The sequence below is a fragment of the Narcine bancroftii genome, chromosome 2 (assembly GCF_036971445.1).
Source record: "Narcine bancroftii isolate sNarBan1 chromosome 2, sNarBan1.hap1, whole genome shotgun sequence".
Lineage (NCBI taxonomy): Eukaryota > Metazoa > Chordata > Chondrichthyes > Torpediniformes > Narcinidae > Narcine > Narcine bancroftii.
This window is the reverse complement of record NC_091470.1, coordinates 227,721,719-227,865,897: the sequence shown is the minus strand read 5'-3', so window position 1 is coordinate 227,865,897 and position 144,179 is coordinate 227,721,719. Positions and strand designations below refer to the sequence as shown.

The 144,179-nt window shown below is 41.6% G+C and overlaps 1 protein-coding gene and 2 long non-coding RNA genes across 6 annotated transcripts; 2 read left to right on the top strand and 1 right to left on the bottom strand.

Moving 5' to 3' along the window:
- Nucleotides 1–50,952: 50,952 nt before the first annotated feature.
- Nucleotides 50,953–53,425, top strand: LOC138752621 (uncharacterized). Its single transcript, XR_011350771.1, has 2 exons — nucleotides 50,953–51,153; nucleotides 53,105–53,425. It is a non-coding gene; the product is annotated as an uncharacterized lncRNA (long non-coding RNA).
- A 22,886-nt stretch (nucleotides 53,426–76,311) lies between these two features.
- Nucleotides 76,312–81,500, bottom strand: LOC138755117 (uncharacterized). Of its 3 annotated transcripts, none has more exons than XR_011352036.1 (3): nucleotides 81,401–81,500; nucleotides 78,155–78,266; nucleotides 76,312–76,524 (listed from the first exon to the last, which is right to left on the bottom strand). It is a non-coding gene; the product is annotated as an uncharacterized lncRNA (long non-coding RNA). The 3 variants fall into 3 exon arrangements; XR_011352034.1 differs by lacking the exon at nucleotides 81,401–81,500 and adding an exon at nucleotides 80,154–81,024; XR_011352035.1 differs by lacking the exons at nucleotides 76,312–76,524; nucleotides 81,401–81,500 and adding exons at nucleotides 77,454–77,830; nucleotides 80,154–81,024.
- pabpc1b (poly A binding protein, cytoplasmic 1 b) lies at nucleotides 80,386–117,464 on the top strand. Of its 2 annotated transcripts, XM_069920436.1 has the most exons (16): nucleotides 80,386–81,014; nucleotides 89,207–89,400; nucleotides 89,826–89,870; nucleotides 90,617–90,732; nucleotides 93,187–93,326; nucleotides 103,386–103,480; nucleotides 103,898–104,035; nucleotides 109,755–109,850; nucleotides 110,107–110,379; nucleotides 110,484–110,574; nucleotides 110,679–110,792; nucleotides 113,379–113,521; nucleotides 114,439–114,523; nucleotides 115,550–115,680; nucleotides 115,884–115,980; nucleotides 117,042–117,464. In XM_069920436.1, the coding sequence occupies exons 1-15, from the start codon at nucleotides 80,822–80,824 to the stop codon at nucleotides 115,968–115,970; spliced, it is 1,941 nt and encodes a 646-aa protein (XP_069776537.1). In that variant the 5' UTR covers nucleotides 80,386–80,821; the 3' UTR covers nucleotides 115,971–115,980; nucleotides 117,042–117,464. The 2 variants fall into 2 exon arrangements, with proteins under 2 accessions (XP_069776537.1, XP_069776538.1); XM_069920437.1 differs by lacking the exon at nucleotides 89,826–89,870 and having other exon boundaries at nucleotides 80,387–81,014.
- Nucleotides 117,465–144,179: the final 26,715 nt, after the last annotated feature.

The following is a 144,179-nucleotide window of genomic DNA, read 5'->3' as shown; positions in this document are numbered from 1 at the left end:
CAAATAAACAAAAATCTAGGCCAATTATATAAACTCAACTACAATCCACTAATGAAAAAATTACAGGACGATTTAGAGCATTGGAAAGAGCTACCACTAACACTGATAGGAAGGATAAACTGTATTAAAATGAACATTTTTCCAAGGATACTATACTTATTTCAGGCATTGCCAATACAACTGACAGAAAAATTCTTCAAAGAGTTAAAGAAAATAATAAGGAAATTTTTATGGAGAGGGGGGAAACTAGATAAATTAACAGAATAGTATAAACAAGGAGGCTTACAATTGCCAAACTTCAAAAATTATTATAGAGCCGCACAATTAAGGTACCTATCAGATTTTTATCAAACAAGGGAAAAACCAGACTGGACGAGATTAGAATTAGATAAAATAGGGGAAAAGATACCTGAACACATATTATATAAATGGGACGAAAAATTGGTACAACATAGAACTTCTCCAGTATTACACCATCTCCTCAATATATGGAAGAAGATTCATGTAGAAAGAAATAAAACAAATTGTCAATTACCAAAACTAATACTGACGCAAAATAAGCTACTCCCTTTTACAATAGACAACCTTTCCTTTAGAAAATGGGGAAAAAAAGGGATTAAAAGAATAGAAAATTGTTTTTCAGGAAGTAGATTCTTATCCTTTGAACAAATGAGAGATAAGTACAATATAACTGGAGATACAGCGCTGGCATATTACCAACTGAGATCCTACTTGAAAGATAAATTAGGAAGCAATTTGAGTTTACCAGAGGGAAGTAACCTTGAATATGTGATTACAGATACAATGTTAATCAAAAGATTTATAACAAATATGTATATTAAACTGCAAGAAAAGGAGAATGAGGAAACAAATGGTAAAACTAAACAAAAATGGGAACAAGATTTAAATATAAAGATAAAAAAGGAAACAGGGGAGAAATTATGTTCTGGAACAATGAGAAATACAATAAATACGAGGCTGCGTATGATACAATATAATTGGTTACACAGACTATACATTACACCGCAAAAGTTAAATAAATGGGACCCAACAGTATCTGATAGATGTTTTCGATGTAAAAAAGAAAGGGGAACAACAATTCATGCAATCTGGACATGTGAGAGAGTAGAAAAATTTTGGGATGATCTCAATCAGATATTAAATAAAATAACAGAAAACAATATACCAAAGAATCCAGAGATCTTTCTCCTAAGTAACATAAAAAACAAAGAATTTGGAATTGACTTGGAAGATGCACAAAAAAGATTTGTTAAGATAGCCCTAGCCGTAGCAAAAAAATGTATTATGTCAACCTGGAAATTGGAAGATAATTTGAAAATACAACAATGGTATATAGAAATGAATAAATGTATTCCATTAGAAAAAATAACATATAGTTTAAGAAATAATATTGAAATATTCGAACAAGTATGGGAGCCTTACATTAAATACAATAGCGAAAACCTACCGGGAACAAACATTACCTAAGTTGATGGAAGGAAAAGAAAAGAATGGACTCAGTAGAATTTCTGGTGTATTTTTGTTGAATGACAACATTGTCTGACTGACTTAATGCAACCTAGATTGTATACCTAAAATGGATGAGTGGGGGGGGGTGGGGGGGTGGCTTGGGAGGAGGGAGGGGGGGGAGAAAAAGTCACTGTATATGTGTGAAAATGAAAAAGTGTATATCATGGTTAACGTGTTTTATGGTGTGAAAAATAAAAATTTTTTAAAAATTAAAAAAAAAATAAAAAAGACACCCCTGGATGAGTCTCATGAACTTCCTTCACAATCTTTGAATGGCCAGGGGGAGGCACAATGGCCCTCACCCTCAGAAAACGCAGCCATCCTGCAGACTCAATTCTGTCTTACAGATATTTTGTGTCAGTTCCTCTCCTTCCACGATATTGGGTCATCCTTGTAAAAGGAAATCCTTGTCTTGAGACAGGACTGGTCCCTCTCTGTCCACTACTTTATTTGAGTCACCTTTACAGGTGTCTCTGACAGCCTCTCTAATGAAAACATCATGTTTGGAGTCACATATGTGCTATCCACTGTCTCAGGTAAAGGTAGACGACTCAGTGCAGCAATGTTTGCATTATCCCCACCTCCTCTGTACAGAATAGTGTACTGGTAGGCTGACAATGTGAGAGCCCAACGCTGTGCCCTCGTGGTGGGACACATCTGGTCTCACTGAACAGGCTCATCAGTGGTGTATGATTCATATAAATTGTGAAAGCACATCTATAGAGGTACTGATGAAACCACTTGATTGCAAAAAAACAAAAGCCAGACCTTCTTTGTCTAACTGTGAATATCCCTTCTCAGCAGCCATTAGGGTATGTGAAGCAAAACCAATAAGGTTCTCTGAACAGTCATCCATTACATGTGAGAGATCTGCCCCTTCTCCATAGGGAGAGGCTCCATGTGAAAGGGTGATCTCCTTCTCTGGGTCATAGTAAACCCAGCACCTTCGCTGAGTGAAGTTCTTTCACGTTCTTGGAAGTTTCCTCCTGCTCTTCACTCCACTGCCACTTGATGCTATTGTGCAGTGAGGCAAAACCCCGTGAGAGGTCAGGAAGAAACTTGTCATAATAATTCACCATGCCCAAAAATGATCCAAGATCCGTGGCGTCCTTTGGGCTTGGGGCCTCCTTGATAGCTCTCACTTTGTCCTCCACTGGGCCGAGCCCCTCAGCTGTGATCCTGTGTCCCAGGCAGGTCACCCTCGGTGCCAGGAACACACATGTATCATGTTTCAATCACAGTCCTGCATCTGAGAGCCTCTTCAACACCTGTTCCAAGCTAGCCAGATGCTCCACCTCCATGGTCTCCATGATCAAAATATCACCCAGATACACCACTACACATGGAATCCCCTGCAGCAAGGTGTCCATTGTCCTTTGGAAAATGGTGGGGCTGGACACCACTCCAAACACCAGGCGATTGTATTTAAATGATCCCTTATGTGTGTTAATTGTAATGTACTCCTTTGAATCCACGTTGAGCAGCAGCTGTTGGTAAGCATAGGTCATGTCCAGCTTTGTGAACAGCTTACCCCCTGACAGGGTCGCAAACAGGTCATCCACCTGTGGCAGTGGGCACTCCTCCAGCTTAGTGACCTGATTCACCGTAAGTTTATAGTCCCCTCACATCCTCACTGTTTTGTCTGCCTTCAAACCTGGAACAATGGGAGCCGCCCACCTTGAAAACTGGATGGACTCAATGATGCTCAACCACTGTAAACGTTTCAGCTCCTCCTCAACCTTGTCTTTCATGGTGCAGGGGACTGCCCTGGGCTTAAAATAACGTGCTGTGGCCTCAGGATCAATGTTGCATTTCACTGTCACACCCTTCAATGTGCCCAGCTCATCCCTGAAAACGTCACTGTTCCGCTTTAGAATGTCCTTCGGCGTGTGTGCATACTTAATTTCATGCTCGTTGAGCTGGATTTTACAAAGCCAATCACAGCCCAAAAGACTGGCCTGCTACCTTTAGTCTGGCTTCTGCCTTCTGACCCCTAAATGAGGTATGGGCTGCCCCATATAGGTCTTGAGTTTAAGCCTTGTTGGTCTGATGGGAGGCAGATTGGACCCCCCCCCCCCTCCCATGTCCTCCTGTAGGTCTCCTCACTGATGATCAATGATTGGCCCCTGAATAATCTCAAACTTGATATCCTTTCCTCTGACAGTGACTGTGGCAGAACATGGTTCAGGTGGTTCCTCATCTGTTGCCTCTCCAAATATATTGGAAGCACATGTTGCCTCTTCATCTGCTTCTTCTAGGTAGTGTGTGGCTGCCAGAGCTAGTTGAATTTTCCTCTTCCCAGGCTTAACCTCACCCTTTGAGGCTAAATGGTCCCGTTTTGCCACAACCATAGTTTTTAATGAATACAGAAAAGGCCAAGCACGGTGGGTGGTGTGGCCGCCTTCCTGTGTTGTCTCATGGTGAAGATGATGTTCGCTCTGCCTCCAGATGGATAGAAGCCAGTGTATGTTTTAGGGGGCAACTCTTCAGTGACTGGAAGTATTGGGATGCTGGAGATGATTTTCACTTGGTGGGGGGGAACAGGAAGATCTCTCTGTTGTCATAGCAGTCAGTGCTGAACCCTTGCAGATGGTTCCAATTACAGTGACTCTGAGAAGTTTTGGCACATCTTCCTCTTCCCAGATGTAACGTTGTGACTGAAGGTTTCCCTTTGGTTTTAGAACCTCAGCAGGCATACTGTCAGACCCATAGGTCTTGTTATTTTCAGATAGTATGAGGCCCTTCTGACTGCTTGGTGGCAATGTGAAACTGCAGTGGCTTAGCTTTTAGTCAGGAACCCAGCTTGCTCCAGAATGCAGATTTTCGATTCCACACGGAGAAGTCGCCAGGGGTTTTTATTCATTTCTTTATCCCATGGAATAAATAAAATTGGTTGCAGACATGATTCAGCAATGATGTGGACCTCGGAAGAAGGCCGAATGTGTTGGTGTTTTGTCCTCAGTGAGCACATTTCAGCCCTGATGGGTATGTAAGGGAGCCTACTGTTCTGTTCTCTGTTCACAACTGGAGTGTCAGGACTGGAGAGCCAAGATATGACTGGTTTGGATGTCATTCACTTAGCTTTGTCTAGTGCCTGCTTTTTTTTTTGCTGTTTAGCACAGATTAAAGGAGCTGTAGTGGCAGCTACACTGCTAACAGAAGGATCCCACGACCAGACGGGTTGAGTTCAGTGAGCAAAATTGGTTTATTGCAGACTGCCTGGCTGTTCTTATATTCCCAGCCCGAACCTGGCTGAGAACTGCACTGGGGGGGGGGGGGGGGCCCAACTTCACCGGGGTGACACGTGGGTCTCCAAGCACTGGCTTCTGAGCCCGGTGCCAAGGTCGGGAGGAAACCCCCCATGGTGCCATTTTGGCCAGCTGTCCCGCCACGTGTGTGACAAGCAGGGGCGGTTCGCCTGCCTAATGGCGTACTGCCACAAAGCCAATTTTTTAAAAAAAATCATGTAACCACAGTGTCTGTGCCCAAGATGCACCTGACCTGGGCATCATCACGAGGGGTGGCAGGCTCCGGGGGAGCAGCTGACCAGAGCAGGACACCAGAAATTGGGAGAACACCCCTGTTGAGAAGGAGAAGCAGAGGACATGTCCTTAAAGGGCAATGACCACGGCAGTGGACCAGTGAGGAACTCAGCAGCTGTGGGACCCATGCAGATGTAGACTGTTGGCAACTTGCAGTCAAAGGACTCACATAGGCTGTGAGCTGCTGGAGGCTGACTCATAGGAACCAAGTATCCCAATTGGGATACAAGAGAGGACTGAGGACAAGAGAGGTTCCAAAAGGGCCTCAGGTACTATCAGCTTTCTGATCATAATGGAGGTTTGGACCTGCATCTTGTCTTGCTAATTATTTGAACTGGAGTCTGTGGCTACAGATGCTTTGGGAGTGCTGGAGGTGAATCCACGGACACTGGGTGGCTCTGAAGGGACTTCCTTTTGCTTCTCTTTCTCTTACTGTTAATGGCAGCAGGCAATGTTCATGGTGACTACATTATGGCAGACAAAAGCTAAAGTATATCATGTACAGTATATCATAATATTAATGTATGGTATTACAAGCTCCTGTTTTAGTAAAATTGGAATATCACAAAGGGATATTATAGACAGAAGGAACTGAATGGTCACAGTTAACATTTAACATTTCACACAAGCACAACACAAGTCACAGCCCAGAGACAATTTGATACATTGGATGAACTGAGGGAAAGTTTGTCACAATCTGTTCCAGAATTTGAAATATTTGCAAAGTCATTGTGATTTTGCAAGGGAGAACCATTCTGACGCTGGAGAAAAAGCAGCTTTTTGAAGCAGCTCTTGTGGCCAGCCATTTTGTGGAATTCAAAGCAAAGCAGACTCTGTGAATGACTGAGCCAGGAGGGTCTTTTGGGAAGCAAAGTGCTTCTTTTAAGTGTGACTGACAGTGAAGGTCACTTGGAGAGACCGGTGCCAGGATCTTGGAAGCTTCATGGAGACTGCCCAGTTTGAGTCTTGCCTACAAAAGGACCAGGAGAGTTATGACAACAGCTCATGTAGATGGAAATCTCTTCAAAGGCAACGCAAGGAGAATTTGTAAATCAGTAGCAGATACACCTCCATCAGTCTTCCCATCAGTTCAACATTAATTCTGGGCATCAAATTTCAAAGCCCTACACTTCAACACTGAATTTGGAAGACTGAACTTTGAAGTAACCTTCCAGATTTTGGCCTGGACTGCAATGCTTTGAGTATCACACGCATGCAAGCACACACCTGCGCATAGTTGGGGATAGATTTATTGTTAAGGATAGTTTAAAAGTTAAGACTATAAAGAGATAGAAATAAAATTAATGTTTTAAAATTAAGCACTGTCTGCTTCATTGTCTATTTCTGCTCGTTACGCACAGTTCGTAACAATAGTTAAACCCCCAGTATACGGCACCTATGGGGATTTGTAGATGTGGGATAAATATATTTTCCATTTACTCAAGTCTTACTCTTACAACGCTGAACTAATTCAAGATTCAATTTATTGTCATGTAATAAAAACAGTGTCTTTTCATACAAAATTGCTTTTGCCTGCTGCAAGACAGACAGATTTGCCTTTGGCAGAAATTGCCTGAAGTGCCTCTTGCAGTCACAGAAAGAGAAGCAAAAGAGAGTCCCCCAGAGACACCGAGTGTCTGTGGATTTGCCACCAGCACTTCCTTAGCCCCCGGAGCCACACAGAGACCAGTACAAACCATCGACATCCAAGCTCCAGATTCGAATCTCCAATACCATTAGGAATATTTCAACACCCTCGGCACCCTCTCACATCCAAGTTCCGATACCTGGTACCCCTTCAGCCAATCCGCAGCCTGGTGCAAACACTTAACCACAGTACCCAGCGGCCCACAGCCTCTGTGGGTTCCTCGCCTCAAATCACTAGCAGTCCGCCGCCTGTGTGTGTCCTTCAGCCGCAGAACCCCTTACTGGTTACCATCACATGGGTCGTTTCCTCTGCTTCTCCTTCTCAGACAGGGGTGGGCGGGTGGTTGCCAAATTTTCTGGTCCCCTGCACCAGTCCTCCGCTTCCCCAGTCTGCAATCCCTCATGGCCTGCTGCTGATCAAGCACCGCCATTTTGGGTCCGGAGTCATGGGATTTTAAATAAAGCTACTGTCAGCTCCTTTAACATTCAAAGCCTGTATGGAGCCAATGGGAGTTGTTCTGGGTGGTTGGACCCCACAGGAGCACTGTGTCTCCACTCCCCCCTCCCTATGGGTCCGCACCACCGGCAGCGCTGCCGTTACAACAGCTCCAGCAAAACTTCCTTTTTTTTGCATTAAAAATAAACAGTTTAAAAGGCAAAAATACTATACTGTCCTTACACTGAACTAACTTCACTTGCATGAATATATAAACCATAAAGGATTTTACTTTATTTTTCAGTCAGATTCTTTGAAAACATTTAATTGTCGCTGCATCTTCAGGTTCCACCCCCTTCACAGAGCTGCGCGAAAGACGAACAATGACGTTATACATAATTAAGTCCCAAGTTTACAGATAAAGCCTCTAACCTGGGCAACTTTTACGAAGCAAGGATAAGGAGACACTTTAAGAGAGTCATCCCCGACAGTGAGCGGCATCAACCAACTCTTCATCCTGGGCTGTTTCACACAACATTGTTCAAACAGCTTCTACAAGCAAAGCACAGCTAAGGCCCTCCGCCGGCTGAATATTTGCTCCCATCTTCACCCAAGGTTTAGGTGTTACTTCAGAGTTTACTTTTTCTTTTAAAATTATTTTTATTGAGTTTTATCAGAAAAACAAACAAAAAAAAACCATTAAATCAATTGCAATGAAACCTTTGCAGATTTACAAATAGTAACATATGGTACAGTAGCAATACGACTTAATTCTAAATCCAATAAATGTTAATACATACAATATTGTAAGGAGGTAAATAAGAAAAAATTTAAAAAAAATTCAAACCCATAGCAATCAGTCAAAATTTACATTGTGTCGTGTTAAATCTGAACCAGTGTCCTCAGTAGATCCAAACAAGTACGTCCAGTGACATTAATCATCACACCCAATTGAGTCAAATTATGGAAGTGAGTTGAAAATGGGCCCTAAATCTGATTTTAAAACTCTTAATTTTTGTGAGATTATGCCTAACTTTCTCCAGATTTAATAGCCATTGATGATGTGTAGGTGGGAACTCATCTTTCCATTTTAACAGAATTGCTCTTCTTGCTAATAAAAATATGCATACATTGTAGCTTGAAGAGCTCATTAATAAAATTTGGGCCAGAAAAAGAAGGAAATGTTAAAAGATTAGAGTGAACAAAAAGTTGAGTTTGATATTATCTGAAATAATGTCTATTTGATAGGTTAAATATTGTCCCCAATTGTTGAGGAGATAGAATGTAAGTGGAATTAAAAGTGAATGTGAGAATGATCTGAATATCTCTTTTTCAGAAGAAGAATGGATTTTCAATTTTGGGCCTGATTTACAATTCATTCATCAATGTGAAGATGTTGGCGCTGCTACTGGTGTGGACCCACGGGGAGTGAGGGAGTGGAAATGTAGCACTCCTGCGGGGTCTAGCCACCAGTTGACTGATGTTGGTTCCACACGGGCTTTGAATGGCCCATTGAGGGAGCCGACGATGGTTTTAGTTGAAATCCCGTGGTGTATACACCCAAGATGGTGCTGCCTGTTAATCGGCAGCAACCACAGGGGCTGCAGACTTCAGGAAAGGGAGAAGGGGAGGAGATGAACTGTGGGGACGGTGAGCACGGTGGTGGACCAGTGAGGGGGCTCAGTGGCTGAGGGACCAGTGCATGTGGAGGGCTGCTGGTGACTCGAGGTGAGGAGCCCTTGAAAGCTCTGGGCTGCTGGAGACTCGTTCGAACTGGATTGAGGGGTACCACGTATTGGAACCGGGATGCGAGGAGGTGCCGAGGGTGCTGGCCGGTCCCTGACCATGTCAGAGGTTCAGATCTGGAGCTCGGGTTGCCAATGGTTTGGACTGGATTCTGTGTGGCTGTGGAAGAACTGGAGGCAAATCTACGGACATTCGGTGACTCTGTGGGGACTATCTTTTCCTTCTTTCTCTCTGACTGTAAGTATAAGAGGCATGTAGGCAATTCCTGCTGGTGGCAAATCTGTCTGCCTTGCAGCAGGAAAAAAAGAAATTTCATGTAATGTGATTCTATTTTATTACTATGATAACAAATTGAATCTTGAATAAAGTGGAGAATGCAATAACCTGTCTTTGATTAGAAGATCAAATAATATTTATAACTTTAGAAAAAATAAATAGTGCAATCTAAAGTGATCCTAAATATGGTTGAAAAAGTTCTAAAAATGTTGGTCCAATATTTTTGCAAATTAGAGCAAGTTTGACTTCAGAGAAATGGACACGATGCAGCACTTTGAATTGAATAAAACTCTGCCCAGTGCACAATGATGAATCGTAAATCAGGACCAAAACTGAAGTCCATTCTACCTCTGAGAAAGAGATATTCAGATCATTCTCCCATTTAGTTTTAATTCCACTTCAAGAAATTGCTTTCATATTGTTACAAGATCAAACCAGCAACCACAAAGAAGGGATATCACACAGGGTTACTTTATTAACAAAAATTCACCTTCAAACTTTAATTCAAAATCTTCCCCCCCCCCCCCCCCAACTTTTATAACAATGCCCTCTGGTTACTATGCAAATTTCTATAATAGTGTAAAACTAATATATTCCCCAGCCTAGCCTAAATATAACATATGTAATTTAAGTCTAACCTATATTTCCAACCAGCCCACAGAAAAACTTAGACACAAAACACACAAGACTCACAAAACTTCAATCTCAACCAAAGCAAAGATCATAAACAAAAATCAGTTTGTTTGGTAAACTGAATCCAAAATATCTTTGAGAGAGAGAGAGAGCAAAATTTGAAGTCGTCTTCTTGTGATGTTTGCAGAGAGAGGAACAATGGCTTGGTCCGGATCCTTCTGGCTGCCTTCGGAATGTTCATCCCTTTTAAAATATCCAACATTCTAAACTGTCTTCCAGACAAAGACTCATATTTTGGGCCTTCTTCCACTCCACAGCCACACCCAGTGGTGGTTTGTTGTCCAAGTCCAGAAATTTTTAGGTCATTTTCTGCACATGCTCAGTCCGTCTTCCACTCTCTCAGCAGTCCACCTTCACCTTGGCTCTCTACAGCAAACTGTCACTTTTTTTTTTTTTTTTTTTTAAATTTTTTATATTTCACACCATAAATCACAATAGCCATGATATACACTTTTTCTTTTCCACACATTTACAGTGACTTTTTCTCCCTCCCCCCTCCCACCTCCCAAGCCACCCCCCCACCCCCCCCCCCTCTCATCCATTTTAGGTATACAATCTAGGTTGCATTAATTCAGTTAGACAATGTTGTCATTCAACAGAAATACACCAGAAATTCTACTGAGTCCATTCTTTTCTTTTCTTCTCCTTCCATCAACTTAGGTAATGTTTGTTCCCGGTAGGTTTTCGCTATTGTATTTAATGTAAGGCTCCCATACTTGTTCGAATATTTCAATATTATTTCTTAAACTATATGTTATTTTTTCTAATGGAATACATTTATTCATTTCTATATACCATTGTTGTATTTTCAAATTATCTTCCAATTTCCAGGTTGACATAATACATTTTTTTGCTACGGCTAGGGCTATCTTGACAAATCTTTTTTGTGCATCTTCCAAGTCAATTCCAAATTCTTTATTTTTTATGTTACTTAGGAGAAAGATCTCTGGATTCTTTGGTATATTGTTTTCTGTTATTTTATTTAATATCTGATTGAGATCATCCCAAAATTTTTCTACTCTCTCACATGTCCAGATTGCATGAATTGTTGTTCCCCTTTCTTTTTTACATCGAAAACATCTATCAGATACTGTTGGGTCCCATTTATTTAACTTTTGCGGTGTAATGTTTAGTCTGTGTAACCAATTATATTGTATCATACGCAGCCTCGTATTTATTGTATTTCTCATCGTTCCAGAGCATAACTTCTCCCATGTTTCCTTTTTTATCTTTATATTTAAATCTTGTTCCCATTTTTGTTTAGTTTTACCATTTGTTTCCTCATTCTCCTTTTCTTGCAGTTTAATATACATATTTTTTATAAATCTTTTGATTAACATTGTATCTGTAATCACATATTCAAGGTTACTTCCCTCTGGTAAACTCAAGTTGTTTCCTAATTTATCTTTCAAGTAGGATCTCAGTTGGTAATATGCCAGCGCTGTATCTCCAGTTATATTGTACTTATCTCTCATTTGTTCAAAGGATAAGAATCTACTTCCTGAAAAACAATTTTCTATTCTTTTAATCCCTTTTTTTTCCCATTTTCTAAAGGCAAGGTTGTCTATTGTAAAAGGGAGTAGCTTATTTTGCGTCAATATTAGTTTTGGTATTTGGTAATTTATTTTATTTCTTTCTACATGAATCTTCTTCCATATATTGAGGAGATGGTGTAATACTGGAGAAGTTCTATGTTGTACCAATTTTTCGTCCCATTTATATAATATGTGTTCAGGTATCTTTTCCCCTATTTTATCTAATTCTAGTCTCGTCCAGTCTGGTTTTTCCCTTGTTTGATAAAAATCTGATAGGTACCTTAATTGTGCGGCTCTATAATAATTTTTGAAGTTTGGCAATTGTAAGCCTCCTTGTTTATACCATTCTGTTAATTTATCTAGTGCTATCCTCGGTTTCCCCCCTCTCCATAAAAATCTCCTTATTATTTTCTTTAACTCTTTGAAGAATTTTTCTGTCAGTTGTATTGGCAATGCCTGAAATAAGTATAGTATCCTTGGAAAAATGTTCATTTTAATACAGTTTATCCTTCCTATCAGTGTTAGTGGTAGCTCTTTCCAATGCTCTAAATCGTCCTGTAATTTTTTCATTAGTGGATTGTAATTGAGTTTATATAATTGGCCTAGATTTTTGTTTATTTGCACACCTAGGTATCTTATTGCCTGCGTTTGCCATCTGAATGGGGATTCCTCCTTAAATTTTGAGAAATCCGCGTTATTCATAGGCATTGCTTCACTTTTATTTACGTTTATCTTGTATCCCGACACTTCTCCATATTCCTTCAATTTCTTATATAGTTCTTTTATTGATAGTTCTGGTTCTGTTAAGTACACTATCACATCATCCGCAAACAGACTGATTTTATATTCCCTGTCTTTTATTTTTATTCCTTTTATATTATTATCTCTTCTTATCGATTCTGCTAGTGGTTCTATAGCTAGCGCAAACAATAATGGTGATAGTGGGCATCCCTGCCGCGTTGACCTGCTTAAGTTAAATTGCTTTGATACATGTCCATTTACTGTCACTTTCGCTAACGGTCCCTTATATAATGCTTTAATCCAATTAATATACTTCTCCGGTAAACTGAATTTTTGCAATACTTTGAACAAGTAATTCCATTCTATTCTGTCGAAGGCCTTCTCTGCGTCTAAAGCAACTGCTACTGCCGGTGCTTTATTTCCTTCTACTGCATGAATTAAGTTAATAAATTTACAAATATTGTCTGTTGTGCGTCTTTTTTTGATAAATCCAGTTTGGTCTAAATTTACCATTTTCGGTACCTGTTCTGCTAATCTGTTCGCTAATAGTTTAGCTATTATCTTATAATCTGTGTTTAGCAGAGATATTGGTCTATATGACGCTGGTGAGAGTGGATCTTTCCCTTGTTTTAGTATCACTGTAATTATTGCTGTTTTACATGAATCTGGTAAGTTTTGTGTCTCATCAATCTGGTTGATTACATCCAGGAGGGGCGGTATTATTAGGTCTTTAAATGTTTTGTAGAATTCTATTGGGAGTCCATCCTCTCCTGGTGTCTTATTATTTGGTAAATTTTTTATTATCTCTTGTATTTCTACTGTTCCAAATGGTTCTGTTAATTTATTTTGTTCCTCTATTTGTAGTTTTGGTAGTTCAATTTTAGTCAAAAATTCATCTATTTTCCCTTCTTTCCCTTCGTTTTCGGTTCGGTATAATTGTTCATAGAATTCTCTGAAGTTTTCCTTAATTTCTTTTGGATTATATGTAATTTGTTTGTCTTTTTTCCTTGTTGCCAATACCATTTTCTTAGTTTGCTCTGTCTTAAGCTGCCATGCTAAGATTTTGTGTGTTTTTTCACCTAGTTCATAATATTTCTGTTTTGTCTTCATTATATTCTTCTCCACCTTATATGTTTGTAATGTTTCATATTTTATTTTTTTATCCGCCAATTCTCTTCTTTTGGTTGTATCTTCCTTTATTGCTAATTTTTTTTCTATGTTTATTATTTCCCTTTCCAACTGCTCTGTTTCCTGGTTATAGTCCTTCTTCATCTTGGTTGCATAACTTATTATTTGCCCTCTAATGAATGCTTTCATTGCGTCCCATAGTATAAACTTATCTTCCACTGATTCCGTATTTACTTCAAAGTACATTTTTAATTGTTTTTCAATAAATTCTCTAAAATCCTGTCTTTTAAGTAGCATGGGGTTTAATCTCCATCTATACATTCTTGGAGGGATGTCCTCTAGCTCTATTGCCAATAACAGGGGTGAGTGGTCCGATAATAGTCTAGCTTTATATTCCGTTTTCCTAACTCTCCCTTGAATGTGGGCTGATAACAGGAATAGGTCTATCCTTGAGTATGTTTTATGTCTAGTCGAGTAGTATGAGTATTCCTTTTCTTTTGGGTTTTGTTTCCTCCATATGTCCACAAGTTTCATTTCTTGCATTGATTTAATTATAAATTTGGTTACTTTGTTCTTCCTGTTAATTTTTTTCCCCGTTTTATCCATATTTGGATCCAAATTCAGATTGAAATCCCCTCCTATTAGTATGTTCCCTTGCGTATTAGCTACCTTCAAAAAGATATCTTGCATAAACTTTTGATCTTCTTCGTTAGGTGAATATATATTAAGTAGATTCCAAAGCTCTGAATATATCTGACATTTTATCATAACATATCTCCCTGCTGGATCTATTATTTCCTCTTCTATTTTAAATGGCACATTTTTGCTAATTAATATAGCCACTCCTCTTGCTTTTGAATTATACGATGCTGCTGTTACATGTCCTACCCAATCTCTCTTTAATTTCTTGTGCTCCAATTCAGTTAAGTGTGTTTCTTGGACAAATGCTATATCTATTTTTTCCTTTTTCAGTAAATTTAGTAGTTTCTTCCTTTTAATTTGGTTATGTATTCCATTAATATTTAGAGTCATATAGTTCAGCGTAGCCATTTTATATTTTGTTTATCTTCTCTTTCCGTTTTTCCATCATTACCTTTCCTCCTTTTCCATTTCTGTTTTCTTATTTTCAACTCTTTACCAGACAACATTCCTACAACATCCAACATTTTCCTTATTCTCCTATTTCTATCTTCTTTATCCCCAATCTCCCCTTCCCCTCCTGAGTTGCCCTTTATCCCTTGTCGGACAACCACATCTCCCCTCTCCATTTGGATTTGCGAATCCACTCGCAAGCGTCAACTGATTTTGCAGTGACCGCTCTTTTCCCCCACCCAGCCCCCCCCAGAAAAGATTTCGCTTTTTATATGTCACAAAGGTCACTCTTTTAATTCCCTCCTTATTCTCTCTATTCCATTACCTTCTCTTATTAATTCTTGTCTATACTCTCTATGTTTTCCTCTAATTACAGATACTTTCACATATGCCCATTGTCTCTATTCACTCTTATACCTCTTTACCCGCATACATATCAATCGTGGTCATTTTTACCCTCCTTACCCTTCTTCATCCCTCAGTCTATTTTTGTCTTTACCCACATACATATCAATCGTGATAATTTTTGCTCTCATTACCCGTCTTCATCCCTCAGTCTATTTTTGTAATTGTTCTGCAAATTTTTGTGCTTCTTCTGGATCCGAGAATAGTCTGTTTTGTTGTCCTGGAATAAATATTTTCAATACCGCAGGATGCTTCAGTGTAAATTTATATCCTTTCTTCCATAAAATCGCTTTTGCTGCATTGAACTCTTTTCTCTTCTTTAGGAGTTCAAAGCTTATATCTGGATAAATGAAGATTTTTTGCCCTTTATACTCCAGTGGTTTGTTGCCCTCTCTTACTTTTTCCATTGTCTTCTCCAGTACCTTTTCTCTTGTAGTATATCTTAGGAATTTTACTACAATAGATCTTGGTTTTTTTTGTGGTTGTGGTTTAGGGGCCAATGCTCTATGTGCCCTTTCTATTTCCATTTCTTGCTGTAGTTCTGGACATCCTAGGGCCTTAGGGATCCATTCTTTTATAAACTCCCTCATATTCTTGCCTTCTTCATCTTCCTTAAGGCCCACTATCTTTATGTTATTTCTTCTGTTATAATTTTCCATTATATCTATTTTTTGGGCTAGTAATTCTTGTGTCTCTTTAGTTTTTTTATTAGATTCCTCCAATTTCTTTTTTAAGTCTTCTACCTCCATTTCTGCTGCTATTGCCCGTTCTTCCATCTTGTCCATTTTTTTCCCCATTTCTGTTAAGGTCATATCCATTTTATTTATTTTCTCTTCTGTGTTGTTTATTCTTCTTCTTAAATCATTGAATTCCTGTGTTTGCCATTCTTTAAATGACTCCATGTATCCTCTAACAAGAGCAAGTATATCCTTTACCTTGCCTTTCCCTTTATCTATTTCACTGTACTCTTCCTCTTCTTCTTCCTCTGGGTTGACCATCTGTTGTTTCTTTGCTGCCCTTTCCTCCTCTTCTTTCTTGTTTCCATTGTCTTCTGTGGTCTCTTCTTGCTGCAGGTGTTCTGCAGCTGTCGTTGCCGGCTGTGGAGATCGACTCCCCAGCTGGTCCCCCCTCCCGTCGGTGTGTTTTTTTGCATGCGCATCGCGCATGCGCGAGGAGTCGCGCATGCGCGGTTGCGCACTTTTACTCGGCTCTGTGAGCCATTGTTGTAGTTCTTTTTCTACCGACCTGAGGTAGTGGGGCCCTCTCTCCACAGCGGGCCTCTTCGGACAGGTAAGGCCTTCACCTTTTTCCTCCGTTGTCTTCTCTTCCTCTCTTCTTTCCGTTGATTTTGATTTTTCTCCTTTTGTCTCCATCTTCTTTCCACCTTTATACTCACTTTTCTTTAACTTGTATTTCTGTGCCTTTGTATTTTCTCTTGTTTTTCCCGACTTTTCTGGAGAGGGCTGGAGTTCACCGTCCGGCCACTACTCCATCACGTGACTCCAAACTGTCACTTTTTAACATAAAACCACACAACACATAGGCCAATACACAACACAGAACTCTGTAACAATATTCAATAGTTTATAATATAAAGCAGATATCATGCCTTTATGAGTAAACTGTAACTCGAAAACTTTATCGATTAAAATTTGCATCAGGAAGAGAAGGAAATATTAAAAGCTCAGTGCGAACAAAATATCTAATTTGATAATATCTGAAATAATGCCTATTTTATCAGTTAAATATCATCCCCAATTATGAAGAGATATAAAATGTTGTATAAAAAAATCTTTAAAACTATTAATACCAAAAAAAATTCCATTCTTAAAAACTGGCATCTAAAATAGCTGGTTGAAAGAGTTTACTTTTACAATTTTAAACTTGAATATTTTTACAGATTATTTTATTCTTATTTATTTTAATAATTAATTTTTTTTTGCCGTTGCTTGAATTCGGATACAAGGGGCTTTACTGTGTTATTATGTGATATGATATCACATATCACATTTCATCGGATGCAAGGATCGACAACAAGATAGACAACAGACTCGCCAAGGCAAATAGCGCCTTTGGAAGACTACACAAAAGAGTCTGGAAAAACAACCAACTGAAAAACCTCACAAAGATTAGCGTATACAGAGCCGTTGTCATACCCACACTCCTGTTCGGCTCCGAATCATGGGTCCTTTACTGGCATCACCTACAGCTCCTAGAACGCTTCCACCAGTGTTGTCTCCGCTCCATCCTCAACATTCATTGGAGCGACTTCATCTCCAACATCGAAGTACTCGAGATGGCAGAGGCCGACAGCATCGAATCCACGCTGCTGAAGATCAAACTGCTCTGGGTAGGTCACATCTCCAGAATGGAGGACCATCGCCTTCCCAAGATCGTGTTATATGGCGAGCTCTCCACTGGCCACTGAGACAGAGGTGCACCAAAGAAGAGATACAAGGACTCCCTAAAGAAAGCTCTTGGTGCCTGCCACATTGACCACCGCCAGTGGGTTGATATCGCCTCAAACCGTGCATCTTGGCACCTCACAGTTCGGCGGGCAGCAACCTCCTTTGAAGAAGACCGCAGAGCCCACCTCACTGTCAAAAGACAAAGGAGGAAAAACCCAACACCCAACCCCAACCAACCAATTTTCCCTTGCAACCGCTGCAACCGTGTCTGCCTGTCCCGCATCGGACTTGTCAGCCACAAACGAGCCTGCAGCTGACGTGGACATTACCCCTCCATAAATCTTCGTCCACGAAGCCAATCCAAAGAAGTTGTGATATGTAGTCTTATGCTGCAGCCTCACCAGGTTGAGACAGTTCTTTTAGTGTTCTTGGTCCTCTCTTCCTTCTGCCTTCCTTATCAAACAAAGGTTGAACCTGGTTTGACATTACAGGAATTAACAGGCCATCAAGTTACAGGTACAGCTGGTGCACATTTCTGTGTCCACAGAGCTTTGTGGATGCTCAGCTCTGAGACGTTATTCAGTAGATAATATAACAGAGGCTTTTGTGAAGACAAGACCTTGTCATTCCACCCAATGCTATCATAGACAGTGATAGGAAGACAGGTGAGGATCAGATCATGGGTTTATATTGTTATGACTTACATCAGTAGCAATAGAAGTTCACCAAGACAATGGTGCCTTCAACACAGTAATTCTCATTAATAAGATAACACTTCTTACTTAACTCTAAACTTAGCTCAAACTAAATCACACTATGCACAAATGTGTGAATGTGTGTGTGTGGCAAAACCCAAACCATTACAGTTTTAGGCATAACTCTGAAGAGATGACTTTATAGTCTGAGAAAGCTTTTGTATAGAAACTCAGTCTTTACTGCTATTCAAAAGTTCTCAAACTCATGAATTCTTGTAGGTTTGCTTTCAGAGAACTGTTTTTTTCATATAAATGATTTCCTTCTCTTTCATGGAGCTTTCAGAACTTGTGTTTTCTTCCATGATGATTTCACAAACTCCGGCAAGGGCTAGATGAAGTGGCCATGTAAAAAATAGACACGGTGAAACTGTCCTCTTTTCAAAGAGACAGCTGAAGTGGCTCTTCATTAACACTGATTTGTGTCTCTTCCATGGTAAAGAGAATAGAATAAGAACAGGCTACTGCATTTCTAACTGCAGATGATACTTGGTGCAATATTAAAGACGTCTTTCTGAAAAATCTAACACATAACATCACTGCTGTCTTTTAAGTTTCTTCAAACCACTTTAGAAGTACAATTCAAAAGAAAATGACTCCTCTCTGTCTACTGGCCATTGAATCAAAAGTCCCCTTTGTGTACACAGGTGCTTCTCCTTACCAAACACCATTGTTCCAGAAATTGAACCAACCATTCAATTCTAATTTTTATTGCTCTGTTTTCCAGACGCTTCATCTCTGAAAATGGCTTCTCTCTGTGTAATTGTATGCATCTGTAAGTGTGTCCCTGTCCATCCCACAAAATCCCTTTACTAAGAAATATTATTCTTTGGATAAAATTGTATATAATAATAATTCCATCACAATATCTTGTGTTAGCTCATTCACTACCTTTTGTAGACTCGGCTTTACACCTTCATCCTTCAGGACATGGCCACTCTGGTCAATAGTGGTACTAGCTAGATGATGAAGGTTGCTGGTTCAAAGTGGGAGGCACTTTTAAGGGATTTGCTTTGGAAGCTGACAATGCAATCTCTTCATTGTAAATACAATCTCTTCTATTGATATTTGTACAATGATACTTTGTCAAACCTTATTAGGATGATACTTGGTCAAACTATGTAACATTTATTAGAACAACCCTTGCTCTTCTATCTATAATCAGAATTCCCTTGACTGCACACTGCAGACCCAAGGCAGCATTACTGTGGAGAGGAAAATTCCTGTGGTAATACATTACCTTTAATATGGAACTCGATGGTTAAGGATGAAACGGACGTTTTTCTCAGAATTCTTCATACTGTGAGGTACACTGGATGCTCTTAAACACAAGAGGAGCATTGATTCTTCTTCTGAGGAAAGAGACTGACCAGGATATTTTCTTGGCCATATTTTACCTGATGTCATGAGCAACGTCAAGAATGCCCAGGGCTACTTTCTCCTGAGTATATTCCCATTGTTCCAGCAGTTCTGGCCTTGTGATAGAGGAGTCTGTCACATTGATGATAAGATATGGCTCTGTGAAGTTAAATAGATCATGTATTTGCTTGCATTCTCTAGGGACAAGCTCTCACAGCTTAGGCTCACACACACACACACACACACACACACACACACACACACACACACACACACACACACAAACAACCCCCCACCCCCCCCCAAACACACACAGACACACGACAGACACACACGGATAGATGGACAAACACAGACAGTTGGACAGACACACAAATGGATAGACAGACAAGCACAGACAGTTGGACAGACATGCACATGTGGACAGACACGCACACAAACGACATATATCCATAGTGGTCAAAAGTAAATATGTATAAAAATGATTTATGGGTTTCACGATTGTTCAACAGTCTCACTACCTGCGGGAAGAAGCTTTTTCCCAGCCTGGTAGTCCTGGTTTTTACACTCCTATAACTCTTCCTTGAAGATAATGTCTCAAAGATACTGCGAGCTAGATGGTAAGGTCCTCAATGATTCACTGACCTCTTTAAGCACCACACCCTCTAGATGTCGTCGATAGAGGGAAGGGAGATCCCAGTGATCTTCTCAGCAGTTTTAATCCCCCTCCATACTGCCCTCTGATTTGATGCTTTGCAGCTACCATACAGCCAGGACACACTCTTTTATGTTCTTGTAGAATATTATTAGGATGGTGTCTGGTAGCCTTGCCCTCTTCAACCTCCTGAGGTGCTCACTGTGATGGGCTTGTGCTTTTGCTGCCAACACAGACAGATGGTGGTCCATACCTGGAACGAGCTGTCAGAGGAATTCATAGATGCTGGTACAATGACAACATTAGGTCCTTTCAAGCTACTGTGTAAAATGCGGTGAACCAGGCAATTTGCCTAGTTAGCGCCCCACTCAAGTGGCAGCTTGAAAGGGTCTGACCCAGTCAGTGTGGTCCTAATCTAACTGGGTCCCTAACCTACCTCAGAGGTAATCAGGGAACCCAGTTAAACTTACCTAGGTTGTGCCAACAGCAGCTTGAAAGTGAAAATGGTCAACTCGGTTACTCCCTTGCACGCTGGCATCACAGGGAAACCCCTAGCTGAAGTGCCTGATGCGATTGAAGGGAGAGAGGGGTCGCTGCCATGGGGCCACAATTGGGGGGGAAGGATGTCGCTGCCTGGGGTGGAGAGGCCGCAGTGGGGAGAGAGGTCGCTGCCACGGGGGGTGAGTGTAAGCTTTGTGAACTGCCGCTGCTGCTAATGCCACTCCAGTTCACATGACAGCTCAACGTTTGTGGCAGCAGGATATTGCTGGGCGGAAGCGTACGACTGATGAGGTGGGTGTCAATTGATGGTGCGGGATCATGACTGACGGGGGGGGTGGTGATTGACAGAGGTGGTGACTGATGGCTGGTGGGGGGGGCGGGGGAGACTCACCCATAGTTCCTGTCACGTCACTTACCATGTCATTGCGGTTGTGGGATCACCCTTAAATCGCCAGGTTGGTGATTTAATGGGTCGATCCCCCTGCAGCTTAAAAGGTGCTTCCAACACCTTTGCCCCAGTAATCATACCTGGGTCCCAGAAGGGCTACCCAGGTGCTGCAGTTTAAAAGAGCCTATTGTAATGGAATATTTGGGAGATAAATAGGTAAAATTAGAGTATGTTACATACATACACACACTTTAAAACAAATCTTATTTGAAATATTGAAGAATTCATATTCAGTAACTTTACAGAAACTATGGAGAAGGCTGTGCACATTTCACAAGTAGGTGCTAATTGAAGTGATGTCATTAAAGCAAAAAGCTGGAGATGCTCTGGCTGTTAAAAGCTCTTTGCAAGGGTTTTGACAGTGCACAAAAAGGTCACTGCTGGTTTTTGTTTACCTAAAGACAACAGCTTGACCAAGAAGACTAACTCCTATTGTTTGCTGGAGAAGGTCAGGGGTTTTGCAGGTGAGAGAGTCACATGGGCTTTTTGGCAGTTGGAGAGAGAGAGAGAGACAGCTAAAACAAGCAGGAGAAGCTGGTTGGAACTGAAACAAACCAGAGTGGCAGATGGCTGGAAGTGCTATCTGTCTGATGTTTCTCTTGGAATAAGGGGAACAGAAAGGAACTTTTGGTAGCCTGAAAGAAAGAGGTTATCATCTGGAGAACCCCGATGGGGCAAATTTCATCAGCAAGACATTGAGATGACTAATGGTGGGGTATCTCAGTTGTGGAAATCCTGGAACAACAAATCTCTCTCTGCAAACCCTACAAGAACCTTCCTGAGCAGTAAACATTTACCTTTCAAGCACCAAAGCCTGATGAACTTTATACATGTTAAATTTTGTGCACAGTATAAGAATTACCTGCAACCAGAGAACTTGGAAGAATGAGAAGTGAGATTGAACTGTGAACCAAAGAACTTTTCTTACATTTACACATACATCACATACATGTACACTTAGAATTAGAAGGGGGTTAAGTTGAGTTTAGTTAAGTTAATAGAGATAAGCTAAAGTTTGATTCTGTTTTCATGTTTAAAGATAATTAAAAACAACTTTTGTTTAAGTAACTACATGTCTTGGTGAATGTCTATTGCTGCTGGGTTTTGGGGTCCTTTAGGCTCATAACATTTTATGGGGGCTCGACCAGTTGATTGAACATGAGTTTTGTGGGTTATTAGTCGATTGTTTTTTTTTTAACAAGCTAATTTAAAGCTTGTGTGTGAAAAACAGCAGCAATGGATGTTAATAAGTTTTTTTCAGAACCATCACCTGCGGAGCTGGAAAGCAAGAGAAAAGAGGAACTGATGGTTATTTCTAAGGCATTAAAACTGACTGAAGTTAAACATTGGATGAGGAATGTACAAATTCAGAGGATTATAGTGAAATATTATATAGGTGAGGGAAAATTTGTTCAGAAAGAAGATTTTCCAAGAGGATAGATCTGGTGAGTTGCAATTGGAATTGGAGAAATTGAGGATGGAAGAAGAAAGAGAAAAAAGGAGGATGCTGGTGGCTGAGAAATAGAGACAGTATGAGGCAGACCAAGCTGAAAGGTGAAGAGAAGAGGCTGAGAAACAGGAAATATCAGACAGAGGAAGCTGAAAAACTGAGGAAGTATGAGTTAGAGTTGGCTGAAAGATGGAATCAATTAGAGAGGATTAAAATTGAGAGGGGGGGGAAGTAAGAGAGCTGAGGCTGTAACTCCTGGGGAGAGTTTTTTGCCTAATAGAGAGGTAAATCTCGTGCCTCCTTTTGATGAAGGAGATATAGGTACCTATTTTCAGCTTTTTGAAAAGGTTGCCGAGAGCTCAAAATGGCCAAAAGAAAAGTGGTCTTTAATGCTTCAAAGTGTATTGAAGGGAAAAGCACAAATTGCATACTCTAGCTTGTCTGCACAGCAAGTGGCAAATTATGATACTGTTAAACAAGGAGTATTGAAACTTATGAGTTGGTTCCAGAAGTGTATAGACAAAAATTTAAGGGTTTGATAAAAACCTGAAATCAATCTTATATGGATTTTGCTCTGAAGAAATCTGTATGGTTTGACTGTTGATGCGCCTCAAAAGGAATAAATAATGATTTTGAGAGATTGAGAGAATTGATGTTAATTGAGGAAATTAAAAGATATGCCCAAAAGGAGATTAAATTATACCTTGATGAGAGAGACGTGGCTACGTGGCATCAAACAGCAAGATTAGGGGACGAATTTGTGCATAAAGGTACATCTCAGAATGGTAGGCATTTTCAGAAAGTTAATGTTGAACAGATTAATAAACCTGTTCTGAGGATTAATATGGAGCAGGATAGTAAGCCTGAAATTAAGTCTGGAGAGAAGGTTGGAAAGGACAGAACTTCTGGATTTGTATGTAATTTTTGTAAAAAACCTGGTCATGTTATTGCGAATTGTCTATTATTAAAAAACAGAAGAGAAAAGAAGGTTTTACCAGAAGCATGTATTCAAAGAGTTGAATTTGGGCAGAGCAGATGTTCTAAATCTGATAAGGGTGTCATGGATGTTTTCAAACCTTTTGTTTCAGAGGGTTTTGTTTCAGTAAAGGAAAATCACAGGTTTCAGTTAAAATTCTTAGGGATACTGGTTCAGCACAAACATTGTTAGTACAAGGAGTTTTATCTCTTGATCAAAGAACTGACATAGAGGAGACAACTTTGATTAAAGGTGTTGGAGGTGAGGTGGAGCTGATATCTCTTTACAATATGGTGCTAAATTCAGAGTTAGTTAAAGGACCTGTTGTGGTAGAGTAATTTTAAAGTTACCCATGCAGGGGGTGTCATTTTTATTAGAGAATGATTTGGCAGAGGATAAAGTTAGGACAGTTTTGAGATTAACAAGTAGGCCTAGGAAAGATGGGGTGGAAGAGAATTGTGAGATATATCCTGTGTGTGCAGTAACAAGGTCGATGTCTAGGAAATTATTGAGAGATGAAGAAGATCCAGTTGACAGAGATTTGCCAGGTGCTTCTGAAATGCTTTTGAAAGAGCAGGGTAATTGTGAGAGTAAGGATTTCTCTTTGTCAAGGAAAGAGTTAAATTAGGCAGCAGAGAGCAGAAACAAGTTTTGTTGACTTAGCAGACAAAGCAGTAACTGAACAGGAGATTAAACAAATGGCTTGTAGTTATTACTTAAAAGGTGGATTGTTGATGAGAAAATGGAGACCTCTTGATATTCCTGCTAATGAAGAGTGGGGAGTTCCTAGAAATTACCAGAATTAAATTTAGCCCACAGTACATCTTTAGGTGGTCATCTTAGTGTAAAGAAAACCATGAATAAGATTTTGAAACTTTTCTGGCTTGGTTTGAGGAAGGATGTTGTAAATTGGTGCAGGATATGTCATTTTTGTCAGGTTGTGTGGAAACCTAACCAGGGTCCTCCAGTGGCTCCATTGCAACCTATTCCTGTTGTTGGGGAACCTTTCACTTTATTGTGGATTGTGTAGGTCCCTTACCGAAAACTAAGTCTGGAAATCGGTACTTGTTAACAATTTTATGTACAGCATCAAGATTTCCAGAAGCTATACCATTAAGAAATATTAAAGTCAAAACAATGGTCAAGGCTCTGGAAAGATTTTTCACAGTTTTTGGATTACCTAAAGAAATTCAGTGATCAAGGATTTAACTTTATGTCTGGGTTGTTTCAGCAGTTGATTTATGAGTTGGGAATAAAACAGATCACTTCATCTGCGTATCATCCTGAAACTCAGGGAGCTTTGGAAAGATTTCATTTTACTCTTAAAAATATGATGAGGATTTATTGTTTGGAGAATGGGAGATTGGGACAATGGTATTAATTTATTGTTATTTGCAGCAAGGGAGGCTGTGCAGGTGTCATTAGGTTTCAGCCCTTTTGAAATTGTGTTTGGACATCAGGTTAGATGACCTTTAATGTTGATAAAAGAACAACAAATGAGGATGTGCAGTTGGACTTGCTGGATTATGTTTCTAAATTTAAAGGTAGGTTACAAAAGTGTGGATTTTGGCTCAAGAGAATTTAGAAATGGCTCAGGGTAAAATGAAGCGTTTATTTGACAGGAAAGCTCAAGTGAGGAATTTTAAGGCAGGAAGTAAAGTTTCGATTTTGTTTCCAACACATGAAAATCCTTTGAAAGCTAGATTTTCTGGACCGTACACAGTTAAATCAAAATTGAATGATGTTAACTATGTTGTTAACACTCCAGATAGAAGGAATAAAACTCAGGTTTGTCACATAAGTATGTTGAAACCTTATTATGAGGATAATGGAAGTGGAGAACAATCTGTATCAGAGGTGTTGGCTGTTGACAGAGTAGAGGAAGTGGTGGATCATAAGATTATGGTATCAAAATTTTGAGGGTAACCTTAAAGAAACCATGGTTCCTGTGTGCCTGTCTAACTCAGCAATTTTGGAAAATTTGGAGGAAAAGTTCGGTCATCTTAAGTCACAAGAACAGATGCAGTTGAAGGAATTAATTTTAAAGTACACAAATCTGTTTCCTGACATTCCAAAAAGGACATCGGTGATTTATCACGATGTGGACGTCGGAGAAACAAGTCCCATTAAACAACACCCATACAGAATAAACATTCCAAAAAGTAAAATCATGGATCAGGAGGTGGAATATATGCTGACAATTGATATTATTAGACCTTCAAACTCAGATTGGAGTTCTCCTTGTATTCTGGTAACGAAACCAAATGGAACTGTTAGGTTTTGTACAGATTACAGTAAGGTTAATTCAGTAACTAAAACAGATGCTTATCCTATTCCAAGAATAGATGATTGTATTGATAAAAATGGAAAAGCTAAATTTCTTACTAAGTTGGATTTGTTGAAGGGTTACTGGTGTGTGCCTTTAATTGAGAGAGGAAGGAATATTTCAGCTTTTGTTACTCCATCTGGTTTATATGAGTACAATGTGTTACCTTTTGGCATGAAAAATGCCCCTGCAACATTTCAAAGGATGATTAATTTGGTAATCCAAGGGTTATATTGATGACTTGGTCACAAAAAGTGACACATGGGAAGAACAATTGAAGGAATTCAAATGTACACATTGTGGAGTCTAGTGCAAGAATGGCACCTCCAGGCTTGCATTCTGGGCTTATATACATCAGTGCTTCTGTAACATGGACAGGAAGTGACATCATCGGTGAAGTCATCAGCTCGGATAAAAACCTGTGTTGAATGCAGGTCAATTTCCCATGTTTTCCACAGCACGTCTGCCATTTTGGGAGCTGGTTCGCTTTCTGGTAAGTGGGTCACCACACAATATTTATTTATTTTTATATATGTACAGGTATATCTTGTATAACATGGTTAATGTTAATAACACTGTTCAAAGCATTATTACAATGCACTTTAATCTAATACGTTCCAATCCTATAATGATTTATTCTTTTACCTGGAACTCATGCAAGCATGTTCATAAAATATTTAAAAGGGATATATAAAACTGAAAAATGACAAAGATCTTTATTGGCAACAAGTGAACATTGTTTATTTAAGAAAATATTTGTCAAATGTAGTTTGCACTTCTTTATTTCCAGCTCCCCCTGCCTGTCTCCGGCAAACTCAACCCGCAATGCTCAATGCAATATGTCAGGTGAGGAGGGGGTGGGGGTGAAGGCGGTCTCAGGGCTGCAGAGATGCAGAGCCAGGTAATTGTCGGATGTCTGCCTTTGGCTCGGGATGGAGATTGCCCGCTCAGGACGGGAACTGCCCACTCAGGACGATGACCGACTGATCGGGATGGGGACTGACCACGTTATATCAAAATAACGCACTGTTCAAAACAGTGTTATACAGGGTATGCCTGTATATATATATATATATATATATATTTATTTTCTTTGACTTGGCTTTGCGGACGAAGATTTATGGAGGGGTATATATATATATATATATATAGACAATAGACAATAGACAATAGGAGCTGGAGTAGGCCCTTCGGCCCGTCGAGCCAGCACCGCCATTTTACAGATCATGGCTGATCACTACCATCAGTACCCCTTTCCAGCCTTATCCCCATAACCCTTAACTCCTTTGTCCACTAGAGTCTTATCTCTCTTTTGAACATAATCAGCGAATCTGCCTCTACCACCCTCTGTGGCAGAGCATTCCACAGATTCACACTTCTCTGGGTAAAAAAATGTTTTCTCATCTCCGTCCTAAAGGGCCTACCCTGTATTCTTAAACTATGCCCTCTAGTCCTCGTCTCCCCCATCATTGGGAACAAGTAATCCGACTTCACCCTGTCTATCCCCCTGATAATTTTGTAGACCTCAATCATGTCCCCCCTCATCCTTCTAAACTCCATCGGATATACTGTACATATACTGTATATGTATGAGAAAACAACAACACTGGAGAAACTCAGCAGGTCAAACAGGGCCTTTATGTAGCAAAGGTGAAGATACATCACCAACGTTTCAGGCTTGAGCCCTTCATCAAGGCGTGGGGGATGAGGGCTGAGTTTCTCCAGCATTGGTATGTTTTTTCACTTAACCACGGTGTCAACAGAATCCTGTGTTTTACCTACTGTATTTGGTATTGTTTGTCTCTATATGTGTTATGTGTTGTTTGCATGTTTTTGTTTCATCAGGTTGAACTTGTGCAATCGGATGATGATAAACTTGAGTTTGAAGAGAAGTTGTGAAAGTGTATAAAAATGTAAAAAACATGGATCGGGTATTGAGCCTTTCACTCCTACTAAGTTAGTCAATAAGATCATAGCTAAGATTTTATCTCAGTCATCTGTTTGATTTCCCTTAAATCTCTCATTCTGAGTCTTTAATGAATAATTAAGCCTGCACAGGTGAAAAAATCGATGGGTGGATATAAAAGGGTGGGTGGATATACTTGTCCTGCTTACAGTATAATGATGATGTTTCGGGCCTGAGCCCTTGTTCAACGTATGACCAAAATGCAGGCAGGTGCCAATATTAAAAGACTGGTGAAAAGAAAATGGGAGGGGAAAGGAGTACAGACCAACAGACAAAAGGTGTTAATTGGATATGATCAAAAGGCAGGAGAGATGAAAGGTGAGAATTGATTGGGTAAAGGAGAGAGAGAGAAGGAAACATAGGAAAAGATGGGGGAGGGGGGCACGGGCAACGGAAACCGGAGAAGTCAAGATTCAAGATTCAGTTTATTGTTGTATTACATGAAATTGCTTTTGCCTGTTGTAAGGTAGACAGATTCGCCATCGGCAGGAATTGCCTGAAGCACCTCTTAAAGTCAGGAAAAGAGAAGGAAAAGAGAGGTGCCCCCCCCCCCCCCCCCCCAGAGTCACCAAGTGTCCATGAATTCGCCTCAAGCTTCCGCAGCCACCCAGAGTCCAGTCCAAACCACTGGCAACCGGAGCTCCAGATCTGAACCTCTGACACGGTCAGGATCCCTTCAACACCCTCGGCACCCCCTTGCATCCCAGTTCCGATATCTGGTACCCCTTCAGCCAGTTTCGCGCAAATCTCCAGTGGCCCACAGCCTCTGTGGTTTCCTCTCATTGTGTCACCAGCAGCTTTGGTGTTTCAGCCACAGATCCCCCTCACTGATCCACCACAGAGTCGTCTCCTCTGCTTCTCCTTCTCAGATGGGGGATGGTCTCCCGATTTTATGGTACCCTGCCCCAGTCCTCTGCCCCCCTGAAGTCTGCAACCCCTCGAGGCTACTGCCGATCAGAGGAGACACCATCTTGGATGCAGACCCCATGGTCGCGGGATTTTAAATCAAACTTCCATTGGCTCCTTTAAAAGCCTGTGTAGAGCTGATGGCAGTCGACTGGGCGGTTGGACCCTGCAAGAGCACTGTATCTCTGCTCCTCACTCCCCACGGGTCTGTACCAGTGACAGCGCTGCCATTACAGTGGCTCCGGCAGTGCCACCATTTTCAACAAGTCAATGTTATGCCACTTAGTTGGAGGTTGCCCTCCAACCAGATGGCAAGCTCCATGCAGGCCATGATGCCGAACTCTTCTTCCATCCACTCTGTCTCTGTCACCACTTCTACAACCTCAATTCTCCACCCCCCACTACAGACCTCTTCTACTTTAAACCTTCTTCCGGATAGCTGACCTTCTGCCTGCTCTGGACCTTTATATTTCCAACTGTCGCCGAGACATTGACGTCTCGATTTTGCCACTCCCCTCCACTCTCTCCACATTAATCCCAACCTCACCATCAAACCCATAGACAAGGGTGGTGCTGTTGTGGTCAAGAGCACTGACCTCGATCTGGCCGAAACCTGACGGCAGCACTCAGACACTTCCTCTTACTTACCCCTCTAAACCCATCGAGTCACTGTATCACGCACTCAACTCATCACTTTCACTCATCTTCCTCCCACAACCTCCAGCCTCATTGTTTCCCAACCCTGCAGTGCTGTTTCTACCTTCTGTAATGGCACTGATTTACCCAGGTTTGTAAACAAATAAAGAATACACTCACTTGTTTCTTTCAGCACACAAAAGAGTCGACTTTCTTTGCTCTCTGGAGACACAACATTGCATTCTTCAACTCCCCCAATCACCACCCAGTTCAACCCCTCTGACCTTCTCATTGCCTCACTGCCACATGGATGGTCCTGACATTCTCACTCTCCTCCTCCTCTGTCTGAGATCCATCACCGTATACTGACACTTTACATCCCTGCGTGTCACTTCGCTTACATCATCAGTGGCAATCAGCACCACTCCTGATGCAGGTAAGTACTCAACCATGACAAGTACTTGTAAGTGTAGTCCCACCATGCATGATAAGGACCCAACTTTTGATCCCCCTTAACTAAATCATTGTTATTGATAGTGAAAAGTTGTGTGCAAAGTATTAATCTGTGCTCTCACCCACTTGTCACAGCCTGACAGCTTTCAAAGGACCAGTTTATTTCTATTGTTGTTAAGCAACTTTCAATCCAAGCAAGCAAATTATTCCAATTCCATGTGTACATCAAACTCCACCTTACGGAAATTCAGCTGGAAGTCTATAACTACTACTGGTCCCCTCTCACCTACCCGAATGGACACATGTAAGATCAGTGAGGAGTGATATTTCAGTTTACAGTGAGACATGGATCAGTTGGGAAGGTGAGCCAAGGAGGAGTCATTGCTAGTGAATTGGAGTCACTGCTGCTTTGAGGACCAAACTTGATGGGATAATTGATGTTGGGAAGATTAGACAATCTTTTTGGCAATATTTGTTGAGATATGAATATTAGCCAAGGTCGCAGATGAATTCATGGAATACAGACAGAAAGCTACATTGTAATTTATTTAGACATACAGCACAGTTACAGGCCCTTTCGGCCCATGAGCCCATACCACCCAATTGAAGGGAGGGAGGAAACCAGAGCACCAGGTCAAAATCCACGCCGATACAGGGAGAATGTACAAACTCCTTACAGACAGTGCTGGATTCAAACCCTGGTTGCAGGCGCTGTAACAGCGTTTGCGCTAACCACGCAGCCCATTAAAAGCAAGCATAATATTGAAATGATGACCACTTCTGATGAATGGATTAGTAACTAGCCCTTCATCTTGCCACTGCTGACATTGGAAATGGATAGATTCCCATGTCAGATTTTCTCGTGCATTAACGCCTGATCTGATTTCTTTTCACTTGTTTTTAGGAATTAATATTTAAGACAAGTGAGTAAAAAGTATATTAAAGAAACTTGAATAAAAAGGATTGTAATTAAGTATCACTTGAGTAGAAGACCAAATTGTGCCATAAAAAAATAAAATATCCATGGAAGAAAAATAGATTCTATAGTTTAAAGTAGACTGTTGTCCTGAATTGGAGTGGATCTCTCTCTGGCTTTTGTGCATTTGCACCAGACTGCACCTACAGAGGGCGCTACAATGCAATTTCAGGCAAATAGATGTCAGACTTCCTCTTTGAACAACAAGTCTAGAGTAAATATCTATCAAAATAAAACAGTGCTACTGATTTCAGAACTGCTGTTCGAATGCATTGAGGTTAAACTGGATAGAGCCCTCAAATAGAGCACAGAAAAGGGAGGGATCCCGGTGATTTAATTGACTAATGATTCTGAGTCATGTTTAAATCTCGTCATAGCAGTGTCTTTTTTCTTTGGCTTGGCTTCGCGGACGAAGATTTATGGAGGGGGTAAAAAGTCCACGTCAGCTGCAGGCTCGTTTGTGGCTGACAAGTCCGATGCGGGACAGGCAGACACGGTTGCAGCGGTTGCAGGGGAAAATTGGTGGGTTGGGGTTGGGTGTTAGGTTTTTCCTCCTTTGCCTTTTGTCAGTGAGGTGGGCTCTGCGGTCTTCTTCAAAGGAGGTTGCTGCCCGCCAAACTGTGAGGCGCCAAGATGCACGGTTTGAGGCGAGTGTACAATTAAAGTAATGACGCAAAGTCAAATAACTACTGTAAGTGTGTGTGGAAGCTGATTTACAATATTATTTCAAATATAAATGGTGGTCATTGAAGAAACAAGTGAGAAAGATTGCTCATCACTGGAACTCTCTACCTCAGACAGTGGTGGAATATATTGAAAGATGAGACATGGAGGTTTATGGTCTTTTAGCGAGACAAAGATTATGAGAAACAAATAGAGTCTGAGGTCAAGATCGATCAGCCATCAAAAAATTAAGAACCACAGATACTCTGAAATAAAACATAAAACACCGGAAATCTGCAGACACCGGGTTTGAAGTAAAAACACAAAGCTGGAGAAAGTCAACAGGTCAAGTAGTGTCCTTTATCGAGCAAGGGTAAAAATACATAAATGACATTTCGGGCTTGAGCCCTTCATCAAGGTATGGAAAAATGTGGATATACGTCTGAACAAAAGTGGGGGGGGAGGTGTGGTCAGAAAAACTGGAGGTGATAGGTGGAGAAGGGAGGGAGGGCACAGCAGCGATCATCCCCACCAATCGTCCGCCCCTCATCACTTTCTCCTGTGCCCGCAGAAGGTGCAACACTTGCGCCCACACCTCCTCCTTCTCCAAGGTCCGGGGCCACAAGCAGACCTTTCAAGTGAAGCAAAACTTCACGTGTATTCACAGGACTGATCTACTGCCTTCTCTACATCAGAGAGACTGAGCGCCAACTGGGAGATCACTTTGCTGAGCACCTTCACTGTGTCTGCAACAGTGTCAGAGATCTCCCAGTAGGCAACCATATTACTTTTGTGTCACACTCCCATACTCACATCTGCCCATGGCCTTATGTACTGTCCCACCAAGACCACCTGCAAATTGGGGGAATAACACCTGATTTTCCATCTCTCCAACCAGATGGCATTAACATTGATTTTTCTGGTTTCTGCTCACCTGCTCTCCTCTTATCCTTCCCTTCCCCTTTTCAGTTCTCCTCCCTCCCTTCCCCCTCCTTTCACCCAGTCATCCCTCCTCCCCTTGATTACTGCTGACCCTTCCCTCCCTTCTCCACCTATCACCTCCTTCCTTTGCAACCACCCCTTCTGCCCATTTCTTTAGTTCTGACACCTGCCAACATTTTTCCATGCCTAAATGAAGGGTTCAAGCCCGAAACATCGGTTATGTATTTTTATCTTTGCCTTTATAAAGGACACTGTTTGACCTGCTGAGTTTCTCCAGCTTTGTGTTTTTACTAGAAATGCCCGGCAAGTCAGGCTATGAAGAGCCTTGGGTGCTGAAGGCTTGCTGATCGTACTGGAGGTTTGGATCTGGCGCTCGAGTTGCCGATGGTTTGAGCAGGGGTCTGTGTGGCTGCAGAGACAGTGGGAGCACTGGAGGTGAATCCACGGACATTCAGTGTCTCTGAAGGAACTCTCTTTCACTTCTTGTTCTCCTGTTGTTTAGGGGCACTGGGAAATGCCCATGGTGACTCTTCATTTGCTTTACGGCAGGCAGAAGTTGAAGTATATCATATGTGTTACATTTTTTAATGTATAATTACGTGATAATAATATAAACCTTGAATGAAGAAGGAAACAGGGTTTTATTATTTAAGACCAATTGATTTTGATTGGAACTGGCAAAGCAATGCCAGTAGTTTCAACACCAACTGCTTGCAGAATTTCAAACAAAGGAGGAACCAGAAACAGCTGGTGCAGAACTTCCACCTGGAATACATATAATCACCACTTCATGTTCAATGCTGCAGGGAACTGGGAAGAAGATCTCAGAAACACATTCGAGACTTCCTAGAATTCATTCTGAGGCTTCATGAACACTCAAGACACATTTATTTCTGACAACTTCATCTAAAAAGAGCCGCTCTGCTGCATCATAATGAAAACTTTACAAGTGTCTGGATGAAGAATGGCGGTGGGGTCGGGGAGAACATAAAGTCGGGGAGAGTGGCACTTGATGGGGGGAGAAAGTGAAAGGTGAGGTGGTACCCTCCCTCACTGCAGGTACAGGATGATGACTCCACCTCTAAACCTCTACTATCAGCATGGTCTGTGTTTTCTAAGCATTGGCGATTCGGATGGTCAGCCATGATGTGAGAGTCTCTCCCTCCAGTTCCCTCTAGTTTGAGACAGTTTTACAATGGGAAAAACTTTTCCTTTACCTAACCTATCCAGACTCTTATAATCCTATACATCTTTCTCAGGTCCCCTGTCATTTTTTTCAATAAAAGGAAAATAAACCCAACTAAGGTCTCGGCTATTTCTGCTTCTAATTCATATGTCCACATACAGCAAGGTAACAGGCTTATGAGCCTGTACCTCGCATATACCCCATATGTTTTGAATGGTGGGAGGAAATTGGAGCACCTGGAGACACAGGGAAAATGTACTGGATTCGAACCCGTGTCACTAGTAACAGCACTGCATTAACTGCTATGCTAAACATGCCTCCGCTGATTGAATTCTGCCTTGATGATCTGTTAGAGATTTCATCTCATGACTTCCTGCCTCCACTCTCCCATCACTGGATAACAATAAGTGGAAGAAATGAATAAAGATATTGCTTTATTCTAATATGATGTTGGGTTCCAGAGATTTATCTTTCATTCGAGTGTCATCAGGGCAAGAACATGCAACTGGACCAGAGATCAAGGTGAGCCCATGACTGGCATTTTGGGAGATAGCAGCTCCTCGAATTGTGTCACTGTACTACTCAAACACTAACAATTTTAAAACATTACTAAAAACGTATTCTTCAATTTTAGTAGTTTTAAAAATGTTTTTGAATGTCAGAAACAATTTGAAAATGGTAAAATGCCTTAAAGCTTCCACAGCTGGTAAAGGTCCAGCCCCAGATTTGCCTTGTGCCATCGCCTGTCAGGAGACATCCCTTTGCAGCTAGCATCAGAGGCCAGGGAGCTCGGGCCTAGGCACCTAATCCAGATGAGTGTTGGTGGCCAGGAAAGGGAGACAGCAACTCCAGTCCAATAAGACACAGCCCAGTGAGCTTGATTGTCCTCAAATTTATTTTGAAGAAATTTCTGCTGACCCAGATCTGGGAATCAGACTATCAAAATCAGTGGAGGGGGGAGAGAGGGGGTGTGAGCACAGAGGTGGTCATGAGTTACAATTAGATGACATCAGCCCTCTCGTGGAACCTCCATTGTGTTAATCGATCCTAATCGCTCTGCCTTTATTAAAGCCTCTTTTGTTTTGCAATATCACATGCCTACCTAATTGTGCATTGTTTTATCTTGATCTGATTGCCTCCATACCTGTAACTAAGTTACAACCTTGAATTGTTTTTGGAAAATAAATCTAATTTCCCTAAACGTAGATGACAAAAAATGCTAAATCAGGAAATAAAAATGTAGAAGTAAAAATAACAGCTGAAAACTAATTTTAAATTGTAATTAACAATGAATCCATTAATCTTCCTCTTTTTATTGGATGTTTCATTTGTTTATCTTTGTTCAATTTATTCTGGCCACATAGATGATTTTGTTTTAAACAATAGTCTGTAGCTGAAACAGTTGACAATCAGGTCAAGATCACAAAAATGGAAAATTTAGAAATGTGCATCATTCAGACAGCTACAATAGAACCACATCACACTAGGCCCTTTCAAACTGCTGTGTAAAATGGGGTTAACCGGGCAATTAACCGGGTGGGTGGAAGAGAGGGCCACAATCAGGGGGAGTGGTGACTGACGGGGGGGTTGGGGGAGAACTTGCTGATGGTTCCCATGAGTGTGTGGCGCACCATTTACCACGTCATCGCAGAGGTGGGATCCTCTTAAATTGCTGGATTGGTGATTTAATGTGTCGATTTTCCCCTGCAGTTTAAAAGGTCCTTCCAGCACCTTTGCCCCAGTAATTGTACCTGACCCAGGAGGGCTACCCAGGTGATGGAGTTTAAAAGAGCCTAGAGTTAGGTCCCTGATAAAACAGATACCTCATTCAATGCTTCAAATTTAAATGGGAGTAATGCTTTAATCAAAAACTTTGTGAATGTTATGGCTGCAAAGGAGAGGCCTTTCAATTATAGGTTTTAGTGTCAACAGTTGACTACAACATATACACCTCAGATCCAATGTCATGGTCTGTCAATAGCTTCCGAATATGCTGGCTACTTTCATACTTTAGAAATCTACACTTACTGTTGCCTCGGGAAAGCAGCCAAGAAATCAAGAACTCAGACTACAGTACTGTGGTCACACTCATATCCTTGGATTTTTCCAGCAGAGGGAAGAAGAAGGGAGGCTACAATTTGGACACCACATGAGGCAAGAGCAGCTTCATTGTGTTGCTGTCCAGGGGCTTCATCACAGGCACACTTGCCAACCTTTCAAGAATGTTGGACTAATCTGAATGACACTGCTCCCAGCACTCTAGGCTGCCATGTACAGAAGCAATAAAAAAATCATATCTTTAAAAATATTATTTGTATACTTTCATTTATCAGTTATAAAAAGTATTATGCGAGAGGGAAATTACAGTGTGACAGACAATCAGGTAATAAAATCTATTTGATTTTCAAAACTCTGTAAATTTACTTCCTAAATCTCTCCACCTCTCTTTCCTCCTTTGAAGTTGCTCACTAAAATCTACCACTTTACCCCTTTAACTAAATATTTAATCCCACCTTCTAATATATCCCAATGTGACTCGCTGTGTATGTTTTGACTACTCATGCAAAGCCTATTTGTATATTTTTTTTAAAATCTGTTTTAATGTACAATATAAGTGCATGTAGTGTTTGTCGTACGTGCTGACACCTGTGTGGTGGAACATGGTATTGCGGGCACATTCCCCACTGAGCTGGGCAGGCTTGTCCGCCTGTGGAACTGGTAGCCCCTCCCCCTAATAAAGGCCAAGAGCCCTAGTCTCCTCCCCCATACCTGCCCTTGGACTTGAGCCAGCAGCATGCTGCGGCATGATTGGATCTTTAGATCAATAAAGCCTTTGACTCTTACTTCGTATCTGTGAGTGGTCACTGATCATGCTACAATTTATTGATCTAAAATTTTAAGTGCCATGGACAAGGTGATTCAGTTGGAGAAGCTGGAGATCGATCTGAAAGACCCAGAGGCCTCAGTGAAATTCAACATGTAGCTACACTGCCTGAAGGCCTACATGAGGCGCCACGAAATCACAGCAGACAGTGATGAGTATGACCTACTATTCGCAGCGGTTGGCCATCGCACGCACCAACTGATCCGCGATTGCACAGGGTATGAAGAAGCAACGGCCCTGCTCTGGCAACAGTACGGAGTACTGAGGAATGTCATGTGCGCGCGCTTCCAGCTTGACTCCCGACGCCAAGGTCCAGGTGAGTCAGTCGATGAGTTTATGTGGGCCATGCGGGAGCTGGGATGAGACTGCAGGTGCTGGGACGTGACAGTGGCGGAGTACCAGGAGGAGCTCCCAACACATCCGTGAATGACTCCTGGAGAAGGGTGATCGGCCCAAAAGAATGTGGAGCCCTAAGCCTTGGGCCACGCAGCCCCCAGATATGCAGAACAGGTGGAACCATCTTGGGATTCAGGGCCCCTGCCCCTAACAGCCGCCACAACTGCTGAGCACACAAGGTGCAACTACTGTGGGCAGAGTAAGCATCCCTGAAAGTATTGCCCTGCACTTAGTGCGACCTAGTCGAATTGCCGGCAGAAAGGGAACTACACAAGCGTATGCCGATCTAAGCCCCCTGTGAGCAGTTCCGCATGAGGGCCACGACCCGCTTTGCTATCTTGGCTCGAGCAGCTCCAGTCGTCAATTCCGATTGTTGAGAACCGAACTTCCAGTCCCACTTCATGTCAAGGAGGGACTTCACTTCTGGGCCCCACTGTGTGCAATCCATGGGGGTGGCCATATTCGCGATCTCCCGGGTGGACATCTTGGCGGCTGCTGTCTCAATGATATGGCAGCAGTAGTCCAGACAGTGAACCGATGTTAGCCTCGATCATCTTGACCACAGTTAACCACACCAGCTGGGATGGTCCACGATGGACATAGAGGTAAATGGTCACACCACGGTTGCCTGTTCGAAATGGGGAGCACCGAGAGTTTCGTACACACGTGCACTGCCAAACGCCACTTCCTGACCGTGTCCCCTGTGAAGTGCCGGGTAGCAGTAGCCTCCGAGTTCCTCTTGACAGAAATCCATGGAAAGTGCTCCGTGAACCTAACCATGCGGGGACGATGAAATACAAAAATTTCAGACTGCTGGTGATGCCCCATCTCTGCCCCCAGTCAATTTGGGACTGGATTTCCAATGCCAGTTAAAAGGAGTACTGATGCAGTTTGATGACCCCATCCCCCGCTCGCAGTCAGGAACAACCAGTGGCCCCCCCACCCCCTTTGGAGAGGCTCAATCACACACCTGGAGGCGGGGCAGCGCTACCTACTTTAGGCCTGGCCATCCTACAGGTCCCTTCCCCCACACTTCCAAAATCTCACCCCAGACTATAGTCCGGGGGCCACTAATAGATGGTACAGCCCAGAGGACAGGGGATTCATTAAGTCCGAGGTGGAACGGTTGCTGAGGGAGGGCATAATAGAGCCCAGTAATAGTCCATGGAGGGCACAGGTGCTGGTGGTAAAGGGGGCAGAGAAGAACCGGATAGCCATTGACTACAGTCAAACCATCAACTGGTTCACCCTATTGGACGCCTACCCCTCCCTGAATTGATGATTTGGTGAATGAGATCGCAAAATACAGGGTCTTTTTGACCATAGATCTCAAGTCAGCGTACCATCAGATCCCTATCCGCTCAAAGGACCAGCCCTATACAGCCTTTGAGGCCAATGGTCAACTGTATCAATTCTTACGGGTCCCTTTTGGCCTCACAAACGGGGTGTCGGTGTTCCAAAGGGAAATGGACTGCATGGTGGACGACAATGGGTTAAAAGCCACTTATCCATACTTGGATAATATCACCATATGCGGCCATGACCAGAAAGAACACGAACAACCTGTGGAGGATCCTGGCCTCTGCCAAAGCCCTCAACCTAACATACAACCATAAAAAGTGCGTGTTCAGCACGGAGCAGCTAGCGATGCTGGGGTACATGGTGGAGCATAGTGTGATTGCCCCTGAGCACATGTGCCCCCTCCTGGAATTACCTCTGCCACAGAACCCCAAGGCTTTAAAAAGGTGCCTGGGACTGTTTTTGTAACATGTGAACATTACTGTGCAACTCAGGGACCGTAAAGACAGTGCCCCGCATCACCCCGCCAGACTCTATCTGAAAAGGAGGGGTGAATGTGGTGGAACATGGTATTACGGGCACATTCCCCACTGAGCTGGGCAGACTGGCCTGCCTGCTGAACTGGTAGCCCCTCCCCCTAAGACCCATAAAAAAGGCCGAGATCCCTGGTCTCCTCCTTCATACCAGCCCTTGGACTTGAGCCAGCAGCACTCTGAGGCATGCTTGGATCTTTAGACCAATAAAGCCTTTGGCCCTTGCTTCGTGTCTGTGAGTAGTCATTGAACACACCTGATTAAAATGAAGCATGTCAGCACAGATCATGATTTGAACATATTATCCTTTTGACCACTGGGATTCACTGGATAAACTATTCTATGTAAGCCAGTGTCATTTGAGATTTTTAAAATACTGCTATAACAGTAATTTATTTCAAGTTCTGCACCTTGGCCTTAAATCGTAAAAGAGACATATTTCTTGTGTATGAATGTAAACAATTTATTCTATTGGAGGTACACAATCTTTTATCTGGATATCTAAAATCCAGAAAGCTCCAAAATCCGGCAAGTGGGGAGAGAGACACCAGGGGGAGTCAGGCAGGCGGGGGGGGGGGGGGGGGGGGGGGAGGGGGTCCAGCAGCACGAGTAGGGTAGCCGAAGTGGGGGGACCAGCAGCGCGAGTCGGACGGGTGAGTGGGGGACGGCAGTGTGACTGGAAGGGGGTGGGAGTGGATGGCAGCACAATTCGGGTGGTTTTAAATCTGGCTTTCTGAAATCTGGAAAATTCCGAAATTTGGAACACACTGTCCCTCAAGGGTTCCGGATAAAGGATTGTGTATCTGTATTTACATCCATTAGGATGATATTCTTATTTTACAATTACAGTAAAACCCCTGGTATCTGACATCTATGGGAATTGGTACATGCTGGCTAAGAAAATTTTCCAGTTGCTTGAGATTGCATGTTGTGTGATTGGTGAACTAACAGTGAGGCACGCCAATTCTAAACTTCTGTAGCTGTGCACTACTCGAAAGGAAGACACACACAGGAGCGCAGTCAGGTTAAGCTCTATGTTTTATTGGGGGTTCAGGCCCCACTTTTATACCTCTCACGTTCCCTCCGTTTCCTCCAATTGCTGACGCAACGACCTGCATAACAAAAGTGGGCTTCCTGCCTGCGGGTACCCTCTTGCATGACAATACCTTCTTCCCCGCGCGCTATCCCTGTCTGTTGGCTGTGCAGTAGAGCAGGCGCCATTTTGGGGGCGCTGGCCCTTAAGCTGCTTTTGTCATTCGTCCACTGGTTCACTTGCCAGTGCTTTTAGTTGCACTCACCACTCAGAGTGCTGGCCTGATCCCCACAGTAGTGGGCCACCACATGACTCCCCCCCCCCAAACTGGCGGTATTATCCTTGGTGCTCGAAGGCAGAGTCACTGTGGGCTTTGGTGATCTGCCTCTTTTGCGTAGTGCTGGCATCTTGACTGGGTGTGCCAAGCCCAGGTGAGCCTGTCTGTGATGAAGTCCTCCATCTTGCCTCTGACCTCCAGCTTGAACGTAGCTCCATTGTTACGGACATTGTGAACAGGTAGTGGAACCCCTGGGATACTGGGAAAGGTCCTACTATGTCCACATGGACGTGGTCAAACCTTCGCTCTGTGATCTCGAAGTGCTGCTGTGGGGTCTTGGTATGCCGGTGTACCTGTACCTTTGGTGTTTGGCATTGCTTGCACGCCTTCACTCACCCGCTGACCTGTTTCCGCAATCCATGCCACACGTATTTTCTGACCACCATGATCCTGAAGGATGGGTGAGCCAATAGGTGAATGGAATCAAAAGCCTGCCATCTCCAAGTGGTCTGACCTGGCCGGTAGTCATGTCACACAGGAGGGTGGTGTTAACTGTGCCGACTGGGATGTCCTGGAGCTGCAGTCCTGATATAGCAGTCCTGTATTGGAGCATCTTGTTGTCGTCTTGCTGCACCTCTGCCAGCGCCATGAAGTTCACTCCCCTTGAGAGCGTGTGAATACTCTGTCTGGACAGTGTGTCAGCCACCACGTTGTCCTTGCCGGAGATGTGACTTACGTCTGTGGTGTACTCCAAGATGTAAGACAGGTGTCATTGCTGGCGGGCTGACCAGGGATCCAAGATCTTGGCCAAGGGAAAGTCAGGGGTTGTGGTCCGTGAAAGCCATAAAAGATGTGCCCATGAGGAAGTACTTGAAGTGGTGGATGGCTAAGTACAGCACCAGTAGCTCCCTGTTGAAAGCACTGTACCTTAGTTCCAGGGGCACAGATGTTTACTGAAGAAAGTCAACAGCCGCCAACTCCCTTTAATCTGCTGCGCCAGAACTCCACTGATCGCCGTTCCTGGGCATCCATCATCAGGGCTGTGGAAGCGTCTGACCTGGGAGTGCCAGGAGAGTGGCACTTGCCAGGGCTTCCTTGGCCTTCACAAAGGCTTCCGTTGACTCCTTGTACCATGTGATGTCCTTCACTTTGACTGCCATCGGAGCAAACAAGGGCCGAGTGGTTCCCACAACTGCTGTATCCCCCTGGTTGTGCTGGGCCTAGGAAACTTCCAGATGGCCTCCACCTTGCTGGGTAGCGGCATGGCCCCTTCCTTGGTTATCCTATGGCCCAGGAAGTTAATGGTCTCCAACCCGAACTGGCATTTGGCTGGGTTGATCATCAATCTGAATTTGCTCAGCTGGGTGGAAAAGTTGTGGAGGTGTGTCATATGTTCTTAATGGTTCCTGCTCACCACGAGGATGTCATCTAAGCAGAAGAAAGTGCTGTCCAGGTCTCGGCCCACAGCGTCCATTAGCCATTGGAAAGTTTGTGCGGCATTCTTCAACCCAAACGGCATTTACAGGAATTCAAACAGGCCGAACAGGGTGATGATGGCAGTCTTGGGGATATTATTGGGGTGAATCAGGATTGGATGATATCCGTGATATCCCTCCATGAGATCCACTTTGGAAAATATCTTTGCCCCGTGCAGGTTAGCTGCAAAGCCCTGGATGTACGGCATGGGCTATCGATCTGGTGTTATGGCCTTGTTGAGCTGGCAGTAGTTGCCTCATGGACTCCAACCTCCGGTGGCCTTGGGCATCAGATGCAGGGGAGAAGCCCATGGACTGTCTGACTGCCATATGATGCTGAGCTCTTCCAGTTTCTTGAATTCCTCTTTCGTCAGCTGGAGCTTCTCCGGAAGGAGGTGCCTTGCTCGTGCGTGGAGTGGCGGACCCTGGGTAAGGATATGGTGCTGTACTCCATGCTAGGGCATCGCCGTGGTGAATTTTGGGTTGAGCACTGCCGGGAACTCGGCTAGGACCATGGTATTTGTCAATGGATCGCTGCACAGAGTCCAGGTCGAGTGCTGGAAGCTTGGCGTTTTTGAGAGGGAAGGTTTGGAAAGTCTTTGTGTGGACCAGCCTCTGGCCCTTGAGTTCCATGAGCAGGCAATGGGGACACAGGAACTCTGCCCCAGCCTCGGATGAGCGAGGCAGGCGGAGGCCCCGGTCCGGGCAGAAAGAAGGAGGCGGCGGCCCCGGTCCGGGCACAGGGAAAGCAGGGCGGCCCCGGCCCCGGTCTGGGCAGAGGGTAGGCGGCAGCGGCCCCGATCCGGGCAAGAGCAAAGGGGAGGCGGCGGCCCTGGCCTCGGTCGAGTGAGGCAGGTGGCGGCCCCAATCCGAGCAAGAGCGAAGGGGAGGCGGCAGCCCCGGCCTCGGTTGAATGAGGCAGGTGGAGGCCCCAGTCCGGGCAGAAAGAAGGAGACGGCGGCCCCAGTCCGGGCACAGGGAAAGCAGCGGCGGCCTCGGCCCCGGTCCAGGCAGTATGGTCCGACCTAGGAGGGGAGGCAGGCCCCTCCAGCCCGGGTAAGAAACCTGCATAGGAGAAGGCCACTCTGATATAAAACCTACGACCCAAGGACCTTGCTGCCACATCCCAGCTTGCTTGCCCACGGCACACGAACCATGGGTGTAAAGGGTGGGGCCAGTACTGCGCGCACTGCACTCCACCTAAAAGCTCCTTTGCGCAGGCCCGAGGACAGGTCCACGTCCTCCCCCTCCACGTCCTCCCCCTCCACGTCCTCCCCCTCCACGTCCTCCCCCTCCACGTCCTCCCCCTCCACGTCCTCCCCCTCCACGTCCTCCCCCTCCACGTCTCCCCCTCCACGTCCTCCCCCTAAAAAGATGCTCACAAACTCAAGCTAGCATTCTGGAACATCAGAACCATGCTAGACAAGGCTGACAGACCTGAACGTCGGTCTGCCCTCATTGCACATGAACTCCTCAGACTTGACATTGACATAGCCGCTCTCAGTGAAGTCCGCCTTGCAGATGTAGGCAGCCTCCAAGAACACGGCGCAGGCTACACACTCTACTGGTCTGGCAAGCCTATGGATGAACGACGCCTATCTGGTGTAGGCTTAATGGTCAAGAACTCCATTGCCTCCAAACTCGAAAACCTCCCGACAGGCCACTCGGACCGGATCATGTCCATGCGACTCCCCCTTCAAAACAAGCGTTGCATCACCCTCACCAGTGTCTATGCTCCAACCCTCCAGGCGGAACCAGCAGAAAAGGACAAGTTCTACACTGACCTGCGCAACCTCATTCAACGCAGCCCTACAGCCGACAAGATTGTCATCCTTAGCGACTTCAACGCTCATGTCGGCAAAGACTCAGAAACCTGGCCAGAAATCCTGGGCAAGCATGGTGTTGGCAAGTGCAACGACAATGGGCGCCTCCTGTTGGAGCTCTGCGCAGAACAGCGGCTTGTCATTACAAACACCCTTTTTCAGCAGAGGGACAGCCTGAAGACTACCTGGATGCATCCCCGATCCAAACACTGGCACCTCCTGGACTACGTCCTGGTGTGAGAAAGAGACAAACGAGATGTGCTCCACACCAGGGTCATGCCCAGCGCGGAATGCCACACTGACCACCGGCTGGTTCGCTGCAAGCTCAACCTTCACTTCAAGCCAAAGCCCAGGAACAGTAAAGCCCCCAGAAAGAGGTTCAATGTTGGAAACCTGCAGTCAGACGAAGTGAGAGGAAACTTCCAGGCAAACCTCAAAGCAAAGCTCGAGGATGCAATCCGCCTCACGGACTCGTCCCCTGAAACCCTCTGGGATCAGCTGAAGACTACCATACTGCAATCCACTGAAGAGGTACTGGGCTTCTCCTCCAGGAAAAACAAGGACTGGTTCGACAAAAACATCCAGGAAATCCAGGAGCTGCTGGCAAAGAAGCGAGCTGCCCACCAGGCTCACCTTACAAAGCCGTCCTGGCCAGAGAAGAAACAAGCCTTCCGAAGGGCATGCAGCCATCTTCAGCACAAACTCCGGGAGATGCAAAATGAGTGGTGGATTAGCCTCGCCAAACGAACCCAGCTCAGCGCGGACATTGGCGACTTCAGGGGTTTTTACGAGACTCTAAAGGCTGTGTACGGCCCCTCACCCCAAGTCCAAAGCCCGCTGTGCAGCTCAGACGGCAAAGTCCTCCTCAGCGACAAGATCTCCATCCTCAACCAATGGTCAGAACACTTCCAATCTCTTTTCAGTGCCAACTGCTCAGTCCAAGATTCCGCCCTGCTCCAGCTCCCTCAACAGCCCCTAAGGCTAGAGTTGGATGAGGTCCTCACCCGGGAAGAGACATATAAGGCAATTGAACAACTGAAAAGTGGCAAAGCAGCAGCTATGGATGGAATCCCCCCAGAGGTCTGGAAGGCTAGTGGCAAAACTCTGCATGCCAAACTGCATGAGTTTTTCAAGCTTTGTTGGGATCAAGGAAAACTGCCTCAGGACTTTCGTTATGCCATCATCATCACCCTGTACAAAAACAAAGGCGAGAAATCAGACTGCTCAAACTACAGGGGAATCACGCTGCTCTCCATTGCAGGCAAAATCTTTGCTAGGATTCTCCTAAATAGAATAATACCTAGTGTCGCCGAGAATGTTCTCCCAGAATCACAGTGCAGCTTTCGCGCAAACAGAGGAACTACTGACATGGTCTTTGCCCTCAGACAGCTCCAAGAAAAGTGCAGAGAACAAAACAAAGGACTCTACATCACCTTTGTTGACCTCACCAAAGCCTTCGACACCGTGAGCAGGAAAGGGCTTTGGCAAATACTAGAGCGCATCGGATGCCCCCCAAAGTTCCTCAACATGGTTATCCAACTGCACGAAAACCAACAAGGTCGGGTCAGATACAACAATGAGCTCTCTGAACCCTTCTCCATTAACAATGGCGTGAAGCAAGGCTGCGTTCTCGCACCAACCCTCTTTTCAATCTTCTTCAGCATGATGCTGAACCAAGCCATGAAAGACCTCAACAATGAAGACGCTGTTTACATCCAATACCGCACGGATGGCAGTCTCTTCAATCTGAGGCACCTGCAAGCTCACACCAAGACACAAGAGCAACTTGTCCGTGAACTACTCTTTGCAGACGATGCTGCTTTAGTTGCCCATTCAGAGCCAACTCTTCAGCGCTTGACGTCCTGCTTTGTGGAAACTGCCAAAATGTTTGGCCTGGAAGTCAGCCTGAAGAAAACTGAGGTCCTCCACCAGCCAGCTCCCCACTATGACTACCAGCACCCCCACATCTCCATCGGGCACACAAAACTCAAAACGGTCAACCAGTTTACCTATCTCGGCTGCACCATTTCATCAGATGCAAGGATCGACAACGAGATAGACAACAGACTCGCCAAGGCAAATAGCGCCTTTGGAAGACTACACAAAAGAGTCTGGAAAAACAACCAACTGAAAAACCTCAAAGATAAGCGTATACAGAGCCGTTGTCATACCCACACTCCTGTTCGGCTCCGAATCATGGGTCCTCTACCGGCATCACCTACGGCTCCTAGAACGCTTCCACCATCGTTGTCTCCGCTCCATCCTCAACATTCATTGGAGCGACTTCATCCCTAACATCGAAGTACTCGAGATGGCAGAGGCCGACAGCATCGAATCCACGCTGTTGAAGATCCAACTGCGTTGGGTAGGTCACGTCTCCAGAATGGAGGACCATCGCCTTCCCAAGATCGTGTTATATGGCGAGCTCTCCACTGGCCATCGAGTCAGAGGTGCACCAAAGAAGAGGTACAAGGACTGACTAAAGAAATCTCTTGGTGCCTGCCACATTGACCACCGCCAGTGGGCTGATATCGCCTCAAACCATGCATCTTGGTGCCTCACAGTTCGGCGGGCAGCAACCTCCTTTGAAGAAGACCGCAGAGCCCACTTCACTGACAAAAGGCAAAGGAGGAAAACCCCAACACCCAAACCCAACCAACAAATTTTCCCCTGCAACCGCTGCAACCGTGTCTGCCTGTCCCACATCGGTCTTGTCAGCCACAAACGAGCCTGCAGCTGACGTGGACATTTACCCCCTCCATAAATCTTCGTCCACGAAGCCAAGCCAAAGAAGAAAGAAAGGACCAAATGGTGCTGTTGTTGGCAGCCCTCAGCGTGGGGTCCGACTGCCTGTTCCTAGTGTCCTGTCCTGACTGGGGCAGGACACTGACCTCTGCTCCTGTGTCCACAAGGAACCGCCATCCAGAATGGCAGTCCCACATGTATAGGAGGCTCTCTTGTTGGCCAGCTGTCATGGCCATTAGTGACAGCTGGCCCCAGTGTTTCCCTGAAACGTGTATGGAGGCCTGCACTGGTGGGCACCGGAGCCCCTTCGCTGGTGGTAGAAGTGTGGGGATCACCTCATCTGTAGGGCAGCTGCTCCTTCAGCGGGTCTGCACTGGTCTGGCCATGGGCTTTAGCGACAAGCCCCACGGAAGCTGAGTACTCTCTTTTCTCTTTCCAAAAGACGTCCGCTCATGCTGCGACTTTCCAGGGGTCACTAAAATCCACATCTGCCAGGAACAGTTGGGCGTCCTCAGATGGTTGCTGCAGGAATGCCTACTCGAACATGATGCAGGGCTCGTGTTTGCCTAGGAGGGCCAGCATTTCATTCATGAGGGCTGACGGGGGCCTGTCAGCCATTCAGGTGGAGCAGACATGCCCCTCTCTCACGCCATGAGAGCCTGAAGGTCTCAATCAGCAAGACTTTGAAGGCAGTGTATGCACCTTCCAATGGGGGCTCCTGGATGAAGTTAGCCACTCAGCTCACTGTGTCCTGGTCCAGGGCGCTCACCACGTGGTAATACCGGGTAGACTCTGCTCTGAAACTGTGCCTCAGCCTGATCAAACCACACATGTGGATGATTTGTCCAAAATGTCGGCAGTTTATAAGAGCAACTGTGTGGACTACTGCCGGCTCGCTCATCGTTTCGGTTTAGATGCTGTCTAAATCGTCAGCATCACTGATTGTAGCCATGTGCTACTCAAAAGGAAGACACACACATAAGTGCAGTCAGGTTAAGATTTGTGTTTTTTTGGGCCTCAGGCCCAACTTTTATACCTCTCACATTCCCACCATTGCCCCCTTTTGCTGACGCAACAGCCCACATAACAAAAGTGGGTTTTCCACGTGCGGGTACCCTCTTGGATGACAATCTCTTCTTCCCTGTGCGGTGTCCCTGTCTGTTGACTGTGCATCAGGGCCAATGCAATTTTTTGGTCACTGGCCCTTAAGCTCTCCTTGCCTTTTGTCCTCTGGTTTGCTTGCTAGGGCCAGTGCGGTTGCACGGTCTGCTGGCTTTTAGTTGCGCCCGCCGCTCGGAACGCTGGCCTGATCACTGCGGTGGTGGGCCGCCACACTTGTATATTTTTTACCAGTTGATTGAAGCTACTGGTTCCTTGAATTCCAGATACAGGGGTTCTACTGTAGTATGTTCCTTTTTTAATTTACTGCCGTAGAACAGAGATGTGTAAGAATTTCTTTGACAAGAGAGTACTAAATCTGTGGAATTTGCCGTGGATGGTTGTGAGGCCAGGTCTTTGGGTGTATTTAAGGAAGAGATTGATAGATTCTTGATTAGCCAATTATTAGCCAAGGTTATGGGGAGAAGGCCAGGCAGTGGGGCTGAGTGGGAAAATGGATTAAATGGTGGGGCAGACTCAATGGGCTGAATTGCCTATTTCTGACTTAAGGAATTGTTTTGAAAATTAGTTCTTGCTTGGATTTTACAGTGAGATCTCCACATCAGTAACACTGAAAGCTCACTTTATGTCTTGAACTCCTATCATTCATATTTTTCCCTCCATCAGCTTCCCCCAATCTGCATTTCATATTGATGAAGTGACCGTGAGTGTTGAAACTGTAGAATTTTCTACCATAGATGCCAAGTTCTTGAATAAATGTTTAGGCACAGACAGAAGAGATATGGGGAGATTTCAGCCACGACTGCAATGATCAGCAGAATAGGCTTGGAAAACCAAATTGTCCATTCGTGCTATACTTATGGCTTCGGTGACATACAGTGCACAACCAGAATCTTTGGCCCACTCACGCTGCATCAAGCACCCACTTCCACTAATCCTACACAAATCCCATTTTATTCCACGAGCTCCCCTCTTGATTCTGCCATGAACCTACAGTATATATACACAGGCAATTTACAGTGGCTGATTAACTGACTGACCTGAATACATCTTTCAGATGTTTAAGGAAAGTGGAGCATCCAAGCACATATTCTGTGCAGATCGCACCCAAGTTGAGGACTGATCCTGATTCATTTGAGCTGTGGGGCAGCAATTCTCCCAGCAGCATCACTGTGTCATCCTTTTAATGCTTTTTAGGTTGGCTTTACTGGAGACTTTTTATGATGTGCATTCAATGACCCTCCTGAATGTTGGTCTATGCAGAGTGGAAGCCAGAATGGTGCTTGGGATTCAATATGACTATTTTGCTTTGCCAATCTATATTCTATAGATTGTCTTCATCTATATTCCATTGAATGGGTCATTGAAGGGTGATCTGCTCAAGGTCTTCAAAAGATTTAAAGAATTGTAGATGTGAAGCTGGCTTTTAAAAAAATAGTGGTTAATATTCAGCTGAGCCATGGTCCAACAAGTATCAGAGCAGATGCAGCAGTGAATGCCACCATTCCTCATTTGTGACTTTTGTTTCTGAGAGATTTGCTCTTGCATTTATCTGTTATAAGAAATTTGGCACACCTGTGGTTCTCAATCCTTTTTTTTCCCCCACCCACACACCTGAGATATTATTTTATTTACCACGACCACCTATAACAAACCCACAGACCACAGGTTGAAAAATACTGAGTTACACATTAAGCACATGTGCATGGTAATATTGTTGCTATGGGGACAACAAGAGAGATATTTAACAGTGTGACAATCATTGCTTCACACCAGCTGAAACATGATTTCGGTTTCCGTTTCAGAAATCAGAAGCAGGTTCCGTTCTGCTATTTGCACCTCACACTCATTATGCATTGTCTGCAACTATTCGAAGAGGACGCATGCATCTCAGCTACTGAAGGCCAAGTCCTCTCTCTATACAACGATTGCCGACTTACCGGTGTGCCTTACTTGAATCTGACTGCTTTCATTGTGAGTGAAACAACCCCATTCCCTAGATTCAGCCTATGGAAAGTGGCCAAATCACGCAGCTCTGAGGTGCATCAATATATTGGCAAGCTCTAAGATTGGATGGGGTGTAAACTGAATACCTGAACTGAAGCTACCTTGATCAGACATGGTAAGATTAAAAGAGAAAATGCTGTAAATACTCAGCTTGTCAAGCAACATCTATGGACAAGGAATTGGTCAACCTGCGATGTTAACTATTTATCTCCGCTTGGCCTGCTAGTGTGTTTCTTGCATTTTTGGTTCTTATTTCAGATTTCCAGCATCTGCCAAGTTTAAGGTTCACACCAGATGCAGCTGGGTTAAAATCTGGGTCAGAGTTCAAAATGTAACAAATCGGAAATAGAAGCAGAAAATCTAAGATGTCCTCAAATCAACCCTCTATTTCCCATATCTGCCCTTGCCCAAGGACAGGACAGGGACACCTCATCCTCACCTGCCACCCCACCAGCCCCCGCATCCAACTTCTGCTACCAACAATACAATCCCAACACTGGACATATCTTCCCCACACCTCTCCGCTTTCCATAGGTATTGATCTCTCTGCAAATTCCTCAGCCACTCATCCCTTCCCACCAATTGCTACCCCTCCCCCCTCAGTACGTATCCCTGCACTTTCAACCTCCTCCCTCGCAACCATTTGGGGCCCCATATCTTCCAAGTAAAGGAACTTTTCACCTATGAATCCGCAGGGGCCATTTACCTCATTGGTGCTCCCAACGCAGACTGGGAGATTGTTTTGCTGAGCATAACTTGCTCTCTCCAGTGCAACAGGGAGGCCACACATAAATTGGAGTAAAAACATCTTGGATTCCACCTCCGTAGTCTCCAAGCAGATGGCATCAATATTGACCCCCCAACCCCATTCTCTCACTTTTCTCCCATCACTCTCACTTCTTTCCTTCCCTTCTCTCTCCCCTGCCCATCACTCATATCTCCTGTCCTCCAGCTCCCCACCCTTTCCCTTCCTTTCTCAGCCCCTTTCACTTCTTTCCCTCCCACTTAGCTTTACCTATCCCCCACAAACCTGTGCTCCTTCCCCTTCCTCTCGCCCCACCCCCCCCCCACCCTCTTTCTTATTTGGGTGTTTGCTTGACATTTGTCATTCCTGATTAAGGGTTTCTGCCTGACTGGCTCAGTTCCTCCAGCAGTTTTGTGTAATGCTAGAAATATGCAGCTTTCTGGAGATCATTTTCTGTTGTTCCTTCAATTTTCTGACATCTGCAAACTTTTGCTTTTTGATAACAAACGTGAGTTATTTGAAATTAACAACACCACTGATTGTTTTGTGAAAGTTTGCAGACTCTGCAATTGTAGTATAAACACACAGTAAATACTGGAGAAACTCAGCCGGTCTTTCAGGAGGTAAAGACATATTGCTGACATTTCAGGCTCAAGCCCTTCTTCAGGGAATAAGCAAAATGTTAAAAAAAAACCGGGAAATCTCAAAATACGGACAGTGCCAGCTGGGGGAGGGGTCCAGACCAACAACAGGGGTTCATTTGTTATGTATATGTCTATGCGAAAGGAGACAGAGAAAAGGGAGGGAGACAGAGCTGAGGGAAGAAGTGGGGGTTGGGTGAGGGGGGAGAGGTTTAATGAAAGCCAGAGAAGTTGGTTAATGCCATCCAGTTGGAGGGTGCCCAGTCGAAAGATAAGGTGTTCTTCCAATTTGTGGGTAGTCTCAGTCTGGCAGTGTTTGAGACCATGGACAGACATGTCAGCAAGGGAATGTGATGGGGAATTGAAATGAGTGGCCACTGGGAGATCTATCCTATTGCAGCGGACTGAGCCAAGGTGCTCAACAAAGCAATCACTTCAATCCAGCTCATCCATGCCAACCAAGATGTGTTCCTGAGCTAGTCTTATTTGCCTGCATTTGGCTTGTATCCCACCAAACATTTCCCATTCATGACCAGCATAAATGGCCTTTTGGCTCTGCCGTTTTTTAACCTTTCATAACATATATCCACAGGAGCAGAGGAATGGAGCAGGGCACCAGAAGACAGGGAGACCACTCTGAGAAGCAGAGGAGATGACTCACGGGATGGTGACCATGGCGGAGAACCAGTGAAGGGACTCTGCAGCGGTGGGCTACTGGAGACTTGAAGCGAGGAACAGATACAGTGATCTGCTGGAGAAGGCTGTGGCTGCAGACTGCTGGAGACTGGCCCTAGATTGGCAGGTATGGGAACTGGGATGCGAGGAGGTGCCAAAAAGTTCCTGATTTTGTTGGAGGTTTGGGTCTGGAGCTCAGGTTGCCATGGTTTGGACTGGACTCTGTGTGGCTGTAGAAGAGTTGGAGGCAAATCTATAGACTTGGACGATTTCTCCTCTTGTGGTCAGTGGTGTGGTCCAAATTGATCTGAATGGGAATATAGAGTTTCCAGAACAAATCAAGGGGCTCAGTGGCTAAAGGACCCACACAGACTCCAGGCTGCTGGAGATTGGCTCATGTAACCAGGTATCGGAATTGAGATTTGAGAAGGTGCTGAGGGCAAGAAGGGCTCCTGAAGGTTCTTGGGCACTGAAAGTGTCCTGATCTGGAACTTGGGTGGCTGATGGTTTGGACTGGAGTCTGTGCAGCTGCAGAGGCTGCAGGAGCATTGGGGGTAGATCCAAGGACACTCAGTGTCTCAGAGGGGACTCCCTATTGTTTCTCTTATTATTAGGGGCACCAAGCAACGCTCATTGTGACTCTTTGGTTGCCTTATTACATTTTTAATGTATTATTATGTGACAATAAAAGGTCTGGGTCCATGGGTAACCTACAGTACGAACACCAGTATGAACCAGCTGGTGATTGGGTATAAAACCAGATGCAGAAAATGGGGACATGCACTTGTTAGTAGGGCCTGGAAACAGTGACATGGAGTCCAAAGGGTTAAACATTTCATTTGTACCCACCTCTGCAACTAACTTCCTTATACCCAACAACCTCAGTGTGAATAACTTGCCTCTCAGACTCATTTAAATCTTTTCCCTCTCACTATAAACCAGTGCCATCTGGGTTTAGATATCCCCCACCCTGGATAAAGACTGTGACCGTCCACTTTATCTATGCTCATCGTAATTTTATAAATTTCTAAGCATCAGCCTCCTTCAATTACAACTCTCACTTTCTTGGACAGTGGGCCCTTGAGATGGTTCTCTGTGACCATTTGCATCTCCTCTAAACCCAGATTGCTTCCGTTTTTTCCCATTTGCCACATACCCTTGTGCCTTTGGTTGGTGATTCTCTCAGCTTCTACTTCACTTTCCTTCTTTATTGAACCGTTTTTAAACTGTTAAATTCTCACTTCTCGTAGCTCTGTTGAAAGGTCATGGATCCAAAATATAAATTCTTTTGTTATAAAAACAGAACATACTGGAAAATCCTGACGACAGGTCATCAACCTGATATATTAACTCCCTTCCTGTCTTCTACGGTTAGAGCCTGGTCTGCTAAGTGTTTCCAGCATTTTCTGGTTTTAAAAAAAGCTCATGGGTCGGAATTTTAATATACAGGGACATATGGTTTAGGAGAGAATAGAGTGAGCAAGGAATTTGTTTTAAAAACGGGAAAATTCCCAGTGCACTAGGAAATTCTCTCTATCTCATTGACATCTACATTTAAATTCTGTACACTTGGCTACCTACATGTGAGCAAACCCCACCTTGGAAAGTAACCAATTTCAATTGGTTAATATTGATTAAAATAGCTTGAAACATATTTCCCACAAGCCAGCCTCCTCTCTAACTGAAAAATGAACTCACCAGATGAACAGTCATCAATCTGAAACAGCCCATCTGTTTCTCTGACAGACTTATTGAGCATTTCTGCCATTTTCTGTCTTTGTTTCTGATTTCCAGCTTCTGCAATCCTTTGCTTTTCTTCATCTCTGGCTTCTGTGCCTTTGCATCAATACATGTTGACGATATCCTTCAGGTACCTAAAAGCATGGAGGTAATCTTCAGGATGACTATGGTTGTGTTTGTGGACTTGCCAGTTTTAGCTATTTTAGAACACGATGCAGTAAAATGTAACAACAGTTAAGTGTTTTGCTGCTGGAAAAGTATTGTTATTCAGAGATTTAGGTTCATTTACTGTCATGGACACAAAATACTCAAAAGTCTTTTTCCTTTGCCATGAAAAGACAGACGAAGAGAGGCTACTAGTCCAGCATCTCGATCAAGACAGGAAAAGATCAGGAGAGTCCATTCAGAGACATTGCATGGACTCCGTCGCCTCTTCCGATACCACTGCCTCCTGCAATAGGTAACTTTGGTAGCTACATGGTGAAGCTGAAACTGAGGTATCCATGTCACATCTCCTCAGCCCCTTGTTCTGAAGCCCTGAAATGACTGGGAAGCTTGTTAGTGGCTGAAGCCCTTCTTGAGTCCTGCTTCCCATCAACACCTTCACGAACCCTGGACCTGATACCTGGTTATATATAAAATAAACATTCTTCTTTGGCTTGGCTTCGCGGACGAAGATTTATGGAGGGGGTAAAAAGTCCACGTCAGCTGCAGGCTCGTTTGTGGCTGACCAGTCCGATGCGGGACAGGCAGACACGATTGCAGCGGTTGCAAGGGAAAATTGGTTGGTTGGGATTGGGTGTTGGGTTTTTCCTCCTTTGCCTTTTGTCAGTGAGATGGGCTCTGCGGTCTTCTTCAAAGGAGGCTGCTGCCCGCCAAACTGTGAGGCGCCAAGATGCACGGTTTGAGGCGTTATCAGCCCACTGGCGGTGGTCAATGTGGCAGGCACCAAGAGATTTCTTTAGGCAGTCCTTGTACCTTTTCTTTGGTGCACCTCTGTCACGGTGGCCAGTGGAGAGCTCGCCATATAATACGATCTTGGGAAGGCGATGGTCCTCCATTCTGGAGACGTGACCCATCCAGCGCAGCTGGATCTTCAGCAGCGTGGACTCGATGCTGTCGACCTCTGCCATCTCGAGTACCTCGACGTTAGGGGTGTGAGCGCTCCAATGGATGTTGAGGATGGAGCGGAGACAACGCTGGTGGAAGCGTTCTAGGAGCCGTAGGTGGTGCCGGTAGAGGACCCATGATTCGGAGCCGAACAGGAGTGTGGGTATGACAACGGCTCTGTATACGCTTATCTTTGTGAGGTTTTTCAGTTGGTTGTTTTTCCAGACTCTTTTGTGTAGTCTTCCAAAGGCGCTATTTGCCTTGGCGAGTCTGTTGTCTATCTCATTGTCGATCCTTGCATCTGATGAAATGGTGCAGCCGAGATAGGTAAACTGGTTGACCGTTTTGAGTTTTGTGTGCCCGATGGAGATGTGGGGGGGCTGGTAGTCATGGTGGGGAGCTGGCTGATGGAGGACCTCAGTTTTCTTCAGGCTGACTTCCAGGCCAAACATTTTGGCAGTTTCCGCAAAGCAGGACGTCAAGCGCTGAAGAGCTGGCTCTGAATGGGCAACTAAAGCGGCATCATCTGCAAAGAGTAGTTCACGGACAAGTTTCTCTTGTGTCTTGGTGTGAGCTTGCAGGCGCCTCAGATTGAAGAGACTGCCATCCGTGCGGTACCGGATGTAAACAGCGTCTTCATTGTTGGGGTCTTTCATGGCTTGGTTCAGCATCATGCTGAAGCTTGTTAGTGGCTGAAGCCCTTCTTGAGTCCTGCTTCCCATCAACACCTTCACGAACCCTGGACCTGATACCTGGTTATATATAAAATAAACATTACATCACAGTAAAGTCCCTTTCATCCATGTTTCTGCATAAAAGACTCTTGAAAGCCCCTACTGATCCAGCCTCCACCACCACCCCTGGCAATTCATTCAGGGCACCCACACTCTCTGATACCTTCCTTAAACTTTCCTTTCTTCACTTTGAACAGATATCTTATGGTGTTTGCTATTCCTGCCCTGGGAAAAAGGTACTGAATCTATGCCTCTCATAATTATGTAGACCTCTATTAAGTCACCTCTTATCCTTCTTTGTTTCAAGGAGACAAAGCTCTTGATCTGCTAATCTTGCCTCATAAAACATATTTTCCAATCCAGGCAACATCCTGATAAATCTCCCCTGCACTCTTTCCATAGTTTCCACATCTTCCCTGTAATGAGGTGACCGAAATTGAACACAATATTCTAAGATTTAGAGCTGTAACATTGCCTCATGACTTCTGAACTCAATCCCCCAATTAATGAAGCCCAGTATACTATAGGCTTCTTAACTGTCCTATCAACCGGTGCAGCAGCCTTAAGAGATATTTAGATTTCAACCCCCCAAGGTCCCTCTGACCTTTGTTAAATATCCTACAATTAACTATGTACTCTGCGTTTTAGTTTGTCCTTCTAAAATTCAACACCTCACACTTATCTGGATTGAACTCCATCTGCCACTTTTCCGCCCACCTCTGCATCCTGCCGATATTCTGCTGCAATTTACAACAGTATTCAACACTATCAACCACACCTGCAAACCTACTGACTCATCCCTCTACTTCTTTGTCCCGGTCATTTATAAAGATCACAAAGAGCAGGGATCCCAGACAGATCCCTGCTGAGCTCTACTAGTTACTGACCTCCAGGCAGAATACTACTCTCTGCTTTCTACAGGCAAGCCAATTCTGCATCCACACAGCCAAGGTTCCATGGAGCCCATGCCTCATGTCTTACTGATCTTGTTCTGCCTTACTAAAATCTATTACACCACATCTACTGCCCTACCCTCATAAATTAATTTTGCTATTTCCTAAAAATCTCAATTAGGCCCATGAGGCATGACTTTCTCTTCACAAGGGGTCCACTGTTGCTATTTTCCAATCCTCCGGCATCTCCCTATGCCAAGGAGGATGCAAAGATCATTGCCAATGCCCCAGCAATCTCTACCCTCCCTTCCCATAGCAACCTGTATCTCATGTCCAGTCCCGTGGACTTATCAATCCTAATGTTTTTAAGAAGATCCAGCACTTCCTCTTTCTTAATCTCCACATGGTCCATCACAAGCTTGGTTCCCAGAAGCTGGCTGCCAATAGCCCCGTGACCTGGAGTGAGTCCTTGACTCTCTCTGCCTCTAGCTGGAGCCTCTGATGGGGTTTCATATCCAGAGCTATCCACTGGAAGATTTCTCCTTTTCTTGCTCTCCCTCTCTGATGCCCTGCCTTTGTCTGTTGCTTCCTTGTAGCTCACAGTCCCTGAAGTCTGGGCTGCTGAATATGGGCATTGCCACTTTGGGCTCTGAACTCGGTGGATTTTCATTGCAAAGCCTGTTATCGTCCTTGTTCTACAGGCAATTTAAACATGCATCAGGCCATTGGGTGGGACAGCCAGACAGTAAGACCCCGGGGTGGAGCGCTGCAAGACTGCATTCCCACTCCTTTACTCTTCTTGGGTCTACACCAGCTCCTCTGTCTCATTCTGAAAATCATGTGCAAACTCCGTTCCCCTTCCCCATCCAACAGACGCACCCAACACAAAGCTATTCCTCAAACTGTAAACCCCCTGCATTGTTCAGCGACTTATTATTCATCGCAAATGGCCACTTGTTAGCCCTTAAGTAAAAATAGGAAAGCCAATAAAAGGTGGAAAGAAATAATATTAGGTTGTCTCAAAATTAATTAATCTAACCAATCTTTCTTTCTTTCTTTGGCTTGGCTTCGCGGACGAAGATTTATGGAGGGGGTAAAAAGTCCACGTCAGCTGCAGGCTCGTTTGTGGCTGACCAGTCCGATGCGGGACAGGCAGACACGATTGCAGCGGTTGCAAGGGAAAATTGGTTGGTTGGGGTTGGGTGTTGGGTTTTTCCTCCTTTGCCTTTTGTCAGTGAGGTGGGCTCTGCGGTCTTCTTCAAAGGAGGCTGCTGCCCGCCAAACTGTGAGGCGCCAAGATGCACGGTTTGAGGCGTTATCAGCCCACTGGCGGTGGTCAATGTGGCAGGCACCAAGAAATTTCTTTAGGCAGTCCTTGTACCTTTTCTTTGGTGCACCTCTGTCACGGTGGCCAGTGGAGAGCTCGCCATATAATACGATCTTGGGAAGGCGATGGTCCTCCATTCTGGAGACGTGACCCATCCAGCGCAGCTGGATCTTCAGCAGCGTGGACTCGATGCTGTCGACCTCTGCCATCTCGAGTACCTCGACGTTAGGGGTGTGAGCGCTCCAATGGATGTTGAGGATGGAGCGGAGACAACGCTGGTGGAAGCGTTCTAGGAGCCGTAGGTGGTGCCGGTAGAGGACCCATGATTCGGAGCCGAACAGGAGTGTGGGTATGACAACGGCTCTGTATACGCTTATCTTTGTGAGGTTTTTCAGTTGGTTGTTTTTCCAGACTCTTTTGTGTAGTCTTCCAAAGGCGCTATTTGCCTAGGCAAATAGGCAAATCTAACCAATATAATATACATAACCTTCATGAATTGCAAACCTTCACTGAAACTTGAAAAACTATAGATGCTGGAAATCTGAAATCAAAATAAATATTGCTGGAAAATCTCAGCAGGTCATGGCAGCATCCACGGAACGAGAAACAGAGTTAATATGTATGGTCAAACACATGTCCTTTACAAGGCTTCATGCTTCTCTTTCTTCACCTTTCTATGTGCTGTGACACCCGGCCTCAGTGGGAGTTGAGATAGGCAGGTGGCTCAGACCCCCTCACTCTCTCTGCTGAGATGTTCTCGTCCGATGTCTTCTGGTTTGGGAACTGCTGAAGGTGCTGGGAAAAATTGCTCTGCCTTCACCTGTACAGGTGCAGATTTCACCTTTGATTCAGATGGCAGTATTTGGAAAAATGACCATGGGGTGGCTTTGAGCAGGGTATCTAGTTCTGAATTCGCTATTCATCAATACTGGCAGACCCCAGGTTACAAACGTTCAGCTTATGGACAACTCATACTTACAAATGGGCTATGCGTGGCTTCAGTGGTTCATTGGCTCGATGAAGGAGAATGCTGTCCGCTATTTTAAGTCAGATCACATTGCCAGTACCGTTGCCATTGACAATCTAAATCAGCATAATATGCCTGTTATCCTGTACTTTAGTTCAAGAAAAGCCCCGAAGCCTGATTTAAAAGCTACATGTGCAGCAAATTCTGACTTACTTACATATTTGACTTACAGACAGACTTAGGAATGGATCTCATTCATAATCCAGGGACTCCCTGTACTGACAATGAGTTGAACAAATGTTTGCTTCAAATCATTGAGCAAGGCAAAGATATAAAACATCCAACTTAAAGTTCTGGGGCAGCATGTAGTGGTCAGTGCAATGTTATTACAACATCAGTGACCTGGGTTTGAATACAGTGCAGTCTGTAAAGAGTTTGTACATTCTCCCATGGGTTTTCCTGGGTGTTCTGGTTTCTTCTCACCTTCCAAAATATATGGAGGTTGTAGGTTAACTTGGTTGTAATTGAACGGTACGAGTTTAAAATGGCTGGAATCGGTTTCAACTATGCTGCAAATAAAATTAAAAATAAATTTATGGCCTGTTGGCTTTACTGAAGGCTGACATCTCCTCATGCCTACGACAGATGTCCCAACACACTCGATCACTGCTTTATCAAGATAAGGAAGATCTACCACTATTTCCCGAGTCCGCATTTTGCCAAGTCAGATCATCTGGCTGTGCTCCTTCTGCCTTCCTACTGACAGAGCCAAAAAAGAGATGCTCCGGAGATCAGGAGAGCTAGAAGGTGATCGCAGGAGGCTGAAGAATGATTACAGGTCTTCCTCGAGTCAGCAGATTGGGAGGTGTTCAAGGACTCACTGAGGTTGTGAATGATTACACCAGGGCTGAAACAGACTTATCAAAACAACTGTGGATGAGTGTATCCCCACCAACTTGTTCAAGGTTTTCCCCAACCAGAAGCCCTGGATGAACAATGAAATCTGAAAACTGCTGAGAGTCAGGTCACAGGCATTTAAGTCCGGAGATCCAGATCAATACAGAAGGTGCAGATAAAACCTGCAGAAAGCCATTGCCCAGGTGAAGTGGAGTTTCTGGACAAAAATGGAAACCATGAGGATACCTGACAGCTGTGGCAGGGCCTAAGTGACATAACCTGCTACAAAACCTCAAAACATCTTGACAGCAAAGATGAGTACATCAAGATGCTCTTTATCGACTACAGTTCAGAATTTAACAGCATCATCCCATCAAAACTGATCAACAAACTCCAAGACTGCACCTCAACACCCCACTGTGTAATTGGATCCTGGATTTTCTCACATCCAGACCACAATCAGTGAGGATTGGTAAGACATCTCCTCCACAATCTCCATCAGTACCGGAGTACCACAGGGCTATGTTCTTAGCCCCTGCTCTACTCACTTTATACCTATGACTGTGTAGCTCAGTACAACAACAACACTATCTAAAAATTCAGTAATGATACCATGGTAATGGGTTGTATATGAAGAGGTGATGGGTCAGCATACAGGAGGGAGATTGAAAACTTGGCCGAATGGTGCACCAACCTTGCACTCAATGTCACCAAAATCAAGGAGCTGACTGTTGCCTATGATCCAGTTATTGTTGGGTGATCAGAGGTGGAGAGAGTGAGCATATTTAACTTCTTGGGGGTCACTACCTCGGAGAATGTTTCCTGGACCCAACACACCAATGGCATCATGAAGAAAGCACGTCAATGCCTCTACTTCCTCAAGAGTTTGTGTATCTTTGGTATGATGCCAGAAACTCTGACAAATTTCTACAGATATGTGGTGGAAAGTATGCTGACTGGCTGGTATGGGGACTCCAATACTCCAGAGCATAAACCTCTGCAAAATATAGTGGACACAGCTCAGGATATCACAAGCAGGACCCTCCCCATTATCAAGAACATCACAGGGAACATTGCTGTTGGAGAGAAACAGCAATGATCAAAGATCCACACCACCCAGCACACACTCTGTTCTCACTGCTACCACCAGGAAAAAGATTTAGGTGCCACAAGACTCATACCACCAGGTTCAGACACAGCTGCTACCCCTCCAGCATCAGACTCTTCAACAACTAACTCAATCATGGACTCATTTAAGGACTTTTACTTTTGCACTTTGTTTTTTTTTCTCTTCTCTGTGTTTCATCTTGTATGTGTGAGTTCTTAGACAATACATGGATGAAGAAAAAGGTTCTTTACTTTAAAGATGTTGTAAACAGCACCATGAGGCATGCCATGAAGTTGCAAGTCTCCATTACAGATCTCCGTACAATGTGTCAGCCCCCTGCTGGCAGCCAAGTCTAATCAAACAGTAAGGCATTGCTAATTGCATTGCAACAATGATCTCTATCATTACACTCTGTATTGCACAGTTTACATTTCTTTATTTGTTTACATGTGTACATTATGTACAGATTTTTTTGCACTACCAAAAAGTGGTAATTCTGCCTGGCCTGCAGAAAAAAGAATCTCGGGGTTTTATGTATGTACTCTGACAAGAAATCTGAAATGTGTTTTATGGTCCATTTTAATTTTTTTTTATTATGAATATTAATTTATGACCATCCGATGGTGATACCTTTAGATGCCGAAAAAGCGTTTGATAGAGTTGAGTGGAATTTTCTGTTCAAAGTTTTGGAGAAATTTAAGTTTGGTCCTTTTTTTATTGGTTGGATTAAGGCTTTATATAGTAAACCGGTAGCTAGAGTATTGACGAATGGTTTGATTTTGGAACTGTTTAAACTGACCCAATCTACTCATCAAGGTTGTCCTTTATCACCAGCTTTATTTGCGTTAGTGATCGAACCTTTGGCACAGTTGATAAGACAGAATACACAGATACAGGGTATGAAAGTTTTAGATGAGGAATATAAAATTAATTTATTTGCTGATGATGTATTGGTGTACCTAACAAATCCAGCCCAATCACTTTTGCATTTGAAGGAGTGTCTTTCTGGATATAAAGTTAATTGGGAAAATAGCGAAATATTACCGGTGAGTGAAGGAGATTATTCATCTTATAAAAAACATTCTTAATTTGAAATGGACAGATCGAATTAAGCATTTGGGTATATTCATGGATGTTAATTATCAATCTTTATATAAATTAAATTATGTTCCGTTAATAAAAAAATTAAAACTGATTTGATTAAATGGAAAGATCTGCCTATTAATTTATTGGGTAGAATAAATACAATTAAGATGAATATTTTTTCCACGTATACAATATTTATTTCAATCTATTCCTTATTTACTTGATAATATTTTTTTTCGAGATTTGAATAAAATGGTTAGGGAGTTTTTATGGAGTGGTAAATTTTCAAGAGTAGCCTTGAATAAATTAACTTGGAAATATGACCTAGGGGGACTACGTTTACCACATTCTTGAAATGATTATGAAGCAGCCCAACTTAAATTTATTAGTTCATTGATGGATTTGGAATGGCCTCCTAGTTGGGCCAAAATTGAGATGGCAAATACTTTTGAATTTGAAATACATCAATTTTTGTTTAGATGGAATGTAAATTTGTTTCAGCAATATAATGTGCCTATATTAAAACATTTAATGAAGCTATGGACAAAGAAAAAGAAAATGATAGGTTCTAGTGGTGAATTGTCGGCCTTGACTCTGTTGTATAATAATCAATGTATTTATTTCTCAATACATAATTGAAGTTTATTATATTGGAGATTTAAAGGTGTGGAAAATTTGCGAGATTGTTTTAAAGAAGGTAAATTTTTATCTTTTGACCAGATGAGGGATAGTAATGGTATTGATAAGAACTCTTTGTTTCTTTATTATCAAATGTGTTTGGTAGAGATATGATTTTACCTGAAATGACTAAATTTGAGACTTTTCTTATGAAGGTACCAGAGAAGGGTTATATTTCAGTTATGTATCAAATATTACAGGATGGTATGGATAAAAAGGGTTGGGATAAATCTAAAGGTAAATGGGAAGCGGAAATTGGTTTTATTTTTTCTGAGGATGATTGGTCAGATATTTGTTATGATAATGTAACGACTGATAAATGCACGTTATGCAATGATTAAATATAATTTTTTACATCAATTATACTTAACACCTGAAAAGCTAAAAAATATGGTTTTCATGAATCAGATTTGTGTTTTAGATGTGGTAACGTTGTTGGAACTTTTTTTCACGCAGTTTGGTCATATATATATATATATATATATATATATATATTATATACAATCTTTTTGGAAGAAAGTACAATTGTTTCTGAAATACCTGTAAAAGATTAAAATACCTTTAGATCCAACAGTAATTTGCAACCTCTGAAAGGTCTGGGATTAGATAAATTTCAACTTACTTTTGTATATTTAGCATTATCTGTAGCGAAAAAATGTATTGCTAGTACGTGGAAAGATACAAATATGATTGATATTAATAGATGGCATAATGAGATGAAATATTGTTTAATAATGGAAAAAATCACATATGTTTCGCATGATAACTATAGTTTTTTATTACTAAGTGGTTGTTATATTCAGAATATTTACATTTTGATTTACATTGATTAAATCTTAATATGTATGCTTAATTTTTTCTTCTCTCTTTATGGCTCTCCTTAGGAGAGTTGGCTGAAAGGGGGGGATTCTCTTTTTTTTTCTTTCTTTTTTCTTTTATATATATAAAATATATCGTTCATGTTTAGTTTATTGTTATATATGTTACTTATTATCTGTATTTTAATGAATAAATGAAGTTTAAAAAAATGAATATTAATTTATTTGTATTTTACAGTCAGTTTGTTTACATTTCTCTCTTTTGCATACAAATCTTTTTTCTGGAGTACAAAGTTACAAAGAAGTAGAAAATCTGCCTATCCCGCTGGAAAAAGAATCTCAAGGATGATGCCATATATTCACTCCGACAATACATCTAAACTTTGAACTCAACATACATGTTGCAGCAAAAATGCCTCATTATCAAAAGGAACTCTTACCTTTCTGTGCTCAAGGCACATAAAAGATTGGTTCCTTTCCTGGACCACTTGGTCTACATGGTTTATTCCATTGAAACACGAAAGTTTGCGGTTGCTGTGATTGTCGTCAAAACACAGAAATGCTGGAGGAACTCAGCAGGTCTCACAGCGTCCATAGGAAGGAAAGTATATGTGACATTTTAGGCCTGAGCCCTTCTTCAAATATACCTTGAAGGTATATTCTTCCTACCTTGAGGAAGGGTTCAGGCTCGAAATGGTGATTATATATCCTTACTTCCTATGGAAACTGTGAGACCTGCTGAGTTCCTCCAGCAATTAATGTGCTTTGCTACTTGGCTTGTTATTGCAACTGCTGATATTTATGGGATGCTGTTGCCTTCCTATCAGCAGACAGATTGAATGTGCTTCTTCTCACCAATTAAGGTGGATGTCAGCTGGCTGTTATATAAGGCTAGCTCAACAGTGCCGTCATTATTCATCAGAATAGTTAAATTGATGGAAAAAAGATCAGAGATAGTCTGCATGCATTGACTGCACCTGAAATCAAGTATAATAGACATCCCACATGAGATATGTACAAAAAGCTCTGTATTGTCACTAACATAGGCTTAGAACATTACCAACAAATCGCACCATGCAACAAGTGGTTGAGAAAGGCCATATTATTGGTAAGGAAGATAATGTTGAATGATAGACTGTTGTAATAGAACTAGAGCCAAGAAGGCATTCAGCAGTGTACAGTGGAGATCATTCTGGCTGGTGTCATCACAGTCTGGTACAGAGGTGCCAATGCTCAGGACAAGAATAAACTCCAGATGGTAGTGAACTTGGCCTGTACCATCACGGGCACCAGATTTCACGCCATCGAGGACATCTACATGAGGCGGTGTCTTAGGAAAGCAGCCTCTATCCTCAACCACCCCCCACCACCCAGGGCGTGTCCTCTTCACTCTGCTACCATCGGGGAAAAGGTACAGGAGCCTAAAGACAAGCACTCAGCGGCACAAGTCAGCTTCTTCCCCGCTTCCCGTCAGATTCCTGATTGATCAATGAACCAAAGATACTGCTTTACTTTGACTTTTTGTGCACTATTTTTATATATTTTTTGTAAGGCAGTTGATATGAATGTTTGCCCTGTGATGACGCTGCCACAAAACAATTAATTTTTTGACTTGTTCCTGACAACAAATTCTGATTCTGAATCAATGTCTAAGCATAACTTCAACAACATGTCAAACTCATTGAAGCACAATGTTTGAAATAAAGTGCCCAACCACCGTGTCCATCATTTTGCTCCATTTGGTATTACGTACATTAAAAAGTACATCCTGATACAGAAATCATTATCAGTAAAAATAAATCTAAACAAAATGGAGAGTTTTGGTTCTATTATCGAACCTCGAGGTACTGATTTTTAGACCTGTACTTTCTCTGAGCTTATGACTAAGGTGGTGTTGGCCCTTTATGATGTTGGCAATCTTCTTGAGGCTGCACCTTATATAGATGTCTGCAATGAATGGGAGAATAGAGCCTGGCTATGCTTGCAGCTTTCTGCATTCCTGGGATTCTGAATATCATTACCTTGCTCTGATGCAACCTGTCAGTATATTTTCCACAGTAGAGGTTTGACAGAGTATCCAGCAGCATGCCAAATCTGCTGAAACACCTTGGAGAGGAGAGACATTAGTGTGCCTTCTTCATGGTGGCCTCAATGTGCTGCCTCTAGGTAAGGCCTTCTAAAACATGGACTTGTCAGAACTTGAAGGTTCTGACTCTTCACCTCTGTCCCATCAATGCAGACAGGTGTGTGGTTCCTTGGCCCCTCCTTCCTAAAATCCTTGGTGATGTTGAGAGCAAGTTTGTTGTTCAAGCACCATCTGACCAGGTTCTCGGTCTCCACCAGGGATGGCATGATTAGCGAAGCGGTTAGCGCCACGCTGTTACAGTACCAGCAACCATGGATTGAATCCAGCACTGTCTGTAAGGATATGGTACATTCTGCATGGGTTTTCCCTGGGGGCTTTGGTTTCCTCCCACCATTCAAAACTTATCCCGGGTATAGGTTAATCAGGTGTAATTGGGTGACACGGGCTCATGGGCCAAAATGGCCTGCTACTGTGTTGTATGTCTAATTTTTTTAAAAAAGTCCTGTATTCCAATTCATTATTTCCAGTTATTCATCCAACAGTGGAGTCATCACCAAATTGATAGGGTGAGTTGGAGCTGAGCTTGGCTGTGCAAGTATGATGGACAAGGATTAGAGTAGGGGACTGAGCACTCTGTCTTGAGGAGTCCCAGTGTTAATGGTCAGTGTGGAGGAGATGATGGTGAAACTCTTCTCTGATTGAGGCCCGCAGAAAAGGAAGTCAAGGATGCACCTGAACAGACAGGAATTGGTTAAATTGGCACAGGCAGCACAGCTACAGTGGACTGAAAGGCCTGTTCTTGTGCTGTACCATTCTATATTCTATAACTGAATCAGAGCCACTGGGAGACATGAAGACATGAGGATGGGTAACCATATTCTCAGTTCATGGCCAGTGCAGAGATCTATATCCCTATGCTTTAATCATCTTCATCCACCATTTTCCCAGGCCAGAGAAACCAGAATCACCAACTTCCCTGTTTTATAAAGGACTTCGTTAATTGAGAAGGATATGGCTGTTCAGTGTAAAATTGATCAATGTTTAATTTTCTTTATGCTTTTACCAACCTACAAAAGTCTTATTCCAGCCACAGCAATGGTCCCACTAATTCTATATTATTACAGGAGCCAGATCTTGTCAGCTAGCTTTTGTTAGCTGGCTTCATGAGAAACATGACAAAACTAATTCAAGTTGATTGTTACGTGTACCAGGACTGCCATCCAGAATAAATTGGATTAGACGTTGGCTTTGTGGGAAAAACCAGAGAATGGTTGCAGAAGATGCCTCTCTGACTGGAGGCCAGTGACTAGCATTGTGGCTCAGCAGAGAGGAGCGGCATAGAGACTGGTAAACCCTTGTGGGATCAGATAACTCACACTACTACCCATTCAACTTACTCCTAAATCTGGTTCCACCTGCCTGCCCCTGCTTCACCTCTCCCCCTCATCTCTTTATACTGGTCACTTCCCCTCTACATTCTCAATCTTATTCAATGCCTGGACCAAGAATGACGGAAATCCCATGACTGCTATTTGTCCTGCTGACTTCCTCCAGCATTTTTGCATTTTGCTCGAGGAATCAAGTCCTTGAGGAGTCTCAGGCGAAATGACTTCAGGACAAATAGGTTTCCAGAATCACCTGACATGCACACGGAACTTTTTCTTCAGATGTAAACACGAAATGCTCCTTGGAACTTTAAAATTCCAGGAATGATCTTGGCTTTTCCTGGACTTCTTCTCTGGCAGAACAAGTTCCACCTCTATTAAGTTCCAACCACAATATAGAAGTGTAATTTTGGCAACTCTGCTGCATTTTTAATACTTCCCTTTTCACTTTGCTCTTAAAAATAACCCTGGATTATTTTTCTTCAGCTCGAATGATGAATTGTGTATACAGCTAAATCTTAAAAGATAGGATTTCTTGCTTTTGTTTTAATTTGTTGAACACATTACAGAAAATGCAATTAGCATGGGATTGCTAACTCATTTAATTGCTCAATAGCTGCTCCAAGAAATAAAGATGCTCCCTGATCTCTTAAATGCATTAAAACACCTGGTATTTGGCACCTATGGGGATTAGTAGATGCTGGATATGCAAGCTTTCCAGAAACTTGAGACTCACTCTTACACCAGCATTAGGAATAAACAGTATAAAAAAACAAAAGCCAGTGCACAATGTAAAGTAATTTGAAAAAAAAAAATCAGTATTGTAAGCCTTATTTATGTAGAGTTCACTTTAATGAGGTCATTACCGTGACTTACAAATTTTAAATTTAAAATCAAACCTTGGTCACTGGCACTATAACATTGTTGTGCTAAACACGCTGCTGCTACGCTAACTATTCCGCCATCATAATTAACCCATCTAGCAAGTTTACAGAGAAACCCTTACTAATATACTAAATAATATACTAATAAAGACTCTTACTAAGTAGGGGAAAGGAGACACTTTAAGAGAGTCACCCCAACAGCAAGTGGGATCAACCAGCTCTTCAATCTGGGCGATGCCATTTTATTCAAACACAACTTTATTCACACAGCTGCTGCGAGAAAAGCTGAATATTTGCTCCAAAATGTTGATGTGTTACTCAGAGAACATATTTTTTACAATTTCAAACTTTTATTAATGTATTTATTTATTTTTAAATTTAAAAAATTCTATTTGTTTTCCTCAGTTTTTTTTTAACTAGTTGCTTGACGTTGCAGGGGTTTTCTTCTATAACCAAGAGCAGCTATTCTCAACCTTTTTTTCCAGCAATGCCCCCCCACCCCCCAGGTTGCTGCTCAAAATTTGAGCCCCCTTCCCTGTGAAGCAGTGAAATTTTGATTTCTTCTGTACTTCTCTCCTACTGACTTCATAAAAAGTAATTATGTTACGTGAGGTGAAAAGAAAACAAGGTTTTTATTTAAATGTGCTGTGGCCCCAAGGAGAGCCATAGGACCCCCATTGAGAATGTCTATAGTCCCAATTGGCAATCACAGACATAGAATATTGAATAGCTATACATAAAGGGTCAGTGACAAAAGAATCTATAATGCAGTTTCTCAAACAATTGCATACGCATGCCAAATGTTTTTACCATTCTTCAAGATTAACTTCAGTTTTATGTTGAAGACATGGTTTCTTTTCTCAGGATTATTTCCATTCAACAATTCACTATTGTGCTGTGTTTCCCAACCTACATTGGCTTGAGGTCCAGAAACATCTCATGTTTATAATTCTCACCCTTGTTGTCAAATCTTTGACTTTAACCCCCCATTTTCTCTGTAATCTTCTATCATCCTGCAATTCTTGGAAAAATCTGTATAATTTCAATTCCCGTTTCTTGCTGTCCCTGAGTTATAATGCCTTTTGCTTTTTGGATTCTGAGTTTCATTCTCAGGAATTTTGGCAGAAGATGTGGACTCTTGAAATTATTCTCATAGCTCTGAATTCAGCTGTTCTTGGGAGGCATAACGATAGATATTTACAAACTGCTTTTATTAGAGCACCAGACATATGGGAGGCATATCTATGTATTTGGTATTAATTTCAGTGACACTTGTTTTATTTATATTTCTGTTTCATGGAGTAGTTAAACTGAAAAGTTAATCACAGCAGCCAAAAAAAAACCAAAAGTGCATCATATGTAGTGAAATAAATAATATTGCTAATGCAATGCAATAGTTTATTCTAAGAATAACCTGTTTTGGATTTGTGACATTATGATTTTCAGATATCTATTAGAAAGATATTGCTGCTTCACTATTCTCTGGTATTGTACCATGTTATCTCCTCCACAATCTCCATCAGTAGTACCATGTTCTTAGCCCCCTGCTCTACTCATTTTATGCCTGACTATGTAGCTCAGTATGACAACAACATCTACAAATTCACAGATGATACCACAGTTCTTGGGAGTCACTATCTCAGAGGACCTTTCCTGGACCAACACTTCCTCAGGAGTTTGCATAGGTTAGGTATTTCAGAAACCCTGACAAATTTCCACAGATGTGTGGTGAAAAATGTGCTGACAAGTTGCATCATGGTCTGTTATGGGGACACCAATACCTCTCAGTGGAAAGCCCTGCAAAAGGAAGTGGACACAGCCCATGGCATCACAGGCAAACCCCTTCCCACCATCGAGAACATCTTCGGGGAACGCTGCCATCATCAAGGACCCACACCACCCAGCACATGTTATGTTCTCACTGCTACTATCAGGAAAGAGGTATAGGCACCACAAGACTTGCACCACCAGGTTCAGGAACAGCTATAACCCCTCAACTGTCAGACTCCTCAACAACAAACTCGATCAGGGATTCATTTATGGACTCTTACTTTTGCATTTTGTTGTTCATTTTTTTTCCCCTCTTTATTGCTGTTATATGTGGATTGTGGAGAAGCACGTGGCCTCCTTGCCTGTCTGGAAGTGTTATGGGTTGCTGGTGATCACATGTCCTCCCTGACTGAAACTTATTTGGAAGTCACTTCATCTGTCAATCAAGGTTGGACTCTGGCCACCCATTAGTGCACACCTTATCGTTAGCTAATTTAAATCACCTTGAGTCATTATTGGCTTGATTCAACCCAGATTCTTTCTCCCTGGTTTAAGCCTGCTCCACGCAAGGTCACTACTGTGAACATGTCTGGAAATGTCGTAGGTAAGGTGTGTACTACACTGAAACTGAGCCATAGTACTGCGATAGATCAGTACTTGCAGAAAACCGCATCCCCGTTGGGTCAGGGAGCCAGGTGTGTGTGTGTGTTAAAGTCCCTGTCTGTAGAGTGTGTACTCATTTGTGTGAGTGTGTAGAGATGTGGTTTTCAAACTTTTTCTTTCCACTCAGATACCACCTTAAATAATCCCTATGCCATAAGTGTTCTATGATTAGTAACAGATTACAAGGGGTATATGAGTGGGAAAAAAAGGTTGAGAACCATTGCTCTGGATACAATTGTTACTGAAATAGTTTGCTGAAGAAAAATTGTCATTGGCCCTTTTCCTTTGGAGTTATGAAACCATGCACATAATGGGTCAATTAGGTACGATAATAACAGTGGTTTTCAAACATTTTCTTTCTACTCACATACCACCTTAAGTAATCCCTATGCCATCGGTGCTCTGTGATTAGTAAGGGATTACTTAGTGGTATGTGAGTGGAAAGAAAACATTTGAAAACCATTGGTATAGAGTATAAGTGGCCACTGGTATCGAAGTCCAACTGTGTGGATGCCTATATCATTGTTTAAGTAATATAGTATTTGAGTTCCATTGGACTTTCTCCCGTTTGTCTCCTGTGTATTAATTTAAAGTTACATGTAATTGTAACACTTGTGTCCAGACTCGTCTCTCTGTGAACCCACCAAAACTGATACTCTTCCCAACACACAATTGCACAGTCAGTTGTTAACATTTGTTTATTTGTTTACATGAGTACAGATTTTTTTGCCCTATGAAAAAGTTGTCATTCTGCCTTGCCTGCAGGAAAAAGAATCTGAGTTGTATGGGTTGTCATGTATGTCCTCTGACAATTAATCTGAAATCTGTGTTGTGTATCTGTAAGCATTGAGAGCAGTAATATCCAATTGTATGAAAGATGCCATTATAGAGTTTTTTGAGGTGGTTACCAAAAAGGTAGATGAAGGAAAGGCTGCGGATGTTGTCTATGTGGACTTTAGTAAGGCCTTTGACAAGGTCCTACATGGGAGATTAGTTCAGAAGGTTCAATCACTAGGTATCCATGGAAAGGTTGTAAACTGGATTCAAAATTGGCTAAATGGGGGAAGACAGAGGTTGGTAGTGGGTGATTGCTCCTGCCTCAGGGATCGGTGCTAGGACCATTGTTGTTTGTCATCTATATCAATGATCTGTATGATAATGTGTGAAACTGGATCAGCAAATATGCTGATGACATTAAGATTGGAGGTATTGTGGACAGCAAGGAAGACCTTCAAGCTTGCAGAGGGATCTGGGCCAACTGGAAAATTGGGCCAGAAAATAGCAGATGGAATTTAATGCAGACAAGTATGAGGTGTTGCATTTTGGAAGGACAAACCAAGGTGGGACATACACAGTACATTCTAGGGCACCAAGGAGTGTGGAGGAATGAGGGATCTGTACATAATTCCCTGAAAGTGGTGTTACATGTAAACAGAGATGTGAAGAAAGCTTTTAGCATCTTGGACTTCATAAAACAAAGTAATGAGTACAGGAGTTGGGATGTTAAGGTGAGGGTGGATAAGATATTGGTGTGGCCAAATTTGGAGTATTTTGTGCTGTTCTGGTCGCCAAATTATAGGATGGATATCAGTAAGATTGAAAGAGTGCAGAGAAGATTTATTAAGATATTTCTGGGTCTTCAGGAGTTGAGTTACAGGGTAAGATTAAGCAGGTTAGGACTTTAATCATTGGAGAATAGAAGAATGAGGGGAGATTTAATAGAAGTTTACAAAATTATGAGAGGTATAGACAGAGTAAATGTGAGTAGGCTCTTTCCACTAAGAATATGAGAGATAAATACAAGAGGACATGGCTTTAGGGTGAAAGGTTTAAGGGAAACATCTTCACTCAGAGAGTGGTGGGAGTGTAGAATGAGCTGCCATCGGACGTAGTAAATGCAGGCTTACACTTCAGTTTTAAGAATAAATTGGATAGATACATGGATGGGAGAAATCTGGAGGGTTATGGAATGGGTGCAGGTCAGTGGGACTAGCAGAATGATGTTTTGGCACAGACTAGATGGGATAAATGGCCTATTTTCCATTCTGTAATGTTCTATGGTTCTTAACAGGAAGTTCCAATGTTCTTTTGGCAGATACATAGGTCTAGAAATAGTGAACATGAAAAATTCAGTGGCATAGATGCAGTGAGAATGTAGTCAGTTCGGTTGTTGGTTGACGGCATCAAAATTCAATGAGAACAGATTCAGATTTATTGTCAGAGTACATATATGACATCATATACAACCCTGCTGTCCAGGTAGAATCACCACTTACTGGCAGTGGAAAAAAATGTACACATGTAAACCAAGAAATGTAAACAAACTGACTGTGCAATACAGTGAGAAAAATATAAATAAAGTGCGAAGGTAAGAGTCCCTAAGTAATTGAGTTTATTGTTGAGAAGTCTGATGGTGGAGGGGTAGCAGCTGTTCCTGAACCTAATGGTACGAGTCTTGTGACACCTACATCTCTTTCCTGATGGCAGCAGCGAGAACAGAGCGTGTGCTGGGTGGTGTGGATCCTTGATCATTGCTTCTGCTCTCCGATGGCAGTGTTCCTTGTAGATGTTCTCAATGGTTGGAAGGGTTTTACCCATGATGTTCTGAGCTGTGACTACTACCTTTTTCAGGGCTTTTTGCTCAGAGGCATTGATATCCCCATACCAGTCATTAGTGTATTGGCTCCAGGAAAGTTCCTTCGAGATAGTGATTCCCAGAAACATAATATTTGCTCACCCTCTCCATCTCTGATATACCAATGATCACTGGATCGTACCACTCCAGTTTTCCCTTCTTGAAGTTAACAATCAGCTCCTTAGTTTTGGTGACATTGTGTGCGAGGTTGTTGTTGGTGCACCATTCAGCCAAGTTTTCAATCTCCCTCCTGTATGCTGACTCATCACCTTTCTTTATCCAACCCACTACCCTGGTATCGTCAGTGAACTTGTAGTTGTTGTACCAGGCCACACAGTCATAGGTGTAAAGTGAATAGAGCAGGGGCCTAAAGACACAGCTCTGTGCTGCTCCAGTACTGATAGAGCTTGTGGAGGAGATGTTCTTACCAATCCTCACTAATTGTGGATTGGAGGGTAGGAAATCCGGAATCCAATTACACAGGGAGGGGTTGAGTTCCAGGTCTTGCTGATCATTTTTGAGGGGATGGTGGTGTTAAATGTTGAATTGTAGTCGATAAAGAGCATCCTGATGTATTCATCTTTGCTGTCCAGATGTTCCAGGGTTCTGTGTAGAGCTATTTGCTACTATAGATGAATTGGAATGGATCCATATCACCTCTCAGAGAGGAGCTGACATGCTTTTCAAAACACTTCATCACTGCTGATATATTAAAACAATGCCCAACTTAAGCTTCAGGGACAGTATCTCATCTTCTGTTTCAGACTGTTACAGCTTTCCAGAATCACGTTGATTTCTACAACAGCAAAACTCATTTGGTCTGCATCAGATCAAGGTAGGATATCCATCCTTAATACTGGAGTAAAACACTTAAGTCTGCAGACACAGTGACTTAAGTGAAAACACCGTACTTTATGTAGCAAAGATACATAACCAAATTTTCAGGCTTGAGTCCTTTATCAACATAAGCAAAATGTAGGCAGTGCCCAAACAAAATGGGTGGGGTGGGTTAGAGGGAGAGACAAGAGACTTAGTATTCCACTTTCCATTCATACCACCTTTGGCTGGGCATGTCCCACAGCCTTACATGTTGCCACCCATACAATCCTTTGTATTCCCACTTTCTAACTGCCCTTATTCAATAGGTTTTATGAACAAAGGACCATGTCTCCTCTCTCCACTACCCTCATGAAGCCATCGACCAGATGGCCTCGTTATCAGTTCATCCAGAGGGCAACCCCAGACTCACACTCTTGTCTCATCCATCCCTCTTCCACCTTCACCGTCATTTTCTAACAGTTTGTTTACTTTCTGCATCTCAGTTCTGATGATGCATCTTTGACCTAAAACATTAATGCTGTTTCTTTTTCAACATTGCTGCTTGACCCACTGAGCATTTCTTGCACTTATTATTTTCATTTCCAACTTCCAGATTCTGCAGTTTAAAAAAAAACTTTTCAATCTCTTCAATCAGATTTCTGTACTTCATGCAGCAATAAAAGCATCCAAACAATAGTCAATAACTAAAGGTCAAGTTTATTGTCCTGTGTACCAAGGTGGAGTGATAGAGTGTGAGTAGACCAGGGAGTATCTCGAACATAGCACAAAAATTAAGGCACAGAACAGAAGTGCAGTCACAGGGAGCGAATCCATTCTATTCTCTCAATTCCTCCATCTCTGTCGCATCTCCACCCAGGATGAGGGCTTCCATGCCAGATCAGAGATGCCCTCCTTCTTCCCTCTACTATTCTTCCTGATGGGGAGGGGAGATGCAGAGAGTGGGTGGGGTGAGCCTTTTAATATGATGGTTGTTTTTTTTCCAAGGTAGTGTGAGTTATAGATGGAGTGAATGGAGGGGGCGGGGGGGTATGTGTGATGACCATGTTCACAACCACATACAGTTTATATTCCAGCACAGAGGCCTTGGCAGTTTTTTGCAGTCTTGAGTGGAACCATTCCTGTATCACACAGTACTGCATCCTGTAATGGGTCATGTGACCTCACACAATTAAGAGTTAGATCTGCCCACCTCTGAAGCTGATATGTGATCGGTCCTCCAGGTTCCTTTAATGGTTAGATCTGCCCACAGATGAGGATGACATGCAATTGGTCCTCGCAGATCACGTGGATGGAACCTACAATGAAAAAGTCTGGCACATTGAATCTCGCTCTCTCTCTTTTTTGCTGCTGTACGGAGGCCATCACTGAACTCAAGGCTGCAAGCTATGGGTGGCACCGGAGGGCCAACTGCAATGGGCCTGTCCCAGATATCAAGTCATTGGTGATGCTGGAGACCAGGTTAATTTAGTTTGTTTTAATTAATTTACTGTTTATTAGTGTGGTGTGACTGCTAGAGATAAAGAAGGTTGGTGGGTGCTATGTGTTTAACCCTGGCATTCCAAATTAGAATGTATATCAGTGATTTATTCACACACGATGGGTAGTTGTGTATTATTCCTATGTACAATATGTATTCATTGGCTGTGACCATTGCTGAACTCCAGGCTATAAGCCATGGGCAGCTCTGAAGGGCCAACTGCAATAGGCCAGTGCCAGATTACAAGCAGCTGCAACATTGGAGATAAGATACGTGCATGTACCCGTTGATGTACATACATGTATATGTACTGTGCCTGTGGGTGGATGTCATACCCACACTCCTGTTCGGCTCTGAATCATGGGTCCTCTACCGGCACCACCTACGGCTCCTAGAACGCTTCCACCAGCGTTGTCTCCGCTCCATCCTCAACATCCATTGGAGCGCTCACACCCCTAACGTCGAGGTACTCGAGATGGCAGAGGTCGACAGCATCGAGTCCACGCTGCTGAAGATCCAGCTGCGCTGGATGGGTCACGTCTCCAGAATGGAGGACCATCGCCTTCCCAAGATCGTATTATATGGCGAGCTCTCCACTGGCCACCGTGACAGAGGTGCACCAAAGAAAAGGTACAAGGACTGCCTAAAGAAATCTCTTGGTGCCTGCCACATTGACCACCGCCAGTGGGCTGATAACGCCTCAAACCGTGCATCTTGGCGCCTCACAGTTTGGCGGGCAGCAGCCTCCTTTGAAGAAGACCGCAGAGCCCACCTCACTGACAAAAGGCAAAGGAGGAAAAACCCAACACCCAACCCCAACCAACCAATTTTCCCTTGCAACCGCTGCAATCGTGTCTGCCTGTCCCGCATCGGACTGGTCAGCCACAAACGAGCCTGCAGCTGACGTGGACTTTTTACCCCCTCCATAAATCTTCGTCCGCGAAGCCAAGCCAAAGGAAGGGTGGATGAGTACTATGGAAGTTTATGCCTCATCTTTCAGTTTTCAGAGGGAGAGAGAGTATGTGTGTGCGTGGTTATTTTTTGTAAATTCTCCTGTGTGTAAATAAACACCACTGTTTGTTAGTTGCATGTGTTCCAGCCTTGATTCTCTTTGAACCCATCAAACCTATCCATCCTGACAGCATACTTTCAATGTGTATCTGTAGAAGTTTTTAAGGGATGCAGATGAGATACCAAATTTTCTCAACCTTCTGAGGAAATAAAGGCACTCATGTGCTTTATTGGGTTCTTATGGGTGGATCAGGACAACTCATTGGAGAAGTTTACTCCTAGGATTTTAAAGCCATCTACTATCTCCACCTCATCACCGTTGATGTGGACCAAGGAATGAGCTCCGTTCCCATATACCCAGCTCCTTGGTCTCATTGTCCTGCTACCAAGTCGTTAATACATCTATCTCCATTCTATATTCTAATTCATTGTTGTCATCTGTGAATTTATAGATGGAGTTCAAGTACTGCTTAGCCATGCAGTAATGGGTCAGGTATAGGGTGTTGAGGATGATCGTGGGGGAACTGTTGTTACCAATCCTCACTAATTGTGGTCTTTGGGATAGAAAGACATGGATCCAATTGCAGAGAGGGGTGTTGAGGCCAAGGTCAAAGAGTTTGGAATGAAAGCCGAAAGTCTGCAGATGCTGTGACTGAAGTAGAAACTCAGCAAGTCAAACACCGTGCTTTAGACATACAGCATGGTAACAGGCCCTTTTAGCCCATGAGCCCAATTACATCCAATTGACCTACAACCCGGTACATTTTGGAGGAAACCGGAGCACCTACAGGAAACCCACGAAGACATGGGGAGAACATACAAACTCCTGACAGACAACGTCAGATCTGAAATCTGGTTGTTGGCACTAAAAGTGTCGCCTAAAGTAGAGATGAAGATGCCTAACCAGTGTTTTGGGCTTGAGACCTTCAACAATATCCCATACTTTGATGAAGGGCATAAGCCTAAAATGTTGGTTATATATTATCTTTGCTATATAAATTTGACCTGCTGAGTTTGAAAGAGTTTGGCCATGTGTATGTTTGGTACTATTGTGTTTCAGGTGGAACTATAGTTGATATATCTTAGTAATGTGATATAGATGTTCTTCTTGTCCAGGTGCTCTAAAAATGCAGAAATGCTGGAGGAACTCAGCAGGTCTCACAGCATCTAGCATTTATATGTTTTTACTACCATCACAGTTTTCCAAAACTGTAAGGCCAGGGAGATGGGGTCTGCAGTGGACCTGTTACAGCAATGTGTCAACTGGAGTGGATCAAGAGTGGCTGGTAGACTGTTTATGTGAGCCATAACCAAACTCGTGAAAGCACTATATTCTTCTCTGGCATCGGGACGAGTGGCCTTCTTGAAGCCGGTGGGTACGTCAGCCTGCTGGAGAGAGAGATTGAAGATATCTGTGAATACAGCTGACAGATGGTTTGCGCAAGCACTGAGGACATAGCCAGGGACTCCGTCTGGTCCAGTCATTATACGCGGGTCCACTGCAGAAAGCTGACCTAACATCTGTCTTCCACTAGCATTAGGGTCATACTAGTTTTTGTCTATCATCTCTCCTTTCACCTTTTGACTTTCGATCATCACATCCTTCTCCTTCCAGTCAATCAGAATCTATTCTATTGCAGAGTATTTCCAGCAAAGCCTCATACTGCTTCTACTAGAGTTATTCAAAAATCTATTCTTGAACCTCATCTAGTCATAGTGATATTAGTTCCATCAACATGTGATTCATGACACCAGCTTTACCTTACCAACAACTGTGCATGCTTTTCCCTGTAGCAATCAATGTAATACGTTCCCTTGTAATGTATCAATATCATTCATATATCATCTATCGGCACTGCATCAGTGAAATGTTTGAGAAGCTGTTCTAAATGGCCCCACAATATAATTGGCAGCAGGATTCCAGACAAAGGTCTTTCCTTACACACAGAGTCTTGGCAGTGACTGCACCAATCTTTCGTGCAGCCCTCAGCACCTGGTCCTGCACTGAAAAGCTCAGAGGTTGGCAGCATTGCCATGTTTGCACTGGTAAACAAAGTTCTTCTTTAACCATGTCAATGATCTTTCAGTAGCAGTCACTGATTGTGTAGTATGCATCCATGGGAATAGCCTGTGGAACACTGTCCTGGTTACATAGCTTCTTGGAATAAACTCCAACAAATGCACTGCAGACCTTTCAAGGACTCTCTGGTAAAAGTCCATAAGGACATTTATGACCATTTCATCCCCAATGCACGATCAATTACACAAAGATTGAAGTTGCAAAGACTGAAGGCTTTTATTTACAAGAGATGGACAGCATCTCTGACCCGGACTCAAACTGGGAACTGCCTTGTGATATGACAGCCTTTATGTGGAAGAAAGGGGGAGAGTCACGAACCACCCTGTGAGTGCAGGGTCAACCAGGAAAGGTCATGATATTTACATATGGCATGCAAATATATACAATAGTGGTTTCACCACAATCCTCAACAGCCACCTCAAGCATAGTGCATAGTGAGTCTGTGCATGAAGAATCTGACAGAGAGGATCCTTCTCAGCACCTGCTGAGCATGGTCTTGATGGTTTTTTGACGTTCTTGAGGTGAGACATTCTGACAATTGAGTTTGACATTCTGCTTATGGCACCAGCTGACATGATCCCTCTTCTCCTTTGCCTGCAGGGCATAGATGAAGACCTGTAAACCATGAATACCTGTTGATTCATGACCTTATGAGGGACATATGGTATGACAATATTCAAATGAATGGAAGGTTTCACGACAATAAGACCAAACTGGTGTTTGCAGCACCGAGGACAGGTACAACTTCAATATGTAAGTGAAATTTAGCATTGCTTCACACAGCTTATCGAAGCCACAGATAAAGGAACTCATCAGGATCCCGTCTCAAATCTTGACCCTTTCTCTGGAGACACATATAAAACATCCTAATGGATACGATCCATTTTGGATCTCTATGGTTTGCAAGACTGCCATGGTATAGGAAAAGGGTACACTTACATATAGTAACATCAAGGGCATCTCACACCTGATTACAAAATGGCGGCCCCCATGGTTTCAGCTGCCATTCCGGCTCCAAACCAAGGTTCAATCTCTTGTTCTGTTGCTTTGTCTATGATCGGAAAACACTGGTAAATGTATGGAACACGAAAACCTGGAGGTCTTCCAAGCTAGAGGACCAGATCATGAAGTTACTGTGCGAATATGTCTATGACCCCAACATCAAGTTGAAGCCTACGACAGAAACTCAGGGGAGACATGGTCGGAAATGATTGGCAAAGAAGCAGAAGCGCGTTAAGCATGCCACCATTCATGTAAGACTCAGTGAATCCATCCAGGCCTGTGCTCCTGACAATTGCAAATGTACAAACTCTGGAAAATAAACCGAATTACCTGTAGCTGCATCTGAACTAGAGGGAAATGAAGAGATGCTGCACTCTGGTAATTACAGAAGTGTGGCTCCAGGACTCCATCCCAGATTCATCTACCTGGCTAGCAATATGATTGTTTTGACTGTTTAAGTGATTGTTGTATACAGTAAAACTCTTGAATTCGGAATTCAAGCAACTGGCAAATGAAAAGGAAAATAAATTGATAAAAAATATGGAAATTTAAAATTGGCATGCCTCGCTGTTAGTTTGCCAATTGCGCAACACACAATCTCAAGCAAACGGAAAATACACTTCTCTGGCATCACCAATTCCCTTGAGTGCCTGATACCGGGAGTTTTACTGTATATTTTATTGGGTATTCAGTACCATGGTCTGGAGAGATGCTGTTTTGTCAGGTTGTATTTGTACAATCAAATGATAATAAATTTGAACGAAGCTAATGAACAGATTCTGATCAAGAGTGAGCATGTTCCTTTTGCTCAATCTCTGATTGCCTATAACTATGCGCTCCAGACAATTTTTGACATACACTCTGCTCCATCCAATATGGTTCCCAGAAGCTTCAGGTAACTGGATGGCAGTGAAGAGAAGAGAGGATCGGTTGGACCACTTTGATTTCAGCCTATATCCTTCCTGATTGATTCAGCAAAAAGCCCCATAAAAAACACAAATGTGATTTTCAAAAGAATGTCTTAGCAAGTTTGTTCTCAGTAATTTATCTGTTCTGGTGTGCCTGATCACACATTGTTAACAGAATCTGGACATTATACACAAAAGTTACAATTCAAGTCCAAGGTTATTATTATCATACAATTGTATAACTACAAATGTCTAAACACAAAAGTTACAATTCAAGTCCAAGGTTATTATTATCAGACAATTGTATAACTACAAATGTCTAAACAGCATTCTTCAGTCCTTGGTGTAAAAACATGCAAGCATATACACTATATATATATGTACTTTTTGAGGAGTCTGAAGAGATTCAGTATGTCACTAAGGACTCTCGTAAATTTCTACAGGTGGACCATGGAGAGCATTCTGGCTGGTTTGGAGGCACCAACTCTCAAGACAAGAATAACCCAGAGGGTTGTTAACTTGGCCTGCAGCATCACAGGCACCAGACTTCACTCTGTCGAGGACATGAGGCAGTGTCTTAAAAGAAGCAGCCTCTAACCTCAAGGATCCCCACCACCTCACCACCCAGGGCATATCCTCATCACTCTGCTTCCATCAGGGAAAAGGTGCGGGAGCCTAAAGACGATCGCTCAACGGCACAAGGACAGCTTCTTCGCCACTGCCATCAGATTCCTGAATGATCAATGAACCAAAGACACTGCCTTACTTTTTGTGCACTATTATTTTAATTTCTTTTATGTAATGTTGTAAGATGGTTATAATATGTATGTTTGGTTTATGATGCTGCCACAAAACACCAAATTTCATGACTTAGTCATGGCAATAACTCCTGATTCTAATAACAGTAGGGTCATTGAAACACTGAAGCATTCGCTCTAGAGAATATGAAATGATATTTAATTTCTTGGTCAATAAATCTTGAGCATGCAGCTAGAACAGCAATAATCCGTCAACATTTGCACACATACCAGCCGTTGCAACTTGGGGAAAATCTCGCGATGCTGAAACGATGGGATTACTTTCACGTACCGCCGGGACTATTTCGCGGAGGCAGTGCTCTGACGCTCGATTGTGACGCGCACGCCGGAGCGCCGCTGCACGGACGGTGGGCCGAGAGGGAGGGGGGGACCTCGTCAAGTGAAAGGGGGAGGCGGCGTGCGCCGCCGGAAGTGACGCTCGGCGCGCCCCTATAAATACGGGCGAGTTCTCCCGTTTGACCCTCCGATCCCCGGCTGTGTGTGTGTGTCCGTGTGCACCCAGGCTCCATCTGAGCTCTCTCGTCAGCACACTTTTCTGTTCTCTCTCTCTACATAAATGGTTTAAAAAAACAGAAAAAAATTTAAAAAAAGCGGAAAAAATCTTACCCAAAAAAAATTTAAAAAAGAAAAATCCAACAAAAAAAAGAAGGCGGGCGGGGGTTTGAAAATCCGAAATCAACACGAAGATTCTCAACGTCTCGGGATTCGAGCGGGAGGAAAAAAAAACAAATTACAAAAAAAAAGAAGAAACCGACGTCTCGGCGAAAGGAAAAGAACCCGCGAGGGATCGTCACCAAGTACCGCGTCCAGCCGCCGCCCGGGACCCCCGTCAGCCTCGCCGCCCGCCAAGCCCCGCGACCCTCGTCGGCCCCGTCGCCATGAACCCCAGCGCGCCCAGCTACCCCATGGCCTCGCTCTATGTGGGCGACCTGCACCCCGACGTGACCGAGGCCATGCTGTACGAGAAGTTCTCGCCGGCCGGGCCCATCCTCTCCATCCGCGTCTGCAGGGACATGATCACCCGCCGCTCGCTGGGCTACGCCTACGTCAACTTCCAGCAGCCGGCCGACGGTGAGCCGGGGTGGGGTCGGGGAGGGAGGGGAAGGGGTGGCTGTCCACGATGCTTGGGGGTTGGGGTGGTGGACGACCGGCCATGGAGGTGGGTGGGGGGGGGAAGAGTCTGGACCCGGGGGAAGAAGTGGGAGAGACCCATGGAGCCGGGGAAAGGTTGGGGGAGGCCCATGGAGCCGGGGGGAGTGGGTTTGGCGGGGGAGTGGGGAAGAGTAGCCGCCGGTTAGGTCAGCTGGAGCGCTTCCGCTTGGGCCTGGAGTGTAGACACGATGTCGCCACCGTGTGAAACCGGTTCCCTTCGGCCGCCTGCCAACAACCCAAGCTGGGCATGCGTGTGGTGCTGGGCCACGGATGGGCGGGGGTGGGGGGTTTGAGGCGGCCTTTACCCTGTCTGTGTGTGGCCTGGGCCCACATTCATCACGCGGGGGGGGTTCTTCTTTCCTCCTGTGTTGTAAGCTGGGTGCATGGTTGAAGACTCAGGGTTTTTTTAAACTTAAACTCGTGACACAAAGGGCCGATCCCACGTGTCCCTGTTCGTCAAGGAACCAACCTATTCAAAATATACTATAAAGCTGAGAGGGATGGATAGTGTATTCACTGATTTTGAATATTTTGAACAAAAGGAAATTCGCCCGAGTGTTAAAAAGTAAAGACACAGTGTTGGAGAAACTCAGCAGTTGTCACATTGTCGTGTCCTTTACGTCCACATATAATTATAGATAACCAACGTTTCAGGAAGGAGCAAAATGTGGGCACAGTTTTGACATAACGTTTCAAGGCTGAAACGTTGGTTATCTGTCTTGGCTAAATAGAGTACACTGTTTGATCTGCTGAGTTTCTCCAGCATTGCGTTTTTACTTCAACCACAGTGACTGCAGACTTTCATGTTTCATTCTTAAGGAGGCTTGGAATTCGACAGCTCATTCAGCACATCAGCTGTTTATCTTCCAGAAATGGACCCCGTTTTTTTCGGTATGCCTGCCTTTTCCACTCCAATGGCTAGGGAGGGCAGTTTGTCATCTAATCTGAGCCAGGATCAAATGTACAGTTTCTTAGTATTTAGCTAGCCTGTGCTGTGTAGATAAATATAGATTATTACATCCTATCGTTTCACTGCCATTCTCAGAGGTAATTTTGGAAATCCTGAATAGACCCATACATTTTAAAGAGCAAAAACTAGCAAACAGCCTTCAATGTAATAATGTTGAAGTCTGAGTACTGATTTTGTAAAAAAAAAGTTTCTTTACATATCTTTTTAAATTTTACATTAATGATATCAGAATTTAAAACTCATCTTAGACTTTTTTTTGCAGAGGAAGAATTGTAGGAATAATTATTAATTTATAGTTGCATCTAGGTATAGGGCCATTAAACCTGTAGAAAGGCCGAAATGGCCTGTTCACCTTGCTGTATGTCTAAATTAAAAACAAACAAACTTGAAGAGTGGCAAGTTCTGAACTTTGTTGATACTACATTTACTTTGCACCATTCAAGTGTTGGTTGCCATATCAGAGAAGATAAATATTACTTGCAAGGGTATAGACAGCATTTACATAAAAATATGAGGAATAAATTGCATCTCTTCAGAAACGAAAGCTGAAGGTTGACCTAGTGTTTTTTAAAATGTTGATAGTGGATACAGTGGATATTTCTATTTGAAAGAACAACTGGAAATCATCAATACGGTATAAGATGGACAAGAAATCTGATTAAATGTTTGTTATTCAAAGTGATGAGAATAAACATACTATCACAGTGAATGGTTGAACCAAATAGTATACTTGCATTGAAGTGGAGGTTGAGAAAATGCACAAGAAATATGGGAATAAAGGATTATGTGTTTCATAAAATGAGGAAAAACTGGAGGCTTATCCAACATAAATCCCAAAATGGCCTTTGCTGTGTCATCTGCCTATGTAAGTCAATCATGCATAGAGTTAATAAAGGTTTCTGTATAAATGAGATTGATTACTGATGTTCAAAAACATTTACATTTGTACAATAGTGAAAATTATTCTCTTGAAGAATGGAGATTGTTGTCCAGTTTGTCAACAGAAATGAAGGAGGTAGCTTTGGAATTATTGGGTGTCACAGTTTGTAAAAGCTATTTGATTATTGATATATAAAGAAAACCATTTTGCTAATTATTTTGATTCAGCTATCAATTGCTTTTGTGCTTGTAGATGTTTTGGTGTTGGGTGGGTGGGAAATGAAGCAAAGAGAAATAGGCAATAATTCCATTCGAATTAAGCTATTACTCATTTTCCCCTCTCTCTGGATTCAATAGCATGAATAAAAATACCGTATTTATATCTCCTTCACATCATTATTCTATGACAGTCCCTGCAAGATTATAAGCATCTCCAAACAAATGTAACCTACAAGTCATAGTCCTGTCCATCAAGGGAACATTAAGCAAGGGCTCAACAAACAGGCCTATATGAGCTTGGCTTTGAGTTATTGTTAATTGGAATCCAGATAATTATAGCATTTTAGAAAGTAAATGCTTTCTATACTTGCTTGAAATCTGAAACAGAAGAATACAGCACTTTGGCCCATGATGCCTGACATCTATGATACCAATTTAAAATGCATAGCCACCTATTCATGGTCTCTAACCTCCCATTCCCTGTTCATGTGCTCATCTAAATATCTCTTAAATGGTGTTATATCTGCTTCCACCATTTCCCTTGACAGTGTGTTCCTGACACTCTTAAAAATAATCCCTTGTGTATCTCCTTTAGACCCTTTCTTTCCTCCCTCCAATCACGCCCCCTAGTATTTCACATTTCCACACTCTGATATCTAGCCTATCTGTGCCTCTCATAATTTTGTAGTTTAGAGAAAATAATCCGTTTGTGCAACTTCTCATAGAAATGCTTCCCAATCCAGAGAATCTGTTGGTGAAACCTCTGCACCCTTTGCAAAGCTTTCACATCCTTCCTGTAATTTGCAACTAGAACTGCATGCAATGCTCCAAGTGTGCCCTAACAAAAGTTTTAGTCATCTGCAACCTGACTTCTCATTTTTTATACTCAAAGCCTTAAGCTTTTACCAGCTTCCCTACTTGCGTTGATGCCCCAAGATCCCTTTGAACATCCATGTTCCTGTGGATCCAATCATTTACTATATACACTTTCTTGCACTTAACATCCCAAAGTGAAGCACACTAGCTTGGCTTCAACTTTTATCTGCTATTTCTCTGCCCTTGTTTCCAACTTCAAATAAGTATAGCAATGCTTGGCTACACATTGAAACAGCTGTGGGAGGAGAGTTGATGTTTCAAGTTGATTTTTCTTCAAAAGTTGTTAATTTGAAATAGTTTTTTAACTGCTTCATGACTTGCTATTGGATTTGTTATTTTCAAGGATGCTTGTGGGAAACACCAATGGAATTAATTCATGGTGTCTCGGACTGCTGCATTACAGTATATGAGTGGTGTATCATTCATTGCTTTATTGAGGAAAATATGAGAAGTTTGCATATCTGGCTTTGTAGTGATGCCTATGTTTAGTTGGAAAGAGGTTGAAAATGGGTGAGAAAATGGTAGCTTTTGCTGCTTTCAGTGATGTTAGCTGAATAACAAAATGATTAAAATATTTTTTATTGTGAAAGAAACCAGAATAGGAAATTAATTTCAAATTTGGTCTGTCTTTTATTTGGACACAGATAGAGACAATGGTGTAAATGCAGGACTTGTAGATATTGGTTCATAGTTCATGATGGTCTGAATTAGCAAGGTGAGTTAGCATTTTTCTTTGGATAAAATTCAAGTAAATTGGGAACTGGATATTTGTGTTGAACTGTTGCACCAGTCTGCAATATATCTACATAGTGTGCTTGTCTTCAAGTCTCCACTGTCAGAAATGTGTATGTATGTTTGGGAGAGTGTAACAGCATGTGGAGCAACATTCAATGTTATTAATTCTCTGATTTTTTTAAAAAGTGATCTTGGTGATGAGGCATTGGAAGGGAATGACAGTTTTCCACAAAGCAAGTTTTTACAATTAGCATTTACTTTATGGTGTGATGAAACTTGCCTTTCCTTTTTCATCACCTTTACTGTTTTGTGTTAGGGAGAAGTCACCTTTCTTAAAATTTTATAAAGACTGCTCACTTGATTGAAACTTCAGATTTTCTGAAGTTAAGGTTATCTTTAATGTTATCTAAATCAGCACGAAGTATTCGGAGTATCAGAGGCTGAGTTTATAAAACTGTTTATACTATAAAGCTGAGAGGGATGGATAGTGTATTCACTGATTTTGAATATTTAGAAAAATACTGAATCAGATCAAGAAATACATTACATGTTGCATTGTGTAAATTAGGATTCCATATGGGTACAATGTTCATTCATGATCAATATTTTGTTGGAAAGACGTTGAGTTTAAAAACAAGAACACAAGTAAGCTGGATGTTAAGTAGGCAGTTGAAATTTGCATTTGGAAATAAAGCGTCAAGGTTGCCAACTTTCAAGATTCTGGTACGTGTTTACAAATATATCTTCACAAAATTTTGAACATTCTCAATGTACTTTTTCAAAATACAGACAACAAGCATGAAAGCTGAGCTTGAGTTTGTACCAAATACAAATTCCAAAGCAATAAATACTTCAAAAAATATTTTAATAGAATTAATATAGCTCAATATGGGAGGTGACTGACTAAAAAGGTGGTAACTCTGGATTGCCACCTGAGCCACGTGCAATTTGGCATAGGGTTCAAAAGATTAAAGAGTTAAATGCATGGCTTAAGGATTGGTGTGGAAGAAGTGGGTTCCAATTCATGGGAAATTGTCACCAGTATTGGAGATGGAATAAACTATTTAAAGGGACAGGCTTCATCTGAATCAATGGTGGGACCTGGATCCTAGCAAATCGTATAATAGAACTGTGGACAGAACTTTAAACTAAATAGTAGGGGGCTGGGTTCAACAAATTGGAGAGGGATTGATAAAGTAAAAGAGTGTGGATAAAGTCAAAGCAAAAGTTAAAGAAAAGTAAGAGTAGAGGGGATAAAAAGTTAAGTACAAAAGTGGCAAAGATTGCTGGATTTTAAAAGCAGAATGGGTATATGGGCACTTTATCTGAAAGCCCATCATATTAAAAACAGTCATTGAACTTGTGGCACAAATCAATACAAAGGGGTGTGATATTGTGGTTACAGGGTAGAGAGGATGGGGAATTAAATATCCAAGGAATCAGTTAATAAGGAAGGAGAGGCAGGAGGGTAGTGCTCTTAATTAAGGATGACATCTGGGCAATAGTAAGAGATAATGCAAGATCTAAAGAGCAAAATGTTGAGACCATTTGGGTAGAGAGATTAGGAATAGTAAAGGGAAAAATATCACTGGTGGGAGTGATCTATAGGCCACTCAATAATAACATTACACTGGCACAGGCACTAAACCAAGAAATATTGGAGGCATGTAAGGATGGAACAGTAGTTATTGTGGGGGACTTAAACATGGACTGGGTTAATCAGGTTGGTTGAGGCAACCTTGAGGAGGATTTCATAGAATGGCTTTCTTGAACAGCATGTTACTGAATCTACAAGGGAACATGCTGTCTTGGATCTATGCAATGAGATGGTCAAAATTAGTGATTTTGTAGTCAGGGATCCTCTTGGAAAGAATAATCATAGTATGATTGAGTTTCTCATACAAATGGAGGGTACAATAGTTTGGTATAAATCTAAGCAAGGGAAACTGTAAGGTGATGAGGGAGGAGTGTGCCAGGGTAGACTGGGAATGCAGGTTGAGGAACAGTAGAAAGACTTTAAGAGTTTTTTGATGGTGCTCAACAATAGTATATTCCAGTTAAAAGCAAGGACAGTAAAGTTGAGGACAGAGAGCTCTGGAAACTAAGGAAATAAAGGAAGACATCAGACTAAAACATTTTGCGTACAAAATTGCCAAGAGCAGTGGGAAACTAAAAGATTGGGAAAACTTTAAAAAGCAATAAAGAAGCGAGCAATAAAGAGAGGGAAGGGTGACTATGAGAAAAGATTAGCACAAAATAGAATCACAGACAGTAAAAGTTTTTGTAATTATATAAAATAAAAAGGTGGCTAAAGTGAAGGTTGGTCCCTTGGAAGATGAGGAGGGGGAATAGATAATAGGCTTATTATTTTGTCTGTCTTCACGGTGGAGGGCGTATCAAACTTGCCAAGGACACATGTTACGGATGTGATGGGAGGTGAGGACCTGGATGTAATAGCTATCATTAAAGAGGTAATACACAGAAAATGTCAGGGTCTAAAGTTAGATCGGTCTCCTGGACCTGATGGAATGCATCCCAGGGTTCTGGTAGACATTATATGCTGATAATTTGCCAAACTTCTCTGGACAGGTTCCAGGCAATTGGTGAATGTCATGCCACTATACACACAAGATGTAGGCAAAAGGCAGAGAACTACCAGCCAGTTAGTTTTACATTTTTGTTGGGAAAATGCTTGAAACTATCATTAAAGATGAAATAGCAGAGCATCTGAAGTGAAATGGATTCAGTAAAGTCAGGTTCTATTTGACACATTTACTGGGGTTTACCTTAGGATACAAGAAGCATGGAAGGTAGAGGGCAGCAGGTGGAAGCTGTTTACCTGGATTTCCAGAAGATGTTTGATAAGGTGCCAAATAAGACTTGTACAGAAGATAATGATCAGAGTTGGGGGTGACGTATTAGCATGAGTAGAGGATTGGAAAGTTGGGATACAGGGATGTTTTTCTGGTTGACAATTGGTGGTGAGATGTGTGCCACAGGGGTCAGTGCTGGGTCGCAACTGTTCATGATATACGTCCACGATCTGGAAAAGGGGGCAGAGTGTAGTGTATCTAATTTTGCTGTTGACACTAAATTGAGTGGAAAAGCAAATTGTGCAGAGGATACGGAGAGTATGCAGAGAGATTTAGCTAGGTTAGTGGGCAAGGGACTGACAAATGGAATGTTGACCTTCATTGCTAGATGGATTGAGTTGAGAAGCAGAGAGGTACAAGGTAATGGTGAGGCTGCATCTGGAGAGCTAAGTGCAGTTTTGGCCTCCTTATTTAGGAAGGATGTACTGGTCTTGGCATTACAGAGGACGTTCTCCAGGTTGATTCCAGAAGGTGGTTAACCTATGAGGAGAGATTGAATATCTGGGATTATACTTGCTGAAATTTAAAAGAATGAGAGGGGATATTATTAGAAACATAAAATTATGAAAGGCACAGATAAGAATAATGTAGGTAAGTTGTTTCCATTGGTAGGGGAGACCAGAAATGGGGACATAGCCTCAAGATTCAGGGTAGTAAATTTAGGATGGAGATGAGGAGGAACTGCTTTACCCAGAGGGTGGTGAATAATGGAATTTTCTGCCCATTGAAACAGTGGAGGCTACCTCAGTAAATATATTTAAGACAAGGTTGGATAGATTTTTTACACGGGAATTAAGGGATATGGGAAAAGGCAAGTAGGTGGAGATGAGACTATCATCAGATTATTGAAAGCCAGACTCCTGCTTCTATTTCTTATGTTCATAAGTCAAGTGGATAATTTGAGATTGGTGAAGCATAATTGGTCTTTGCTCTTTCAGTACTTAGTCTATTTTAGTTTGTTTTAAAATTGTCAAGTTTCAGAATTTGATGTTATGTAGGATCAAAGATTTGGTTGGTGGCATTGCAATTTCTTTGCCCTTGTCAGAAACTGTACATTTAATAATCAATGTCTTTCCAAGGGGAAGTATGTGCAAATTACTCATTCTGCTGGCAGAAATTGAGAATTTATAGATGTAATATTGAAGTAATAGTACATTGGTGGAGTGTAAAAGGCTGAGAAGCCGAGGGTAAGATCTACAGAATTGCTGCATGAGATTTTGTTGCATGTGCATACATTGCCAGCTGGAATTTCTTTTCCCTTAAATCAGAACATTTTCGGTTCAAGTCTTAATTCAAACATCAACCCAAAAATCTAAAGCAATTCTTAATTGTCATGAGGGCTCATATGTATTCTCAAATAAATGTAGGATTTAAGGACACCTTAAGAATTGTTCTATTATTTGACAATTAATATTAAAACTGAATATCTTTTTATTTTAGCTTATTGCTTTTGTTGAAGGTATGCTTATACCAAATTAGCCATTTTTCCTATGTTTAACAGCATTTCATACAGGATTATCAATATTTTAAATGCTAAGCAAACATTTTTTTCCCTTCAGCTGAGCGTGCTTTGGATACAATGAATTTTGATGTTATCAAAGGCAAGCCTGTTCGCATCATGTGGTCTCAACGTGACCCCTCTTTGCGGAAATCTGGAGTTGGCAACATCTTCATTAAAAACTTGGATAAATCAATTGATAACAAAGCATTATATGACACATTTTCAGCTTTTGGAAACATACTTTCTTGCAAGGTGAGAATTAATAGCCTTCAGTTGCTTGGTGTCCAGTGTTTTATTTCCTTTGATTCAATTTTTAATTCAGTTTTGGAAAGTGTGCTTAAAATTATTTGAAAAGTGTGCCCTCTCCACTGTCAAAATCGTGTGCCATCCTTCTGATTTGGAGGCCATTTACCTGATTTTAGAGTTGGCAATGATGATCAAGATTCATTATAAATGCTTAAAATTTTGCACAGCATTTCATGTTCAGATTAAACAAAAGCAATCCCATATACTTTCAAGATAAATTCCTTTTCTATCATGTCGAAGATGACAGAATTCCAGATGTGGATGTAATGGTGCTCTATAAATATACACATGTGATTATTTATATTCTATCCTTCATTGCATCTGCATTTTCAGTAAGTTTTCCTTTCTGTACCTGTATGCTCTTATTCCAGGTCAAGGAATACAACTTCTACAGCTTTGACAAAACTTTATACCCGGTGAGGTTCAGCAGTTATCTTTAGAACTTGAATCCTCTCTGAAATTGTAAAAAAAAAATCGGACTAATTTGAGATTTTTAAAATAAAAAGTACTTATTCCATCTGTTCATCACAATAATCCTAAGGTAAACATTTCAAAGTGACTCCCTATTGCTGCAACTCTCAATCAACCTTTGACAGCTAGAGGTTTGAACTAATTCAATGTAACTTAACTGGTGCACTGTCCTTCACACTATAAAATTTGGCTTATCTAAACCTGGGCCGTGTATCCTTTCCTGCACCTATTTTTGAAAACTTGTAGTATATATTTCCTTGTCCTAATTTTTAAATGTTTTTTGCTTAGCACCTCTCTGTTAAATTACCTTTAATTTGATAATGCAGTTTTACTTTATTCTCTTGTGCATTCTTCCATTCACTCCATACTCCACAATCTGGAATTCGTTTTCCCTCATTCTGCCTCTTCATCTTTGCCTTCTTTAAAAAGAAACTTGCCTCAGATGCAACTTTTGGTCACCATCTTGATTTCTTCTGTTTAAATCGCCATCTGTTTTGGCCTGATTACACCTCTTTAACTGCCTTGGGAGCTTTTCTGTATATTTTATAATTGTCATTTGCTGTGCAATAATAGAAAAAATAAATCACTCTGGGGTAAATAGCAATTTTTGCTTACTGAGTAGAAAATATTTTAAATTGCACAGCCTTCAGAATGTGCATTCTTGACCAAGGATATTGTACTTCCTGCTTAGGTAGTCTGCGATGAAAATGGTTCCAAGGGCTATGGATTTGTTCATTTTGAGACCCATGAAGCAGCAGAACGAGCCATTGAGAAAATGAACGGCATGCTTCTTAACGATCGTAAAGTGTATGTCATGATTTTAAGTATGCTGACTTACAGTAGAGATTAATGTTTTAGGCTTAAAAATAAAACCTGTTGTATAAAATGGCCTGACATAATATTTATTGTCAAGAATAGATTGTCATGTAAAGAATGACATTGAGCAAAAAGTAAGTTAAAGACATACTTCAAGTACTTGAGGGGTGAATTTGACCAGAAGCCTTTGGTTTTGTCTAGGTGAACATGTGGCTTTGATAATTGTTTGACAATGATAATGCAGGGCAATTGAAGCTATTTTGATATTTCAATGGATATGTACATCTCTTATTTGTACTTCATAGCATTGTCAAATACAAGGAGATATTGGTGCAGACCAGTGGTTCTCAACCTTTTTCTTTCCACTCACATACCACCTTAAGCAATCCTTACTAATCACAGAGCATTGATGGCATAAGGATTGCTTAAACTGGTATGTGAGTAGAAAGAAAAAGGTTGAGAACCACTGATGTAGACAAATACTAGTATGAGCAGTGGTTTTTAAAGAGGGAAAAGAGGATGAGGGGTTGGAATTATATTCTGGAAATCCTGTTGCAGAGCAACTGAAGAGTTGCCTCTCATAAAGTTACTAAGATTAGGGATACCCAAAAAGCAATACAAGGATAGTTCATGATTGTTCTTTCCTTCTTAAAATATTTTTATTGTGTTTAACATAATAATCTGACATACAAAGTCTACTAATGTAACAAAAAGCCTTTCATATCACAAATTAATAGAATGTAATTTAAAAAGTGATCCATGTTTGTTGAATTAACAAAATTATTTAAAATAATTCTTGATAGAAACCAATTGAGTTGCATTATACCAACCCTTGGTCAAAATAGTGTAAATCTGTCCAGTTTGATGATATGATCTAGGACAACTATAATTGAACCTGTATTTAATCAATTAATTTTTTTTAAAAGGAATAAAAAGAAACCAAAAAAAAACTAAATCTAATCTACCCCCTCCCACTAATCAAGGTTACAATGTTTAAAATAAATAGAGGTATGGATCAAGGAGCAACCTTCTTCAGAAACTAGAATCACTGGAGCATTCAAATTACTTAAATCTGCCAATCATGATAGTGTTCTATGAATGAATCCTACATCTTTTCAAATTGTAACTTTCTATCTATAATGTATCTAATTTTCTCCAAGCTTAAATATGACATTACATCATACATGTACACGATCCTTTAACCGGAACCCTTGGGGGACAGCGTTTTCCAAATTTTGGATTTTTCCGGATTTCGGAAAGCCCACCCGAATTGTCCAGTCGCTCGGCAGTCTCCCCCGATCGCAGTCTCTCGGCTGCCCGACTGTCGGTTCCCACTTGCCAGATTTTGGAGCTTTCCGGATTTTAGATGTCTGGATAAAGGATCATGTACCTGTATAATCACTGTGTATGAGTAGGTGGAGAGTTATCTTTCCATTTCAATAAAATGGCTAAAAATACACTGAAACTTCTTTCTCTTGAGATGTAGTCGAAAGTATATCTGGTTCACGAGAAAAATCAAACAAGATAATTAAAGGGCATGATTCTCTTTTATAAAGGTTGAAAAATGTTTTCCCAAAATCTTCTTAAATTGGAACACTTCCAAAATGTGGATCAATGAAGGTTCAAAAATTTTTCACTTCTCACAAAATGGATCGACATCTGTCTAAAAATGATAATTTAAGTTTGGACATGTGTATTCAATGGAATTATAATAATACCTTGCTTGAAATGAAAAATCATTAATCAAACTAAGAGTACCAATCTTCATCTGAAAATATTATATTGAGACACATTCCCAATCAATCCCAGCCATTGAGGCTGATATTAAACCCAATAAATCATTATAAATTTGTGATATCAATCCAATGTGAACTGTAAATGTAAAAATGTATCAAGAATATTTGAATTTGAGATTCAAGGAAAATCATGTAATATTGACTGAACAAAATGCATAATGTAAATATCTAAAGAATTGTCTCTTAGAAAGACTGCTGACAGTTGTTCAGGAGAGTCAGTTATCTCAAATAAAAACACATTTATAAATTTGGATACCTCATCTGTACCATTCCTTAAATCCTGCATCTAATACAGGAGGTTGAAAAAGATGGTCATCTATAATGGGGCCAGCAAGAGAAAAACATAACCAAAAAAATTTCTGAAATTGAGCCCATATTCTCAAACCTATTTCTCATTATCGGATTATGTGTCAGTTCATGATTGTTCTTCAGTTGAAATTGTAATTTTTTTTTGTCATTTCCAAACAGATTTTTGATGAATGTGCTCATCAGGTTTTTTTTAATATCTTTGTTGAAAAATAATTTGTGAAGCTCTTAAATATGTAACATGTTTTTATGTTGGATAATATTTCTGTGTAGCACCTAGCTTTTTTGGCTTTCTACCATGCAAAGATAAGCAATTCAAACTTGGACTTGACGCTCTCTGCAGTTTTGTAGGTCGCTTCAAATCCCGCAAAGAGCGTGAAGCTGAACTTGGAGCCAAAGCAAAGGAATTCACCAATGTATACATCAAGAACTTTGGGGAAGATATGGATGATGAACGGCTGAAAGAAATCTTCAATAAATTTGGTGAGTTTTTTATTACCTTGTAAATTTGGCAAAATTCATGAACTTTGTTTTTCCAAGCAAAGGAAAAATCATTGTTCATTTGAAAATGTTTGCAATATCACTGAATTCTTTTAGGTGGATTCTTAGCCCTACCCATTTCCTTTGATTGGTCAAAAACATTATATTTCCAGACTTCTGGAACGCTTTTCATACCCTGCACGCTTCCTGATCAAGCACCTGCCAGAAAACGTAAATTTTTGGCAACTTGCATAATGCATGGCCTGGAGTTGTAACAACCATACCCTATTGATTTGCATAAATTGTAAGCTGCTTAACCAAGCATCCCCTGTAGAATTTATTTACCAGTGGAAAACTTCAGAGGAGGAGAGAACACAGCACTCCTTGAAGTTTTGCAGTACAGGTGCTCCCTGTCTTCCGATGGTCTGACAGGATTTTTCAAAGTTATGATGGTTAGAATCTATGCTTTGTTTTAAATTCCTATCTGCTCCTGCGCTTACAATATGTTGTACACTATTCTCTTGCATCCTCACTATCCAGCATTTACTTTTAGTTCAAACATTCTTCATTCCCAGAGTGCATTAATGGTTTTTTCAATGTGGAATAAAGGTATTCAAAATTTAATTCTAAAAATGGGTAGGTGCGGTATTCTTTTTCGACTTGTGACAGGATTGCAAGAACATAACCCCATCATAAATTGAGAAGCACCTGTATCTTGTATTGTATAGACAAGGGGCTGACAACCTTTTACCATGCGTGGTTCAAATGGCATTCAATGGTTGAACGGTGAGCTGCACTGATGCTACCAATTTGCGCTTGAACGTAATGTTACCTCACCAATAAAACTTAATAGTAAACCAATTTGTTCAGCAATATGAAAGAGTAAAATTACATCTCACCTGTAATGGCATTAATCCTGTTCAGTTATCGGTTAAAAAGTAGATGAAACCGACCTGCATTGCATTGCATTGAAGTTTTATCATTCTGTGCTCACTTTCATGAACTATGTACATCTGTAAATGTCAGACCATTTACTCTGCGCATGTGCCTAGTCAGGGCACTGGCACGGAGAACATGGGCATTGTAGTTCAAGAGGCAAATGCTTTCAGAACGACACAGCATTAAAACTACTGTATAAAGTCCTGTAGTTTCTGATTGACCCTGGACTAAATGTAGTACAGGGTCGCATTTACACAGTCCTTTAAATGGATAGGAAGGGGTGACAGGTGGGAACTGTTCTTTGCTTCCATTCAGCTGAAAACACCAGGAGATTGACAGCTGGATATGTTTAAATGCATTTATGATCTGTTCCGACTTGCATACAAATTAGACTTAAGGACAGACAGGAAAGGAACTCCTTTGTAACCCAGGGACTACCAGTACGTGGTACTTTTAGATTGGGTTGCAGGCTGGATAAATTTGGATCAGGCCATAGGTTGCCATCCCTGGTTTAGACATTTGTCATGGCTGCTTGGTATAGTGATCGACTGCTCATTTGATGGTAGTTTACATGAAAATGCTTTTCACTTACAAATAAACATGATGTGTCAATTTTAAAATTCCAAAATGATTACATTATTTGTTTCATTACCTGATAACACTAGTTAATTATTTACTTTTGTAACTCGAGTACAAAGTACACGCAGTGAAAGAATGAAGATAGTTCTCAGAATTTGATGGTGTTTCACTGACCAGGATCCCAGAAGGGGCATATCTGCAAATTGTTAGATAATAATTAATAGGTAAATTAGCTAATTGGCAGCAGCCAATAAAAAAGTAAGGATTGAGTAAAACAACTAACATTAGGATGGGTCATTGTTAGCATGTGGAGTTGAGGTATTGGCATGAAGTGACAGAATATGTAGCTGAGGTATTGGGAGTGGCAGCAGCTCTCGATGGAAAAAAGGCTTCAGCTAGAAGACGCAGGTAAGAGCATGTTTTTGAGTACAGCTTTTCGACAACAAAGTGCCATGTGAGAAGTATCAAGTTTAGGAGACTGCTGAGTAGAGGTTCAGGTAAGGTCAGTAAAAGCAGTGGGAATAGTGGTCAGCACAGTGGTATGCTCCACTTACAGCACATGGGAAATAGAGGAGACCTTTAGTGCCCTGATGACTTGACCTGCGAGAAGAGAAGTGCACCCTGCTGCAGCTCTCTTGAGATGAAGGGTGAAACAGCCAAAATTATGGTACACCGTGGTACCAATGACTTATAAGAAAACAGAGGAGTCCCTTAATTGTGAATATACGGAGTAGGGAAGGAAGCTAAGAAGCAAGACTTCCGAGTAATCTCCAGATTTTGCTACATGAGCCTTGCGAGGTTAAGAATATGGCAGGTGAATGCAGGCTGAGAAGTTGATTCAGTGGAGAGCAGTTACGTGATGGAGTAGTGGCTGGTAGGGGAATACCAGCCCTCTCCAGAAAAGAAGAAATAAAGTGAAGAAAATACAAAACATAACAAATAAAAGATAAAGTTTTAGAGAAAAGAAAGAAAATGACACCCAAGAAGGAAAAGGTAAAAACAATGGGGGAAAAAAGAAAAGGCGCCAGAAGAGAAAGGAGAAGGCCTTACCTGCATGAAGAAACCGGGAGCTGTCGTGGAGAAGAGAACCCGTTCTCTGAGGTTGGTGACGACCCCTCAGAGTCATGACCCCACCCCCCCCCCCCCCCCCCCCCCCCCGGCTGCTGGACTGCTAAAATGAATCTCAGAGCCAAACAAAATTGCGCAACTGCTCATGCGCAGTGCGCTTACTAAGGAGAAGGAGAACACCGAGGAGCAGGCAAACACAACATGACCAGCTGAGGGATGCCTGACACCAGGGCTCTCAGCTGGAAGAATTGGAAAACGACAGGAAAGGAAGTGAAAGGAAAGAAGATCAGTAACAGGAGGCCCAACAAATGAGCAGCTCAAGAAGAAGAGGACCAACAGCAAGAAGCCAAGCAAGAAGAAGCCCAGCAAAGTGAGACAAGCAACTCATCAGGAAAGTCAGAAGAGACACAGATACAAGGAAGAGAAGAAGAAGACACAAACACAGGTACAGACACAGAAGAAGAGGAAGAAGAAAGCCAAGATCTGCACAGAGAAATAGAAGGTAAAACAGATGGACAGAATATAGATAGTTTTTTTTTCAAGAACAAATGAGAGCATTAAAAGAATGGTTGACATTAGAATTTGGTGAAATTAAAAGAAAAATGAAAAGTACGTAAGAAAAAGTGAATAGAGCTGGTCATGACAGAAATAGGGAAAAGATTAGAAAATGTGGAAGAACGAGAAACGGCTGTAGAAATGGAAGTGAATGACTTGAGAGGAAAATTGGAAGAAAGTGATTAAAAAAGTTGGTCACAAGAGTTGTTAGCTCAGAAAATTGATATGTTGGAAAATTATAGTAGGCGATAAAACATAAAAATGGTGGGCCTAAAGGAAGATGAAGAAGGCACAGATATGATGGAATTTATAAAAGAATGGATCCCAAAAGTAATGGAAATGACAGAAATACAGGAAGGAATGGAAATAGAAAGAGCTCCGAAACCACAGAAGGACGAGAATTTGCAGAACACCTGCAGGACAGAAGGAGAGATGAAGATATGTAACAAGAATGAAGAACGGCAATAAAATATACATAAAGATGTAAAAATAATGTATATGTAAGAACTAAAGAAGGGAAAGAGAAAGGAAGTAAGGGGAAAAAGAGAGGGTGAACTTTGTTATATGTGTGTTTATAAAAAAAAAAGTCTTTTCGGGGGGGGGGGTGTTGGGTGGGAGAGAATAACCGTCACTGCGAAATCAGTTGACGCTTGCGAGCAGGTTCGCAGTCCAAATGGAGAGGGGAGTTGTGGTTGCCCAGCAAAGAATAAGGGGCAACTCAGGGGAGGGGGGGGGAACATTTGGGGCTAAGGGAATATTGGATGTGGGAGTTGTTGAAGTATTATGTTTTAAATGTGTTGTCATACATTCAGTTTAAAAAGGGAAAACTGAGAGATGAAAATGGGGAGAAGGGGGATGGTGGTGGTGAGGAAGCGGAAATGAGGTGTAAACAGGATATGAGATGGCCATGTTGAATTATATGACTATAAATATTAATGGAATACATAACCAAATTAAACAGAAGAGGCTATTTACTGAAAAAAGAAAAAATAGACATAGCATTTGTGCAGGAAACGCATCTAACTGAAGTGGAACATAATAAATTAAAGAGAGACTGGGTAGGGCATGTAGCGGCAGCATCATATAACTCAAAAGCCAGAGGTGTAGCTATATTAATTAATAAAAATGTACCAATCAAAATAGAGGAGGAAATAATAGATCCAGCAGGAAGGTATGTAATGATAGTGTCAGATATATTCAAAATTTTGGAATTTGCTCAATATATATATGCACTTAGTGAAGAGCATCAAAAGTTTATGCAAGTTATTTTTTTGAAGATTTTAGATACGCAAGGGAATATATTGATAGGAGGGGATTTTAACCTTAATTTGGACCCAAAGTTGGATAAAACTGGACAAAAGACTAGCAAAAAGAATAAAGTGGCCAAATTTATGGTTAAATCAATGCAGGAAATGAAACTTATGGATATATGGAGGAGGCAGCATCCAAGGGAGAAGGAATACTCATTCGAGTAGGCATAAAACATACTCAAGGATTGATATGTTTTTGTTGTCAGCCCATATTCAAGGGAGAGTTAGGAAAACTGAATATAAAGCTAGATTGCTATCTGATCATTCACCCCTGTTATTAGTAATCCTGTTATTAGGACATCCCACCAAGAACATATCTTTTTTCTTTCTTTGGCTTGGCTTCGCGGACGAAGATCCATGGAGGGGGCAAAAAGTCCACGTCAGCTGCAGGCTCGTTCGTGGCCGACCAGTCCGATGCGGGACAGGCAGACACGATTGCAGCGGTTGCAAGGGAAAATTGGTTGGTTGGGGTTGGGTGTTGGGTTTTTCCTCCTTTGCCTTTTGTCAGTGAGGTGGGCTCTGCGGTCTTCTTCAAAGGAGGCTGCTGCCCGCCAAACTGTGAGGCGCCAAGATGCACGGTTTGAGGCGTTATCAGCCCACTGGCGGTGGTCAATGTGGCAGGCACCAAGAGATTTCTTTAGGCAGTCCTTGTACCTTTTCTTTGGTGCACCTCTGTCACGGTGGCCAGTGGAGAGCTCGCCATATAATACGATCTTGGGAAGGCGATGGTCCTCCATTCTGGAGACGTGACCCATCCAGCGCAGCTGGATCTTCAGCAGCGTGGACTCGATGCTGTCGACCTCTGCCATCTCGAGTACCTCGACGTTAGGGGTGTGAGCGCTCCAATGGATGTTGAGGATGGAGCGGAGACAACGCTGGTGGAAGCGTTCTAGGAGCCGTAGCCAAGAACATATAAATGGAGGTTAAACTCCATGCTACTTAAAAGGCAGGAATTTAGAGAGTTTATTGAACGCCAAATTAAAACATACTTTGAAATAAATACAGAATCAGTGAAAGACAGATTTATATTATGGGATCCAATGAAAGCCTTCATTAGAGGGCAGATAATAAGTTATGTAACTAAGATGAAAAAGGACTACAATCGGGAAATAGAACAGCTGGAAAGGGAAATAGTAAGTACAGAAAAGGAACTAGCAACAAGGGATGATGTAACAGAAAGAGAATTGGCGGACAAAAAAAAAATATGGAACATTACAAATGAATAAGGTGGAGAAGAACATAATGAAAATAAAGCAGAAGTATTACAAGCTAGGAGAAAAAATGCACAAAATACTAGCCTGGCAACTTAAAACAGAACAAGCTAAAAGAACTGTATTGGCATCAAGGTAAAAGGACAAACAAATTACATATAATCCAATGGAGATTAATGAGAACTTTAAGGAATTTTATGAGCAATTTTACCAAACTGAGAACGAGGAGAAAGATGATAAAATAAAGAATTTTTAGCTAAAATTGAACTGCTGAAATTGCAAGAAGAGGAACAAAACCAACTGATAAAACCATTTGAAATAGAGGAAGTACAGGATATATTTAAAAAAGCTGCCGAACAATAAAACGCCTGGAGAAGATGGATTCCCAATAGAATTCTATTAATTCCTCCCCTCCTGGAAGTAATGTACCAGATAGAAGAAACACAAATCTTGCCAGATTCATGCAAGACAGCCATAATTACAGTAATACCAAAGATGGGGAAGGATCCACTAACACCAGCATTATATAGACCATTATCTACTTAATTCAGATTATAAGTTAGCAAAATTATTAACAAACAGATTGGCCAACTGTGTACCAAAAATAGTAAAACAAAATCAAACTGGATTTATTAAGAAAAGACGAACAGCGGATAATGTCTGTAAATTTATTAATTTAATTCTTGCAGTTCAAGGAAGTAAGATGCCAACAGTGGTTGTTGCTTTAGACGCAGAAAAAGCCTTTGACAGGGTAGAAAGGAATTATTTATTCAAAGTATTACAGAGGTTCAATCTACTAGAAAAATATATTAATTGGATTAAAGCATTATATAATGGACCATTGGCGAAGGTGACAGTAAATGGAAATATATCAAACCAATTTAAATTAAGTAGATCAACTAGGCAGGGATGTCCACTATCTCCCTCATTGTTCGCTTTAGCCAAGAACCATTGGCAGAACTGATAAGAACAGAAAAGAAAAGGGATAAAAATAAATGAGGAGTATAAAATCAGTTTATTTACAGATGACATTATAGTATACTTAACAGAACCAGAAATATTAATAAAAGAACTACATAAGAAATTGAAGGAGTATGGAGAAATATCGGGGTACAAGATCAACGCAAATAAAAGTGAAATGATGCCAATGAGTAATGCGGATTATACAGATTTTTAAAAAGAATCGGCAAACACAAGCAATCCGATACCTAGGTATTAGATAATAACTTAAGCCACCTGTACAAACTCAATTATCAGCCACTAATAAAGAAATTGTAGGAAGACTTAGAACATTGAAAAGAATTACTGCTAACATTGATAGGGAGGGTAAATTGCATTAAAATGAATGTCTTCCCAAGGATACAATACTTATTTCAATCGTTACCAATTCCCTTAACAGAGAAATTCTTTAATGAACTAAAGAGATGTTTGTGGAAAGGGGGGAAACCGAGGATAGCATTAGATAAATTAACAGAGAGGTACAATCAAGGTGGTTTGCAGTTACCAAACTTTAAAAATTATTATAGAGCAGCACAATTAAGGATTTATCAGATTTTTATCAAGACAAGGGAAAAAACCAGATTGGACTAAAATAGAGCTAATAAAATAGGGAAGGTACCGGAACATATACTTTATAAGTGGGATGAAAAACTGGTATGATATAAAAGCTCACCAGTATTGCATCATTTACTCAATATATGGAAGAAGATTCATTTAGAAAGGAAAAAAAAAACAAATTACCAAAAACTAAAATTATTATTGATGCAAAATCAGCTAATCTCTTTTATAATAGATATCCTTTCCTTTAAAGAATGGGAGAGAAAAGGAATTAAAAGAATAGGAAATTGTTTTTTGGGAAATAATTTATTAACATTTGAACAAATGAAGTACAAATATGGAATAACTCATGGTACAATGTTTGCATACCATCAACTGAAAGCCTACTTAAAGGATAAATTGGGAAACAGACTGAGATTACCAGAAGGAAGCAGCTTTGAATATGTGATTACAGACACAATGATAATTAAAAGATTTATAATGAACATGTACATCAAGCTGCAAGATAAGGAAAATGATGAAATAAGCTATAAACCCAAACAAAAGTGGGAAAAGGATTTAAACAAAGATTAAAAAATGAAACATGGGAAAAGTTGTGTTCTGGAACTTTGAAGAATATAATAAACACAAGGTTATGCATGATACAGTATAATTGGTTACACAGGTTATATATTACGCCCCAAAAGTTTTTTTTTAAAAATGGGATCCAACATTATCAGATAGATGTTTTCGCTGTAAGGAGGAAATGGGAACAACAGTACATGCAATTTGGGCATGTGAGAAAGTGAAAATGTTTTGGAAAGATTTAAATCAGATATTAAATAAATTCACAAAAAACAACATAACAAAAAATCCAGAGATCTTTCTTCCAAGTAATATAAAAAGTAAGGAATTAGGCCTCAAACTGGATGAAGCGCAAAAAAGATTTGTTATGATAGCCTTAGCTGTAGCAAAAAAATGTATGTCAACTTGGAAATCGGAAGAGAGCCTGAGAATACAGGAATGGTACATGGAAATGAATAAATGTATTCCATTCGAAAAAATAACATATAATTTAAAAAATAAAGTCACATTATTTGAACAAATTTGGGAATCGTACATGGAACATAACAGAGAGGGCTTGCCCCCTAAAGAAGACAAAATGACTTGATCCAGTGTATAAAAGCAGATGACACATTTTTTCTTGTTTATTTTTTCATTGTGTGATGACATTGTTTAATGGTTTTATTGTATTGTATATGTTGAATGTTTATTGGCTTTGGAGGGGGGTGGGAAGGTAAGGGGGAAAAATAGGGGAGAAAATGCCACTGTGTATATTTAAGAGGGAAATGTTTGTATTTTGGTTGATATGGTTCACAGTGTGAAAAATTTAAAAAAAAATTTTAAAGTTGATTCGGAGGGCAAGGGTTCAGATTTGTGGATTGTGACCTTTTCTGGGGAAATGTTGACGTGTACAAAATGAATGGTTACATCTGAACTCAAGGGACCAATAGTCTCACGGGCAACTTTGCTCAGTCTGTTGAAATGGTTTAACCTATATTGATGGGGATAAGCAGCAGTTTGTGGAAATGTACATGCAATGTGCATCGCAATGTGAGAATGTGAAGAAGGACAGGCAATGGATAGACACGAATATAGTTAGTTGAATGAGTTAAAATGGGTGATGAACTTAAGATCATAGCTCAGTATAAGGAATGACCATTAGAAAGTGTGATGTTGCAAGGGCAAATTTTGCTCCTTGACGTCCTTGGGTTTGATGTTTCAAAAGGGATAGGGAGAGTGATAAATGGGAGGAGTGTGGCTTTCCTATCAGAGTTAGTATCTCAGCTACAGAACGGGAGGAAAAAGTATTGGGATCATATACTGAGTCACTGTGGGTGAAAGTCAAACATGAAGGGTCCAAACACTAACGGGAGTCATCTGTTCCCCACGACGACACCCCCGCGCCCATGCCATCTGAATCATTGAGAAGCAGGTACATGGACAGATTTTGGAAAGGTGCAATAATGGTCATGTGACCTCAACTACTCCAATATTGATTGACACCTCCTTGGTTTAAAAGGGTTAGATGGGGCAGAATTCTTCAGGTGAGTAAGAAGATTCCTGACACTGGACAGTCCAACTAGAGGAGAGGCTATATTTGTTCTAGGATGAGACAATCAAACTGGTTATAGACCTCTCAGTAGGTGAGTAATTTGGAGATAGTAACTACAACTCCCTGACCTTTAGCATAGCCATAAATAACACAAGCAAACAATATGGCAAAGTATTTAATTGGGGAGGGCTAATTATGATTCTTAACCATAAATTGGGAGCATAGATATTCTCAGGGAAATGCACAGCAGAAATGTGGATGTTTTGGATTCACATGCATGGGGTAACTGGATAGGTTTGTCTCACTGAGTAAAGGAAAAGATGGTAGGTTAAAGGAATAATGCTGCAAGTGGAGCAGTTAGTCAAGAGAAAGAAGGAAGCTCAAGGTTCAGGAAGTGAAATTCAGGCAGGGATCTTGAATTATAAAGTAGTCAGGGAAAAACAAATTGCATATGGGTGTAAGAAAAATAGAGGGAGAGAAGGATCAGATTGATCATGGAGTTGGCTTATAGGGTGGGGAAATGATGGGCCGAAGGCCCATGCTGTACTGTTCTGTGTTCTGGACTCCTCTCCAATAATGGTTGAGCATGGCTTGAAGGGCTTGTTCCTGTGCTGCTCATCCTATGACATGGCACGGAATTTTCTAGGTGTCCCTTAATGTTGTATCTCTTAATTTGTTTTTCAATGTATTACATTATTTGACCAAGAATGTCTGTGGAATTTTATCTCCTTGTTCAATTTCTTTTTAGGAGCATTCCTGAGTGTAAAGGTCATGACAGATGACAGTGGAAGATCAAAGGGGTTTGGCTTTGTCAGTTTTGAAAAGCATGAAGATGCCCAAAAGGCAAGTTGGGGGGTTTCAAATCATAGCAGGTCCACATGAATACTTCTGAATTTTGCATTTAATTTCCACAGCAAGCGTTTTACTTCCGTCATAAACTATTTTCAACCCTTTGTGCTCCAGGCCATGTGGGAGTTGTCTTTTTGCTACTTCTGGGTGAAGAAGATAAAATTTTATTCTGGATGAGTCATTAATTTATTAAAGGATGCATGAATATTCTCCTAATGTTCTTTTTTTTTTTACCCCCTGCCTTCTGGAGATGTATTTCAAACAGTCGTTCAGCAGGCAAACAAAAATGTAACTTGTAGTTATGCTGGTTTGAAATGCAAGCCCAAGACTGCAACTGGTTTATTTCAGTAGATAAATAATTGCATCAGGACATTTCTTCCCACTTTTAAAATTATTGAAATGCATTTTTAGGCTGTTGATGAAATGAATGGAAAGGAAATTAATGGGAGACAGGTTTACGTTGGCCGGGCCCAGAAAAAGGTTGAGCGCCAGACAGAGCTGAAACGCAAATTTGAACAGATGAAACAGGACCGGATCACAAGATACCAGGTAAATAGCAGTTGCCAGTGATTTTGAGTTCATTGACTAAAGCAAAAGGATAACTAAACTGGTGCAAAATGTAATCTTAAAAACTGTTCAAAACTCATTTTATTATGTATTTTAATAAAAATTATGGTAAAATGATCAAAGAATATTTCTGGAACGAAACATGCCTGTGTGCCTTTAAGGCAGGCAAAAGTTGGCTAATTTTGTGTGTTATGTTTCGTGTATTAGTATGACAAAATCTTTTTAATCTTTGTATTGGTTTTTGAGAAAATACCAGATACATAGGATAATAAAATTCAGGTAAATGTAAATTAATGTTGCAGATAGTAAACAACAGTAAACAAGATACATTTGATCCATGTTGATAAAGAAAGGAAAAACCTATAACTAATCAAATTTCTAACCCCAACCTATTATCTGAGTGAGTACAGTCAGAACCAGACATCAACTACTAATTTCAACACTAATAGTTCAAAAAAATGAAGAAAAGGAGGGAAGAAAAGAATTTAAAATAAAGAGGAATTATGTAAAATTGGGCTAAACCAAAATAACCAAAATGCTTTCTTAATTGGAACCAAATATGCAAAGTATGTCTAACTACCAAATTATCAGTTAGTTTGGAGAGCAAAAAAGGCAAATGTACTCCTAGTATTGAGATAACATGACAATCTAATCTAGACCGTGGGTAAAAAGGTTATCTTATTTTGTTCTGTTGTTATTCTTAAGGTATATCTTGGTATTTTCCCCCACTTTTTTAAATTAATTTTTAAAAATTTAGACACAGCATGGTACAGGCCATTTTGGCCCACGAGCCCGTGCCACCCAACTAACCTCCAACCCCAGTAAGTTTCGAACAGTGGGAGGAAACCAGAGCCCCTGGGGAAAATCCACACAGACATGAGAATGTACAAACTCCTTACAGACAGCGCGGGATTTGATCCCTGGTCCAAATCAATGACACAGTAACAGCGTTACACTAACCGTGCCGCCATGATAGCTTTGTTTGTATTGTGTTGTAGCATGGTACCAAATCTTAAAGGGCAAGTTTGGCCTACCCTGCTCTGAACGTATATGATTTTCTTTATCCATAATGAAAGACGATTGATGGACACTAATCTTTTTAGCTATCAATATGTTGGTAAATGTAGTTTTGTTATGTTGTCAATTTTGATTGTTTCATTTCTTAATTATTATTGATTTCATGATGAAACTTTGGTAGTGCAGGAAGGCTCCCTGCAGTTCCATGTGTGCACTGATACCCAACAAGGGTTTTGTTGTTTGTGTGATATGGCTAAAAATGGGTTAAAAATTTATTATATGCCCCTAGTTGATCTTCAGTAGACTTCTACATGATACCTTGATTCTTGGAGATCCGTTCAGCACATGTAGAGGATTTGGGATGTACACTTGCTGAATACACAATTTTTGACATGTTCTGTAGTTACTACTCTCCTCTTGGTGATGGTAGGCGATTTGAAAGTGATGTAACTGCGTGTCACAAAGTTGTATGTTGCTGGTTACCATTATCTGAAATTTAGATTATGCATGGAATCTTTATGCCATGTATAAAGCAAACTTTGTGTAGCCAAAGCCTGTTTAGTTTTGAGGAACACAACACTATGATCATTTCTAATTATGATTTTGAAGATATTTGAAGCATTGAAGGGAGATTGTGGTCTAGCACATTCCCTTGAGTGTATTGATTGAATGTTTGCTCTTTCCCTTCTTCCCAGATCCATCTCCTTTGCTTCACAATGTCTTGATTGGTTTTTTTCTTCTCTGGCTCCTTGATATCACACTTAAACATATTTTGGGCACTTGCATCACTGAATTTGGCTCTTGGTCCTTGTCTGGAGCAAAGTCTGCTAAGTATCAGCAAGCAAGTCATTTTCAATTTTTTTAATACATAACAAAATGTATAAACACAGTGTATATAGAATACATATTAAGTACAAAAAGAAAAACAACACTTTATATAAAGCTATTATAATCAGTACCCATATCACTAATCACTTCAAAAGTCTAAATTAAGGAATGATATGAAATATATATTATCCTAGACCGAAGTTATATGGCGAAAAGATTAGTACCCTGCTTCAGAAAAAGAAAACATGAAAAAAGAACATAAAATTATCACCAAAATAATTACTGTTCCAGAAGTTCTGAAAATAGTTTACAAATGGTCCCCAGATATTTTGAAGATTCATATTCGTATCAGTTATAGAGCATCAGATTTTCTCTAAGATGAGGCAAGACATAATTTCACATGACTGGACTGTGGAGCAGCATCCTTCCCCCTAAATAGTATTACACATTTTCCCATAAGGGAAGTAAAAAGTATTATTTGACATTTAATTTAATTAAAGTCATGCCATTCTCTCCAATAGTGCTGAAAAGTGCAACTAAGGATTAGGCTCTATAAGTTTAGGACAAGAGTTATTGATAAGTCTGAAAAATCTCTGTCCAGTATATTCTAAGGCCTGAATAAGTCCAAAACACATGTTTTAATGTAGCATCCTCATTGTTACATCTGTCATAATGCAGACTCAGGTACATACAAAAAAATTTAGTTTTGGACATGTGAGCTCTATGGACTACTTTAAATTGTAAGAGAATGACGAGCACATAATGAGATATTACCAATTTAAAGATCAAATCCCAACTTTCTTCAGATATTGAAAAATGTAAGCCTGTTTTCATGCTTTTTAAATTTTATCTAAAGGAACGACTCAATGTCAGAAACATTTCATAAATAGTAACTATTAAACTTTTCTGTGAAGGTTTTAAATTAAAAATTGTCAATAATATTCAGGTCAGCAGCATTAGGAAACTCAGATAATTGAGAATGGAAAAAGTTTCTAATCTGCAAAAACCAAATAAAAAGAGTTTTGGGTAAAGCAAATTTACTTGCCAGTTGTTCAAATGAAGTAAGACAAATTGTTAAAAAATAAATCTTTAAAACTTGTAATACCTATTCTATACCAGTCATAAAAAGTTAAATTATTCATAGAAGGTTGAAAAAAATAATTGGATAAAATAGGACTGGAAAGAGAAAGCCTGCTTAATCCAAAATATTTTGAGTTGCAACCAGATCCTCAATGTATGTTTAACTACTGGATTATCAATTAATATTTAATTTTTTAAAGAAAAAGGTAGTGCATATCCAAGAAGTGCAATAATGGAGAATTTTCTTGCAGATTTTTAACTCCAATGTGATCCGTCTTGGGCAATCCAGTCAATTATTGTAATACATCCAAAACGTGATAGTATGTATGTTAATTGCCCAATAGTAAAATCTGAAATTAGGAAAAGCCAAACCTATTTCTTTTAGATTTTTGAAGGTGGATTTTATTAAGGACATTTATTCTTCTATATGTATGACCATAAAATTGAACCAAGTGAATCAAAAAATGATTTAGGAATGAAGGTTGGTATAGCTTGAAAAATATGTAAAAAAATTTAGGTCACATATTCATTTTAATTTGTCCAACTAAAGATAAAGAAAGAAATTACCATTTCAATAATGACTGCTGCACCTGTTTTAGTAAAGTAATAAAAAATTTTATAAATTTTTTTTGTAATTATAATACCAAGATCAGTGAATTGATTTCTGACAATACCTTTTCAGTTTGAGGCATTTAAAGGAAAAGCTCACATGAAGATTTAATTTGTTAATACTGTTAATGACATAAGCTAATCAAGATGAGGCTGTGTGGTGTACTGGATTTATCCTGATTTTTATGGTCTGGCACATCTGAGCAATTTCCACATTCAGTTAAATGATGGTAGAGGTTTAGGTTAGAGGTGTGCTCATCCAATAAAGTTCTTCTGTGATGTTGGAGCTATGCATTTAGCTTAGCTTGACATTTCATAGAACGAATCAATGGTTTAAAGTTTGGGACTTTGTAGAATATCAAATTATGAAGGTTTCAGACTTGAAATGTTCACTATTTTCCCCTTATTGATTTTGTTTGACCAGCTGGGCTCCTCCAACAGGATGTTTTTTTTGCTCCAGATTCCAGCACCACAGTCTCTTGTTTCTAGATGTTTGATCTGCGTGATCTCAGTGACTGGAGGATTCTGAGCACTTCAGAGTCAGACAGCAAAAATTAGTTAACACTACGCAACTAATGCAGAGGTATAATCTTTCAGAAAGCTTGTAGATTCTGTATTGCCATTTTAATGAAGAGTTATTTTGGTGTTAGAATTGCCCTTCAACAGCAGTTCAATTGGTATCTGGTATTAAATGTTTAATTAAATTTGCTGTTTTAAAATCCAAATAATTTGCAACCTAATGTGTCTTGGAGCAAGACTGTCTTTTTAAAAATATAATATAAATGCACTTTTTTTTTCCTGGGTTTTGCAGTGAAGCTTGGGGTCTGCCATTGTTGATGGCAATGTTCATGTTTCACCTATTACCATATCTTTGCCCATAACGTGTGGACATATAACACGGAGAAAATCATAAATTGTAAAAATATTTTCATATAACATGCACACGCATATATTGTGCGGGTGTAGTATTCTAAATTCTGACTGACAAAAGCAATTTGCATTTAAATGGGACATGAAAAAATGTGCATACCAGTACAGTTAATATTCCACAATTGACACCCAATCAATTTCCCCCAGAGGTGTCAATCACCCATTATATAAATTATTATCCTGTTGCAACACATTAACAAGCTTTGGAGAGGATCAATTAAATAGATCAAAGACAGGCTTCAGAACAGCAGAAAATTTCTACTCTGGTGGCAGTGTGAAAATGTTGATGAAATTTGTAATGCAAATTCCATCCTATAATTTTTCCACTCGTACCCCTACACATTTTTACAGAGCAGCTGCAGTGTAAATTGACCGGAGCAACTCTGTAAGATAAAGGCTTAATCAATACGATGTCCTCCCCCCACCCCCACCCCGCTTACAAGCTCCACAACACAGGAAGGCTGTGTAAAACTACTGTGTAAACGACCACATCAGGACGTACTGGAGGGAAGTATGCTAATTTTTCAGAATAATTCCAAAGTTTCTGTGTAAAAATGCCCATAGTTAAGCAGGATATTTAATTCTAATGTCATAAATCAGAGGCACTTGATATGTTAATCTCCCTCAGGGCCGGGTCTGGTCAATTAACATTAAGGTGCAGTGCCCTAGCCCGAATGTTCTGCTTGTAGGACTAACATGGCATTCAGTACAGAGTTACTCCCAAGATCAAAATTTCCCAAGCCCGCTATAAATTGTGCGCATACTTTCATTGCTGCTATTGTCATGCTCGCTGTAATATTCGAACACTCGCTATAAATTGCCAGTGTGCCTGACCCACAGCTGCCAAAAATTGTACACGTTCTTTCAATGTGGCTATTATATTCCCACACCCGCTATAAATTGCCAGTTCGACTTTCCCATGCCTGCTATTAATTGTGTGCATTCTTTCAATATATATAAAAATATTCTCGTATAGCGTGTACATGCATATAATGTGTGGTGGGGGGTGTGCCTGGCTTGTAAAATAAGCATAACGCACACATTATATGTGTAAAAATAGGGAAAGTGGGAATCTTCTCACAGCTGATCAGTTACAGGATGACTGAGCTTTGATTCCAGGATTTGGTAATGTTATCTATGCTGTTACTCTTTTGGAGCATGTAGCGAGTAGTCTTGATTTTTAAAGCATATTCATGATTAAAAATGTTTTAGTTTAAACTCTGTTTTTCAATTATAGGGTGTCAACCTTTACGTCAAAAATCTGGATGATGGTATTGATGATGAGCGACTGCGCAAAGAATTTTCACCATTTGGTACAATTACAAGTGCTAAGGTATTGCTGATTTATTTATGCACTAATATATTACTACCATCTAGTCTGTCAAAAGAACAAGAATTTTGTGCCAGAACTGTAGAAACAAATTAGTGGTAAATTGATATTATAAAACAGAAAAATCCTGTTGGTTTTGCTTAAGCTCTGGAATTCTGATAAAGAATCCTGATGGCAAACAGTGCAGACGTATAATTTTAAAATAATTGAAGTAATGGATTATTACCCAAATGAAATATCTTCCATTTTACCTGCATAGGTGATGATGGAACATGGGCGCAGTAAAGGCTTCGGATTTGTCTGCTTCTCATCACCAGAAGAAGCTACCAAGGCTGTTACAGAGATGAACGGCCGGATTGTTAGCACCAAGCCATTGTACGTTGCTCTGGCTCAACGCAAAGAAGAACGACAAGCTCATTTAACAAACCAATACATGCAGAGAATGGCCAGTGTCAGAGCTGTTCCAAATCCCGTTATCAATCCTTACCAACCTGCTCCACCTTCAGGATATTTCATGGCAGCTATCCCTCAGGTAAATTCACACTGCACTAAAAGAACACCTAGAAGTGGAGGTGGATTTTGTATCAAGAGCTTAGCATAAGTATAGGTTATATAAAATTATTAAATTTTTCACAGGCTCAGAACCGTGCTGCATATTACCCAACAAGTCAGCTTACACAGCTTCGACCAAGCCCTCGATGGGCTACCCAGGGTGTTAGACCCCAGGGTAAGTGCAAATGATGTTAAGGTGAAAACTTGCTGTGTCTACAAAAACACCTGTATACTAACTTTGATTTGTCTGATTTCTGTATAATTGTTTTTCCTCTTCAGCATTCCAGAGCATGCCTGGCAGCATGCGCCAAACAGGGCCCCGACCACCAACCATCAGTTCCATGAGACCAACTTCAGCTCAGGTGCCTCGAGTGATGAGCACTCAACGTGTTGGTGAGTTTGTAATTTTTATAAGAATGTCTTTTAACCCTAAAATGAAGTTCCGGGAGTTATTAGTTGAGGTGTGTTATGTTACACTATTTGGTGTTTTTGGATCTGATCTCTTTTGGAAACGTCCTTTCATTCTTGGTAAAAGCATCTGGTGGGTGACTGGTGGTTTAAAGAAAGTGCTGGCACACTACACTGGCTCTTTAAATGTAGTAGAAGTTACTTGAGATTTAAAAGAAGATTAAAATGCTGCTTGCATTTCTTGATTTTCACAATGTAGAGATGTTCCAGCCAAGTAATCATTCTTAAAGCTTCATTGGAGGTATGGAGAGAAACCTGCATTCATCTTAGGCTGGCATGGTTGGTTGTGTAGTTAGCGCAACACCTTTGCAGCACCAGCGATTGGAATCAATTTTAGCATGGGAATTTGTATGTTCTCCCTGTGTCTGCTAGAGTTTTCTCCGGGGCTTCAGTTTCCTTCCACCATTCAAAAATGTACTGAGGGTGTAGGTTAATGGGGTATAAATTGGGATGCATGAACTCATAGGCCGAAATGTCCTGTTATTGTAATATATGCCTAAATTTTTTTAAAAATCAATTTTGAAATCTATATTGTCTATAGTGAGGTGTTTAATTGGCCTGGAACTTGCTGCGTAATACCAGCATTTCTTGATACAAGTATAAAATTTGGAATAGCTAATCAAGTCTCTGTTAACTTTAGCAGACTGGGAAGATTAACATAATTTGCTGCAATTGCCAAGTAGTTATGTTAAACTTGTCAGATTAAAATGATGGTGATGTAGTGGCAGCAAAAAGGAAAGAGACTCTCCACCACTATGTTGGGAGTTTCAATGGCAGTTTAATTCAAAACCCGCGCATGCCCCTTTAAGGGCAGTATGAGCTCCACCCCCGTGCAGGCGGTGACGTCATCATGCTGCCTAGGGTGCACGCTCAGTTCAAACAATGAGGCAAGGAGGTCCCCTGATGGCGCCCTCTGCTGGCAGCCGCGCCGGCGGTGCAGCGGTACAAGCGAGGCCGGTTCGTTACGAGTAAGCACTGCCACACAACCCCCCCCCCCCCAGAACAAGCTCACGTGTCTCACTGCTTGGGTGGCCAGCCTCGGCACTTATGTTGGGCCGTCTGAACTGGCTAACTGGGGTCCAGGTGCGCTGCCTTGAGGCAGTTGATCGTGAATAGTTCTCCTTTGCCCCCCCCCATGTCTAAAGTGAAAGTCTTGCCTAATTGCTGCAGGACTCTGTAGGGCCCTTCATAATGTCGTGGCGTACGAACCAAGCCGGATGAATAAGTACTCGGCTGTGTCTAGTTCCTTGGGCAGGCGGGACGGTCGGCCACCGTGGAGGGATGGAGGTGGGGGGGCTAGCGAGGCAAGTTTATTCTGAAGGTCTGTCAATAAGGTCGGATTGTCAGCTGCCAAGTCTGTGTCTGGGCCAAAAAACTCTTTGGGAAGCGACATTGGCACGCCGTAAACCAACTCCGCAGATGATAACTGCAGATCCTTTTTTCGGGGCCGTCCTGATGCCGAGTAGAACCCAGGGCAACTCATCCACCCAACCGGGGCTGGTGAGGCGAGCCATGAGGGCTGACTTAAGGTGCTGGTGGAATCACTTCACTAGGCCGTTGGCTTGAGGGTGATAGGCCATGGTGTGGAGCTTGACCCCCCCCCCCCAAAAGGCTTGCCACTTGTGCCCAGAGGGCAAACATGAATTGGGCACCTCTGTCGCTGATAATGTATGCCGGGACTCTGAATCTGGCGATCCAGTGAGTAAGTTCCTGGGGAGTTTCAACGGCAGTTTAATTCAAAACACGCATGTGCCCCTTTAAGGAGCTCCGCCCCATGCAGGTGGTGACATCATCACGCTGTCTGGGGCACGCGCTCAGCTCAAACAATGAGGCAAGGAGGTTCCCCGACGGCTCCCTGTGCCCACAGCTGCCCCAACGGTACAAGTGGGGCTGGTTCGCTAAATTTTTATAACTTTTCGTAATTGTAATTCCTACATATTGGAATTGATCTTTGCTTAAAGGAACTAAAGAGCTACCAACTGCAAATTGGAGGAACAATACCTCATATTCCATCTGGGCATCCTCCAACCGAATAGCATTAACCCAGACTTCTCTGGTTTCCTTTACTCCAGCTCTGCAATCATTTGTCCCCTTTTTCTCTCCTGTCTTATTCATGTCCAATTATCACCTTTTGCCTGTTTGCCTGGGCTCCTCTCCCAGCCTTTTTTATTCAGTTGCCTGCCAGCTTTTTGCTCATATCTTGAAAAAGGGCTCAAACCCAAAGCATTGGTATATTATCTTTACCTTCTGTGGCTCCTGCTGAGTTCCTCAAGCATTTTTGTGTTTTTACTTAAAGGAACAAAATGTTATTTCCACTGAAATATCTGTGAGTTAAATGTTAATTATTTGTGATGGCAAAAAAAAATATATTTAAGATGTGAGAAAACTTGACTCGTGTGGACAATTTGGAAAGGTAAAATTGTAAATTGTTGATTAGACATTTAAAGCTCTTCCATTTTCAAATCAAACAAATGACATTTATTTTTGAACTTTGGGAATTTCTTTTTAAAGCAAACACAGCAACACAGACAATGGGACCTCGCCCTGGTACTACTGCTCCTGGTGTTCGTTCATTTACACAATACAAATATGCTGCAGGAGTTCGCAATCCTCAACAACATCTAAATACTCAGCCTCCAGTTGCTATGCAACAGGTACATGTTCTATTCCGATTTTACAAATAACAACATTGGTTAGTATGCACTTGGAATATCGTGTGCAGTTCTGGTCTCCATTGCATTGAAGGATTGCACTGTAATAAGCTGTATCCGCTTTACCAGGATATTACTTTAATTGGATGAATTTAGTTTAAGGAAAGGAATTATATAGATTGGACTTGTTTTCCCTAAGCAAAGAAGCTCGATAAATAAAATTGAGAGGTGTGGATAGGAGAGATGGTTGAAACCTTTACTATAGTAGTGGTATCGTACACTTCAAGATGAGGGAAAGGGGATTTAAGGGGGTAAGTTTTAGAGTAGTTCAGGTCTCAAATATGCCAGAGCTGGTGGTGGAAACATAAGATTTCTGTTTAAGACATATTTGGAGGGGAAAATTTTTTTTTAATTAGACATACAGCACTGTTACAGGCCATTTCAGCCCACGAATCTGTGCCCTCAATTTACACCTAATTAATCTACGCTCCAAGTACATTTTGAATGGTGGGAAGAAACAGGAGCCCCCGGGGGAAAAGTCACGTAGACTCAGGGAAAATATGCCAACTTCTTACAGACAGTGTGGGATTTGAACCCTGGTCCCGATCGCTGGTACTGTAAAGTCACTGCACTAACCATAAGTCAACTGTACCACCCCCTACACTTGTGTTTATCAGTTTTTTTCATTCTAATATGTATGGTGCACTCTACATAATTTCATTACTAAATTGTAGCAAAAGGTACCAACAGTAATGCCACTGATTTGCATGGATGCATGAAGCATTCCTCTAGTGTAGGATGGATATTAATTCCAAAGACAATTTTAGTTATTAAATTGTATTCTTCTAAAATATAATTGGACCTTGATAACAAGGGATAAAACTTTGAAACTGCATTTGATGTGTACTCTCCCTTTCCAGCCTGCAGTTCATGTACAAGGCCAAGAACCCTTGACTGCTTCCATGCTGGCTGCAGCCCCTCCCCAAGAACAGAAGCAGATGCTGGGTAAGAATCTAAAATTAATGGTGAATTTTAGAACAAGCTTAATGTGTTAGTTAATGATTTATATTCTGCTTTAATGCTGGAATTAGATGTGGCTTCTTACTGTGATTGGTTATGGAAGTAAGTTTTTTTTTAGTTAAAATCCAAAACATTTGAACGGTGATTGAAAATTGAAAAAAATATTAAAATGCTCAGGATGAAGCTGCATCCAGAAAGTGCAAAGCAAATTTAGTTTTGAATCAGAAATCTTTCATCAAAATTATGTAACATTGTTGACTTGAATAATAGTGCTTTGCAGTTCCTGCAATTATGCTGTCATCATTCAGAATACAGGTACATGATCCTTTATCTGGAACCCTTGGGAGACAGTAGGCTCCGAATTTCAGATTTTTACGGATTTGGGAAAACCCACCCGAATTGTACTGCCGTATCCACCTCCACCCTCTTCTGGTCCCTCGGCCGCCTCCCCCAACCGCCGGTCCCTCGGCCGCCTCCCCCAACCGCCGGTCCCTCGGCCGCCTCCCCCAACCGCCGGTCCCTCGGCCGCCTCCCCCAACCGCCGGTCCCTCGGCCGCCTCCCCCAACCGCCGGTCCCTCGGCCGCCTCCCCCAACCGCCGGTCCCTCGGCCGCCTCCCCCAACCGCCGGTCCCTCGGCCGCCTCCCCCAACCGCCGGTCCCTCGGCCGCCTCCCCCAACCGCCGGTCCCTCGGCCGCCTCCCCCAACCGCCGGTCCCTCGGCCGCCTCCCCCAACCGCCGGTCCCTCGGCCGCCTCCCCCAACCACCGGTCCCCACTTGCTGAATTTTGGAGCTTTCTGGATTTTAGATGTCCGGATAAAGGATCATGTACCTGTATTTGATGCTGAAGAATTCTCATTCCAGCTTATGAGCCTTAATGGCAAAGTGTTGGAGGGGAGGGTGGTAGAATGCATAATTGTACATGTTGTGAATGTTGTTGCAAATATTACTTGGTTTTAATGTGAAATACGCAGACATTTTTGTATTCTTTCAATTAAATGTTTCCTTGCAGGTGAACGCCTTTTCCCACTGATACAGAACATGCACCCAAATTTGGCGGGTAAAATTACTGGTATGCTTCTTGAGATTGATAACTCTGAATTGCTTCATATGCTGGAGTCCCCAGAGTCTTTGCGCTCCAAGGTAATCTGAGATTTAACATTTGAAGTGCTTTTATTTAAAAAAAGTTGAGAAAGTAGATTCAAAGTGGTCTGATATAAACCTTTATCAATTATTTTTTTTTTGTTTAGATAAATGGAGCTCACATTTGTGTTCAATAATTAATTTTAGTCTTGCTAAAATATACTGCTTTGTTGCAGAATTAACACATTTTTATTGCATTTCAGGTTGATGAAGCTGTTGCTGTACTGCAAGCTCATCAAGCTAAAGAAGCGGCTCAGAAAGTAGTTGTGCCAAATGCTGCTGGTGTTTAATTTTCTGGAGGTAGGTAATAAAACAAAGTGCCCTTTCACAAAGACTGCTGCTGAGGTCAGAGTTAAGTTGCTATAAATGTAGTTTGTCATGCCCAGTTTTTGCAATATAGTGCCTTTATTGGCCATGTGATGAATGTTGCTGGCTATAATGGAAAAAAAATCACTAAGGTAGCAAGATGGTTGGATGAGGTGGGTTATGAATACACGTAGGGCAATTGCCATTGTCGGTTGAATGCAAAGTCATATTTGAATATTATAAACCCTTGTGCTATATATAGGGCTGTCATGCAGTTGCACTTTAAAGTGTACATGAGGGAAGTAGAGTGATACTGCCAGGTTTGCTGAAGTTTAGCTATGAGAAAAGATGGACGAGTCTGAGTGGTCTTTAGCTGAGCCAGCTATGTATATTTTGCGATATATGAAATGAGGCCCACCTCAAATGGTTAGGACGAAAATATTTCTCTGGGCATAGAATTATAAGGCACATATTTTTGATTTGTCAAGGGTCTATGAAGTTGAGAAAATTTCCCCCATCTACGGTGAGGACTCTCAAACTAACACAGAGGGAGAAAACTTAATTATATTGAAAGTCTTTTTAAAAAATTAGATGAGTTTGGAAATGTGATAACTAGCTTTTACTTGTCAATGAAATAGTGGGCTAAAAGACTATTAAATAGAATATTTATGACTCGTGTTTAATGATTACTGCTGCTGAGGTCAGAGTCCAGATGGAATGACAAAATGTGTCATTGTTCTTTGATTCTATGGCTTCACTCTAGCTGCAGTTGGCATAATTGTCTCATTAGGTTGCAAAGATTAAAGATGGTTAAGGAGTGTCATCACATTGGCCAATTAACATTCATTCTGTTATTAAGAAATTGACCGCTAATCATTTTTGTGTATAAATACAAAGTTGTACGTTCATCAGTTTCCCTTTATCTGATATTACCCAAAAAGTGCTTGTTAAAATGCACCAATTTGAGGTTAGATCTATCATAGATGTAAGATAGATATTTATAAGATGAAATGCATTTGGAATAATGAATTTAATATTTTTTTTTCTCTTTTTAGGAGAGAGGAGGACCATGAAGCTTGCATTACTGAAGAAAAAAATCTAAACATTGGAAAAAATTTAAAAATGTTTAAAACATCGCAAAACAAAAAATGTGTCTTAAAAAAAAGAAAGGAAACCTCTAAGCTTATCAAACAAAGTCACTACCGGGGCTGGCATAAGTGATGTTAGTCCTCGACTTAATGGGAAAATATTTTAAAAAAATTGTAAAATGAAAAGTTTTCTAGGCCGGGGTAGGTGTTTTATGCACAGAAATGTTTGATGCATTCCTTTCTTTAAAGTTTTGTAATCCATTACTGTGGAAATGCTCGGCAGATCCACACTGTGTTTAGTTGGCAGTGTGTTTGATGGTTGAGCATTAGAAACTGAAACTGAAATTTGGATTATAGAATGCTTGCTTTAATAAAAATGCTGAATAATAACTTGGTGTTCTGAATTTTTCAATTTCTGTGCTCATTTGGATGCAATGACATTTATTCTGAAGATCTGACATGGTTCAGTGAAAGATTTTGTGCCCATTCTGTTGTTTTTGGTAGGGAATGAAAGGTCTTTTTTATTTGCCATATCCATCTTTTTATAAGTGTTCTAAGATAAAACTTGCAGTTCCAAATCGAGTAGACTGCAGGAAACTTCACCATATCAGAGGTAAATAAAAATAGATTAAGGGTAATGTGTAAGAGGGAATCTTAGTAGAAAGAACTTTGAGTGTAGTGCCTGGATGGTGGATGCAGTCCTTGATACTCTGGTTCAAGGGGCCTATTTCTGTCTACAGCATTTAAGTCTTGACAAGCATTTTATTGTCTAGGCATCAAAACCTATGGGTGAAGTGCAGTGCTGTGCAATAGAATTAACATGGATGTCCAGGATATGTGCATTCCAGCCAATAGAGTAGATTATTGTAGGTGCTGAATGGCCTGTTTCCATCCTCAATTAATCTGCAGTGAATCATGAATGCAATACACTCATCCTAGAAGTAATATTTTTCTGTGCCTGGCTTTCTCACCCATTATCCACTGATAGCAAATTTTAGAATTTTCATCGGTCAATATGGTATGTTGTTCTTGAATAGGTTTTGAGGAAAATCCATGGATAAGTACTGTGAATTAAATTGATGAACCTTCAGATAATTTTGGTTTAAGGGTAGGATATTAAAGCAAACACCCCCCCCCCCATTTTACAAAAGGAAACCTGTGGCTTTAAGAGATGGCGTCAATTTTCTGAGCTTTTGCCTATATCAAGTTGACAATTGCTGCCTTGACTAATTTGTGGGGTCCTTTTTACATTTCTATTTTAACAAGAGTAAGCTAGGAAAAAGAAAATATAATGGGTCTAGCAACTGCAAATCTACTTTGCATTTCACCTTGAAAATGCATATGAAAGCAGGGAGGAAACTGGAAAGAGGTGCTTGGTGCAACATTAGAAAAAACACAAATTATTTTGGCTCTCTTAATGAACAGCGTAGGTCACCAGTGTAATTCGGCATCCCAAAATTGTGGTCTTTTTAAATTGCTACACTGAATCAGTGTTGAAAGGTGAATTTAAAACAAATTCAAATTAGAGCTGACCAGATTAGTGTCTTTTAACTTAAAGTAGTTAAATTAGGTTAGAGACAAAGGGATTCATTTGTTTCACCTTGGAGTGTTAAGTAGACAAGAGGCTGATTTGTAGTATTGTTTGAAAACTGATTGAAGAACTGCCTTTTTAAATTGAATTACCAAAATCTCTCCTTGAGGGTGAGAAATATAAACTTCATCTCTACATTCTTTGAATGCCTCCTGGAAAACGTTACATATAGACTCTTGGCTTGGCTTCGCGGACGAAGATTTATGGAGGGGGTAAAAAGTCCACGTCAGCTGCAGGCTCGTTTGTGGCTGACAAGTCCGATGCGGGACAGGCAGACACGGTTGCAGGGGAAAATTGGTGGGTTGGGTGTTGGGTTTTTCCTTCTTTGTCTTTTGTCAGTGAGGTGGGCTCTGCGGTCTTCTTCAAAGGAGGTTGCTGCCTGCCGAACTGTGAGGCGCCAAGATGCACGGTTTGAGGTGATATAACTAGGCTTCAGAAAATAAAAGATTGGGTCTTGATATTGGAGACCAGAGTAAGAATAATTAGTATAGGTTTGTTCCATTGTGCTAATTTAAACATCTGTGGATGTATGATGGAGTTGTGATGCACAATTTGGCAACAGCCCATTTATACTAATCCATTTATACTAATTCTACATGATTTTATTGAAAATCCCCTAATTCCATCACTCACCAACATGAAACAATTACCAGCCACCAATCAACATCTCACTGGGGTGTGGGAGGAAACCTATGCAGGCTTGGAGAAACACAAATTCTATGTAGACAGCATCAGATCAAGATTACATCTTGATCTCTTGAGGCATTGGCTTTCCCACCTGATGGAAAAATACCTATACAGTATCAAGAACTAATGAAGAATTGTATGCTTAAGCGATGATAATTTTCTTCTGCCTTCAAGATATTTATTACATTGAATATTTGCTTGAATGAATTAAACTGTTTTTCATCACTCCTCTTAATGTTATGGCTAATCTAATCCTGGTCAATCCCAACAGGTTGGTATTAGGTACTCTGCATGCATTCCATTTCTTATTCCTCATTTCAGATTTTTAAATTCACCTAGCAATTACTCCTTCGACACTGATTTGCTTAATATAATTGACATTTCATTCTTTGTTCCACACAAATGCAAAACTAGATTACTGACCACAACCTTGTCTGAAACCTTTCATGCATATTTGTCTGTCACTGACAACAAATGTTTTTTTTCCATGAACAAACTGGAGAAGGAGTAAGCTACATAATTGTTTTAGCCTTTTTTGTTATTAATATGATCATCATAGATCAGTACTGAATTCAGTATCCTATTCCAGCTCTTGAGCACAGACATACTGCATAGATGGATAAGGGAGAGGAGGGTATAACAGCAAATGGGGAGAAGGATGGCTCTTTGAATAGATAGGGAAGGGTGTGGAGAACTGGAGGAAAGGACAGGGAAAAGGTAGAATGGGAAATGGTCTAGTAGAAACCAGAGAAGCCTGTTTATACCATCCAGTTGGATAGTGCCCATTGGAGTGGTGCTCCAATTTACAGGTGATCATTTCGGCAGTGCGTGAGGCCACGGACAGACCACAAGATATAGGAACAGAAGTGGGCCATCAGCCCATGAAGTCTGCTCCGTCATTGCTATCAGAAGCTCATCCATTCTCCCACTCAGCTGCACTCCCCATAACCCTTGATACCCTGAGTACTTAAATACCTGTTGATCTCTGCCTTAGATATAGCCAACAACCTTGCTTCCACAGCCCTGTTGCAACATAGCACAAACTCCCATCCCGCTGACTAAATACATTTTTCCACTTTTCTTTTTTAAATTAAATTGATGCCCTTTTATCCTGAAGTTGTGCCCTCTTATCCTAGACGCCCCTTCCATGGAAAACAACCTTGGTACATCTTTTTTGCCCAATGAAATGTCTCTGAGGTCCAATGAGTACAGTTCAAAAGCTGACGAACAATATTCAGATGCCAACCCTTTCATTCCTGGTGTCATAGTAAACCTCTGAATCCTCTCCAATGCCAGCATGTCTTAAATAAGGCACCCAAAACAGTACTTCATGTGAGGTCTCACCAGTGCCTGAGAGTCTCAACATCCTGGCTCTTATTATCCTATTCCTTAAGAATGCCAAAATTGCATTCACCTTCTTCACTGCTGACTCCAACCAGATGTTAACCTTTAGGGTATCTTGCGGGAGGACTCTCAAATTCCTTTGCAACTCTGAATTTTCTCTTGATCTAAATTTGCAACATTACTTACAATTCTGTGTTTAATCTGCCACCTCTGCCCATTCTATTCAAATCTCTCAGCAGTCATTCTGTATCTTCAACACTACCCAACCTATCACCTAATTTAGTGTCATCTGCAAATTTAGCCTCAATCATCAATTCTATCATCCAGATCATTTAAATACAACATAAAAAGAAGTGGCCCCAACACCACTCCCTGCAGAACACCACTGGTAGCCAACCAGTATAGGATCCCTTCATTCCTACTCTGTTTCCTGCTGACAAGCTAATGCTAGTATTCTTCCTGTAATTCTATGGGCTCTCATCTTGTTTAGCAGATTCATGTGTGGTACCTTGATGAAGGCCTTTTGAAAGTCCACTACTTCTCTGTCGATTCTACTTGTGATCTCTTCAAACAAATTGCAATAGGTTTGTGAGGTATGATTTTCCTTTAAGGAAACCATGCTGATTTGGGCATATCTTTTCATGCACCTTTGGGTACTCTGTAACTGCATCCTTGACAATCGACTCCATCGGCTAACCAACTGATCGATGTTAGCAAAATGGTCTATAATTTTCTTTTTTCTGCCTCCCTTAAACAGTGAGTAACATTCATGATCCTCCAGTCCACCGGAACCGTGCCAAAATCCAATGACATGTCAGCGTGTAAATAGGACTCAGAATTTAAATAGTTGACCACTGGGAGATATCTGTTATTGATGCAGACATAATGAAAATGTTCAGCGAAGCGATCTCCAAATCCACGTCTAGTCTCCAATGTAGGGAAGGCCACAATGGGAGCACCGGATGCAATAAATGACTCCAGCATTCACAAGTTAAGGACTGTTTACCCACAAAAGCCTTACTATTAAACCTGCAGATAATGGGATTGGTGCACTGACCTCTGCCTTGCCAAAACCAGACAACAGCTCTCAGACACCTCCTCTTACACCTTCAACAGCACCCCACCAAAGAATATCAAGACACTCAAACTATCTCTAACCTAATGACTTCTGGTCATCTCCCTTCCACTGCTTCCAACCTCATTGTTTCCCATCCTCTCCTACTTAAGATGCACTGCAATTGATGCTCCCATTGTGGCCTCCTCTACATGGGAGAGACTGGAATCAGACTGAGAGCTTTGCTGAGCGCCTTTGCTCTGTTCGCATCAATGACTGGGATCTTTTAGTGGCCAACCATTTAAATTCTGTGCCCCCCCCCCCCCCCCCCCCCGTGCCAACATACCTATCCACGGCTTAATGCACTGTCAAACCGAGACCACCCATAAATTGGAGGTGCAACACCTAATATTCTGTCTGGGCATGGCATTACCTGACTTCTCTGATTTCTGTTAGACCATTCTCCCTCTCTCCCCATCTCTCTTTTTCCTTTCCTCCAGCTCTCCGTCCTCTTCATTATTCAGAGATACCCACCCTCACTTATCCTCCTATTAGCTTTTGCCTGTCCTGCTCCTCTGCCCCTTCACCCATCATTTTATTCATGTTTTATACACTTTGCTCATATCTTCATGAATGGCTCATGCCCAAAACTGTTATGTAGCTTTACTATTGTGACCTGCTGAGTTTCTCCAGCATTGTGTTTTTACTTCATTCACAGTGTCTGCAGACTTTCGTGTTTTACTACAATATAGAATGTTGTAAGTTTCAAAGTGATCATCACTTTTTCAACTGAAGCAAGCATAGGTCTTTTTTGTTGTCTCTGCGAGGTATATTTGTTGTTCTTACAGTTTGCAACTGGTATTTGACCTTTTGCAAGTCTATCACTATTCACACCTGTTTCCTGCTTCTATTTACTCTTAAACACACTGCTTTTGAGTCTGCATCCATTTAGGTAGAATAAGAGAGAGCAGGAATGGTCTTGTGCTGTATGGCTATTGGTAAAATGCCAACTCTGGGTATGTTTAAAGAATTCCAAATATTGAATAGGCGAAAAAGGTTGATGCACAAGATGATTATTTCCTTCAAGATTGCAAACTTGTGGTTTTGAATTGGTATCTTGTGCCAACAATCCCTCCAGAATCTTCCCAAAGATAGACATCATTCATTTAAAATTAGGCTGAAGAGCCATTTAATGTACATTTTCTCTAGATGGAGACGGAGGTGTTTCCGGATGTCTACAGCCTTCCCATAACTTAATTAATTGGCTTTCTGAATTTTAGTTGTAAGTGCTGACTTAGCAAAACTGGGTCATCATATCTAGTGAGATTGATTTCTTTTGCACCAGAGACTGTATTCTGAAACAAGATTTTATGCAAAATAAATCAGATATAAAGTTCTGGGGACTCATTTCAAATGTGATAAACTATTGATGTTATGAATATTTTTAATCTACAAATTCAGAATTATACATTGCAGAAAATGGTGCTTCATCCCATGGAGTCAGTACAAGCTGTCAAATTCCAATTTACACTAATCCCATTTCATTTTGTCCAGACTAACCAACTCCTGGAAAATGTATTGCGCACAAGTTCCTGCACACTTGATCATCCATCCATCCAACCCCTGGCCTTTATTTGCTCCTGACAGCCAGCTTCTCCCCACTCCAATATTTCAGTACTAGTTATGGGCAGCAGATTTCCTTTCATAACGATGTGCCTATTTCTGTATTTTTTACCTATTTATTTTGCTCGATTTTTTTTTTCCCCCCAGTTGCTTGAGGCTGCCGGTTGCTTAATTCTGAATAACAGGTTTTTACTGTATATTGTTTAATCAAGACCATGTTTTGGACCTGCAACTGGAACTGTTGCCCCTGGATCTATCATTGTTTTGAGGCATTAATATAGATGACTCACAATACTTCAAGTTTGTATGAACAGTCCTAGAACTGCTGAGACTGGGCATAAACTGTCTTGCCTGCAACTGCAGCTTTCCTGTGTAATATCTGGGGAAAATCCTTTAATAATGGTCTATCAAGCTGATGGACACTTTGTGGTATCTTCCTGGTAAGGAAAAAGTTTAACAGATTGTTTAACAAAATGTAATTGGTCTTTACTAATTGGAGAGTTGGAGGGTTGTGAGGATTGGAATACATTTTTCGTGAACATCGAAGTGCTTGCTTTGTGTGACTGAGCCACACAATCTAGAATATTGCACATTCAGCCCTCTGTTAACCACAAAGCATTCCAAATTCCCTCCGAGTAAGCCAAAAAACCAACCGGGGTCCTCGTTTTTGTTCATGACTTAGTGGAAGCAACTGGAAAATGATGTGTTGTACAAGGACAAAACCAGGTTTAGCAGCAATGTGGGTGAAGACCCAATTAATAGTTTTTTGTGCTAAATTTTCAATGGTATCGTGGATCAGCTTGTGTAAACAAATACTGTACATCAAAAGAATCTGTTCCAATAGTTGACTAACGTTGCTAAAACAAGCATAATAGATGACTAGGTGCATGAGACTTTTGTTTAATGTGATTAAAATTTTCCATTTCAATGTTAGTGACAAATGTTTAGAGATGTAAAGGGGAATGTTATCTTGGGCAGGGTAGCAGAATTTGTAAATTTTGTGAGAAGTTATAGAATAGGGGTAAAAATTCCTTGCATATTTTGCTGGTAGTTGGGTTCCAGCAGACGTCCAAGTCAATAATGGAATGCAAAGGCAAGGGTATCAAATATAGGATCAAAAGGTTGAGTCAGAGGTCATGCAGTTGTAGAAGTAGCACAGAAAAATAAGTTGCATTTGAATAGCACCTCTCTCAGCCTCAATGTTCCAAAATGCTTTTCAGCGCTGTTATGCAGGAGACATCGTGACAACTTTTTGATGCTGCAAACTCCCACATGAAAAGTCTGCCAACACCGTGACTGAAGTAAAAACACAATGCTGGAGAAAAGAGGTCAGATAATGTCCTTTATCAGAATCAGAATTTATTGTCATGAACATGCCACGAAATTTGATGTTTTGTGGTAGCATCACCAACATTTCTATAAATCACATTTTCAAAATAAATAAAATAGTCCAATAAAAAGTAAAAGGTAGTGTCTTTATTCATTGTTCATTCAGGAATCTGATGGCAATGGAGAAGAAGCTGTCCTTGGGCCACTGAGTGTTCGTCTTTAGGCTCCTGTTCCTTTTTCCTGATGGTAACGATGTGTCGAGGGCATGGCCTGGGTGGTGAAGATCTTTGAGGATAGAGGCTGCTTTCTTAAGACACTGCCTCTTGTAGATGTCCCAGTGGAGTGAAGTCTGGTGTCCGTGATGTCATGGGCCGAGATAACAGTCAAGGCATTATTATTGTTCGTCCATCATTGTTAATGAAGACTCAACACCATTAGTCACTTTAAGATTGGATGCGGTGTGTCCGAAGGTGACCGGACGAGCCACTTTTGGCCACTGAATGTCCTGGCACATGTTAGGCAGACATGTGCACTGATGGCTCTGGACTTGCGCAGCTTGTGTTTGTTGACCTTCAGCAATGCACCTTGCTTCGTAAATTTGACAGCCTGTGTAGATAAGGCCCCGCCAGATAGGGCAGTTTTGTGCCAGCATTTCCCAGGTGGTTGTGACTATGTCAACCAACTCCAGAGTGGCCTCTAGTGTGTCATTGAAATGTTTCTTCTGCCCCCCATGCAAGCGTCTACCAGCAGAGTATTCCCCAAAGAGGAGCTGCTTGTGAATGTGCTCTTCCAACATATAGATGACATGACCTGCCTATCGGGTCTGTAGTGAGCAGTGTGCAGACTGATGGTAGACTTGCTCTAGAAAGAACTTCAGTGGTACTTGGTCTTGCCATCTGATGCCTAATATTCTGCAAAGACAAATCTGTGCACAGTCCACGTTTCACAGGCATGCAGGAGGGTAGAGAGTACCACAGCTCTGTAGAGCTTCAGTTTTATTGCTAGTCTGACTCCTTGATGTTCCCATACAGTGGAACACAGCCTTCCAAAAGCAGAATTTGCTTTTGCTATTCTGCGGTTAACTTCGGTATCAATAGTCAATGCTCGGGAGAGGGTGCTGCTAAGGTAAGTGAACTAGGCCACTGCCCGTAGTTTCTGCCCTTTGGTTGTGATTTTGGGTTCTGTGTACAGAGCATGAGGAGCAGACTGCTACATGACTTCAGTCTTTTTAATGTTGATGGTGAGTCCAAAGTTGACACAAGCTGTGAAGAATTTTTCCATACTGACTTGCATCTCTGGCTCTGAACCAGCATACAGGGCACAATCACTGGCAAAGAGGAAATATCTCAAAACAGTCTCCTTCACATTGGTAATAGCTTGAAGTCTTCTCAGGTTGAAGAGCTTCCCATCCATTCTGTACTCGAGGCTGATTCCAGCATCACTGTCCTGGAAGGCATCATTCAGCATGGCAAGAAATGTCATGCTGAACAGTGTGGGTGCAAGCACACAGCCCCTGCTTGACACCACTGGTAACTGGGAATGCCTTAAAGGACTCTCCACCGTCCAGCACTCTGGCCATCATGGAACTGGCATACAATCTGAATGAATATGGTAGGGCAGCCGAACTTTAACATGATCCTCCACAGGCCTCTTCAGCTGACAGCGTAAAAGGTTTTCAAGAGGTCAACAAAGGTTATGTAGAGTTCATGATTCTGCTTGTGACACTTCTCCTGAAGTTGATGCTCGGCAAAAATCATGTCAATAGTCCCATGACCTTGACAGAAGCCACACTGTGACTCTGAGTGACTAGACCATTTAGAAGGACTCTTGCCAAGGGTTTTTCCTGCGGTGGAAAGCAGCGAGATCCACAGTGATTCTCACATACTTGTCAATTGCCCTTCCTCTTGTAGAGGTGTACGATGGATACATCTTTGAGTTCCTAGGAATGGATCCTTGTGTCCACAAAGACTGGAACAACTCGGTGAGCTTCTCTATAAGTACAGGACAACTGGCTTTGTAGATCTCTGCAGGTATAGTGTCTTCCCCTGGCACTTGGCCACTGAATAGCTGGCTGACACCTTTCATGACTTCAGCTTCTACCGGTGGGTCATCCATGGCACTGTTGATGTCCACCTGGGGAATCCTGCTCATCACCTCATTGTTAATAGATGACGGTCAGTTTGGTCAGCTTCAAAATGTTCAGCCCATCTCTGTAGGATCTGAGACTTTTCTGTAATGAGAGTTGTACAATTTGTACTCAGGAGGGGGGATCTCCCGAAAGACTGAGGTCCGTAGAGAGCAACGAGGTATGATGAAGGGCTGAAACATTGGTTTTATACATTTATCTTTGCTACATAAGTACACTGTTTGACCTACTGAGCTTCTCCAGCATTGTGTATTTGCTCACACAGAGGGAGGTGACATTAATCAGTCCTTGTGATGAGGGAAGAGACGGGGATGCAAATCAGCAGACATCAAGGCTTTGAACCATGCCTGCAACAGTGAACAAGCTTCTCAAACCATGTACCTTTGCTTAAGTGACCTTGTTACAGGTATTTTCCACAATCTGCACCGGGACCAAGTCTATTTCTACTTATTGTATCTCAACTGTGTTAAACCTGACGGCCATGCTGTCCTTAAGGGAGCATTCTCTTCCACATTATCCTTCTGCTCTTAATATTCTTAAGGAACCTCTTGATTCTCAACTTATCTGTCAAAACTCTGATACCCCCTTTTTGTCCCCCGATTGCCCTTTTGCATACTCTAATATCCTATAAACGATGGATTTGCTTGATTTTCCAAGCTGCTTATTCCTAACATACACCTCCTCCTTTTTCCTGGACAGACCCTCCATATCTCTGGTTAGCCAAGGTTCCAGGCAGTCTTGCCCTTCATTCTAACAGGAACATGCTGGGCTTGACTCTCCTTCCCTCATTTTTAAAAGCCTTTCACTTGCCAGAAGCCCCTTTATCGACTGATATACTCTCCAAATGACTTTTGCAAATTTTAAAATTAAATTTAAACATACAACATAGTAACAGGTCCTTTCGGCCCATGATACTGTCCTGGGTAAACTTGTACCTCTTACTTTGTTCGTTTTAGATTGGTCATAGTGTTTGAGCTACTGAAAGAAAATAGACACACACCGAGAGCAGTTCAGTGTATACAAATGTTTATTACAAATTCAAAAGCTGATTTCAAACTACAATATGCAAGCTCTTCCCAATTATACTTATCAACGCCTGGATTGGTCCCAACTGCCGAAGCGAGGCAACGGCCGCACACTTGTAGTTGGTTGTCGGGGCGCCGGTAGCAGTTTCTCCACCTCCCCTGACCAGGACATTGGCTGGACTCTGGAAGTTCTTCTTCTTGCTGAGAGATGTTGCCCCCTCTCGGAGAGTCTCAAACTTCAGCAGCGGGACCATGGCTTATATTACCCAAAAACTGCTTACCCAAGCACCTATTCCCAGCACAGTAAGAAAGATAAGCGAGCAAGCTAGAATGCCTAGGCTTCTAACGAATTACGTAATTTTCAGCTTATCACTTTGAATACAATGGTTTATTTTGCATCAAGGCTAGGCCTCTGACAGTCTGTGACCAAAACAAGCAGGAAGATTAAATGTTCTTAGTACACGGATGTCCTTTTGTCAGATAACTGCATCTCTGGCCCCTCGGTGGAATTTAGCTTATGTCTGCTGATTCTAAAAAACAAGCAGGTTCTCAGCCTTGCAGAAACAAAGGCTGCAAAAGTAATAAACTCAGTTTAAATCTTCCATTACAGATACCCTGCCACCAATTGACCCACAACCCCAGAATGTTTTGGAATGATGGGAGGAAACCAGGCTCCTCGTGGAAAACCCATGCAGACATTGGGAGAATGTACAAACTCCTTACAGACAGCACTGTAATAATGTTGTGCTAACTACTACATTAACCGTGCTGCCCTATCTTTCTGTCTCATGTCACCTAAAATTATCCTTGCCCTGATTTAGGACTTTAACTTGTGGACTAGGCCGATCTCTTCCCAGTTTAAACAGCATTCTTTATGTAGTAACAATAAAGATACATAACCGATGTTTTGGGCCTGAGCTCTTCATCGAGGTATGGGCAAAATGCAGGCAAGCACCTGAATAAAATGGTGGGGGGCGGGGGGAAGGGCAGGGAGGTGAGCATATGGGTGGGAGAAAAAAAAAGCTGAGGTGTTGGGGGAGTGGATAGCTCTGTTAGGTGTTGCTTCTCCAATTTACAAATGGCCTTGGATTGGCTGTGCATGAGGCCATGGACAGACAGGACAGCACGGGAATGAGTCACAGAAATGAAATGGGTGGCCACTGGGAGGTCCCCGTCATTGCAGCGAAGGTGTTCAATGAAGCGATTTCCCAGCCTGCCTCAAGTCTCTCTGATGCAGAGAAGGCCACAAGGCGAGCACCGGATGCAGTACATGACTCCCGTAGATTCACAAGTGAAGTGCTGTTTCACTTGGAAGGACTGTTTGGGGCCCCAAATTTTGGTGAGGGAGGAGGTGCGGGCACAAGTGTAGCACTTCCTGCAATGACAAGGGTCGGTGCCAAAGGGGGCGATTAGAGGGAAGGGGTGAGTGGACGAGGGAGGCTGGTGGAGTGGTAGATGAGGACAAGGGGAATCCTGTTCTTGTTCCATCTAGGGACAGAGGAGGCCAGGTCAGATGTATGGGACATGGAGGAGATGTGGGTAAGGGCTGATTTGATGATGGTGGAGGGCAGCATGTTTATGAAGAAAATACATGACTGCTCTCCAGATGACTCTCTACTTTTTTTAAAAACTTTCTTTTTTCTTTCTTCTTCTATTGCATAACTATTAATTTTTTCAATTTGTATATTTTTTTGGAAGGATGCTGGGTGGGAGGGAGGGGTGAAAATTATCATGGCGTGTTATCAATTTGGTTTCTTTGATATCTGTATTATAATGATTGTAATTACTGCATGTATTAAATATTAAATAAAATATTTTTAAAAAGACTACTCTCCATCTGCAATCCCTGTTTCTCACAAGTATTAACTCCTATCTCTTCCCAGATGTTATTTTTAAACTAATGAAATTCTGGTCACTGTTCCTTCCTTGACACACAAATCACTGGCTCAGCTTCATTTCCCAAGATTAGGTCGAGCATTGCTCCCTGAGATCTGTCCCTGAGGGTAACATCAGAACATCATTCAAGAGGGTGAACCCTCGCAAGGCGTTAGACCCTGCCGGCGTACCTGGCAGGGTATTGAAAATCTGTGCCAACTGACTAGCCGGAGTGTTCATGGACATTTTCAACCTCTCACTGTTGTTATCTGAGGTTCCCACCTGCTTCAAACGGGCATCAATCATCCCGGTGCCCAAGAAGAGTAGTGTGAGCTGCCTCAATGACTATTGCCCAGTAGCACTAACCTACTGCGATGAAATGCTTTGAGAGGCTGGTCATGGCCAGAATTAATACGTACCTAAGTAAAGATCTGGACCCGCTGCAATTCACATATTGCCACAATCACTCCACAGCAGATACAATATCGCTGGCTCTCCACTCAGCTCTGGATCACCTCAAAAACAGCAATTAATATATACGGCTGCTCTTCATAGAGTGGAAGATTCCACCACTGCCCTAATTGTGGAAAATCTGAAGCTTCAGCAATAAGTGGATATACTGGAAAATTTTAGTAGAAGAAGTAAATGGGTCTTAAAGAGGACTGGAGGAGCAAGACCCAATTGGCTTTTTTTAATGAAATGGATTCATGAAGTGTTGGGTCAAATGGATTTTGATCGCCCCATAAAGAATGAAAGAGGATACAGAGCTCTCAGAGCAAAGCCACTTCCAAATCAGAACCCACACTCTGTGCTAATTAAACTTCATCGATACCAAGACAGAGAGAAGATTTTGACCCTAGCAGCAGAAGGAGCAAGAGCTCCTTGTGTATGCAGGGGGTAAAGTTTTATTTTACCCCAATATAAGTGCTGATTTATTAAAAAGAAGAGAATTTAACTCAGTTAAGAAGATTCTCCGGGGAAAAAGGATTGCATCACCCTGCAACTTTGAAGATTTTCTTGCCTGGAGGTGAAAATAAGTTCTTCTCGAGCTTGGTTCAAGCAGGTGAATTTGTGCAAAATCTTCCAAGAGCTCAGGTAGAATGAAGAATCAGAAGTTGCTATCGATATGTTTTGATGGACTAATATTACCTGGCAGTTCACGCAGGATTGAAGAATCGAGAACTCTACTTACTTATTTTTTTCCTTGTTGATTTTTGAAAAATTTTAAATTTTCTATGTTTGTACTAAATGACTAAAGACCTCCTCCATCTCTTTTGGCTCCATACAAAGCTGACACTTTGATCTTCAAGGGGAGCACAGCGCAGGACATCAAGTGCAAATCCTTCCACACTAATGAGAGCATCTACAGGAAATGTTGCCGTCGGAGGGCAGCAGCGATCATCAGTGATCCCCACCACCCAGCACGCACTCTGTTCTCGCTGCTGCCATCAGGAAAGAGGTAGAGGTGCCTCAAGACTTGCACCTCCAGGTTCAGGAACAGCTGCTATTCCTCCACCATCAGATTCCTCAACTACCATCTCAATCAGAGACTCGTTTAAGGACTTTCACTTGTGCACTTTGATTTTTTAAATTTCTCTCTGTATTGCACAGTCAGTTTGTTTACATTCATTATCTGTTTGCAGTTCTTTATTGTTGACATGTATACACTGTGTACAGTTTTTTTCTACCATCAATAAGTCTTAATTCTGCCTTGCCCACAGAAAAAAAGAATGTGTTGTATGTGACGTCTTGTATGTACTCTGTCAATAAATCTGAAATCTGACCAACTATAATCCCTTACTGCCCTTTTGCTCCTCATATACCCACAGAAACCCTTAGGATTTCCCTTCACATTGTCTGCCAAAGCAACCTCTTGTCTTGTTTTAGCCTTCCTGATTTCTTACTTGAGGTTTTTCTTGCATTTTTATATTCCTTAAGTACCTCATTTGCTCCATGCTGCCTATACCTGCTCTATATCTCTCTCTTCTTCTGGACCAGATCCCCAATATCCCTCGAAAACCAAGATTCCCTATGCCGGCTAAACCTGCCTTTAATCCTGACAGTAACATGCAAAATTTCACCGATTACAACCCTATTATTCCTACAGATCCCTGCCACCTTTCTGCATTTTTACTCCTTGGATTCCTGCTGTCAGTTGAGAGCGTCTGTAGCATAATCCCATCATAGTGGTCACCCCCTTACTTCTACCCCCTTCTTATGTCCCCCCAGGATTTGCCTAAGTACCACCATCATTTCTAATCAGAAACATAACTCCCCTTCCTTTCTTATCTCCACCACTAGAATCAGTCTCAAGATTTATTGTCATGAACATGTCACAAAATTTGTTATTTATTTGCAGCATCACAGGTGCCAATATTGCTATAAATTATATTTAAAAATAAATAAATTAAGTCCAAAAGAAGAGGAAGTGAGGTAGCATTTGTTGTTTATTATCCATTCAGAAATCTGAGGGCAGAGTGTTTTTTTACAGTTGGGTGTTCATCTTCACACTCCTGGTAGCAGAGTGAAGAGGACATGGCCTGGGGGGGTGGGGGGGGGGATCCTTTGAGGACAGAGGCTGCTTTCTTAAGACACAGCCTCTTGTAGATGTCCTCGATGGAGTGGTGCCCGTGATGACGCTGGCCGAGTTCACAACTCTATTTTCCCCGTTATATGCATTGGTGCCTCCATTACTGCTAAGCACGCTCTGGTAGAGGAACTCAGCAGGTCATGCAGCATCCATAGGAGCTAAAGATTTATAACCAACGTTTCAGGCCTGACTCCTTCAAGGTAGACTTCCATCTTTCACTCCATCTCTGCGAGGCCTGTGGTGTCTGCAACCTGGAACATTAATCTGAAAAGTTTCGCTGTATTTTTTTCCACAGGCTCTGCCTGACCTGCTGCATATTTCCAGCTTTATTTCAGATTTCCACCGTCTGTGGCCTTTTATATTTCAGTAACTGAAAGTGAGAGGATTAATTGTGATTCAAGCATATTTGGTGCCCTCTTGTGGTAAAAGACCACAGTATATGCTGGAGGAACTCAGCTGGTCTCGCAGCGTCCACAGGAGGAAAAGATACATTACCAACGTTTCGGTCCTGAAGCCTCCTTCAAGGTATAAGCAAAAAGCAGGTAGGTGTCTTATTTAAAGAATAGAGATTAAGGGGGAAGAATGGAAGGGGGAAAAGTTTAGACCTACGAAGGTGAGAATTGATTTTGGCTCTGAAAGGAGAGAGAAGGAAATGGGGGGGGGGGGGGGGAGAGAGAGAGAGAGAGAGAGAGAGAGAGAGAGAGAGAGAGAGAAAGAGAAAACTAGAGGGTAGGAGATGGGGAAAAAGAAGCGGGGAGAGTTTCTTAATGGAAAAGTCAATATTAATGCCATCTGGTTGAAGGGTCCCAGTCGGAAGGTGAGGTATTGTTCCACCAATTTGCGGGTGGTCTCAGTCTGGCAGTGCACAAGACCATGGACAGACATGTCAAAAAGGGAATGGGATGAGAAATTGAAATGGGTGGCTACTGGGAGGTCCACACTTTTGCTCCAGACAGAGCTGAGGTACTCAATGAAGCAATCTCCCAGTCTGCGGCCAGGCTCGCCGATGTAGAGGAGACAACAACAGGAGCACCGGATGCAGTAGACAACCCCTGCAGATCCACAAATGAAGCTTTGCTTCACTTGGAAGGACTGTTTGAGGCCCTGAATGGTCTGCAGACATTTGTGTTTCATTCTGGTGCCCTCTCGTGGCCTGTCCAACCTGTAGAGCTGGGAAACAAAGCACAGCATCCGATTGGTTCTGCAACTACTTAGACATTTCTAACTGTGATTAGAAATATTTTTGGTATTTCAAGGTGTTGAAGGTTACATTTAATAATAAGGCCACATGGGAAACAAAGTCCCCAGGACCTTTGTAAAATGGAGGAACAACATCTCATATTCTGTCTGGGCACATTCCAACCAGATAGCATTAACATTGACATCTCTGGATTCTTTTAGCCTCCACCCGCCTTCCCCCAGTAAATTCTCACCTTTCCTCTCTCCTGTGTCCCATCCATAACCAATGAACACCTTTTGTCTGTTGGTCTGTCCTCCTCCCTCTGCCCTTTCTTTTAATTCGGGTGGTCTGCCTGCTTTTTACTCACACCTTGAAGAAGGGCTCGGTGGTAGATCTTTGCTTCTTATGGAAGCTGTGAGACCTGCTGAGTTCCTGCAACATTGTGTTTTTATTACAATCATGGGACCTGCAGACTTTTGTGTTTTCTGTTTGCAAAGGAAATGAGCAGACGGAGTGAATTCAGTGTGCAAACAGGTGCAGAAAGATAAAGAGAAAGATTGAATTCGAGGGAGAGCAGAAGGCCAGTGAAAATTTTATATTTTATATTTTAATATTCTCCAACAACAATTAAGTCTTGAAATAAAAAAAAGACAATTCATGGGTAAATGTCAGTGACAGAGAGACTGTTTGGCATTAATTGACCCTTTGAGACTAGACAGAACAAGTCATGGCTCCATCTATTTTTAAAGCCCAGCCAGGTTCTCGGTCCCTTGAGATGGTGATGGTGCAGACAATATGGCCAACCACTTCCTGGGGAAGGTGTGCTTGCCAAGAAGATCTGGAAAGAGAATGGTAATGCTCTTTGTCAAGGTTCAACCTGAGCAGCAAAGTAATACAGGACTGGTCTTGACAGCACTTCCCAGGGATGCATACCGAGACAAATGTGGACTGCAGCTGACAGATCAGAAGCTCAGTGAGAAACACATTTTGGTCTCCCTCAATCTTGGTGATCCTCCATTGCAAAGGTGTGGACCACATCCAAATTGTACCATTAGGCACAGAGAAAACAGAAAAATAGGTGCAGGAGTAGGCCATTTGGCCCTCCAAGCCTACACTGCCATTCAATATGATCATGGCTGATCAGTACCCTGTTCCTGCCTTCTCCCCATACCCCCTGATCCCCTTAGCCACAAGGGCCAAATCTCACCTCCACTTAAATATTGACAAGGAACCAGCCTCAACTACTTCCTGTGGCAAAGAATTCCACAGATCCACCACACTCTAAGAGAAGAAATTTTTCCTCATCGCAATCCTAAAAAACTTTCCCCTTATTCTTAAACTGTGACCCCTGATTCTGATTTTTCCCAGCATTGGAAACAACCTACCTGCGTCTAGTCTGTCTAAACCCTTAAGAATGTTATGTTTCTATAAGATCCCCCCTCAACCTTCTAAATTCCAGAGAATACAAGCCTAGTCTATCCATATGCGAGTCCCTCCATCCCCAGTATCAGCCTAGTGAATCTTCTCTGCATCCCCTCCATAGCGAGGATGTCCTTCCTCAGATAAGGAGACCAAAACTGCATTCAGTACTCCAGGTATGGTTTCACCAAGGCCCTGTCCAGCTGTAGCAGGATCTCCCTACTCCTGTACTCAAATTCTCTATGAATGTCAACATAGCATTCACCTTCCTCACCACCTGCTGCACCTGCAGGCCCACTTTCAATGACTGATACACAGAAACACCCATCTGCATCTCCCCTTTTCGTAAACAGATAACATTTAGATAATAGTCCTCTTTCCTGTTCTTAACTCCAAAGTGGATAACCTCGCATTTATCCACATTATATTGCATCTGCTACGTCTTGGCCCACTTGCCTAATTTGTTCAAATCACTCTGCACCCTCCTAGAGTCCTCTACACAGCCAACCCCGCTACCCAGCTTCGTGTCATCTGCAAATTTTGAGATATTGCTATCTATTCCCATATCTAAGTTGTTCTATATTGTAAACAACTGTGGCCCCAGCACAGAGCCCTGTAGTACCCCACTAGTCACTGGTGCAGGACGACATGCAGAGGAACACACTAAGTTTGTTGTGTCATGGAGATAGATCAAAGCATATGGTCTTCCTGGTTTTGCATACAAAAGAGCTGGGCCAATATTATCACCTCCTAAGTGTTTCTTGTGTGGAATATATTAGTAGCGTGATGACATATGGTGATGATAAGATTGGTAGAGTAAGTGAAGACATTTGCAAAACCGAATGATGATACTATATATGAGGGAAGAATTACATCTTGTGATGAGTTAGTTTGTCATCTTCTTACTCACTGATTGCTTAATGAATCCTGTTGGATAGGAAGTCATGCATTTAATTGGGGGTGGGGGGGGGCGAGGGAGGATGGTGAGGCCTAGGTTGTAGAGTTTATTTGGTACTGTTATGTTGAAAGCAGAGCTGTAGTCAATAAATCGCAGTCTGTCAGAGGTGTCCACCTCATTTTCACCATGGACGTCCAAACTATTAACCTCCAGTCCCTATACCAAAGGATCAAAGCCCTTTGGTTTTTTTTTAATCAACAACAGACCCAACCAGTCCCATTCCACCACCATCCTCTGCTGCCTGGCAGATCTTGTCCTCACCCTCAGTAACTTCTCCTTCGATTCATCCCACTTTCTCCAGGTCAAAGGGGTAGCCATGAGTACCCGCATGAACCCCAGCTCTTTTTTGATGGCTACATGAAGCAATCAAGGAACGCATGCAATGTTCAAAAGACTTTTGGATGGTTAAATTGATTGGAAGGGGATTGAAAGATATAGGCCAAAGGCAGTAAAATAAGAGTAGCCCAGTATGGCACCTTGGTCAGCATAAACGAGTTAGGCCGAAGGGCCATTCTATGCTGAATGACTATACACCTTATGTACTCTCACATACTTCTTGTCCAATTTGAGCATTCCTTTGCAGGGGATTTCCTTGGATCGGTGAGGATGTTACAGAAGACTTTGCCATGTCAGGGCTGGTTTTGGGAGTCTAATATTAGCCATGGCTGCTGACCAGAGAAGATTGAATAAGATCAGAGGCTTAATGAATGCCTTGATGAAGGCATCACCCTTTCTTTCTCTACACACCCAATGGACATGAAGGATTTAGCTAAGCCAAAAGCTAAATTGTATTTCTACTTATCTGAAGCTGTGAAGTGCCCGTAATGGTTTGCCTGGCATCTGTTACAGATAGAAGTAATAGGGACCAGTGTTGCTCAGTAAGGCAGCCATTCTCAACCTTTTTTTGGCTATGCCCCATTTAGAGCTTTGTTCAAAGTTTATAGGCCCCCTTCCATGTGAAGCAGTCAATTTTAGTTCTCTCCTACTGACTACATAGAAAACAAAACAATATTTTATGATTTCAGTCTGTGCTCCCTACCACCCCCCCCCCCCTTAAATGTGCTGTGACTCCTGAAGAACAAATGAGGTCACTAAAAGAATGTTTATCATTAGAATTTAATGCAATTAAAAGGAAAATGAAAAGAACAGAAGAAAAAATGCAAAGGTTAGAACTGATAATGACAGAAATAGGGTAAAGAGTAGAGAGTGTGGCAGAGTGGGAAACAGCTGTAGAAATGGAAGTAAATGACAAGAGAAAAATTGGAAGAAAGTGACAAAAAAATTAAAGAGATGCAAGAGTTGTTATCTCAAAAAATTGATATGTTGGAAAATTATAGTAGACGAAACCACATAAAAATAGTGGGCCTGAAAGAGGGTGAAGAAGGCACAGACATGAAGGAATTTGTAAAAGAATGGATCCCAAAGGTCCTGGGAATGACGGAAATACAGGAATAAATGGAAATAGAAAGGGCTCACAGAGCACTAGCTCCGAAACCACAGGCACATCAAAAACCAAGATCCATCTGTAGAGCTCGTCGAAAGAACCAAAGACTTGTTGATCCAAACCAAGGCTTTTATTAGCAAAAGACCGGAGCTCTTCACAGGCGGCCGACCAGTCCGGAATGATCCGACCTGGCTAGGGACACAACCCTTTAAGGCCCAGACAATAGGTGTGGCTTAGCTCTCAGCCAATCGCTGTAAGCACAGTCTAGATACAGTAACTATATACACTATGTACATTGGTGATAGATCTGTACTATCACACCATCTTAGTAAAATTTTTGACATAATACAACAAGAGAAAACATACTGGAACTGGCAAGGAATAAAGTTAGAGAGGACAATAAACCATTGGAATACAAGGGTCAAAAATATTTCTTTACCCAGACATAAGTTTTGAACCCTTAAAGAGGAGGAATGAGTTTAATACAGTGAAAATGACTTTATGGAAAAAAAGGTTACAAATTCATGTTAAGACATCCAGCTGTGCTTAAAATATTTATACCCGGGGAGCAAAACAGACTGTTCTCTGATCCAGAGGAAGCGCGAGAATTCGCAGAATGTTTGCAGGACAGGAGGAGATGAAGAGGTGTAATAAGAATGAAGAATGGTGATAATGTATATGTAAAGAACTAAAGAGGGAAAACAGAAGGGAAGGAAGGAAGTAAGGGTGGGAAAAAAAGAGAGAGAGCTTTGTTATATGTGTTTTAAAAAAAAGGTGTTTTCTGAGGAGGGCTGGGGGGGGAAGGGAAAAACCATCACTGCAAAATCAGTTGACGCTGCGAGCAAGATCGCAATCCAAATGAAAAGTGGAGTTGTGTTTGCCCGGCAAGGGATAAGGGGAAACTCAGAGAGGGAGGGAACTTTTGGGGTTAAGGTATGGGTGTGGGAAGCGCGGGGGTACTTTATGTTTTAAATGTGTTGTACATTAATTTTAATAAGAGAAAACTAAGAGATAAAAATGGGGAAAAAAGGGATGGAGGTGGCGAAGAGGTGGAAAAGAAATATAAGCAAGATATAAGATGGCCATTTTGAACTATATGACTATAAACATTAATGGAATAGATAACCAAATTAAAAGGAAGAGGCGACTAAATTTATTGAAGAAGGAAAAAAATAGATATAGCATTTGTGCAGGAAACACATCTAACTGAAGCAGAACATAACAAACTAAAGAGAGACTGGGTAGGACATGTAGCAGCAGCATCTTATAATTCAAAAGCTAGAGGTGTAGCCATACTAGTTAACAAAAATGTACCAATTAAAATAGAGGAAGAAATATTAGATCTGGCAGGGAGATATTTAATGATAAAATGTCAGTTATACTCAGAATTTTGGAATTTGCTCAATATATATGCACCTAATGAGGAGCCTGCAGCTGACGTGGACTTATTACCCCCTCCATAAATCTTCGTCCGCAAAGCCAAGCCAAAAGAAAAGAAAAGAAGAATGAGGAGGATCAAAAGTTTATGCAGGATATTTTTTGAAGATTGCAGACACACAAGGAAATATATTGATAGGAGTTAGTGTGGATCCATTGTTGGATAAAACTGAACAAAAGACAAGTAATAAAAATAAAGTAGCCAAATTTATGGTTAAATCAATGCAGGAAATGGATGAATATATGGAGGAGGCAGCATCCAAGAGAGAATATTCATATTATTCGAGTAGGCACAAAACTTATTCAAGGATTGATATGTTTTTGTTGTCAGCCCATATTCAAGGGAGAGTTAGGAAAACTGAGTATAAAGCTAGACTACTATCAGATCATTCACCCTTATTATTAGCAATAGAACTGGAGGACATCCCACCAAGAACATATAGATGGAGGTTAAACTCCATGCTACTTAAAAGCCAGGAATTTAGGGAGTTTATTGAATGTCAAATTAAAACATATTTTGAAATAAACACAGGATCAGTGAAAGATAAATTTATATTATGGGACGCAATGAAAGCCTTCATTAAGGGCAGATAATAAGTTATGTGACTAAGATGAAAAAGGATTACAATCGAGAAACAGAGCAATTGGAAAGGGAGATAGTAAGTACAGAAAAGAAATTAGTAAAAAGGGATGATAATTCCTTTGCTGTCTTACATGACAGCATGTCATGCTGTCTTGCTGCCTCCTCCATATATTCATCCATTTCCTGCATTGATTTAACCATGAATAACTGAAAAGGAGAGAATTGGCAGACCAAAAAAAAAATACGAAACATTACAAACGTATAAGGTGGAGAAGAACATAATGAAAACAAAGCAAAAGTATTATGAACTGGGAGAAAAAAACACATAAAATATTAGCATTGCAATTTAAAACAGAACAAGCTAAAAAGGAAAAAGGACAAACAAATTACATATAACCCAACAGAGATTAATGAAAATTTTAAGGAATTTTATGAACAATTATACTAAACTGAGAACGAGGGAAAGGATGAGAAAATAGAGGAATTTTTAGCTAAAATTGAAATCCTGAAATTGCAAGAAGATGAACAAAACAAACTAATAAAATCATTTGAAATAGAGGAAGTGCAAGATATATTAAAAAAGCTGCTGAAAACTAAAACACCAGGAGAGGATGGATTTCCAATAGAATTTTATAAAACATTTAAAGAGTTATTAATTCCTCCTCTCCTGGAAGTAATGAACCAGGCAGAAGAAACACAAAACTTGCCAGATTCATGTCTTCTTCTTCTTGGCTTGGCTTCGCGGACGAAGATTTATGGAGGGGGTAAATGTCCACGTCAGCTGCAGGCTCGTTTGTGGCTGACAAGTCCGATGTGGGACAGGCAGACACAGTTGCAGCGGTTGCAGGGGAAAATTGGTTGGTTGGGGTTGGGTGTTGTGTTTTTCCTCCTTTGTCTTTTGTCAGTGAGGTGGGCTCTGCGGTCTTCTTCAAAGGAGGTTGCTGCCCACTGAACTGTGAGGCGCCAAGATGCACGGTTTGATGCGATATCAGCCCACTGGCGGTGGTCAATGTGGCAGGCACCAAGAGATTTCTTTAGGCAGTCCTTGTACCTCTTCTTTGGTGCACCTTTGTCATGGTGGCCAGTGGAGAGCTCGCCATATAACACGATCTTGGGAAGGCGATAGTCCTCCATTCTGGAGACGTGACCCACCCAACACAGCTGGATCTTCAGCAGCGTGGACTCGATGCTGTCGACCTCTGCCATCTCGAGTACTTTGACGTTAGGGATGAAGGCGCTCCAATGAATGTTGAGGATGGAACGGAGACAACGCTGGTGGAAGCATTCTAGGAGCCGTAGGTGATGCCAGTAGAGGACCCATGATTAGGAGCCGAACAGGAGTGTGGGTATGACAACGGCTCTGTATACTCTTATCTTTGTGAGGTTTTTCAGTTGGTTGTTTTTCCAGACTCTTTTGTGTAGTCTTCCAAAGGCGCTATTTGCCTTGGCGAGTCTGTTGTCTATCTCGTTGTCGATCCTTGCATCTGATGAAATGGTGCAGCCGAGATAGGTAAACTGGTTGACCGTTTTGAGTTTTGTGTGCCCGATGGAGATGTGGGGGGGCTGGTAGTCATGGTGGGGAGCTGGCTGATGGAGGACCTCAGTTTTCTTCAGGCTGACTTCCAGGCCAAACATTTTGGCAGTTTCTGCAAAACAGGACGTCAAGCACTGAAGAGCTGGCTCTGAATGGGCAACTAAAGCGGCATCGTCTGCAAAGAGTAGTTTGCGGACAAGTTTCTCTTGTGTCTTGGTGTGAGCTTGCAGGCGCCTCAGATTGAAGAGACTGCCATTCGTGTGGTACCGGATGTAAACAGCGTCTTCATTGTTGAGGTCTTTCATGGCTTGGTTCAGCATCATGCTGAACATGCCAGATTCATGTAAGACAGCAATAATTACAGTAATACCAAAGACGGGGAAGTATCCATTAACACCAGCATCATATAGATCAATATCTCTACTTAACTCAGATTATAAGATAATAGCAAAATTATTAGCAAACAGATTGGCCGATTGTGTACCAAAAATAGTAAAACAAGATCAAACTGGATTTATTAAGAAAAGACGAACAGCGGACAATGTCTGTAAATTTATTAATCTAATTCATGCAGTTCAAGGAAATAAGAAACCAACAGTGGCTGTTGCTTTAGATGTAGAAAAAGCTTCTGACAGAGTAGAGTGGAACTACTTATTTAAAGTATTACAGAAGTTCAGTCTACCAGAAAAATATATAAATTGGATTAAAGCATTGTATAATGGACCGTTGGTGAAAGTAGCAGTAAATGGATATGTATCAAATCAATTTAAGTTAAGTAGGTCAACTAGACAGCAATGTCACCACTATCCCTCTCATTGTTCGCCTTAGCAATAGAACCTTTGGCAGAATTGATAAGAATAGAAAATAAAATAAAAGGGATAAAAATAAGGGAGGAGTATAAAATTAGCTTATTTGCAGATGACATTATAGTATATTTAACAGAACCAGAGATATCAATAAAAGAATTACATAAGAAATTGAAGGAATATGGAGAAATATCGAGGTACAAGATCAACGCAAATAAAAGTGAAGTGATGCAAATGAGTAACGCGGATTATACAGAATTTAAAAAAGAATCACCATTTAAATGGCAAACACAAGCAATCCAATACCTAGGGATCAGGTTAGATAATAAATTAAGCCACTTGTACAAACTAAATTATCAGCCATTAATAAAGAAATTGCAGGAAGACTTAGAACATTGGAAAGAACTGCCGTTAACATTGATAGGGAAGGTGAGCTGCATTAAAATGAATGTGTTCCCAAGGATACAATACTTATTTCAAATGTTACCAATTCCCTTAACATTTTTTTAAATGAACTAAAGAGAACAATAAGGAAATTCTTGTGGAAAGGTAAGAAACCAAGGGTAGTGTTAGATAAACTAACAGAGAGGTATAATCAAGGTGGTTTGCAGTTACCAAATTTTAGAAATGATTATAGAGCCACCCAATTTATCAGATTTTTACCAGACAAGGGAAAAAACCAGACTGGACTAAGATAGAACTAGATAAAATAGGCAAGAAGATACCAGAGCATATACTTTATAAGTGGGATAAAAAACTGGTGCAATATAAAAACTCACTAGTATTGCATCATTTACTTAATACATGGAAGAAGATCGACTTAGAAAGAAAAAAAGTGAATTACCAAATACCAAAATTATTATTGACGCAAAATCCGCTAATTCCTTTTACAATAGATAACCTTTCCTTTACAGAATGGGAGAGAAAAGGAATCAAAAGAAAATAAAATTGTTTTTTGGGAAATAACTTATTAACATTTAAACAATTGAAGTACAAATATGGAATAACTCATGGTACCACGTTTGCATATTCTCAATTGAAAGCTTATTTAAAGGATAAATTGGGAAACAATGAGATTATCTGAAGGAATCAGCTTTGAATATGTGATTACAGACACAATGATAATTAAAAGATTTATAATGAACATGTACATTAAGCTGCAAGATAAGGAGAATGATGAAATAAACTATAAACCTAAGCTGAAGTGGGAAAAGGATTTAAACATAAAGATAAAAAATGAAGTATGGGAAAAGTTATGTTCTGGAACTATGAAGAATACAATAAACACAAGGTTATGTATAATACAATATGTGATAGTACAGATTCTATCACCAATGTATATTTGTATATATGTACAGATGGTAGAGTAGGATGACTGTGATTGGCTGAGAGTGTAGCCACACCTACTTGCAGGTCTTAAAGGATTGCTCCTAGCCAGACCAGGTCATCTGGACTGGTCGACCTACTTGTGATATGCTCCAGTCTTTTAGTTAATAAAAGCCTTGGTTTGGATCAACAAGTCTTTGGTTCTTTCGACGCACACTACGCAGTATAATTGGTTACACAGGGTATATATTACTCTTCAAAAATTTAAAAAATGGGACTCAGCATTATCAGATAAATGTTTTCGCTGTGGGAAGGAAATGGGAACAACATTACATGCAACATGGACATCTGCGAAGGTGAATACGTTTTGGGAAGAACTGAATCAGATACTAAATAAAATGACAAAAAATAGCATACCAAAAAAACCAGAGATATTTCTTTTAAATAACATAAGAAGTAAAGAATTAGGCCTCAAATTGGATAAAGCACAAAAGAAATTCATTTAGCAGTAGCAAAAAAATGTATAATGTCAACTTGGAAAATGGAAGAGAGCATGATTATACAGCAATGGTACATGGAAATGAATAAATGTATTCCATTGGAAAAAAATAACATATAATTTAAAAAATAAAGTCACAATGTTTGAACAAAATTGGGAACCATACATGGAACATATCAGAGAGAGCATGCCTAGGACCTCCATCCCCTAAGAAGACAAAACGACTAGATTCAGTGTGTAATAACTAGACGACACATTTTTCTTGTTTATTTTCCTTTGTGTGAAGATATTGTTTTATGGTTTTATTGTATTGTATATGTTGAATACCAATGGGTTTTGGAGGGGGGGTGGGTAGAGGGGAGGGAGGGAAAGGGGGAAAAAAAGGGAGAAAAGGTCACTGTATAAAGTTAATGAGAAACGTTTGTACATATTTTGGTTGACATGATTCATAGTGTGAAAATTTTTTCAAAAAATTTAAAAATGTGCTGTGGCTCCCAGGGGGCCATATGTCCCCTGCTGACAATAGCTGGTCTAAGGCAGTGGGTGAATTTTGACTTTGATGTCTGCCTTTTCTGAGAGGTGGCAGGGTTTGGTTATGATTGTTGGCATGGCAGGGATAGGACATGGAATACCTTTGTTTTGTGTAGTGTTTACT

Coding starts and splice junctions, on each gene's coding strand:
- pabpc1b (XM_069920436.1), top strand. CDS start 80,822: ATGAACCCCAGCGCGCCCAGCTACCCCATGGCCTCGCTCTATGTGGGC. Junction 104,036..109,754: donor ACCGGATCACAAGATACCAG/GTAAATAGCAGT, acceptor TTTCAATTATAG/GGTGTCAACCTTTACGTCAA. Junction 114,524..115,549: donor AGAACAGAAGCAGATGCTGG/GTAAGAATCTAA, acceptor GTTTCCTTGCAG/GTGAACGCCTTTTCCCACTG.